The sequence below is a fragment of the Sipha flava genome, unplaced genomic scaffold, assembly GCF_003268045.1.
Source record: "Sipha flava isolate LNK unplaced genomic scaffold, YSA_version1 36_pilon_pilon, whole genome shotgun sequence".
NCBI lineage: Eukaryota > Metazoa > Arthropoda > Insecta > Hemiptera > Aphididae > Sipha > Sipha flava.
The window spans coordinates 3,970,935-4,115,113 of record NW_020273076.1 but is presented as its reverse complement, the minus strand read 5'-3'; the positions used below and the strand labels follow the sequence as shown (position 1 = coordinate 4,115,113).

General features: G+C 31.4%; 10 protein-coding genes and 1 pseudogene across 12 annotated transcripts; 6 read left to right on the top strand and 5 right to left on the bottom strand.

The window, feature by feature from the left end:
• The first annotated feature begins 10,233 nt into the window (after positions 1-10,233).
• LOC112688045 (fructose-bisphosphate aldolase) lies at positions 10,234-13,973 on the top strand. Its single transcript, XM_025561064.1, has 6 exons — positions 10,234-10,368; positions 12,407-12,797; positions 12,859-13,049; positions 13,120-13,348; positions 13,450-13,649; positions 13,716-13,973. Exons 2-6 carry the CDS (start codon positions 12,419-12,421, stop codon positions 13,809-13,811), a joined length of 1,095 nt encoding a protein of 364 aa, XP_025416849.1. The 5' UTR covers positions 10,234-10,368; positions 12,407-12,418; the 3' UTR covers positions 13,812-13,973.
• Positions 13,974-15,330: 1,357 nt separating this feature from the next.
• Positions 15,331-22,071, top strand: LOC112687937 (5'-3' exoribonuclease 2 homolog). The gene is made up of 20 exons (XM_025560933.1): positions 15,331-15,695; positions 15,762-15,889; positions 15,961-16,072; positions 16,143-16,316; positions 17,263-17,425; positions 17,499-17,657; positions 18,058-18,365; positions 18,511-18,729; positions 19,280-19,348; positions 19,417-19,743; positions 19,805-19,894; positions 19,963-20,119; positions 20,371-20,545; positions 20,785-20,841; positions 20,908-20,976; positions 21,051-21,179; positions 21,253-21,305; positions 21,389-21,653; positions 21,723-21,813; positions 21,898-22,071. The coding sequence occupies exons 1-20, from the start codon at positions 15,621-15,623 to the stop codon at positions 21,940-21,942; spliced, it is 2,865 nt and encodes a 954-aa protein (XP_025416718.1). The 5' UTR covers positions 15,331-15,620; the 3' UTR covers positions 21,943-22,071.
• A 458-nt stretch (positions 22,072-22,529) lies between these two features.
• On the bottom strand, positions 22,530-23,412 carry LOC112688027 (DNA-directed RNA polymerase III subunit RPC8). Its single transcript, XM_025561038.1, has 2 exons — positions 23,034-23,412; positions 22,530-22,964 (listed from the first exon to the last, which is right to left on the bottom strand). The coding sequence occupies exons 1-2, from the start codon at positions 23,264-23,266 to the stop codon at positions 22,586-22,588; spliced, it is 612 nt and encodes a 203-aa protein (XP_025416823.1). The 5' UTR covers positions 23,267-23,412; the 3' UTR covers positions 22,530-22,585.
• Positions 23,413-23,560: 148 nt separating this feature from the next.
• LOC112688029 (nucleolar protein 16) lies at positions 23,561-26,514 on the top strand. Its single transcript, XM_025561039.1, has 4 exons — positions 23,561-23,715; positions 24,614-24,770; positions 25,810-25,956; positions 26,330-26,514. Exons 1-4 carry the CDS (start codon positions 23,651-23,653, stop codon positions 26,453-26,455), a joined length of 495 nt encoding a protein of 164 aa, XP_025416824.1. The 5' UTR covers positions 23,561-23,650; the 3' UTR covers positions 26,456-26,514.
• A 493-nt stretch (positions 26,515-27,007) lies between these two features.
• LOC112688026 (ADP-ribosylation factor-like protein 3) lies at positions 27,008-29,235 on the bottom strand. Its single transcript, XM_025561037.1, has 4 exons — positions 28,991-29,235; positions 28,707-28,899; positions 28,016-28,197; positions 27,008-27,258 (listed from the first exon to the last, which is right to left on the bottom strand). Exons 1-4 carry the CDS (start codon positions 29,123-29,125, stop codon positions 27,079-27,081), a joined length of 690 nt encoding a protein of 229 aa, XP_025416822.1. The 5' UTR covers positions 29,126-29,235; the 3' UTR covers positions 27,008-27,078.
• Positions 29,236-33,781: 4,546 nt separating this feature from the next.
• On the top strand, positions 33,782-34,612 carry LOC112687927 (40S ribosomal protein S12, mitochondrial). The gene is made up of 2 exons (XM_025560919.1): positions 33,782-34,119; positions 34,179-34,612. The coding sequence occupies exons 1-2, from the start codon at positions 34,071-34,073 to the stop codon at positions 34,541-34,543; spliced, it is 414 nt and encodes a 137-aa protein (XP_025416704.1). The 5' UTR covers positions 33,782-34,070; the 3' UTR covers positions 34,544-34,612.
• LOC112687925 (39S ribosomal protein L2, mitochondrial) lies at positions 34,594-36,615 on the bottom strand. 2 transcript variants are annotated; one of them, XM_025560916.1, is made up of 5 exons: positions 36,488-36,615; positions 36,086-36,312; positions 35,771-36,025; positions 35,474-35,686; positions 34,594-34,886 (listed from the first exon to the last, which is right to left on the bottom strand). In XM_025560916.1, exons 2-5 carry the CDS (start codon positions 36,303-36,305, stop codon positions 34,675-34,677), a joined length of 900 nt encoding a protein of 299 aa, XP_025416701.1. In that variant the 5' UTR covers positions 36,306-36,312; positions 36,488-36,615; the 3' UTR covers positions 34,594-34,674. The 2 variants fall into 2 exon arrangements, with proteins under 2 accessions (XP_025416701.1, XP_025416700.1); XM_025560915.1 differs by having other exon boundaries at positions 36,450-36,614.
• Positions 36,616-36,782: 167 nt separating this feature from the next.
• LOC112687926 (proteasome subunit beta type-7) lies at positions 36,783-38,865 on the top strand. The gene is made up of 6 exons (XM_025560918.1): positions 36,783-36,844; positions 37,772-37,951; positions 38,025-38,175; positions 38,237-38,404; positions 38,482-38,633; positions 38,695-38,865. Exons 1-6 carry the CDS (start codon positions 36,783-36,785, stop codon positions 38,792-38,794), a joined length of 813 nt encoding a protein of 270 aa, XP_025416703.1. The 3' UTR covers positions 38,795-38,865.
• A 37,872-nt stretch (positions 38,866-76,737) lies between these two features.
• Positions 76,738-111,835, bottom strand: LOC112687966 (noggin-like). Of its 2 annotated transcripts, XM_025560971.1 has the most exons (3): positions 111,399-111,835; positions 87,246-87,526; positions 76,813-77,305 (listed from the first exon to the last, which is right to left on the bottom strand). In XM_025560971.1, the coding sequence occupies exons 2-3, from the start codon at positions 87,524-87,526 to the stop codon at positions 76,813-76,815; spliced, it is 774 nt and encodes a 257-aa protein (XP_025416756.1). In that variant the 5' UTR covers positions 111,399-111,835. The 2 variants fall into 2 exon arrangements, with proteins under 2 accessions (XP_025416758.1, XP_025416756.1); XM_025560973.1 differs by lacking the exon at positions 111,399-111,835 and having other exon boundaries at positions 76,738-77,305.
• A 6,351-nt stretch (positions 111,836-118,186) lies between these two features.
• Positions 118,187-121,984, bottom strand: LOC112688011 (annotated as a pseudogene).
• A 9,627-nt stretch (positions 121,985-131,611) lies between these two features.
• LOC112688046 (noggin-2-like) lies at positions 131,612-142,003 on the top strand. Its single transcript, XM_025561066.1, has 4 exons — positions 131,612-131,730; positions 135,319-135,621; positions 140,866-141,164; positions 141,547-142,003. Exons 2-4 carry the CDS (start codon positions 135,376-135,378, stop codon positions 141,758-141,760), a joined length of 759 nt encoding a protein of 252 aa, XP_025416851.1. The 5' UTR covers positions 131,612-131,730; positions 135,319-135,375; the 3' UTR covers positions 141,761-142,003.
• The last annotated feature ends 2,176 nt before the right edge of the window (positions 142,004-144,179 follow it).

Genomic DNA, 144,179 nt, shown 5'->3' with positions numbered 1-144,179 from the left:
AAAAACTATAGCACTCAAATGTTTAAGTTTCGTTAAAAGTTTTTTTATTATATTATTTATATTTTTAATATTGACTATCAAAAATTAACTTGATTGGGATTTCAAATTATTAACTGCCAACAAGCTCCCATAAATTGAATTCAACTTTGATAAACGTCAAACTCTAGTGTTCACATCTATCAACTGATAATTTCTGTGCCAAATATTAAGTGGTGTCCTATACCCAAGGTTGAATTAAGCACCTATAGTGCTCCGGGGCTGAAATTTTATTTAGGCCCTTTTGATAAAACATGGTTTACAAAGATGCTCGCTACGCTCGCAAAATGATATATTTTTTTAACAATTTCACAAATTTTCAATTGCATTATAAAATTATAAAATTAATAAGTATATACAATTTATATCTATAAAACTACTAATTTTAGTATGATATAAAGTGTGTATCGGCTTAAAAATGTTTGGGCCCCTTTCACTTGGGTACTTGAGAGAGCCCCGGGGCTACCACCCCCGCTAAACCCCACTCCCTTAATCCAACCTTACCTACACCAATTGTTGTATGAGTATAAAATACATTTATATACTAACGTTATTTTTAAATGAATTAAATTTTTTATTTAAAATTGTTACTACATCAAAATTACGATGTAAATTTAAAAACTTAATAATTTATAAGTGTTAAATGATAGCATAAAAAAATGAATTTAACTAAAGCCATTTTATGTTAATTCACAACATACTGCCACGACTCAAAACAATCCAAATCCATTATATTTTCAACATTTTTTTCACGTTCCATTCATTCACTCTAAAAATCCATTTGTTAAAAATTTTCCTTTATCTAAAAAAAAAACTATAAATGATATGAATATAGTCCTTACTCTGTTTTCATTTTTACTTAATGTGTTATCTATATATAGTCTATACTTTATTATCAATAGTGTACATATAAAATATATTTACAAATTATAACTATATTTTATTGCTTTATTATGTTATTATTACATTTCTAAACAAATAAAATAATAGAGCAGTATATGCATGAATAAAAAATGTATCACTTGTGGAGGTTTCGTTTGATTTGTTTTTTATTCGAAACTTTAAACAAATATCTATAATTAATGATGTTATTTAAAAACTCCAAGAATAACATTGGATCGATTTTTAAGGAAACCCAGTTTTTTTTTTTGTATTCACTGTCACATATTTTCATCTAACATATAACTATTGACTAAAGGAAAACGAAATGCATTTACTGTAAAATATGAGATACTTGTTCATTTTTAAATCCATTTAGGTCACTTGTTTCTAATGAAAAATTATTAAATTATTATATCCACTGGTGAACTCTGACTTTTGTATATTATATCTATATATGATTACTATAAATAATTTAAATTAACTGTCTATCTTATTAAAATAATATCAAAGTCATACATTTGAATTTGACATAGCGAACTAATAATTCAAAAAGTGGAACAAAAATTGTTTTAGTGGCTATTAAAACTCTTATATTATAGAGAGTATTAAATGCATCAAAATAATAATAAGAGATAAGTGTAGCTAATTAAAAACCAACTGTATAAATATTCTATTAAAATACGAGTAACTATACTAGTTTTTATAAATACATTTATTTATTTATTTTATTTTTTTCTATGAATAATTTGTCATATCTAATTAATAATTGTATCTATTTAGTATCTAACTGCTCGGCATGTGATTCATCCAAAATTATTTTAACGATTACAAAATTAATTAATTTGTACTGACATTCAACAATAATATGATTAAAGTTAGTTAAATAAAATACACCTATTTTAAAACAAATAGGCATTTATATATAATTTATGAACTTTGATTAATTACTTATGTAATTATGACTGCATTATAATAAACTAATATAAATAACAGAATAACAAACATTAATATACTTAAACGTTATCAAAATATATAGTTAAAAATAATTAGTAAGTAAATAAAAGCATTTCGTCAGATTCAAAATAATCAAGTATTAGTAAATAACTAGTCATACAATTTATGATTATTGATTATTTAATAATGTACATTGTACAATAACACAAATATAGGCCTTTTAGGAAATTATTTTTAAACAAGAGCAATACTCTTTGATACAGTGGCGGCTTTTAGGGGGGGGGAGAGGTAGTGCTCCCCTCTGAATTTTTTTTTTGTGTCAACGATTATGTTATAAATATCATATTATTTTCACAATATAATATATACAAACTTTTTTTTTAAAATTATTTATTGATTTCTTTTTTTTTTTATATCAGCATGAACTTTGAATTAATAACAATGGAACAATATGCTTTATTTTTAGTTAAAATTTCACTAAAATATGCTTTATACAATAACACAGTCTGGACTGTTGTTTAATGAGCCTAACAATTTGTAATATTACATTTTTTTTTCAAGTTAGATGCATATTTTTTTTGATTTTTCGTGCTATTTATAGCACATATTTTAGAGTTTTTAAGTGCATATTTAAGAGCTAAAAAAGTAACATTTTTAGTGCTACAACTTCCGAGCCCTGATTATCAGGATTCAAAATACTTGAAATTCCTAACCGTTCAATTCGGTGAGAAGCTGTTATAATATCTCCTTCAACTGAAAATAATTTTCCAAAATACCCGCTTTATCTAATTTCTCATAATCCATTCAATATTTCTGTACATATATTACTTCATTCGATTCAATTTTTCCCTATTAAGTATTTATTCTTCAAACATGGACACATAATATATTTTCATTTCCTACTTTCATTTTTATAATACTTGATCACACGTTAAAATATGTTTATAATGATGAACCATCGTCCATGATACATAATATTTATATCATCATACCATACATTATGAAGCCTCTTTTTCCTTTTGTAATAATTATGAAATCACTAAATAAAGGTCAATTATAATTATTATCTCTAATCACTGTACGCTCATCTTATACTGTTTATCATTTTCTCATAATTGCGTTTAATTATAACAGAGGCGGAAATACGTACGATTGAAGGCGGGTTACCGCGGGCTTCATCGTTAAAGAGGCGTCGCAGTAAAATTGTGTACTGTTTAAAAACATTTCAGTCGAAATAAATAAAATCATGGAATGATGAAATAATAAAAAATGTACTGATTAGTGATTACTGAACTCAAATACGGATCATCCGATGTCAACGCGATGTGTTCAGACTACTATTAATTATACTTTATAGTCACTTTCAAAATACTTTTCCAAAATTGTTGAATTACTTTAATATAAATAATAGTGTATCCAAGAAGAAAAAACGTCTAATATTTTCAAAAATGTGCTTCAATATTATTTATATTTCTTAATTACCTACTTGAATTTATCAAGATTTTCTTAATATCTTCAAAAATCCTAATTTAATAGTTCAATGAAATATACTTACTCAATTCGATATATATTGACGCGGTCCCGCTGTGGTGCGGGTACAACAAGTACACCACTATCGCGGAGCCGCGCCCGCTTTCTACCCAGCCTCAACCCGGGCAACGACAACACCGTTTCCAATATTACCCACCTACCTCGGAAAACCGGGCAGAGGTGGGAAAAGTTATCGGAACCGGTGGCAACGTACCGACCGGTCGCCTCAAGTGACCAACCCTTTTGCTCGTGACTGTCGTGGAAGCACATTGTCGACGTACATTTTTCTCGCGTTACTCCACCGCAGTCACCGAGGACCACATCCGTACTTGTTTTTTTGTTGACATTGTTTTCACAATAAACTCGTAAAAAAACAAAAAGCATATTCTGTTCGGTTTCGTGGTTTCTTTTTTTTTTTTCCTTGTTTTTTTTTCTATTTAAAAAAAACACGATCAATTTCACTCCACTGTGACCGGCCACCTCACCGAGGGAAAACCTATCGTCCGCCGAGGCCGTGTCAATATTCATCATTATTTAATATATTTAAATAGTCTAGTGACTAATCTATTATTTAAGTTAAAAAATACAGGGCGAGATACCATGGTGTATGATGTTTACTGATAATATAGTTTTGGTTGGAGATAATGTGGAAGATGTTAATAATAGAGGTTACCGTTTGAAGGAAAGTTATTGAGAATTAGTAAAAATAAAACATAATATACTTAGTATGAGTCAAGAAGTATGACTGAAGAAAGCAGTGGCGTGCGCAGGAGTTTGGTATGGGGGTTATGTCATAAATAAAAATGTATTGCCTATTTACAATCATTATTCTTTATTATTATACAAAAAAAGAAAATGCAATGAAGGCGGAAATTCATACTTCTGGTTTTTACATTAAAATCATCAATTATTTGTTCTGTAGATAATGGAATATCTCGGTGTATGTTCATTATCGTCAATCCATTTAACCGTGACTGCCCGGTCGTATTTCTTAAATGCGTTTTTAAACGTTTAAGACTAAAAAAAAAAAGCCCATGGGGGATATATCCCCCATCATCCCCCCTGCGTACGCTACTGGAAGAAATATCCAAGAAGTTGAGGAGATGAGGATATTAATGATAATAAACGGTGATGTGATAGGTTAAGTCGAGAGCTTTAAATATTTGGTATCATTTGTACAAAAGGATAGGGGCTTTGGCATGGATGTAAAATATAGGATTAATTGTGGTTGAATGAAATGGAGAGAAGCGTCGGGCGTTTTATGTGATAAGAGAATTCCAATTAGCTGAAAGGTTAGTTGTGGTTGAATGAAATGGAGAGAAGCGTCGGGCGTTTTATGTGATAAGAGAATTCCAATTAGCTGAAAGGTAAGTTTTAAGGAATTTAGTAGGACCAACTATGCTATATGGTTTGGAGTATTGGGCGGTTGACAGGATAATAGAACAGAGTATGAATGTTGTGGAAATGAGAATATTGAACGAATATGGAAGAGGTATACATAGAATTGGTACAGCTTTGATAGTAGACAACAAAGAAGAACGGATCTATAATTTAAAATATTCTCAACAATCCATATTACTCAAGGATTACGATAAAAATCTTTTAAGTTTTCTAGTTACACCGAGAAGCAGTGGCGCAACCAGGGGGGTGGACTCCGGGTCTGGACCCCCCCCCCCCCCCTTGGTACGTATAATAGTACATTAATATCATATTCTAGATATATATATTATAATTTTTTATTATTTGTATATTAGTTTATTTTGTCAGACCCCCCCCCATGAAAAATTCCTGATTGCGCTACTGCCGAGAAGTAAGACTTATCAACTTAATGTTAATATTTGATTGTACTCTGATCAAATATAAAAGATAAGCTTTATCTATGTTATGCAACGAGAAAGACAATATTTGAGCTCGGTAATTATTTTAGTTTAAAATTAGAATTGTGCGTCAGACTTTGAAATCTACTCGTAAAAAACATAAGAGTTTATTTTTCTGTTTATTTTGCGTGTTAGCAAAACATTTACTTTATCACTACCTACTTGAGAAATTATACCTAATTATTTAAGATTATTTTTTTATTATTATTGTTCAATTGAAGACTTTATGAAAAAATGCAATTCATTTAAATAATTGTATTTGAGTTCTCTAAACTTCTAAACTAGATAATCAAATGAATAGGTACTTTTCTAACCTACTTTCCTACTTACTTCATAAATTACAATACTGATATTTGTGACACAATTATAAACAAGCCATCTCTATTAAATAGATCTATTTATTATTACTATTATTATTATTGCTTTTCTCCAAAAAATAATTATAGCTAGACAATTATGTGTTTTTTGTAAAAATATAGTAATTAAAAATTATTTGTGTTGCATGGTAATAAATGAGATATCTTACAATATATTTAAATAAATTCAAATAATTTAGATGTGGAACCCCGCATTGAGGATTAAATTAATAATGGGTGAGATGTCAGAAGGAGAACGAGAATTGAGAAGAAGGATTAGCCAAGACATTTTGCAAAATAATGAGTCGCGTAAAAGAGAAAGAAAATATAAAAAAAATTATGTGATTGAAGTTGCATACTGCTTCGTGCTCATGGAAAACGCAAAAGAAGATTATGGCCAAAGCAAAGTCAAGAAAAGAAGACAATAATTGTGGATTGAGGAATATCCAGATCCCGGGATAAAGAGATAGATCTGTACCAGATGTCAAAGTTAGGAGGAAGAGAAGTCAGTCTATGCTTTTTTTAGGGTTTTGAGAAGAATGGAAAGGAAATTAGTATTTTTAGCGGAGACGGAACGATTATCTTTTTGGTGGAAGTGACCAGAATATCAGTTGTTTAATTATCTTAGATGCGAATGTGGCTGGAACTCGGAGGTATTCGACGGCTTTATGGCATATTCTGATAAAGTATTCATATAAATAGTCTATTAGAATATATAATTTTTTTATAGGTAATAAGATAAGAACTCATACATATTATTAATAATTCTACATATTTTTGTTTAATATAATTTAAATGGCTCTTTGACAATTATTTAAATAGATACTTATAGATAATATGGTATGACTCTAAATAATGAATTTGATGCGTAGTTATTATCATTATTTATATAAGTATAATAAATTATACAATATAATTAAGATTCAAGAGATATTAGAGCTGTATTATTGATATATATGGCTAATAATAATTTTATATATTATGTAATATTATTAACGAATATTAGAACAACAACAGTTGTGTTGAGGAAAATGAAATCTGACTTGGTTTATATTACACTTGACACAGAAGAGATCCAATCAGTTGTAACAAAAATAATGGGAGCAAATACTAATCTCATGGCAACTTATAGGTAACTGTAAAATGCGCTGTTATGATTTTTTGTCGGTGATCGACACTCACTCAATTACATATATATTATCTACTTAATTTATGCGATAAAACCCTATTGGATGATTTAGGTATAGATGCATATGCACAATTTACAGACATTTTTTATAAGTTAAACAATAATGTATCTATTTTTTAAAACTACATTATTTATGAACTATTTATATTATAATCTATAGTTTTATATAATTAATAATGATTTATTATCGATTATCGCACAAACCGATAAATAATATTGTTATAATCAAATATAGAACATAATGTGACAAATATCATACTAAAGGGATTGGAAGCGATAATATTCTATCAGTTTATCATATTGCCAAAATATACATTTAGTGCATTGAACTTACCACCGACAGTGGCGTAAAAAAAAATTTGGGCCCCTAAAATATTGTTTAGGTAGGTATATTAGTTTAAACAATAAACTGGTATAGGTAAATCACTTATTTTAATTAAAATTTTGTTATGATATAATAAAAAAATAACAATATTTACACAATTAATACTTAATGTATAAATAACCAAATTTTGCTGAATTATTTAGTTTTGTTTTAGTTTAGTTTAGTTTAGTTTTGTTTTGTTTTGTTTCATACCAATAAACCTACGCCATATGAAAGAAAAAAAAACTGAATTATTTTACTTACATTTCTGCGATCTTTTAGCATTTTTTTGGGCAAACTTATCAATTAAAATGTCTAAACTGCGTATTTTCTCGTTTTTAATACTTAATACACTTAAATTTGATAAACACTTTAATGCTATATAAATTCTTACATAACTCATAATTAGTTTTAATTTAGAGAACAAATGTTCTGCTGTAGCTGATATTACTAGTATAGTCAGTGGCGCATTTAATACATACGCGCCTCTGGGCAAAATAATTTTTCCGCCCTTCTCCCTTGCCAAAAAAAAATATATATATATATATATAAATATATATAAATAAATTCAAAGTTAATCAATAAAAAAATTAATTTTATGAAACAAATTATAAATCAGTTGTTTTGCGATATTGTATTAGATAATTTTATAGTAATACATATCCTAATGTTAACCTAATTTTTTTTTTCAGTGAATATTCCTTTCTTAAAAATATATATATATAAATATTAAATTTATAAAACGGAATTTATATTTATTATATTCACAATGATTAACAATACATGATTTTTTATTAGATTAAATATATTATATTTATTATTAATTATATATAATAAAATAATCGATAGCTTATAATTTTTTTCTTGACCTTTGAGAAGAAAAATGTTCAATAATATCATTAAAATTAATAGTTTTTGTTAAATCAGCTTCAATGTTGAGGGGTTAATTAATGAAGACGATTTTCTCCTGTTGTTGATCTTAAATAAGTTTTGACCCTTTTTAATGTAGAAAATGATTTTTCCGTTGAACAATTACTTGAAGGTATACATACATGGTAGTATCCTTAGAGCAATATCAATATAAGGATATACTTCAACTAAACTATTCACTTTTATAAATGCTAATATACATTGAACACTTTTAGGTACAATTTTACTCCTTTTGTAAACTTCTTAAATGTGCCCTAAAGTGAATACCACGTTCTGTGTACTCGAGTCTTTATTATAAACATTGAACGAAAATATAATATTGAATAATAAATGTAATATACCTATTTTACTATTTTACTATTACCTAGGTGACTAGGTATAATACCTATAATTTTTTTAATTTCTTATTAAATGCTCAACAATATTTTTCTAAAATACTAAACAATACCGAAAAAGGTGTGAAAATTAAAAAAATCATAAACATATCAATAATAATAGTTAGAATATTTTGCCGCTCCCAAAAATTTGCTGCCCGGGGCATTTGCTCCTTTCGTCCCCCCTTAAATGCGCCACTGGGTAGAGTAAGAAATAATTTTAAAACGATGGCTACTTCCGGAACACTTGGTAACATGCAATTATTTTGAACAATTAATAATTCAGCTAATTCTTTGACGCTAGAAACTTCTTTTATATTTTTACATAGCACCCTTCTGAATAAAATATTTGGTGTACAAATGATATAGACAAATCATTTGAATACTATTCCACTATAATTTTAGCGAAATGGGTCAGTTCTTCTGAGTATAGTGCTAAATTTTTGGGAAAAATAAATTTAAACATATTCACAATATTATTCATACCTATAAAACGTGTACGTAGTTGTGAAATTGTAATGTCTGTATTTGTGGAAAATACATTGATTTTGAAATTATTTTCGGGATCAGTTAATTTTTGGTCAGTACAAAGTTCGTCAAAAAAATTGTTTGATCGTCTGTTCCTTTTTTCGAAAACGATGTATTTATGCCATATTTTTCTGCAATCGTGATTGCCTCAAATTTTATTTTTATTAAATTTATATTTAAAAGAAGATCCCACCTTTTTATACTTGAACTAAAAAATGTATACAATTTTTGTATATTATCAAAAAATATTTGAACCGGTTGAACACAAATTGCATCTTTCAGTAGGTACTAAATTTAAATTGTGAGCGGCACAATGAACTTAAACAACATTCGGTTCTCTTTCATAAATTTGTTTTGCAAGCCATTGTATATGCCACTCATTACGCTTGTCCCGTCATATTCTTTACCTCTATATTTATTTATTTGTATACTGTTTACTTAAAGACTTAATTATTGCATCTTATATTTCTTTAACGCTCTGGTCTGAACATATTTCGTATAATAGATTATTATAAACAGAGATTAACTCTAATTTAATTTGAAAAAAAGCAATTATTCAACTTTTTTTTCATGGGAATTAAATCTACTTTAACCAAAGGCCCCAAATTACCGTGCCCCCTTCCTCAATGTGGGGCCTGTGGGCCCCCAGTTACGCCACTGTCTACCAATCGTTTTAACGATGCAATACGAATATTGAATACAGTTTTTAATTCGTCAATGAGTTTAATTGAAATTTATTTTCTCACATAATTATTTATTTTTGTAACAAAAATTCAATGTGTCAATTTCTAAATCAAAATTTTTTTTCATTCGATTCGGGTGAAATTTAAAAATGGTAAATTCAAATTATTATATTTATATATCTTCATAAAATTGTGTAATTATTTTTGTTATATATTTTATTGCTCGGTTATAAAAATATATTTGTTCTATATTTGTTTTATACTTATAACAATTCATGATTTTTGATTTTAATCAAATACCTTCTGCAGATAATTTTTTATTTAAAGCGTCTATTAAATTTTTCATTATTTATAGCAAAAAAAAAAAAAAAATCCAATATTACAAATGCTGTTACACCAAATAACACCATCGATGACTAAAATTTAGAATATTTTTCAAATTTATAAATATTAAATATTTTTTATTATTAAGGAAGGTTGCACTGTACACAGCATGTCCTTCTAGTGACCTACACCCGAGCTCCTCATAACATTGATTTTTCTCATTCCACGCGCACTTCATTCACGGGTCTTATTTTACCCTAAAGCTGAGCTTTTGTTTTTGTTGCATTCATCATTCGATTTTATATCGAATTCAAGTTTTTATTTCAACGTTATACAAACAAGTAAGTTAATCAACTTTTTTCGCTTAATGTTGTATTATAATGATTTATTTTCTACAATACGGTGATGTATATGGTTAAATTATCCATTTAGTATTTTTATTAAAAATTAATTTTGATGTTATTTTCACGATAATTTCGCTAATGGGAAACACCTTACGGCTTAAGATTAGGCGTTACTTAGGAAATCTATTATATTTTATGTTTTGTTAATTAAGTTTACTTTCTGGATTAAATAGTTATTATTTGTGATATTTTTATTTTTGTTTATGCGTGTTAATGTCACTAGTTTATTTCTAATTCTTATTATTCAATGTCACTTTTGTTGCTTGGCCTATTTTCAAGTTCAAATACTGGTCTTGCAGTCTATTTGTAGGTCATAGACAGGTCAAAGTTGTTTGGATTTTTGGTTTCTATTTTTATCAAGTATTAAGATTATTGGAATAACAATATTCTGGAATATATGGTTTTATATGAGTAATTAAATATTTAAATATTGGCTATTAGACTATGTTTAAAAGTTTTTGGTTTGTTATCGGTACATGCTTTGTGTAAATAATTTATATTTCAAATTACCCAAAATAAATAATAACCAGGTATAGCTAAAATAATGTTCTTTTTTCATTTGATGCTTGAAAAATATTAATAAAAACTTTTTTTTAAATTTATCAACATAGGTACCTACCATGTATAATAATATTACAATTAATACACCCTTGTGTCTTACAAAAACAACAAATCTGTTATTTTTCTTTGTACGTATAACTGAAGTAAAATTAATATATATATATATAGTTTCATATTTTAGTTTAGTTAAATAAATATTGTGTATTTGTTTGAGATTGTATTATTTGTTTTATTTTATAAGACTGGTAGATATGTTCAATAATTTATAGAATATTATGACTTATTTTAAATCTGTTCTTATATTGAACTATGTTCAATAAATATTTTACATACAGTAATGAATATGATTGTATATATATATATATAAAACATTATTAAATTGGTTATTTTAAGATCACCAAAATAATTCTTATAATATACCTAAAGGTCACCTTGTTAATTATCATTAGTAGTTTAAAATGTGTCAGTAAAATTAAACTTGAGCAAGAGTGAGTGTGTATATTAGCTGTTAACAGTCTTGTAACATTTGTATTATTATTTTTTGATATTAATACTTAATAATAATTACTAGTAAGTTGCTGAATTATTTTGATTGTTATTTAATGTTTATTACCTTTTTTTTAAAAATATTTATAATAAGTACTAAATAAATAAATGACTTACCCAGAAATGACTAATTTTAATATGTAATTTGAATATTTACTACTTAATAAGAAAAAAAATTATATTTTTAAACAAGAAAGTAACTTACCTATAATTTTCTTATAATTTTCAATTAATTACTTCAATTTATTCATGATTTTCGATATTGCATATATCCAGTGATATTATATTGATATGCAATTTTAATATTTAAGTATACTATGCTTGCTACTTATAGTATATTTATTTTCAATATAGTTTTATTAACAATATTTTCTAATTTAATATCATTAATTATTAATTTGTTGGGAAAAATTAAAATGCTAAAGAAAATTATATTTAATTTGGCAAAATTTTTCCTAACAAAAGTTGGTTAATTTTTTTATTTTTTAAAATAAATTAATTTAATTTTAAACTGGTAATCTAATATTTAATGTTTTCAATCCATTATTAAAATATATTCTTATTGTTAATAAGTCATAAAATCTGAACCTTATAATATGTGGGTTGTAAGATTATTCAGCCAGTTAGTATGTTTTTATAACACCCACAATTTACTATACTATTTTTCAGAGTATTTTCATTCAAAATAATCATTATTTATTTAATAATATATACTTATATTTTCAATTTGACACATATTTAAAATTTTTTTGAGCCTAATAATATGTATACATTTTTTCTTGAGCGTATTTATCATAAAGTTTAGTATACATCAGTTCACTCTTTTATAATAATTGTTTATAATTTATTTAAATATATTTATTTTCAGAAAAGCATCAAAATGACTACTTATTTTGAATACCCATCTGCTGAACTTCAAAAAGAATTAAGTCAAATTGCTAATGCCATGGTTGCTGATGGTAAAGGTCTATTAGCTGCCGATGAATCTGTATCAACCATGGGAAAACGCCTTCAAGATATTGGAGTAGAAAATACTGAAGATAATCGTCGTGCCTACCGACAGTTATTATTTACTGCTGATGAACCTTTAAACGATCGTATTTCTGGAGTAATTTTATTCCACGAGACTCTTTACCAAAAAAGTGACGATGGTGTATTATTTGTTGATATCCTTAAAAACCGATGCATCATTCCGGGAATCAAGGTTGATATGGGTGTTGTAGACTTATTTGGCTCAGAAGGAGAAACTACTACACAAGGTAAAATTAAAAGTGAATAAGAATTGAGAAAAATGTTTAAATACTTATTTTTTAACTTTAGGATTGGATGATCTGGGTAAACGTTGTGCTCAATACAAAAAGGATGGATGTCACTTTGCTAAATGGCGTTGCGTTTTAAAGATTGGTAAGAATATTCCATCATATCAAGCTATTCTGGAAAATGCTAATGTATTGGCCAGATACGCTTCAATTTGTCAAGCTAATCGTATTGTTCCAATTGTTGAACCTGAGGTACATAGGGTTTTTTAGAAAATTATATTAAAGTAATATATTATTCATGTTCAATAAAATATTTTTATAGGTATTGTGTGATGGAGATCATGATTTGGAACGTTGCCAAAAAGTCACTGAAACTGTATTGGCTGCAGTATACAAAGCTCTGAATGACCACCATGTATATCTGGAAGGTACTATTTTGAAGCCCAACATGGTTACTCCTGGACAGTCATCTAGTAAGAAAGCTACAGCTGCCGAAATTGCTAAAGCTACAGTAACTGCTCTTCAGCGCACAGTTCCACCAGCAGTTCCTGGTAATTTAAAACAATCTTTTTAACTAAAAATAATTTGATATTTAATTCATAAATAACGTTCTTAAATTTGTTCTATGTTTAACAATTAATTAAATATTTAGGAATCATGTTTTTGTCTGGTGGTCAAACTGAAGAAGAAGCATCTGTGAATTTAGATGCAATTAATAAGTACAATGCCAAAAAACCATGGGCATTGAGCTTCAGTTATGGACGTGCTCTGCAAGCATCAGTCTTGAAGGCATGGCAAGGAAAGAAAGAAAACATCAAGACAGCTCAAGATGAGCTTCTTAAGAGAGCATTAGTTAGTATTTTCTTATTAAATTAATTTAATTGTTATCAGTACATAAAGTTAAAATATTTTGTTTAGGCAAACAAATTGGCAGCTTTGGGCAAATATGAAGCTGGTTCTGTACAAACTTCTGCTGGTTCTCAAGGACTTTTTGTTAAAGATCATGCATATTAATTAACAAATTATATTTTCATAAATACTCCAACATCTGCAGATTTGAAAATCGTTACCAAAATATAAACACTTATTATCACAACAGCTTTTCTTCATCTTTTTTATTTTTGTGTTAGATTTGTTCAAAAGATTTAAATAAATATTATATATTATCGAAAAATATGTTCCATTCAACTTCTTTTTTTTTTTTTTGTAGAATATGTATTGTTTAATAACTATTAATCCTATTAGTAAATTTTTGTAACATAATTAGTTGACTAAATTAGTTGTCTGAATTTATAATTTGTTGAGTTTAAATGTTTCAATATAAAATGTTGATGTTAAAAATTATCCTTTAATGAGGTATAAAAATAACTAATGTGAACAATATATATTAAATTTAGAAATTAAATTTACCAATAATATGATAAATATTATGATACAATAATTATTAGTACAGTTAAACAATTTGTACTGTTGAAAAAAAAAATTCTAGATTTTAAAAATTGTGTGCAAATACAATTTTATAGTTTAGATTTATCTTTATTGTATTTAGTAGTATCATATCCTTACTTAAAAATTTGAATGGCTTTAAATTTGTAAGCACTTGTTATTGTAGAAATCACAAATACAGAAATGTTATTAATACCATTTTTACTCTAGAAGAATACAAAATATAATATTTCCAAATGTATGAAGTTTCTACTATATATTTTGTACGAAAATGTACTTCTATTTGTACTGTACTTATTATACAAAAAAAAAAGTTGAAAACTTTTATTGAAAAAATAATGTATTAAAAAGTAGGTATTCTATTTAATAACTAAATCAATATAGGGGATTGAAAATGCTCAATTAATAATGACTGTCTAAAAGATAATTTGTAGAATTTTGATAACATTTTAATACCAATTTATAATCCATTCCATTTTTATTAAAAATCATTTTAAAGTCTATATAGTTATTACTAGTTTCTTTTTGCAAAATATATTTGCCTCTTTTATATTACTCTGTTGAGATGGGAATTTCAACTCAATCTAATGATTCAATTAATTTGAATCCGTTCATTTCAATGATTTAATTCAGTAAGTTATTATCAAATCTTAATAACTTATTATGAATCATCAATTCATTGTACAATGTATGTTCCACAAAACAACAAAAATTTCTCAGAACGTTTATAATTAAAATTATATAATATTTATATTTATATATTATATTTCAATTGAACATTTCGAATAATTATTTCGAGACATCTCGTGATTAAAAAAATTTCTTGAATACTAATAATTCGATGATTGAAATCATTCGATTATGCCCATCACTAGTTTTAATATTTTGATCACGGTCTTAGAAGATATATTATCTTCTAAAACTGTGATTTTAATCATAAAGACTAGAGATATCTCTATCATGATTTTGATGATGTAATTTTTTATCAATCTTGAAGTATTTTAAAGAATAATAGTATTAGTTGGTTACACTGTAACTGTTTGTGTACAAATTACGACAGCATGTGAATGCATTTATTATGCAAGTATGAATTATAGTGTTTTCGTAGCGTAAACCACTATCTGGCTGATTGGATTTTAATAAAATGGCTAACGGTAGTTATGCTACTAGCTCAACTAATAATATAAATGTTTTTAGATTAATTTATGATTTATAACTTTATTTTGATGTCTGGATAGTTAATTCAATACTGGAATTAGTATTCGATCAATATTCATTTAAAAATAATTTAGTTACTAAGATAAACATTTTTTTTTTATTTCAAAACGGAGCAATTATTATTAACAGTGGACATTGTTTAAAGACCCAGAATTCAGAATGGGTGTTCCAGCATTTTTTAGATGGTTAACTAGGAAGTATCCATCTGTTATTGTCAATTGTATTGAGCAAAAGGTATAATAGAATTTATTGTGGAAATTTACATTTGTCATTTAAAAATGAGTATTCATAATCTTGTAGTCCACTGATGTAAATGGAGAACAAATACCAATGGACACATCCTTGCCTAATCCTAATGGTGTTGAATTCGACAATTTATATTTGGACATGAATGGTATTATACATCCTTGTACACATCCAGAAAACAAGTATTATATTTTAAATCGGTTGACCTAGATACTTAAAATTATTGTTTTACTGATATTATTATTTTTTATAGGCCAGCCCCAAAAGATGAAGATGAAATGATGATCGCTATATTTGAATGTATTGATCGTTTATTTAGAATTGTAAGGCCTCGTAAAGTGTTGTACATGGCTATTGATGGAGTGGTTAGTTTTTCATTGTTTATTTATTAATGGTTTATATAAAATGAATATGTACTTAATTAATATTTTATAGGCACCCAGAGCAAAAATGAACCAACAAAGATCAAGACGTTTTAGGGCATCTAAAGAGACAACAGAAAAAACAGAAGAATTATCTCGTGTTAGAAAAAATTTAATAGAAGCTGGTGTTATATTGCCACCAGAAAAGCCTAAAGGAGAACATTTTGATAGCAACTGTATCACCCCAGTAAGATTATGTTAGAAAATAGGTTGGATTAAAAATTGTCAATATTTCATTTCATATTCCTTGTACATACATTTTTCCTTATTCCATAAAATGAAATTTTGTTCTGGCTATCAATATGATGCATCCTCGTTATAATTATCTTATATAACCCTAAGGTTTCTATGATAATATTCTAATCCTTTTCCCAAAATATGGATAAATGTAAGGTTAGGTTGTACGGGTTTAAGCATTAAGCCCTTAGCTTAATCCTAGAATGCTAACCATTTGTTAATATGACAAACTCTGATGATTTTATAGAAATTATTTTTAGTATGTTTATTGAACACATCCCCTATTTATCTTTCATATACTTTGTTTTGTGTCATTAACAATATATAAAACATTACTATGCTAACAGTTATTTGTTGACTGTAAATCACATAAGACCTGCATTATCAAATCGACTAACAGTAAGTAGAATATGGTATGTGTTCTAGGGTTAATTAATAATCACAATGCACAAGAATAACTGTTTTTGGAGGTTGATAGGTTTAAGTATTTTGAATAAGTATTGCATAAAAATATTGATTTTAGTGTAAACTGGATACAAAAGATTAAACAGAGAAATGCTTCATGTTCATTGTGTAATTAAAGAATTGTGATGAATGTTCAGAATAATATTAGAATTATAATGTTTGAGAGTAGACAAAAATAAGAATGCACAGCATATGTGCTGACCTAGCTAGACCATTTATTATAATTAAGCTATATTAAATAATGATGAATATTTGATTATTTTATATTTTTATTAGTTGTGTAATAATATTTTTACTGTATAAATAATATATGAGTTTTTATTTAAAAATTATTTGATTTATGAGAAGCAAAATAAATATATAAAAATAAAAAACTAATCAATATTTATAATTTTAAATGTAATACTTATATATTTTCAATTTATAAATAGGGTACTCCATTTATGGATAAATTATCTGCCTGCCTGCATTATTATATTCATGATCGATTAAACAATGATCCTGGATGGAAAGGTATTAAAGTGATACTGTCAGATGCTAATGTTCCCGGAGAAGGTGAACATAAAATAATGAATTTTATAAGAAAACAAAGAGGTAAAGTAAATATTTACTTTTTTTTTAAATTGTTAATTTAAGTTGAATATAATATGGTTATTTGAATTTTTAGCGCAACCTAATCATGATCCAAATACACAGCATGTTCTTTGTGGTGCTGATGCTGATCTTATTATGTTGGGACTTGCTACACATGAACCTAATTTTACAATTATCCGAGAAGAATTTAAACCAAATCAACCTAAGCCTTGTGATATGTGTGGTCAAATGGGTAACGATTTGCATGTTATAATAATATTGTAACTAGGTTTATGAAAATAATTAATTTTAATATACTTTTAAAATATGATTTTAATTTATAAATATTTATTATAATTTTGAATTTAGCAATCTAATTTTATTTCAATCTACTTTTATAAATATAATAGATAGCAAGAATTGCTATTACAAGAATTTAACATCAGAATATTAGCTCATTAATGCTTATTCTAGATGAAGTTTCCATATTTATGATTGTTCAATACATCAATGAATAGTTTAAATAGTATTTATTTTTTTTATTATTTTGTTGTGCCCATTTACACATGCAAATATAAACTATAACTAAAAAAAAAATCTGTATATGTTTATATTTTAGACATATTAAACATTTTGTTAAACAATATTTTTAGGACATGAAATGAAGGATTGTCAAGGCTTAGAAAAAGAAGCATTCAGTGATGGATCAACTATTGCATTTGCAACTGATGTACAGTTTATATTTGTACGTTTGAATGTGTTACGTGAATATTTAGAAAGAGAATTGGAAATGCCTAACTTACCATTTAAATATGAGTTTGAACGAGCTCTGGATGACTGGGTATTCATGTGTTTTTTTGTTGGTAATGATTTTTTACCTCATTTGCCTTCTTTGGAAATACGAGAAAATGCAATTGATCGTCTAGTGTCTTTGTATAAAAAGACAGTGTACAAAACTGGGGTAATTGTTTTATGGTTATAATTAGATTAATAAAATATATATTAGTATATAATATTACATATTATACTAATATGTATATAAATATATACTGTATATTATAACTAATTAGTGATGTAATAAATACTACATTTTCCTTTCATTATAGGGGTTCTTGACCCTTAATGGCGATGTGAATTTGGATAGAGTACAATTAATTATGTCTGATTTGGGTTTGGCTGAAGATGAAATTTTTAAAAGAAGACAACAAACTGAAAAAATGTTTGCTGATAGAAATAGATTAAAAAAAAGACGCGAAAAACGAGAAAAATTAATGCGTTCAAAGAGTGCTCCTAATTTTGTATTAGGAGGTCAATATGCACCATCGGTAACTATAATAACTACTGTCAGCTAAGCAAGAATCAGCATCCTTTTTTTTTTTTTGCTTTTAAAATTTTGAATTTACCAACTTAAGATTTCTAGTGTTCCCACTCTTATATTTTATTGGATATATTTATTTGTATACCTACATAAAAACAAATTAACTTAAACTGCATCATAATAGAAAAATACAAAAAATATTAGTACGAAAATTTATGGCCCTAGATTAAAATGTTATTAATATATATATATGTATATATTTATAATGGTATTCTCTAAGTCTTGATTTAATTTGTGTTGTAATTTTTAATATTTATATTTAATAAATGATTAAAAAAATAAAATTTTATGTCAGTGGTAGATAGAATATGTTAAATTCAAATGTTTGCATTTTATATAACAATTCTGAGGCACTTTGAAAAAATGCTCCAAGGATCATTAATGTGCCAAACTGATATTGATAATCCTCTTAATTATTTACATTTCAACTAAACATTTGTCTAAGTTATTATATAAATTTTATAAGAGTTTTCGAAATAAAATTATGTTTTTCTTAGGCCCCAAATGTAGGATTTCCAGTATCTAATCCTAGACAAACTATTGATGAAATGAGAAGACAAAGTATGGTTAGTACCTCTAAATATATTTAGAAAGTATAATGTTTTGTATATATTAAAATATTTTAATTTTATAGGATAATGAAAATAATCAAAGACAAAAACGTAAAAGAGATGATGAATCTTCAGATGACGAACAAGAAACACCTGATGAAGTTCGTTTATGGGAAGATGGTTTTAAAGAACGTTACTATGAGTCAAAATTTGATGTAGACAGAACCAATAGTGATTTTAGACATAGAGTGGCGTTGGAATATGTACGTGGCTTATGTTGGGTTCTTCAGTATTATTATCAAGGTTGTCCTTCTTGGAAATGGTATTTCCCATACCATTATGCACCTTTTGCATCTGACTTTCTTAATATATCATCATTATCAACAAAATTTGAAAAAGGAACAACACCCGTATGTTTTATCAGAATTTAATAAACTTAAATTAATGATTAATATGTTAAATGTTGTATAGTTCCGTCCTTTAGAACAACTTATGAGTGTATTTCCAGCAGCAAGTAGCAAGCATGTACCTCAACCTTGGGCTGTTTTAATGAGTGATCCAGTAATATATTTACTAGACATTTTATAAACAGATTATATATATTTAAAAAATTTCTTAATTTTTTACAGGAATCAACAATAATTGATTTTTATCCAGTGGATTTTAAAATTGATTTAAATGGCAAAAAGTTTGCTTGGCAAGGTGTTGCATTATTACCATTTGTTGATGAAATAAGACTCCATAAGGCTTTGGAACCATATTATGATCTTTTGACTCCTGAAGAAAGTATGTAAATAAATTTATTGCTTAATATTCATGTTTTTGATTGTTTATAAATCTAGGTGATAATGGTAGATTTTACTTATGACTTATGATCATTATTTAGTGGGTTTTATTGCAAATTTTTAATTTGATTTAAAAATAACCCTTTATTTAAAATATGCTAATATATTAAATAACATATTTGTTTATTAAACTATTAATTTTTGATGTATTATTTGTATTAAATCTTCATTATTCAAAATATTTATATTTAGGGCGTCGGAATGTGAAAGGCATGGATCGTTTGTATATTCAAGAGGATAACGCTAAGTATGGATTACTAAAAGAATTGTCCCTAGATAAAACCAATAGTCAAAACTTAACATCTGTTCTTATTGATGGTATGGAAGGAAAAGTTATGTTGGCAGATGATTGTGTTACAATTGGAGGGTAATAATAACATTAGTAAAAACTGTTTATAAAAGTATTAATGGTACTAGTAGAAAATAGTCTATAATCAATGACATACTAATTAATGTTAATTCTTGGAATTAATACATAGCAAATATATTAAAACTATAAGTTTTATCAACAAACATGGGTAAAATCGTATTGTTATATGTGATCTCTACTGTATTAATTATTCTATCACCATTAGCTGATAACTGTAACCAATATTATTATTTTAGATCACTTCCATCTCCAGTTATGGGATTAAATGTTATAAGATCAAATCAAGTTATATGGTATATTTAATGTTTTTTTATTATAAATTTAAATTGAGAAATGTATTCTAATAGAAATTTATTTAGTGTGAAATTTGAAGATCCTAATTATGGAGATGATTATATTTTTAAAGCAAATAAACTCGAAGGAGTTGTGTGAGTTTTTGCTATTGTGTTTATAAATAATATAATTATTAAATATCAAATTAATTTTTTATATTACGAAATAGAGAACCGCCTAGGGTATTAAAACCAAAACATTTAGAAGAAGAACAATCTCGATCGTGGAGACCTATGATTGGTATGACTCATTCTAACCAACGTGGAAGATTAGCCATATCTGGTCACAGAGCGCTAGGGTAATTGTAAAATTATAAGCAAATAATAATCAATTTAAAAAATATTTTACATATATATTTATTTTACTTGTAGGCATTATACAAATAGAAATACAAATAATAGTAATGCTGTTCCACCACCACACAGTAAATATTGTTTATTACTGATTAATAAATTGTTATTTATTTTTATAATCATAACAAATGTTATTATTTTTTTATTTTAATAGATTATAGAAATAATTCACATCAAAATGGTCCACGTCAACAAAATAATTGGCATTTAAATCAAGGCCAACAAAACCAATATTTCCGAAATGATCACAGTTCAAATGGTGGTTATAATTCAGCCAGATATAATCGTCCACAAAATTCCAACTCTTATAGATCAGACAATAATGCATATCCAAATTATGGAACTCGCCATACATCTGGTCAACAATCAAATGATAGACCTGGGTATTTTACTGATAGCTATCTAGCCAATAATTCTCAGTAAGTTTTAACTTTTTAATGAATTTAAATTAATAATTAAATAATTAATTTTTTTTATTATTATTATAGACCTCGACCATCATTCAATAGGAATAATAATTCAACCAATAGAGGATCACAAAGTAGTAGATATCAACCATATAATCCTGCTACACAAAGAGTAAGTATTTTAAATAGTCTAAAATAAAATAAGTTTTGTAATATTCAATTATTATAGAATTTTTATTTATTTATTTTTTAACAGGGTGGTCCAAGGCCTCATGGTTATAATCAACATCGAAATTATTGACGATATAATTTTGTTAGTACATTTTATTATAATTATAATATGTTTTCACAATTTAAAATTCAAAATTCCAAAATTTACTATGAAAAAACTTCCATTATTGACATTACAATTATAACTTTATATTATCAACTATGCATTTTTTTGTGCTTTTAGTAGACTATTAAGTTCTACAATTGAACACTAACCATTCACAACCAATAGTTTTACAAAATGTATTGATTTACAATGTTAAATATTATTTAAACTCTGATAAGACCAAAACACATTATTATCATTAATATCTTGTTGATTAAATGTTATGAATAAAATTAATTATTTGACTTTTTTTATTTTTTTGATTATTTGGTTCACAAAAATTAAAAAAAATGATAATGATATGTGGTGATTATATTGAAATTTCAGTTTTCAAATGTACATAGTAAACATTTAAATTACTATAATTTATGAAGTCTCAAAAAACATACTAAAAATAAAAATAAAAATATCTATTGTGTAGTCCACCCAATATTCTTTTATACTGATACTATTATACATGCCATAACTAATATCAGTACGCATTAATATATTTTTATAAAATAAATGTTTAGTTTAATAAAAAAAATTGTTTTAATTTTAAATATACAATATAAGCATTATTTACAATTTATAAATCAGTCCACCAACCAATAACTCCTAAACCAGGTTCTCTAACTGTACCAACAATAGAATAAGGTGATTTTGATTTTGATGTTGCTATTTCACCAGTATCTAAAAGTCCACTATCTACTCCTGGATGAGTATCGACAAACTGTTCAGAAACCATACGAAATCTAACAGTCTCACCAATGTCCATATGTAAATCAACTGTATCACCACAATTATCATATTCCCATACCCACACTTTGTCTTTCACATCAAAGCGACTAGGATTTTGCATGTTGGCTGCTGGTATGAAAATATCTTCGAAAAACCCAGTCGACAAAACAGCCCCATCTGAACTAGAACTTTTAACTTTTCCAATAAGTATTTCCTCAACAAATGGTCTGCGGAATAAATAATTTCATATTAAGTAGCAGTTTTATTTGGAAGAATATTTCAGTTTTCACACATACCTGAATACAACAAATCTAAACCGTACTTTGGAAAAATACGCTCCTTCACCTGGATATATGATTGAATCGCCGATTTCTAAAATATCAAATAATGAAATACACAAGCCAACATTCATTACAACTTTATTTGCAAGCATGGAATTAAGATGTATGATAATCCGCGATACTTGATCATCTTCAAGGTGTGTTGGCTGTACTTTTACAACCTCTTCAAATTCACTGACAATAAACATTTCATAGTAAAATTAAACAAGGATAGGATAGGTGTCTAGTTTATACTACGACATTTAAATTTTACATGATATCGGTGATTAAATCATTTTAATTAAATAAAATAATCTTTATTTAAAGGAATAAAAAGTAAATTATCATTATTGCCGCTTTTAAATCGCACGTAAGTATGTATATCTATATTGTAAATTTTAGTTTCATAACCTAACAAAAATGCAGTTATTGTTATTATTTTTCTCGTATGCTTATCTAATCTTTGATGTTATCTTGTTTATGGCTTTATTTTGATAATTTATCAACCACGTGAATTATTCTGTACACGATAAAATTAAGAACATTGTTTTTCCGAAATATTTTATTGTGTTGGAAGTAATTATTTAAGAAATATGCCTTTAAATTATAATAAAAAAAAATTATCTAAAAAGATGAAGAAAATGCCAAGTGTAACATGGTAAGTTTCATGAAGTTATCTTTTCACTTAACTTTTAAATAAAACCATTAATGATCAATTTTTTTATATTCAATTTTATGTGCCTACATGAGTTAAAATTAAGAAATAAATGTGTACCCAAATGGATATACATAGACAGTTTGATTATGAACAATTTGCTATAGAATTGCCTCGTAGACAATATACCTTATAACAATAATAACCTTATAGGCAATTCTATATTCTTGTGATGTTCTATTATTTGCTGTTTAATTAAATGTTTTTATCCATATACGTTGTATACAAATCATAGAAAATAAAATAATATTTTACTGTACATATTTATTAACTAAAAATGAATGCAATGTTTATTAATGATACAATTTTAGTAGTATTTGTGTTAGATATTTTGTTTAAAAATTCTAATTGATTAATCATAGATTATAAAAAAATACCTTTGCCTTTAATTTAATATCTGTAGAATGTGATATACATTATTTATTTATATATTTTATATTATGTTTGAAATATTATAACTTTTTCAATAGATCTTTAAATTGCATTTATTATTCATGTAGTAACACTTCGCTCTAAACTATAATTATAAAACTTCAAGTATTTTTTTATTGTAAGACTACATTTACATTTTTAAATTATTCCTATTTTTAAGACCATCCTGTAAGCAAAATTTTTTCTCCATCTCTCTTGGTCTTTGTTTACTTCTTTCCTATTGGTTCCTTGGCTTATTGCATTTACATATTTCTTTATTATTTCTAATCGTTATATTAAATAATATAAATGAACTATTATTTTACAAATTTTCTGTGGTTGATAAATATTATTTAATTAATCCTAATAGTAATTTTATTATTTAATCATTTTAAATACAACAACTAATTAGATTTTTATTCAACTTTAGTCCATTAATAAAAGATCATTGGAATAATAAGGTATCAGTTGCTAAAAATTTAAGTATTTTTGGGCTATCTAACAATCCAAATAGATCAGTTTCAACTGGTTTTACCAACATTCAACCACAAGTAGAGGAAGAAGATATTAATGTACAAAGTAAAAAGGTTAGTGGAATAATTAATGGTATCAATTTTTTTTTTTTACTTGTTTTACATTCCATTGGGGAACTTTACCATCAAAAATATCTTTTTCCATTTTTCTCTATCATATGCTATATTTTGCCAATCTATTCCAACTTCTTAGGCTACTTAATTCCAAATATAATTTATGCTGTTTTCTGTTTCAAGGTTCTTTTATTAAGCTTCCGTCTGCTTGCCATGCGTGTCTGGCTCATTGAATTCTTTTACTTTTAGTAGATTGTACAATATTTTCCTGTATAAGATTTCCAGCTGTGTATTTGTTTTCATCCGCATTGTTATGTTTGTTTCAGTATTAAATACTGGACCATGTATTTTTCTTATGACTTTATTTTTCTTAGTTTTTCTTTGTTGTCCAGTCGTAGACTATGTGGCACATGCATAAGTCAATATTGGATTTATGTAGCTTAAATTTTTTTTTATCATATAGTTTTAATAATTTTTTTATATCATTTTTGATTTAAAGAAGTTTTCCATTGGGAAGTTACATCAATTAGCTGCATGGATGCATCAATAATGCCCCACATTTATTTCCTTATGCATAATATTTTTGTTGTTTAGGGTCACTCCAAGGTAATTAAATTATTTTACTTGTTCGAATTCATTATTTTCTATATTGAGGTTGGAACTATTCTTTGATACGCTTGTTACTACCATTTTGTCTTCTTTGAATTTACTACTAGCTCCATATTTTTATTTGCCTTCATTAAATTTTTTAGATTCATTTGAACTTCTCTCGTGTTTTCTCTATAGATAGTCTCTGTAGTTCTCTATCTAGTGACTAGGTTTCCCTCTTTAATATTTCTCAGATCGCACTTTTCAATGCAATGTTAAAAAGTAAAGATGACATGGCATCTCCCTGCCGTAGTCCACATTTGATTTCATAATCCATACATTTCGTTTCCAAGTTTTATTCTACTTTTTTTTATTAATTTCATATATATTTTACCATTATATACACTTAATATTACCACCTATTTGATTTTATGAGACATCTGTTTTACAGCGTAAAAGAGAACCAAGGCAGCCTCAAGTTGTCAAACTCTTGGAAGAACAAGCTAAAAAACCTACTGGAATTAAACAGATCACATTACCTCCAGGCACCGTAAAATTTTTAACTGGTCTCATGGAAAAATACGGTGACAATTATAAGGTTAACTTTTTATTTTTTAATTATATAATTTGCAGTTTTGGTTTGTAGGTTCATCAATAGCTTACCCACTAATGTTTTAGTAGTTTTGCCATGTTATATATTGTATAATTTCCAATATTATTATCATATATAATATTCTTATAACAATTTTATAATAAATTGTATTATTGAACAACACATTTTAAAACATTAATGATTATTATTAAGGTAAACTTACTATCAAAATAATGTAAATAAATATTCATAACACAGTATCTATTTGAATGGATTTCTATGATGAGAATTAATATTTAATACACTTGAAAAATTTAGAATTTTAAATTCAGTTTCTAATATGATTGTAGTTATAAATGTTGAATATAATGTGTTGCAGGCGATGACAAAGGATCCAAAAAATGTTTATCAAATGACATGGAAACAGATACGTGCAAAAATTTTAACATTTAAAAGCATAAAACAATATGAACATTTAATGCCACAGCCAATTGCTGAAAGTTAATTTTAATTATTATAGCATGTAAAATATTAATTAATAAAAATTAATGACATTTTTTTCAATTATTTGTTTAAAAAAAGTGTACACAAGTTGGATTTTTAACTAGATTTAACTATTTCAATACATATATTAAGATTTAAACATTTTAAATACTGCAAGTTCTATATAATTCTTTTTTATAATTCAAAAATGTTACAGTTAAAAAAACTCTTTTTATTCCTTATTGGATTTAGAATTTTCGATTTTTGAATAGCGAATTTAATTGTAATCTTAAATTTGATTATTTTATTTTATTGCTTTATTTAATTCAACCTTGAAATATTGTACTATTTAGTGTAACATTGTATATTTATTTATTGTACATTGATAATTTTTAGTAAAATAATTCTTTATTTAAATTAAAATAAGAAGCAAAAGTAATCATTTAAAAATACAGATGATTCAAGTAAATGCATCGAAAAGATAATTTTGAATATATACTATAGAACAATATTGAACTTTTTAGTATTTCAAAAACGTGAAATAAATATATTATAAAATAATATTCAAATATCGAGGAATTGTAAAAAAATTACATTGTATATATACACCTCCATATTAATTAGAAAAAAAAAAATACTTTCATGTTACACATGGGAACTTAATTTTAAGAGTACTTTTCGGACTTCTAATACAGTTGGATGAATTTCACTTGATCCTGGTTTTGTTTGAGTTTCTAAGACTTTTACTTGATGTGATCTAGATGGAATGCTTTTCAAATCGAGTACATTTGAGATCTGTTCAGCGCCAAGAGCTCCAGCTACATCCTAAGAATAAGTATAATATTATATAAATATAAGTTGACAATAAGATAAAAAAAAAAAAATTATCTTCATTTATATTAATATTTAATACAAATCTCTTTACTAACTGTTCGCTAATTATTTGTACTAAACTATTTATAATGGCTCTAAAAGCAATCAAAATAATTATAAATTATAAATAACATTTAATAAGATATTTAAAATATATATATATTATACAAATAAATAGTATTTAGGATAAGGACCACTCCTCATACTTGATGTACTAACGCATGTAAATACGTACATATTTCAGAGTGCAGTGTATTGTAGTACAACATTTTATTTAGCACTCTTTTATGATTTTTTTAATTGCTTATATATTTATTTAATTTTTTTATAATTAGTACATTGAAGAAAATGAATGTTTTGTTTTAAAATAATAGATTAAGTAAAGATCAATACTAAACAATAATGACTGAGAAATAATTATTTAGTGCATTTATCAATCAGACCTCAAAATCAAAAATTTATAATTATTAATTTACCGTTAATGTTCTTTTTACATGGATTTATGAGGATAAAACAATTTTAAATAAATATTTCTAATATTCATAGTAATCATAATAGATCTTGAGATACATTTTTAATACAAATTTTTATTTTTTTGAAAACTTAAATTATAATTTTTAAAACCAAAAATATTTTTTAAACTTGTTTTTAGTTTTCCATGAAAAAAATGTGATGTGCAATATTTTTTTTCTATAACTGATAGTATTACTTGTTTATTGGCAAGAACTAATATGGGAACAGAAGCTAAACGGGCATCGCCGAGTAATGATTTGATCTCGTTCACAACAACTGATAAATTTGAATTATTGCTGGCATCAACTACAAACACCAATATATCTGTATCCTGGAAAAATTTAGCCCAATATCTTCTTACACTTTCTTTGCCACCAACTAAAAAAAAAAAAAAAAATTAAATTAAATTAAAAATAAATAAATAATTAATATTTGTATATTTGTAAAGTATAACTGATTTTGAATTAAAAATTCATCATCAGGTATAAACAAAGTTAATAAAATTGTGACTGAATATGAAATCATAAAGGAAGGAATACATTGAAAGAATTAGTTATCTTACATTGAGAAAATTTATTTGAATAGAAGAGCTTTTATTAACATTGTATATACTTGATAATGAATTTTTAATTTGAAACTGGCCATACTTTACAAATATAATAATATTCCAGACTAAGCTTTTATTTATTTATTCATATTTGGAAATGAAATTTTTTTTTTACATTATTATCCCAAGTAATAATAATAATAATTTTAAATAATTGATCATTTTTTAACAAGACTTTCAATAATATAATAAACTTCAAATTGAATTATTGACTTAATATTTATACTTATTTAAAATGATTTAACTTATATGTTTCTCAATAAATAAAATATCTTCTTACTTTCCCATATGTTAACAGTAGGAGAAGCTCCATCTGACAAAGATGTGACATTAAACCCTTCAGTCGGTTTGTAGAGAGAGCTTGAAATTATACTTTTCTGTCCAACGTCTTTTACAATTTGTGAAACCAGTGTTGATTTACCTGATCGGTCCAAACCCAGCACTAAGACTTTCTTTTCCAATGATTCTTCCAACTGAAAATATAAACATGAAAATCAAATGAGTACTATATCTGCAGTTCTGTTAAATATATTCGTAAATAATTGTGAAATAACCAAGACTTACTTTAGATACATCTTCAAAACCTTCATCATCTGCACTATTCTGTCTCTTTTTCCATGTTCGGTATGCGGCATATGTACACACACCTACAACTAGCCCAGATGACACTACGACTAGAGCTTTCAGTTTGAAGCCCATCGTAACGTTAAAATTACACTAGCTAACGATTGTTGTTGGATCAGAACAAAACGTCATTGCTTTAACACCACATAAATTCACACATATTTTTTACTCGTTATCAACTCAGGGTTGACAAACATGATAAGCACATTTTACATGGAAGAGGACCATGTCACGATAATAATATTATTATTAGTGATGGGAATAATAATAATAATAATAATAATAATTATAATTAATTTTTCCATCGAATGGTTTTTTTTGTCTCACTACCTGTATACTACTGACTATAAATATAGTGACAACTTTATAGTCATTGGTATAGTGTATACAGTATACGAATAATATAATATAATTAGGTAACTCAGTTGAAGTAGTATCGACTACTTTTTTATAATCTTTCGAATATTTTAGTAGTAGAGAATAAAAAATATAAAATAAATATTATAAGCAGTGGCGCACGCAGGAGGGGGGTTAAGCGGTTGTAACCCCCCCTCTCCCCGAAATTTTCTCCGAGGTCTAGGTTAAAATTTACAAATTTTACAAGTTTGAAATATGAATAACTAGATTGAATTTAGACAGTTATTGAGATTTAGAGTCAACGCTGGTAACAAAGATCTTGAAAATCATTTGGTGACATTTGCTAAAAATGGTATGTACACAAGCTGGCGCATACAATATGAAATATTAACGACTTTTAACATTCTTAATCTACAACACCTTGTAAAAAACATCAACGCTGCAAAATCATTCACAATTTTAGCTGATGAAACAAGTGATATATCTAAGAAGGAACAATTAACTTTATGTAGCTATCAGATAAGTTGATTCTGGTGAAAAAAAATTGAGGGAAAATTTTTACAGTTTGTTGAAGTAAAAAATATGAGTGGGAAAGCATTAGCTGATACAATATTACAAAACCTTCAATCTTTAGGAGTAGAAACAAAACATATAGTTGGACAAGGATATGATGGAGCAGCGACCATGTCTGGAATGTTTAATGATACCCAATCTCATATGAGAAAAAAATATCCAATGGCGTTATTTATTCACCGCAGTTCTCATTACTTAAATTTAGCTGTGTCTTTTATTTGTCAAATTTCTGAAATAAGAAATTGTATGGATACTAGACAGACAATTTGTAAGTTCTTTGGATATCCTAAAAGATTAAATATTCTCCAGTCTACAATAACAAAGATATTTCCAGGTGAAAAATCACAAAAGCTAAAATCATTTTGCCCCATCAGATGAGTAGAGCGCTATGATGCTGTAATGCTATTTCATAAATTACAGCTTGTAATTACCTATATCTTCTCTAGAAGAAATTTCTTCTTGGACAGACGTTGATGCATCATCAACAGCTAATCAACTCTCAGCTTCAATAAACCAATCTAAGTTCCAATGAGATCACTCATGATTTTAGTTAAATTATTTTCAATATCTGTGCCACTGAGTATACTTTTACAAACTGAAAGTATAGATTTAAAACAAGCTTTTTCTTTTGCCAATGTTACTCAAAACACATTAAAAGATATTCGTGTGAATGCTATTGAAGAGTTTAGTAAAATATTTAAGTCTGTTGAAACATATTGTAATAAAATTGGAATTGATGTTTGCATTCCCAGAACATTAGGTCGCCAAGCTCATAGAAGTAATGTAGCACCAAACAATCCAGAAAGTTATTATCATGTTACAATATTTATCCCTTTCTTGAATAATTTTATAGATCAACTGCATGATCGATCTTATAGCATGAGAATATAACAAGCAGCTTTACTTGTTTATTTCCTAATTCTGACTTTAAAATTAGCAATGATATCGAAGAAAGTTTTAAATTACTTTTAGAAATGTATAAAGATATAATATATGAAAATAATTTAGGTGATATAAGTGAATATTCAAGAAATGCTGAATTGAAATTGTGACAAAATAGTTTTAAGCATCATTCAGAAATTATTCAAACAAAAAAAACTGTTACAGACCTGTACTTTCAATGTGATCCTCAAATAAACCTAATCATTTCAAAATTACTGCAAATATTTATTATTTTACCAGTAACCACAGTTACTGGAGAATTGTCGTTTTCAACACTGCGACGTATTAAGACCTACTTAAGAAATACAATAGGACAAAATAGGCTTAATAGTCTAGCTTTATTAAATATTCATAGAGATATAGAAGTTTATCCGAATGATATAATTTATGAGATGAGTAAATTATCAAATAAAAAATTGAAGTTAAATTTGTAAATTCTTAATTTTTTAATTAAATATATTGTTAAGTTTTAGATTTATAATTACAATGGTCAAAAATAATTAAAAAGTATATTACGTCATATTATAATTTACTTTTAACTAATAGAGTATGTATAAAATTTAAGTCTAAGTTACATGACAAAAATTATTTAAGTTATATAAAGTATATAAAGGATATGCATAATTTTGTTAATTGTAAAATGTGTTATATTATTAATAAAAAAAGTAAATTTTAAAATTTATAATTCTATGATGGCTTGAGTTATCGAAAGTAAACGTGGAAATAAAACACTAGTACTAAACAACTTTAAATTTTTTATTGGATCAGTTAACAAATATCAACTAATAATCAAATATCAAATATAATTATATATATAGTTAAAATTTACATAACTAAGGTATTGTAAATCATAATATATTATTTTTTCATATTTTTATATCTGACCATTTTTTTAAATACAATTTAACATTTTCCAACCTATATTGTATATATTACATAATGCCTTTACATTTATTGAATTAATAGTATATGTTAAAGTTATTTCTGTGCTATAGCTTTTAATTTAAGTGTAGTATACAATTGTTTTGGTAAAAACGTGGTCAATATCTCATTGAGTGGAAATGGGAATGATACACTTTCGGTGAAAACGGGTATTGGTGGAAAAGGGAAAGGTTTACTTTTGGTGGAAACGGGCATCGCCCAATAGAATATAGTTAATCTAAATGATTAGGGTAAAATCTGTTCCGACGGTCGTTCATTATCTATCCTGTTTTTGAAAACACGCGTTCTGATGGAACAGAAGTCACAGGAACACAAATATTTTAACTGTAACGTATTAAGTTCAGGAAATGTATATTTGTGTTGTTATATATACCTATATCTGTGAGTTTTTACTACTAATATTTATCATATGAATACTTTATTCGACTAATTTGATTCATTCGCTTATTCCCATTACTAATTATTAAATAGACGAAAAAGAAAAAAGGATAGTAAATTATTACAAAATTAATGTCATAAAATTCGGATATATTATACGGCTTTTGGATTATGGAATGTGCATAATATTTACATAATATCTTATCTGGATCAAGAGTATCAATTAAAACCTGCATGGATGTGACGCAGTTCTAATTCAACGGAGTTACGATTCATTTATAAAATGAACGATCTTGTATAATTAAAGTTTACATTTAACGATTCTCATATGAATTTAATAAAACATTTTCTAATCATGTGTATTCATATACTAAATAATCATTGGTTTGAGTGAAAATTGTGTAAAATCGCGTATTGATATTTTTTTTCATAAATCATGTAGGTATATTATGTGATCTAAGCTGCATGATTGAACACCTTTCAGACAATAATTTAAATTTATATTTAACTATGATATACCTTCATATTTAAAATTATAGATAGAACAAAATGATACATAGGTACATAGTATGTTTCTAAAAAGACACGAATAACGAACTTTTTTTAGGCACTTGAAATTAAAAATAGTGTAGGTAAAGGGGTGTAGGTCACGGTGGAAAAAAGATTCTCTACATCGAGGTGTGGGAATTTATATCCAACTTTGCCCAATTTAATGTTTTTTATTTTTCCAATAAATAAATAAATTTTCATTTAAATTAACAGACATTCAAATTTATATTCTTAACATTCGAAGCAATTTGGAGCGGACTTACTTCTATACTATTATAGCATAATTAATTAATAATAAATAATTAAAATACAACGTACCTACACACCAGTGCCGTAACTAACTCGAGGCCTGTGTGCAAGTCAAAATCTAGAGGCCCCTTATCATTATACATTTTTGAACTTTGGAGGCCCCATAACATAGTATGAGCCAGAGGCGTAATTAGGGGGGATTAGGGGGATGGATCCCCTCCAAAACTTTTTATTTATTATATTGTGATAGTATGATTATTATCATTATTATTATTACTATTATTAATATTTTTATTATTATTAAAAATTTTGTTCTAGTGGGGGGGGGGGTTACTGTATGAGGTGTACAGATTTTGCTAAAACCTATAATCCCCCCCCCCCAAACCAAATTCTTAATTACGCAACTGGTATGAGCACAGAATATATGAAACATATAATTTCATATGTTCTGTGGTATGAGGCCCGAGGCCCGTGTGTAATGCACACTCGGTTTTTACGGCACTGATACACACATATTTGCTTTAATGTGGACGCATTAGAGACATATAAAGATATTTTATGTCCATGGCATTTGTTATGTGATGGGATGCGCCTATAAACTTTTATTGTTGTATTACATCCCCAAATAATCGCTGAATCGTATGGTTGCACTGTATTTTTTATCAACACATACATAACACGAAATTTATAAACACAATAACTTACCAATTTTAATAACAACAAATCAAGATGTTGGTTGTTTTAAGATTATTATGACTTGTAAGTTAGATTAAATTGAAATTAACAGATGTACACTGTGCTATGATTATATTGTCTTTTTATTGTTAAATTTTAAATCATTTAGCGCTATATACATTGCCTAAGTCGATGGTCTGTGTAAAAAAAAATAAAATACTGATAAAGTGATAACGATAAGATTTTAGAGAAAATGCAGTTGCTTATAATCTGTGGTCTTTATTCTTAAGTCGGGCATGAGATAAAAAAACTTATCGTTTAAAATTTATTTTTCACAAAGTAACCATATTTTAATATGAACTTATTATTGCAAGGAATGAAAAATTTGGTACTGAGTAAGACATGTAAGTGTTATAATATAACCGTGTTTAGAGTTAAGTTTTAATTTATGTTTTGTTCCTAGTGGTTGAATCAGCTAGGAGTATGGCATCACTCAATCAAATGCACAAGACTGGTCCTCATAAAAAACCAATATTCAAACGGAACCCATTGGGCGATAATCCATTTTTAAAAGGTGTTATCCTGAAGACTTTGATTAGAAAACCAAAAAAACCAAATTCAGCTAACAGGAAGTGTGTTTTGGTTCGGCTAAGTAATGGTAAAGAAATGATAGCATACATACCAGGTGAAGGTCATAATCTCCAAGAACATAATGTTGTATTAGTTCGTAATGGACGGTGCAAAGACTTGCCGGGTGTAAAAATAACATGTGTAAGAGGCAAATTTGATTTACCTCATGTTGTTAAAAAAACACAGACCAATTCATAACTTTAAATTATCACCATTTTTGGTTTATTTTGTAAATTATTAGTCATTAATAAAATAATATAAATTTTATTTGTTTTATGAATTTCTAATATGTCACTTTGAAATGTATTCATGTATTGATCAATAATGTTTTAAAACAAACATCCTAATTCTAAATTAATTTTTTCAAATTTCTTCGGAGCTTTTTCAGTGATGATTTTTAGTGGTGGAGGTGGTTTAATTTTACGACCAAAACGACCTGTTTTTCTTTGCCATAATCCAGATCGAGGACGATTACCTAATTCACGATTACGGTTTGGACTGCCGATATGTTCCTTAAAGTGATTTGCATTGGATATTTGTCCTGCAAATAAATTACAACTAATATTCAGTCATAGGAATATCATTATAATAAGAAACATTTTCTTAGTTTAATTGAAGACATGCAGTTTTGAAGAACATATTATTGTATTACTCAATAACTAATAAAAATAATAAAAATGTAGTAAAAAATAAAAATAAAAAGTTAAAAAATATATCATAATCTAATGTACGATGGTCAGATTTATACAACAACCATTATATCATATTTAATACAATATAGAATTACAGCTTAAATAATAAAAATTGTTATTGATATATTTATTTAAAATCAGAAATCAAATTAATTTCATATAATAGTATTTATACCAGAGTTTATACTAAATTCATATCTATATATTTTTTTATAAACATTTATAAGTGTTAAAATATTGAAATTATTAAAAAAAGTATCATTTGTAAATATAACTATTATTATATAATAACATTGGTAATAATATTCTATAATCATTAGTAATAATAATTTGGGATGTATTGGTAAATTAAACCTTATATATATTCAATTAAATATAATAATTAGTGTTTAAATGTATTAAATAAGCTACTTAAATTTAATTAAATATAACTCACCAATTGATGCCATACAATATTTGGAAAGTGATACTTGCAATTTTGTTGGCAGTTGAATTATAACTCTATCATCTACTTGTCTTAGTATAGTGGCTGTAGATCCAGCTGTCATTATATAATGAGCACCTTTACCTGGTATTTTTTCAATGCAGTGTACTTTTGTGCCTTTAGATAATGCACCAAGTGGATAGGCATCTCCTTCATTTGGGTTAACTGAAGGTAAATTCAAATATATAGTTATTTTATAAAGAAAACATTTAATTAAAAGAAAAGGAAAACTGAATAATTAAAAAATACCTGGAATACGAGGTATATACCCAGACGTGACTAATAAGTCTCCTGGTTTCATGTTTACAGTTGCAATTATATACTTTAATTCTGTTCCACAACCGACTAATGCTACTTTGGATGTTCGACAACCACAATCCAATATTTCAAGAACACGATCAATTCTTGGAGGATCATGTTCACCAGTTGGTCCAAATCGCTTTAAATTTACCCAATGGTATTTTTGTTTAATACCACCACCCAAGCCTTTGACAACAACACGACCTGAGACCAAATATAATGAAAATCTAAAAATTAAGGATTGTTGGTGATTTTTATAAGTACCAGAGACAGGATCTCTCCCAGCTAAATGTCTGTTATTCAATGGTTTAATAGTATATTTTTCAGGCCATTCAATTTCTCGCCTGAAGCTTCTAGACATGCGATCTGGCAATTCTAAGTGTGTAAAATTCCATTTGTGTCTTACCGTGTTAAAAAAAATTGAATGTATGCTCTTCAATTTTACAGGATCAAATAATCGTAATGATGATGATACAAACGACATATTAGTGCTTAATAAAAAAGTCAAATAACACTTATATTAGACAATGATAATTGAAATTAATATGAGTAAAATGTGTAATGCTTTATTTATTCTAAAACTTAAAAATAAATAGTATGAGCCATATGGCACTTTGAACTGACCCACCTATGTAAAGGAGACGGCAGTCAATTCTTAATACTTACAATTCACATTTTATAAGACGATGTTTTATTTATCGTTTATCAGTTCATTAAGTTGAGTGATAATAACCACAAAAGTCAAGGAGTTTCTAATCACTTTTGTGAGATCCTTGTTAATGATAAAGCGATTTTACTGTAACCTAAAATGTTTTAAATTACTAATGTTTTGATGAATTTCGTTTTGTATTTGATTTGTATTTATGGTAGAAGTAGATTATAGCTTAAAAAACAATTTTTCCCAGCTTTAATCCTTTTGTTATATAATTTACTTTAATTTTTCATTTAATAAATATTAAAAATGGCTCTTAACTACAGTTCAATTGATGACGATGGTGCTTTCTCATTCCGAAATCTTGAAAGGTTTGATGTTTTAAGTATTTAAATATGATTTTGCAATACATTCTAATTTATACTTATATACTATTTAATTTTCGAATATAATGTTTTATATTTTTCTTTGTGTTATTGTTGATAAGTAGACAAAAGGTTGGAACAAAATATAATTGTAGTAGAAATGGGAATGATATAAAATGTGTGAGGTGTTTAGGAAATGTTATAATAAATATACTATTGATAGTTTAAGAATGGTTTTATTGTAGAAAAAATGAATCTAAATAGATTGAGATGGTTAAGGCATGTTATAAGAGTGATTTAACTTGAGGTGTATTTTAATTTATTTAATAGGTAAATAAAATTATTGAATAGATATAAGAATAAGATAAATATTGAAATAAGATTAAAATTTAGTTTGTGTGAGATCCAAAGAGTTTATTGGTCTGTGAAAGCGGTTGACATAATGTATAGTTAAGGAAGATAGATTCTAAGGGTAATAATAAGATTTAGTATTTTAAATAAATATGTGATTATATCTTAAACAATGTTCATTTTTTATTTGTGTTTACTGTTAAGATAAATTTTAAAAAAGTTAAATAATAAAATATGCAGTCCATTATTATATTATATGTAAATTATGTAGGTACATAGCTTAAATTTGCTAAAATCAATTAGTAGTTAATGAGATAGTGAGTAGAGATCCTTTAATTCTTAGAAACGTGTATTTTATTATATGTTTACTACAATTTTTTTTGTATTTTTTTATATAAAATAGTTAAAAACATATAAAGAACAAATTAGGTACTTTTTTTTTCCTATAATTTTCCATTTATATAAACAATAAATTTATTTATTTTATATGGATTTGTCAATCCTCTACTATCGAATATCAGAGTATAGTATATTAAAATGAACCTGATAAATTTTATCACTGATTTTATATTGTTATTTTAGAAATTCAAAACTTGAAAAGATGGGACTCAAGATGCCAAGTTTCCGTAAAACTGGTACTACAATTGTAGGAGTGACCACTCGTGATTGTGTTATTTTGGCTGCTGACACACGTGCTACATCTGACACAATAGTTATGGAAAAAAACTGTGAAAAAATACATTATATTGGAAAATATATGCAGTATGTAGACTAAAAAAAACAATAATACAATTAAGAATAACTAAAATATATTTTTATTATTTCTTTATTTTAGTTGTTGTGGTGCTGGTACAGCAGCAGACACTATGCAAGTTACTCGTATGGTATCTGCCAATGTTTCATTGCAAGCATTCAAGTTTCCCGATGAAATGGTTCCAGTTGTTTTTGCTGCTAGATCTCTTCGTCAATATCTGTTTAAATACATGGTAATTTAGTTTGTTCCATTTTAATATTTAATGGTTTTATTTATTAATTTTTTTGATTTAGGGTTATGTTTCTGCTGCTTTAATTTTGGGAGGTATTGATGACAATGGTTCACATTTATATTCTATTTATCCTCATGGTTCAATTGATAAATTACCTTACATATCTATGGGATCAGGAAGTATGGCTGCTATTTCTGAACTAGAAAGTCGTTGGAATGAAAATTTAACGGTTATATTTTTAAATTTTCAAATTAAAACCAAATCCTTATAACTTTAGTTTTTACCTTTTGTTATTTTAATTTCTAGGAAGAAGAAGGCATGAAACTTGCATGTGATGCTATTTTGGCAGGTGTGTTCAATGATCTTGGTTCTGGAAGTAATGTAGACTTATGTATCATTAAAAGAGATGGGACTCGTATGCTTAGGAACTACTTGACACCCAATAAAAAACCAGCTACGTATGTTTTAACAGTTTAAATTTAATTTATTTTACTATTTATAATATTTTTTTTTTCTTAGTTCTAAATATATCTACCCGGCTGGTTTGACTAAAGTGTTAGCCAAAAGTGAAATTAAATTTCAAATTACCGAAGAAACTGTCATGGAAGTGGATGCTTAATTTTCAATTTTTAATATGATTTTATATGCATAATTTAAAATGTTAAATACATATTTCATTTCTCCAGTTAAGTATTTTGTAATTATTGCTGGTTAATGGTGGTGAAACATTTTTATTTGTGTGAAATACCTATATATAACTAAAAATTAAATTAATACTTTGTAAAAATAGTTGTTATTTATATTATACACTTATAAAAAGTCAACTTTCAATTTTCAATATTTTGTAAAGTGAAGAAATTAATTAAATTTAAATTTTCTTATCTTTACTTGTAAAATATAGTTAAATTATATAAAGTAATTTCATTTATAATTTAATTAATAGACAGTTTTCAGTTATATGTATCAATCTATGATTAGACAATATTCTGATGTTATCTCAAAGTAAATAAAAAGTATTTAATTTTTTTCAGCCAATAATTTAAATCAACCATTTTTAACTTGACTAAATGATTTTAGTAAATTAATTGATTAAGTAGTAAAAATAATTTTTTATATTTATTTATAATGCCAAAAAAAAAGTAAATTACAAATTTATGTTTTTCATGTTTAATAAAACTTATTGTTTTAAAAAATATTGGTAGAATTTTAAAACATATGTATAAGAGCATTGGTTTTATAGCTGAACAATTACCCATAGTTTAAACTATATGATAATAGTATCAAATTTGTCATCAAGTGATTTTTCAAAATTTTTTAGTTGTTTAGAAGCACCCAAATCAACTTATATCTCAACTTCACTCTAATACACCTTCAGGTAACCCTACCCGACGTCTTAATCCGAAATGGTCCAGAGATCTTCTCAACACCCAAAATTAATTTAAGATTCATGTAAAGGTAGCTCTACTGTAAGCTTCCCTTTTCACCGTCCCATCACTATCATTCCTTTATCAAATTTACTCATTGTACATATAATAGTATAGATTGTAAATATTCAATAAACGATATTTTATTTAAAAAAAAAAAAGTTGTTTAGAAGAACAATTTCCCTATCATATTAAACATATTATAATGGTAAAATGTTGATTTCAACATTTTTTATACTATTTTATTTGAATACATTTCAAATAAAACAATAACATTAAAAAAATTAAAATAATATTCCAAATATTAATTCTTAAATTTATATTCCTATCACAAAAAGTAGAAATAAATTATTGCATGTCACTTGATTGCCTTTATTTGATGTCGTATAAAATATGTTTTTGTACTTGAAGATTATTCCATGAATTAATAGAAAACATAAAATGAGCAATATTAATTATAGTCAAAAACTTGTTCGAATCTCCAATAATTATTTTGAGCAGTAGTGTAGTGGAGTGTATACAGCGTTTAACAACTTCTCTATTTTTTGATTGATGCGTTTACTTAAAATATAATTTGCCATACGCTGGAGTATGAGTATAGTAATCAGTGGTGTAAACTGTGTGGTGCAAAAAAATGTTTTTACACCACCAGAGAATCATTGAAATTTGTGTACCTATAATATTATTTTTAATATACTTGTTTTCAGCAAAAACTATGTTTTCAGCATACTGAAAACAAAATTTGTTTATTTTTTTTATTAATATTATAATAATAAAGGTTTTAATGCTAAAACAATTCAAAATTTATTTGTTATTTAAAGCAATATATAGTTAATAGAGAAGAATTTTATTTAGGAAATTGGAAAATTGATGTGTTGAAAATTATAGTTGAAAACATAGGCGTGCGCAGGGGGTATTCAGACTATGTAACTGCATACCCTAAACATAGAGCCTTCTTTCTACAATTATAAAAAATAAATAAAAGTTATGACATATTTGGTCTTATGTATATTATGTGACTTTGTTACATTATGATTTTTATTATATTTTTATATTCAGTCCCAGACAGTTAAATTTATTTTTGAAACACAAATCATATGCTATAATAACGATTTAATGTGGTAATGAAATTAAGAAGTACAATAATTCAAGCGAGATTAAATAGCTATAAACTATAAAACAAGAAATGGCTATAAATTAAAATCCCGAAAACATTATTGGTGATATTAAGAACTCAACTGTACGCAGAATCGTTTTATGATTAATTTTGATTATTTATCAAATTTATTTTGTTTTCATTTAAGTTTATAATTAAATTTTTGTTTATTTACCTTATTTAAACGTATTACTCAAACCATTTCAAGTGTTATGTATTTAATTTTTTTTTTTCGTAATTTATTTTAAATTTTAATTATGAAGACAGTTATAACGATTAATAAATGGCTATTCAGTCACTTTTTTTGGAGAAAAAAATTAAAATTTTAAATTAAATAGTTATTAAGACCAGCATTTGAACGCTTAAATTAACTTTCAGTTTTAGGGGGAGAGGGTAGGCAGTGACAGCCTTTGCATACACTGAAAAAGAAGTCTGTGCATGCCTATGGTTGAAAATATGCCTCTGTAGCACCAGAAATTGGATACAATATAAGCCACTGATAATAATTATCCTTTAAACAGTATCAATGATTAATTGATGATGATGATATGATCAAAAATTAAAAATACCAAACATATTTCCTTATTATATTTAAATTTGCTATCATAACGCATAGATGTGTTCGTTATTCTACGTTTTCAAAATTTATCGATTGTGTTTTAGTAAAACAGGGGCGTTATTTCAACTTTTGAAAGGGTGGGGCAATTGATTAAATTTGTCGACTTCATAATATTTAAAAAATCATGGTTACCTATATATTTAAATATTTATGGACGATAGACTATCAATAAAATATTTTTTCGGAATAAAACATGTAAGGATGAGTAATGAATAATGATGTCATAATGATAAACAAAGAACATGAAACATTTCAATTTACCCAATTAAATTATAGCATTAATAGGTTAAGCGCCAAGATAAAAAATTCAGTTTTGAATATAGTGCCACTTAGAGGTTATTGACCCTTCGATGTGACTTGTAAATAACGCCACATAGGGTTTTGAAGCCCGTTATGTAGTACTTGTTTTTGTCGCCACGTAGGGTCTCCAAAATTTTCATTTTACATGTTTTCTTAAGGAATTCAAATAGAGCGTGGCCCGTAGGACAAGTTTGTAAAATGCTTCATTGAAATACCATGGCGTTTTAATTATATAGCCAAGTTATAATATAGTTTATATCAAGAAAATTGTAGAAGAGTTATTTTCATACGATTATTACTATTATATTATGTAAATATTCGTTAACACTTACAAATTTAATATAATATTATGATTTTTATTCTGTACTCATTTCTGTTCAAACGTTTATACGTGTATAAATTACGTTTGGACAACATTGAACGTGGGTAAACATAGTGTAAAAATACATAAAGTATTTAGAGAGTATAGTGAAAAAATGCGTAATAAAACCATAATTAAAAAATCGTGTAATTACTGCAATTGGACAACAGTAAAAAATGCAACTCGTCAACTAAACCACATTTTAGATTGTTATGAATGCCCTTAAAACATTAAAGATGTCTTTAAATCTGATGCAACTCATTCAACTGATACAAGTATGTGGTATACATTTTAGTTTTATTTTATGATTTTATCACAAGGTAACTTAAAAACTGTTTTAAATCCATAGATACTCACTTTCTTATTGCTAGTTGTAGTTTTTTAATTACCTACTAGGTAGTAAAATATAGGTATAAAATTATCATTTATCCGTGAATTTAAAACCTTTTTAACGTCACTTTACACATAGTAATCATGGTCATATATATATATGGTGACTAGATATCCAGATATTTAATGTAATAATTATTTATGGAAAAATAGAGTAGGTACCTACTACCTATATGGTACCTAGGTATATATAGAAAGTACTCATTATTTATATTAATTATTTATCAACCCTTATTGTTTTTGAAACTTAACATTCTGAAATTTCATAGGGTTAAATCCTACTGTATTTAAATCTTAACATGTAACTTACTTGACAAACAAAATTTAACTAATAATAAACTTTAAAAATTAAAAATAAAACAAAATAAAATTAATTTAATGACTAATGGGTCTTATTAATTTGTTCTACCTAAAAAATGTGAAATATACATAAAAATTAAACATATATAAAAGAAAAACAATTTTTTTTAAAATACTAAAATATTAAACAATCTTATATTTCATGAAATTTTCAAACACTAATTATATTACGTTTCAAATAAAAATCAATTAAAATCCTTTGTGTTAAATGTTGACGACCATTGGAATGTGGTTTTTGCATACGAAAAAACACTAATAATAAACTTAAAAGTCTTATTTTTAATAAAAATTATAATATTCAAAATAACTTAGGTATATCAATAACGATGACACAAGATTAATTTATTTGTTTTCGTGAAGGTGTGTTATTATGGTGACGGTATATAATTTTTATTTTAAGAGAGAACGTAAATGTTTGACGAAATCGGAAGAATCTTTCAAGATTATTATTTCAATATATATATAATATCCTTACTGTTTTTGTGTATTATTATATGCATTGAAAACGTTTGCAGAGTATTCAATCTTCCACGAAATTCTTAAAAAATTCTAAAACCTACTCCCTTACTTATAGGATCGTCCACTGTTGAATTACTTTCATCCCAAAAGATAATTTCATCAGTCATTCAAAGTTCTTGTTACACTCGTGAGTGCTACTTAAAAAAGAAATCGAAATGATAAACACAAAGGTAAACGGTAATCTAAATTAAATCATGACTCTCTAGGTATAATATTTTTGTCACACCTGTACCGAAAGTTTGGTTTTCGACCACGGTCGAAGCGTTGGATTGTCACATTTATCCGTCCAGAGGGCGGTAAGATGGGAATCACATAGTGGCCGGTATAGTAGAAATCCCAAAAAGCGTGTGGAGGTAAGGAAATCGGAAATCCCTATAACACCGTGTAGTAAAATGGAAATTTCCAAGATCGCTGGTCCAGCACAACCAGAAACTTAAATTAATACCACGGTCCTTACAAAACATAAACTTTCGGTTAAATCTTATACACATATCACAACCTCCTTGTACGACGCATAGTTATTTAAACATATTTCGTTTTCACTGTTCTCACACAAGTGCGTTGGACGTTAAGGATAAATTTGTTTTGCGCGATTTATATAATAATTCGAATTAGAAAACGAAATCGTTCGTGCAAGTGTCATGTCGCCGTTCAAATTATCTCATTTCGTGTTAACCGGAGCACCCGATTATGATGTCGGCGTGTGTTCGAGAATTTTCGATCGACGCGTTATCGCGGTACGATTTTCACCGGTCCGTGGACGCCATTACTGCCGGGACTTTTTTCCGCCGATACTTTTTCTGCCGAACGTCCGACTCGTCGTTTTTTCCGTGCCACCGGTCGTGTGTTTTTGTGGTTGCGGCATAGCATGATGAAGTCGCCATCTCCGGGGACAACTTCGTGAGTGCGATGACTGTTCGAATCGTAGCTGTCCCGTGTCTGCGAAATTTTCTTTCGGTTATCGTCGTGCGCAGAGAAGCAAGTTATTGTAAATCGAGACCGACGCCGTTGATCAACCGATTCTTCTGCCGGTTGTGGCGTTCGTCGCACGTGTGAACACGGTCGCGTGGGCATAACCATTCGAACGCCAGACCGTCCAAGGTATCTTCCGTTATATTTGTTAAAAATATTATATTTATATATATACGATTTGTCCTGTTATATTATTACAACGCGTTTGGAGCATATGTGATTTTATCGTTATTTTTAGATTTTTCATATTTATTATTACTTTTTTTGTTAATATTACTGTGGTACTTTTGGCCGGTTTATCCCGGCATTTGTTATAATTTCATTATCCTTGTTAAGTGTTCTTTTTTATTGCAAACGATGCGAGTACATCACACAATCGAATCAGTAATGGCTTGACTGCGGAAAGCGAAAACAAGCATAAATACGAAAGATGACAATCAGTACAGTAGTTGTAGTGAACCATTAACATCACCATACATGGTTAAAACGGCAAATGCTGTTTCACTAAATCTATTGCCTGAAAAATCAAAAGAAAGATATATAATAGCTTATAAAAAACTTTTAAAATTGAGAAAAATAAATAAAACCAAATCGTTGTCGGAAAATGTATTTCTTAAAAATATTAATAAATTATCTATAGAAGTTAAACCGTCAACTCTATGGTCTATTTATTCAATGCTTAAAAACATGAAAAATATGAAACATAATATTAACGTTGATACTTATTTAAAATTACAAGTTTTTTAAAGAGAAAATCGAGTGGATTAAAAGTAAAAATTCCAAAACTTTGACTTCAACCAATATAAAAAATTCATTGACGAAGCTCCTGATATTCATTGTTTAGTAAAAAGGTAGGTGAGATAAAATTGTTTTGTATGTATTGGCTGTTCATTCTCCGTTCATTTATTACGATATATGTAATATTCATTAGTGAAATATATATTATACATTAAACTTCTCAACTCAAAAACAAATTGTTCATGATCATTTAATATTAAAGGGGAGTTATATGATATTCTTAAGAAAGACATGGATTTATGACCCACAAATGTAACGTCAGATAGATTTTTTTTAGTTATAAAAACCGTTAATACATGAAGTAGGTTATTGGATAAAACAAAATTGGAAATATGCCTAAAGAAATTGCAATACCTATAGGTTATATATATATTTAAATTTACTGTATTCCCGAGTTGATACAAGTCGTTTTTTCGGCCGAAATTCTGTATCATTACTTACCGATTCTGTTGGTGATGTTACAACTAGTGATGGGAATAATCAAATGGAATAATCGAATGATTTTAACAATCGAAATAATGGTAACATACGTATTTACCAAAAGCAAATCAATTAAATTATTCGAAAAATTGCGTATTTTACTCATTTCCCATTGGGTACTAAATTAAGAAGTCGACTGTCCATCAGTATTGAATTGTAATTGCAAAATATTATAAAATTACTGAATTTAACTGAAACTACAGGTACCTATTTGATAAGGGGTCTTATAATTTTTGAGAGGGCCTAAAAATGTTATCCCTTGGGATATTTTTCATAGCATTGCAGTCAGTGATTGATAATGAATTAAGATAATAGTAAGTTATATAATACAATAATTTAAAACCAAAACTACTATTTTTTTATATGAATAAAAGTACAAATTATATACTTTCCCTTATACTTAAAAAACAAAAATTTGAATTCATAAAATTATTGATTTTTTATATATATTTTTCCTGACTTTTGGAGGGGGATTTGGGGCTGTGGGGTGGACTGACTGTGACTACAACAAAATCATGCCCGAATAAAAGAAAGTCGTGAGGTCTGTACTAGAGATGTTCTGAGTAGAAAATCTGGTACAAAGATTACCAGTTACAAGATGTTTGTGTGAAAGGAATTTTGTCAACCTTTTTTTATATTATGTATGTGTTTTTATTTTAGTTTTCAATGTATTTTTATTGTTTTGACACACCTACCTTACTATACTTTTTAGTCATAATAAAAATATATTCCCATAATTGCGAGTTTTTTAAGATAAAAATAAATATTTCTCTGTCTAAAAAAAAAAAAAAAAAAAATAGGTTTTACGATTTAAATTGTCTTTATATACCCCTTCGGTCACCAAAGTCTGAAAACGCCTATGGTACTGATATATTATAATGACGATGAGTATAATATTTCGCATGTACCGCCACTGAGTGGTGTCATAAAAATCAAGATTTTCGACAACCCCTCTTGGGGTGTCACATGAAGTAATAATAGAAAAAATAAAAACGACGGTGACACGTGCGAAAGCAAATAATGTAATATTATATTATGCAATTTTGTAATAATACGATAATATTATATTATCATAGGGGTGGTTTAATAAATACAAAGGCGAGCTGTCGGAATCCTGGTCGTGAGACGTAATTCCTTCTGGCTCTTGTTGCAATGAATTGTGAATTCCTATTATACGAATAAGTCAATGCAAGTGCTTTTCCACCTCAATAATTAGATATTAATACAGTTTTTAAAAAAAGGTTATCATCTCACGAAACATGGTTTTAGGTTTTTATACAACAAAGTAGCGGTTCCCATGTTAAAAATTGTATGAAAACGGCTTATCTATATGTTCTCTATCGTTATACAAATAAGTTAAAGTACGGATTATGTAGTCTATGTATGCCCGAGAGCTAATTAGATGGAATGGGTATAATAGTTTCGGAAAATTTGGAGCTATTTGGGAATCTTGAAACGGGACGAGAGTCGAATGGGTTATTTGTGCAGGTCCTCGTATAATTCTAGTGGTAATCAAACGTGACGTAGGTATACATAAATATAATCGTTTCAGTGTAGCCTCAGCGCGTATCGTATAAAACTACGTTAGGCTAGAATAAAAAAATAAACAAAATAATTTCTTGCGTAAAAAACTGGACGCCAAAAGTATTTTTTTTGTACCGAAAATCTAAACGTGGTTTGAGAGAACCGTTTGTTTTCCAATAAATCGGGAAAATAATTTTATTATAGATTTTTCAGTCGCTAAGGGTCGGATTTATAGTATGGTATTTAATGTATCGCAGATACCAACAATCATGTTTAAAAAAAAAAAAAAAATTGTATTTGTAGTTCTATTAAAACTAGGCGTTTAAAATCAAACGACGTTCAAACAAAATAAAAAAATCTTGTTACAAAGTCGTCGTAATTTTTTTTTTTTTTTAACGATTCGATTTCGTCCTGGTTCTCACGCGGTACAAAGGTTCGTGTCGCACGAATACTCAATGTCTCTACGCTCGCACAAAATTTACATATGCTCTGCATAAAACACACGCGTGGAGTAATAAATGTATTCGTTTGGTGCGATAATCGCGCGCGATTTGTGTACATGTCTTCGGCGGCGGCGGCGGCGGTTCGGCGTGTGTTGTTGGCACGTCAAGCCCGCGCAAGAGACGCACACGTGACTGGCGCCGGTATCGGATTTCACGAAACGCGCACAATGGTTTTTTCCCGTACGTCCATCGGAGCTGATGAGAGACGCACCGCGCGCGCGCGCATATACGATATAAGTTTACCTACACGCACCCCACATGCCTCTCCGGGACGGGTAATATTTTAACATAAAATGAAATATTTTATAATAGTAATAATAATAATAATATATTACCATATTGTGCTGCGCGCGAGTGGTTACAGCCCGCATGGCGGCGGTCGCAGGAGGTTTGGTTTGGTTTTTTTTTTTCTAACCCGTTCGTTTTTTTTTTCTTACCAAACGTTTACGTATATAATAATAAACATGGGTCGCGTAGGAGTATACCACGTACAGGGTGTTTATTAAGTGAGGGTACTTATCACGTACGCGTTTGATACAAGCGGCCTTGCACCGTTTATTAAATTGCATTACACAATACTGTTTACCGATAGCAGCAACATTTGGTGTACACTCTTCGTACAACGAATGAGATTGACTACTACAACAGTTATCAAAAAGTACAAATCGAGTACTAAATATTAACATTAAAAAAAAGTCCATACTATTTTGTTAGAGGAGTTGGTTGAAGAAACGTAGGTGAACGTAACCCTGGTTCGTAAATGCGCCTCTGCGACATCAAATGTGTATACATTAATATAAGTTGTACATAAATTATACCATAATATTATGATTTACACAATTTACTGTTATTGTTTCACTCCTGGCATGTGTATTACTGCGAGTCGTCCTAAATAGTCAGATGGCCTGTAAATTATAGAGAAAATCAATAATACGTCGATTAAATTTTAATGTGAAACATTTTAACCAAACAATTGGTAATTGTTGCACAGAGTTCGAGGGGCTATATGCAAATATAAGGTATTCTGGATATCGGAATATATAAAGTATGTTAACAGTAGAAGTATTGATATCGCTGTTTAGTATAATCACATCGTGTACAACGATGAATTAATCTTTAAATAGTATAAAGGTTATACTAGTGTATCGATTTAAGGGCGATGTTCCAATATCACCAGAATTTTTTAAATTTGTGTATCGAATATACTGGAACTATCGAAATAATATTTTTGGTTCAATGTTTTCAGTGCATTGACTCTTACCGGCTTATAATTCTATACTGAAATACCTGGAATACTTATATTGGAAAAAATACCGTCAGTCCTAGTATAGCTTTGGTGTATATTTACTATATAACATTAAAATTAGGTTCTACACATTTAGACTGAAGGGAAATGATTCTGGAAAGAAAAATGAAGGGATAGTTGAACTTGCCGTAAAAGAGAAGCATTAAAAATATATTTACAACAGACCTTCTCTAAAGAAATTATATATATATATATATATATAAAATAACTGACCAAAACACTTATAAAGAATAATTTTCACTCGATAACACCTATAGACTACAAATGAAATAGCCGGGATTGATCCTAGAAATATGTTAACATTATGTTTTATTAATTAGCTTCAATGTTTGCAAAAATAGTTTTAATACTTATAATTAGGACCTTGATTTATATTTGCTCCTGCATGTTCTTTTTTAGTAATCCAAAAAGTACCTAAATAAGCAAGAAGTTTGAATTATAATTAATAGTACAATAGTATATATATAATACATAGTACAACGTTTTATTTCGTATATTTTGTCATTTTTTATGTGTACTTATTATGGTTGTATTTTATAATTTTTCGTTGCATGTAGATGGTTTTTAAATATATATTTTTGTATTTTACGATTTCTCATTGCACATTATAGTCGAATACCTAAGTATTTCATACCTATTTGTTTTACTATTTTTCGTTTGGAATTTGTTTTCTTATATTATCTATCACTTCTGAATAAAAAATTCCCGACCGAATTATCTTTATCTATCACTTATAGATAAAGATAATTCGGTCGGGACTAGTTGTAGTAATCTATTTATTAAGTAGGTTTTCGTGAATTATATTTTAGTCGTATCTCGTGATAGCGTGTATTCGTGTCATTGAAATGTCAAAAGTACAATCATCTATTCGTAAATACGTTGTGGAATTTGGAGAAAATATTTTTACATCTGGCAGGGGAATTATTTTTTGTAAAGTATGTGAGATTAAAGTCAACAATGTAAAGTGCTTTGAAAATATGTAAAAAGCATCGGTGAATATTTTTTTGTTTGTGGAAAAGGTAGGTAATTCATACCTGCATTGTTATTTATTTTATTTTTTTGGGACATAAAAATCCGAGCCCTAATTGTTGAATGCCTAATTATAATACGTGTATGACATCTACAACATATTATTAACTGATTAGCTTTTCCTGAAAGTAAAAAATTAATTTTTATCATTATGTATTGGCTGTAAATATGAAATTGATCATAATTCGATAGATTAAACGTGTACTCCGCATTTAAAGTAGATATTGAATAAGTATCGATATCGTTATTGAATGTAACTAAATTACGTGTATAAGCATGTAACCCAGTAGAATAAATATTTAGTTTTAATATATAGCATGTCTTAATGTAAAAATACAATAGACGCTCCTTTTCCCTTATGTATTATAATTAACCACGCCTATTTCCTTGTGGCTTTTTGATTGTTTTATTTTCAAAATACTAAAAAGTTGCTCCGTAAATCGGTTCAATATAGTTTCGGAGATAATCCTGACTAAATATAGGAAATATTCTCTTGTATCTAAAATGATCTTGGAATTTTTCATTGAATAATATTTTCATATCCTTTAATCTTTAAACATATAATTTATTATTTGGTCGCTGTAATTGATCTTGAAATCGTTTAATACATGCATGTATTGATTTCTGTTGAAAATGTTGGAATTAAACATTTTACAGATACACTGCTGGTCCAATTTGTTTATTATTTAGTCAAATTTCTTTTAACAGTTATATACCATGACTTCAATAAACCACGAACATTTAAAACGAGCTAAAAATATTATGTAAGCACAAGGTGATTCTCGTCACCCCTGGCCTAAATCATCACATAAGTAAAACGGATTATATATCATATACGGAGCAAATACGCCGCATAGCCGTTTGTCCACTATACTATATACATGTATATTATATATACGTATCACATTTATGTACGAGTATATGTACATACGTATCTCGTCACGGAAAATCGAATCGTATTTTATATATAATAAACGCGACAATAGGAATACGCACAGGAATTTGCCGAGTAAACGATTCGATTTTTCTAATCGATCGGTATTCGCACGGTTTTTTTTCGTGTCGACGAGACGACTATATACGGGGCACATTGACATTTTACTGAAAACTCGTCTCAGTCTTCGGTCGCCGCAACGCACACGCACATCACATAATTGATGGAATATATCGTTTGTGGTATAGATATGTATAAGCAAACGCTTATGTATTGTGTTGGCTAGGGAAGTCGCTGAGTTCGTTGTAAAGGTTATATGGGTGGACGTTGTTTTTGTCGATTTTTATAACATGTAAAATTACACAATTGTACAGATTTTATAGTAATACTAGCTGGTCCGACAAACGTTGTTTTGTCATATAAATTATTTCTAGAGAATATTTTGCTAGAAAAAAATAACTAATTTAATATAAGTGTATAAGGATGTGGTACCTATATAAGTGGAAGAGGTATGGAGTGCTGTGAATGGTGACGAAATATAAAAATGAAAAAATATCATTTATTTTTATAATAATTTATCAAAATTGATTCTTTAAAATGATATACATCGCTAATTATGACAATATTAGTAAAAAAACATATTAATCCATTAATGCGACAGAGTGTACAATATTTTTATCATTCCATCATTCGCCAATACAAACTGGATGGTTCGAGGGTACGCCACGTATAATAGTCCGTGTGAAAAACATGATGTGCTCAAATCTAAGCCACAGACAGACATCGTTTGGACTTGAAACTTATTGATAGTCATTGCAAATGTCAATCTAATTGGAAATTGATTATATACCCAATTACGAAAGGTATTTTGTTTTATAAATCAAATCATCGAATAAGTTTAATACGTAAATGATTTTCTTGCTTTGAATTTCGAAATACGACAATAGTAAGCTATGATATTGAATTGATTTTACATGGAACGTAATTTGGTCTTACATAATATACCTCAATTTACTTAGAACCTTTTCAAACTTTTTATCCTATAAAATGTAAATTTTAAAAGCTCATATTATCATTTTTATAATAGTTATTAGTTTCAAATTGTTCATGTTATGTAGAGTACCTATTTATATATTCGACAATTTTGATCGTAACGATTAAATTTAAAATGAATATAAATTGTTTCATTCTTATGATGTTAATTTTATATTATCTATTAAGTAAGTATTTTATTTCATTTTATTTTATTTTATTAGTTTTTTACAAAATAGTTATGATTATACAATAACAACTTTAATTATTTACTAAAATTCTAATTTTTGTTTTTAATTGGTTGAATTGTGAAATTTTGGTTATAGGAAATTCCTCAGCTCCGAAAATAAAATCATCTAAGTACGCCCCTGATGCCTACACATATATTAATATAGATTATAATATGTGATATTACTGTATTTTATATGTACTTTGTGTGTAAGAAATTTCTGGTGTTTACCGTCCACATGATTTGATTATTTAATGGTGACATAAATAGAATGTGTACGGGTCTTTATTTCTTGCAGATATCACTTAAGTCCCATCAGTTTTACAGTTTGTATTTTAAAAGTAATGAAAATCAAGTGCCAAGAAACTGTCTTTAACGTGTCAACTATATTTTTACAACAATAAATAAAAACGAATTGATTGGAAAGACGTGTGTAAATGTTAACATAATAAGTGCATTTAAAGATGACGTAGGTATTTTCATATTTAGCAGCCTGATTTAGGCTGAAATAAATTAAAATAAGACAATTTACATTTTATTCATTGAACTAGTCACTTTCCACCGTTTCTACATTTTTTAACTTATTGAAAAAATATTAAAAAAAGATGTATTTCTTGTAAGTATTGCCAAGGGTATGATACCATAATATTAAATAATGATTGATAACTACAAATAAAAACAAATAAATATTTGTACATAAAATAAATTATAAAAGAATTTTACATCCTCGGTTAAATGTCAGAATAATAAAATTAGTTCCTAAAGGTAATGATGGATAAAATCTTTTTTTAAGCAGTTTCTTTGATTAATGATAATTCATCAATCGTAATTTTTATTATATTTATAAAAGAAAATTTGGAGATAAAAATGAAGAATCTCGAAAAATTAATGGATTTGTTCTAAATTTAATTGAATATGTTATATGTTGTAATTGACAAAAATAAAATGTTACTTTCTTCAAAAACAGTTTTCAACTATTGTCGTTCATAAGATATATTTGTCAATAAAAACACTTCTCCTCCTTCAACCACAATCAGTGATACTTCATATATTTGTGTATTATGTTATTATTTATAACTTTATTTTTTTGTTTGCATATTGTATATTGTAAATAATGTATATATCTAAAATAAAAGCTGATTAACAATTTAGCTTCGCAAGAAATTAAACTTAAATAAAAATGTTGATTATTATTATATTAGATACATTTTGTGTTTGAAATAAGAACCATCGAACCACATGAATCAAATACTCATACTTTATTCATACGGTAGACATGGTATAACATTTTCATTTTATTTATTAAGTAGTACTTATTTACATCAATATTATCTATTATAGTTACTGGAACTTAGATATTTAATGTCAAGAGAATAAGTTTCTATCTATGAAGTTTGTAGGGTACGATAAACAATAATACATATGTAATAATCTAATGTTAGAAATACGAAAAATATCGGCGAATACTACTAGTATAAAAGCTGAAGACCTCGACGCAACAAACGTAGATAACAGTAACAAAATTATTTTACATTTATACGATTAATCAAGCTGTGAAATAAAATTTAAAAAAATACATTCTTTGGGTCACTTATAGTCGAAAATGTAACCTTTAACAATGTTTATTTTATGCAATTACTAATTGGTAACTTATAAAAGTAATGGTCTTGACTGCAAAAGTTTTTTTTTTAAGGCCAATAAAAAAAATGACATACTCTTATAACAACAAATTTGTTACGAAAAAAAAAATACAATGACTAATAATTTGTGTGTTTTGTTTTTACATCAATTCCAGGTTCTTTTTCGTTCCGATTTTAGTTGTTGAGCACCATTAATGCGTTTAATTTTATTAAATTTATCATTTATTTTCTTGGAATAATAGTTAACGTTAGATTTAGGTCGAATAATATTTGTAACGTTTTGGGGTTAAACATCAAACTGAGTTACAATGAATAAGAGTCGCACGAATAAAAAACAAAGTATATTTTTTACAATATTTTATTTATAACTGTTTATCATTGGAACTGTAATTATTGGAAAAAATAAAATAATACGTTCTAAATCTACTGAACAATATATGTTACAATAAGAATAATCGAGGTATTACCGAGCTACACGACCTTGCTTCTAAAGAATTCGAATCATATAATTACACCTGGGAATGGTCATGTTTCGAATACGGTCGGGTTTCGCAACATTTGGGACGCGTTCAGTATATCACGGACGGATTAAATCGCGTATTATATACGACATATTGAACACGACACGTCACGTGCAGCAGGCTTACTGCACAGAGACTTGGAAAAGTGTTAACGGGTAAAACGCACATGTCGATGGCGTAGCGCATTTGTGTGCTAAGTGATGTTTTCGTAATTGTTCAGGAGAACGTTTTTTAAGTTTGAGCTGTTAATAACAAATTCAAAAATGTAACGAAATGTAATGAACTTTTTGTTATATTATCCTTAACGTGTAATGAGTATTAAAAAACCTGCAATTACCATATTTGTATTCTTAAAAAAAAATTTAAGAAAAAAATATTGTACTTAACACATTTTTGTACACGTAAAAAGTAATACTTAAACATATCATATTTTTCTTCTAATTTCAATGAAGAACAACAATTACTTGAATAATGTTACAATTTCGTTTATGCATAATGCGCAGAATTTTATGATTAAATTGAATATACACTTAACTCATTTTTCAAAAAAAATGTCACTTGTGCACTACGCTATCGATGTATACTATTATTGTTTCTCATGCGCCTCCGTAACGAAGTTGAGCTGCCACAGACCATGAGCGGAAGTGGATTTGATTTTTGACGGTTTACGCGGGATTTCTCATCGTTTCAGTCGCCGCATTCAGACAACGAAATCGCACTATATTTTGCTGCAATAAATGCGTTTTTAAATGTGTCTAGTATACACCATTCCGACACGTCTACCTACTGAGATACACACACATACTCATCCTACGATGTTGAGGTCAGTAATAGTAATATAATTGTAGCCCAAGAAGTTAGTTTGTAGTTAGTGCGCTATTGCTCGATGCAGAGGACTTGAGGCGCCCTATAATTTTGTCAAGTCCTTCCGACATTGGGTAACACGCATACGCATTTGTAGTTCGAGGCAATAAATAAGTTTTGTGTTTATAATACGGTATAACGTGAAGCGTAGTAAACGTTACAAAAAATATACGGCCTAGTCGCGATTACTCCAATTTGAAGGGGCGTCGGGGATGCTAAATGAACCTGAAACGATATTATATTTAATATATTTACAGAAAAAGTGTGAAAGAGGAATAAATAATGGTACAATATTTCGTTCGATTCATCCGCGCGATCATTATAGATTTAAGTATCGTAGATTTAATGCAACGGATTTCCACTGCAATACACGTATATAAGATGTAGGTAAATTATAGAAACATGTGAGTTTTCGAACGTGTACTGAGCACATGTGGGTGTGCGCACGGGGGTGCTGAATGTGTCCGGGCACACCACGTTATTAAGTCAAATAGTAAAGGGACCGTATTTTAATTGATGGTACTCGAATTAAAAGTAATTTATTTTATAATATTTGGTAAAAAAAAAAAAAACGATGTTTCGTAATATCGTAATAAGTAAAATTAAACTAAATTATTTAGATCCGACCACTGTGCAGTGGTGCCCGATAATATTCAATACGACCTTCTAACCGATCACCGTATGAATGCAACACCGTCGTCGCGCATCGCCGTGGTGGCCAGTAAGCGGAATATTTTTCTCGGCCTCGTGTGCCACATCCCTCCTTGGACATTTTTTTTTTGCCCACTGTGCGTCTCGTGATAACGCCAAGTGGTGGGTACGCGTTGGTTGTGCAACAGGTACGCGCGATGATAAGGCTGTTGCGGCTGGAACGTGTTGCGAAACACTGCGCGTCGACCGCGACGACGACCGTGCACGGAATAATAATACAAGTCGACCGACGACGATTGCGACCTTTATGGGAACAAAACACGTTTGATACGGCGAAGGAAATTTTCGATTTCCGAGCACCGGACGAGTCGGGAGCGCGCACTCGCATTCCACGCACGCCGCACGACCAGAAATTCGCAATCGCGTTTGCCCCGGTGCCTCGTACCATGGCAGTGCGTCTTCGTTCCACGCAGGACGAGGGACCCCACGAAAGCGTGGCGACTAAAAGACTTAAACGCACACGCACGCGCATGATCACATCGACCAATGCCACGACCAACGCAATTCGTACGTGACCAGAGCGGTTTCGCTATATAACGAACAGTAATGGTTTATAACCCTCGTCAATACCTGTACATAAACACACACACGCGCGCGTATACACGTTACACGTATAAACGATCAGGTACCACATAGGTACACGTCTCTAGTCCATTCTTCGTATAAACGCCGCCGCGATGTCTACGAAGGTTATAATTATGTTTGCGAACTTGGCGAAGCAAAGCCAACGGTTGTTGTATCTCTTAAAAACACGTCCGACAGATTCGTCGGTCAATACCGTTTGTCGTATGCTCGTAATATTTGCTGTCCTTGGCAAATATTTATTTTTACGATTTTGTCATACCAGTATGTATAAAGGCACAACTATGCCGAGCTCTATTGATATTATTTATTTTCATTAATCTGTAGGGAGAGGGGCTAGATATTTTTAGTTAACGATGACTCGACTAAATTTAAAGCAATTTTTGGTTAGGTTAAATTCGTAATTTTATCACGAATTTACGTATTGTTATGAAAAGTCAACATTTTTTTAATTTTTTCTTAATCTAAATCTAAATTTGATTATAGAAAAACTTAAGGTGTTGCCGTGTAGATATTAAATTTAAACAGAAAAGTGTACAAATCACATGGGTGCACGAAACTAGTTTTGTTCCATTTTATATTGTTTTATTCTAATATATGACATATGCATTTGTATAATGGCAATGGCTCATCCTACCCGCCTTACAGATAGCCTTGGAAAATAACATCACTATTTAATTTTGTTTTTATTTCTATTAGTAAAAATTTGTAACATGGTATTATTATAATTATTTTTTGACAGCTTAACCATAACAAACTTAGGGCGATGACTTATATCATTTCTACATCTTAAATACATACAAGTACTTATATTGATATTTTTATTGTTCTAAATGATCCAAAAATTTTGATTTTAGAACATGTTGCTCATTTGGTTAATTATGTACATGTACTTATTATCGTGGACAGTACATTTTTCTTCGGCCACATTTAGTTGTGTTGTGTACTTCTGTTATAGAATATTTATAAAAATTTAATAATTCTGAAAATTTTAAAGAATTACCAAATATTTGTTTACTGAATTAGTATCCCAAACAGTGTGGTTTTTTAAACATTTTCAAAGAAGACGTTTGACGTTTTTATTGAATAAACTATTTTTTATTGTTTTAAAAAATAGACTATAAGTTAGCTCAGATATTTTATATCTACGATACATTAATATTATTTTTCAAATTGTTCATTTCGTTTAGTTTAAGTAAATTGGGTGTTGATATATTTTTGGAGAGTACTATTGATTAATAAATAGTATATTATATTGTCAAGTAGTAAACCATATTTATGTATCGATAGTAACCATTATTAATAATAATTAAAGTATTAATAATAATTGATAGTGAATAATTCATTATAATTATTATAATGTAAAAAATAAAGTTAAAACATTTATTAACAATACATAATATAATTTCCAAACAATTACATGTAGCTATCACTGTTTTAAAATATTTCGATGTTTACGTGGTAATTTATTCCTTATTTTAATTATTTTCTTATAGCTAAATAAATTATTTCATACGTTATTCCACATAAATATAACTCAATACGTATAATTATAGGTCGATCAATGTTGGTTTATTCGTTGTTGTTTATAGAAATTGTATAATTTGTTGTCAAGATCTACTAGAACCATTAGATTCGTATGTATTCTCTATAAAACTTGGTTGATTTGCCATAAAAAACTAATTTAAAATTGTATCACGGGTGAAATATTTTAAACGTAAATTTTAGATAAGATTTTTATCATTTTCATCAACAAAATAATAGTTACGCGTTGTTTAACAAGTTAGGATATATTAGCACTATAATATAGCACTTATATTATAGTTAGCACTATTTTGATGTATTACATTTTATATATTATAATTATGTTTTTACGAAGATATCGATTAATGTTAAATGTTATTATTAGTATTTGTTTATTGACACGTAAATCGGTATTGTTCGTAACACGAAAAAATAGTGCGTGCAATTTATATGTAAATTGCAACCATAAAAAGTATATTTAAATATCAATTAATAGCTACACACGTAATGAGTGATAAACTTAAAAGTCAATATGATTTAAATGAAATATTTTGAAAACAAATTGAAAACTTGACGACTGGAAAATAACTTTGAATTATTTTGAATTTATTAAATTTTATATAACTTTTTTGTACGCAAAACGCGTAAACAGTTTATTTATTTTTACGATGAAAACAGTATATAGTTAAAATACGCCGAACGAAACAATTCGTATAATAAACAGACACAAATATAATTAGTCCATAAATTATAAAACGAATTATCCGGTGAAATAATAATGCAAGACCCCGCAAAATCGACGGTGGCGCGGATTATAAAACGATAAGCGTACGACGTCGAATAAAGGACGACATCGGTATGATGTAACTTACTGGTTTGCATAGGCCGTAGGTGGAAGGTGTTTATTATTTTTCGAATAAACTTGTACAAAAATAATTGACTCCGGCCCGCGATGTATGTGTTTATATGATATTGATGTATGTGGTAATAACGTCAGGTCGGTCTGGCCAATGAATCTTGTACGGTAAGTGATATTTTTAAAATTTTCGAAAAATTTGCATGTGGATTTAAAATATAATGTTGGAAACGGAACGGATGTGGGATAATCGAACGGGAGATCGCAAATGTATAATGTACCACTATCGGAGTCTGTGTATACGGAACAACATGTGGGTTACGGATGTTAATCGTTTGTGTATTATACATTCGTCGTTTGAACATTCGAAAAATAAATTCAAGACGTTTTCACGCACATTGGGATCAACGAGTTAAAAAGTTAGCGTTAAACATTTTTTTTTTCCCGTAGGTGACTTATTTACGGTGGTATTCCAGAAGAATCGTTAAGCACGCGTTCAATAATTTAAAAACCATTGTATACTTTTTTTCTTTCTAGTTGACACACGTAATATTTATACTTACGTTGGATGATTTACCTTCTCTGTTCGTATATCACTTCTAGCATTTCACATATTAAGTGATCGTATGATGATCGATTATTTATTTGATAATCGCGTGCAAATGTGATTTAAATAAAGTATCTCCCAACGGCAATACGTATTATCAACAGGGTATTTTTGAGTGATTTTTTAGGTTTTAGATTATCTTTTACGTTTTTCGACATTTTCTAGTATTTGATCGGTAAGTTATATTTTTATTTCTATTAATTAAATAAGTATTTCTCTATGTTTAAGTCATGATGGATTTTTTTTTCTTAGAACATTCAAACCCTTAAATTAAAACTACAATACATAGGTACAGTGCTATAATATTTGTATCATTTATGTTGAAAAAAATGTAACGAATCAGATATTATCATATTACTCATTAATTTCGCTACAGATGAACTTATTTGGTTTTGATTAAAAATCGTTGGGTGACATTGTTTGATGGTGTTTGCGAAAAAAAAGTACAGTGAAACAATAATCATCGACAACGGAAAACGGTTTTAATCGGAGCTAATACTGTATTGTTTTTATGCACGGTATTGAGTTATACATTTTGCGCCAGGAATTGGGTTGTATTTGTGCGCGGTGATTGAATGCAAGTAAGAATTTGATCAAAACACAGCGTTCGGTGTTACTGAAAACGGTACGCACCAACGATTAAATTATATTTCCGTGTACGGAGTTGTTAATTTTACTGAAAAAAAAAAAAAAATAACATGGTTACTAGTTTAAAAAAGTGTGGACAATAAAAGCGAAAACATCGACGGAATGTCGGGACGATAATAATGTTAGAACTTGTTTGATATTCCACTACCCGTATTTTGATTACTTGTGCCGTTGGCGTGGACGATCTGTAATACACAATACCATGTGTGTATACTAAGATGTTTTATAATAACATTACAGGTTGAAAGTTATAAATCTACCTATTTATATGTATGTATAAATATACACACGGTGGTTTGCGGGCAGAAAAGGAGTTTCCGGCCGTTAAAAAACGCGTGTTTGATTAAACGCGACGCAGTCTTTAAAAAAAAAATAAAAATTGAATTGACTATATATTCGGTTCGTTGTTCGAAAAACATCATACTTCTTTAAGAAAGGTCAGGGCTCGCACGTTCAGTGTGTTAGTACGTCATTACGACATGAACACAAACATGTTAATTTATTTCTCGATCCTTACAGGTTACGTTTGATTCTTGAATGTTTCGATAAACATTGATCGATTTGTAGCTAATACTCCGAACACCGTGAAGTCTACTTTTCTCAATACTTGAAACTATAACATGGTTATTTGTCTCAATATGTATCGTGGTATTTTCCCTTATAGGTGTTCTTCATATCCTTTTTATTTCTACCATTGAAATGTACAATCAAACTATATGATTGACAGTGCATTGATGTACGACCGAATAAACAGTGGACCGAGTTTTTATATATTTGCCGTACGAATAATGTTAAAAAAAAAACTGGATTGCTACACGTGTACATGAAAAATGCATCCGCTCTGCACCTGATTTTTTAAAAACGAACGACAGACGCACTTAAACTTTAACATTACTGATCTCAATAATCCAGAAATCGGATTTAATGGTTTGTCGTTTTATTATGAGGTCGCACTGGCGATATGAAACGATATCACTCAGGTAAAAACTCTTGATCCTCGAGCACCGAATTTTTACCGTCTTCAGCATGCGTTTTATCGACCACATGTCGGTTCTACAAGCTGCCTAAACCCATTGCAAGTTATCTGCCATGACAGAGATGGGTGTACGGTTTTCGATATACAAAAATACCGGTATAAGATCTGTATCTATTACAACAAAAAAATTGTATTATTCAGTTTCTCTGGGTTCCCAGCCATGTGGGTATCTGCGGAAATCAGACAGCTGACTCATTGGCCAAATCGTCCTCAAACTTAATATGCCCTTCTCTTTCCTTAATACCTTGGTCCGATTTCACCCCGACTCTTCGACGCCATGTTTTTACGCTCTGGTCTATCTATTGGAATAACTTGCCAGCAAATTTTGCCTCCAGTTTTAAATCAATAGTTCCTATCATACAAAAAAAAAAAATAAATATAGTTCAAAGATCTTACTTTATTCAGACCCCTCATTATAAAATTTAACCGTCTTCGTAATGCCCATCATCTTCTACCTTCCCATACTTATAAATAGGGCTCGGAAGTTGAAGGAGCTAAAAAATGCAAAATATGCACGAAAAAATTGTAAAATATGCATGAAAAAATGTTAAATATGCAAATAAAAATTATTTAATATATAAACATTTTTTTTATTAAATATTAAAAAAAAATGTACTAAGTATACAAAATAATTTTTTTTATGTTTCTATTCAAAATTTTTTGGTTGATTTTTATGGATTGTAGCATTTTTAATCTAAAAAAAAAAAGAGAATGAAAGTTATTTGAAAAATTATATTTATTTGTTATTAATTCAATAAACATACCTATAGATTATTGTAACTGTCATATCTATAAACGTATTGCATTGAACAATCAGAACTTTCTTTATATTTTCCATATCAAACGAACGTCGATTATCTGAAAGTATATTTTTGTAGCGTGAAAAACTTCAACATCCGATGAAGTTATGGTTAATGTATAATTGTGTATAACGTTAGTATTAATAATATACTTGCCATATCGCTATTAGATTAAGGATAACGACGATAGTATTATATAGTGCTCACCTTAGTGCTATAAAGATAAATATACTCCGTTAAATTAAACTGATATAACGGCTGTAAGGTATGGCGACTAGTACGTTGAATAACCGAAAATAAAATGAAAGAAAACTTAAAATTGTTTAGAAAATATTACACAGGCATATAAATCTCATGAAAATTAAGAAATATGCATAAAAAGCATATGAAAATTTAGAAATATGCATTTTTTTCTAAAATTGCCAAAATATGCAAAAAAATGCATTTTTAATTGTTGTATTTAAACTCGTTTTTGTATGGAACGGATTTCTAGCTTGGTCTGCTAAATTGAGAGTATACAGAAAAATATACAACTCCTACAACTTTCGAGCTCTACTTACAAACTAAATCTTAATGATTCCCCCCCCTCTATACGCTCCATCTAGATGAAAGTATTTGCGATTTAAATCATATTCTTTTTGGTTGTCTTTCCCTATCCTCCAAACGTCTTGTTCGATTTAACTCTGAAGTCCCTCAATATTCCTTTCAATTTTCATGACATCCTTTATTCAAACTCTGTACCCGTTATTACCCTTATTACCTCTTTCATCCATGAGGCTGGCTTTCGTATTTAAAAAATTGTAATTATTTATTTTAAATGTATTATTATATTTTATTTATGTTTGATCGTCGAGCTTAATAGTTTACTAAAAGCTCAAAAAAAAAAAAAAATAAATAAATAAATAAAAAAGAATCTCTAACGATAATATAGCACAAACAATAGCAATAATAATAGACGGTAGTATTATGTAGTAGTAGTAGTAGTAGTAGTAGTAGTAGAAGTAGTAGAAGTATTATTATTACTATTAATAGTAGTAGTAGTAGTAGTAATAATACGACGGAATACGAATAACAGTTACCTATACAAGTGTACACACAGGGACAGGCGCGCACACGCAGACGCGCGCGTTCATACATATATGTATATATTTTAAATAAATAATATACAAGTCGTACGGGAAAGTATTAAACACGGTTAATAACACGGTTTATCGTCGCCACCGCCGCCGCCGCATCACCATACGGCGCCAAGAAGCCGTCGTAGTCTGCGCGCGTGCGTGCGCGTATCCGCACGTTTCTTATGCCTCGTGGCTTACGTACACGTTATCATTATCATCATCATCATCATTATTATTATTACTATTACTATATACGTATCAGCGCGGCAAAGACGACGACGACGACGACGCCGCCGCCGCCGTTGCACCCACAGACCTGCCGCCCACGGCATCCGCAACGCCCGACCACTATTATAAGTGCACCGAGCGATAATGACACTCTCCGGCCGCTTGCAATAACAACAACAATAATAATAATAATGATAATAATACGAACCGATGCGGGGACGAGACGGGCGCGTGTCGTAGCACCCGCACAGCACATCGTCGCGGGCTCGTTCAACGACGACGTGCGATCGTTCGACACCGGATTTTCCGCGTTCTTGATCCCGTTTCGATGGACCGCTCGTGCACGGGTGTTGTGATAACAGCCGCGCTGGAGTTGTTCCGAAGTTGTACGCCAAAAAGACAATGTGGTTCCTCGCGATCGCAACACTTTTTTTTTTATCTTCCGAAAACCCGAGGTGAAAACTGTAAAGCCTAGGCGGAAAACGTTGCCGATAAACGGCGGGAAACTTATAGGGCGACCGTACCGCGCAAGCATACCATCTGTGACCGTACGCAGGTCGGTGCTGGACGAACAGAGGCGGGACAATGACGAGCTTTTGTTTAGAACTTAGGGTATATGTTTTTCGAATATTATTAAGTAAATATCGTGGTGAACTAAGTTTGAGACAACGGAGAGGGTTATTAGGTAATGCAGGAGATTATTTTTATTCGAGGTGATTTGATTGATTTAATGCATTTTTATGAAATGTGTTGTAGTAATAGCAAGCAAGTGTGGTTATTGTTGATATGTTGAAGTCATGATGTAAAGTGCTATTTCTGACGTATTATTATACTGCTACTATCACGCTCCTGTAGGGAGCATTTGAAAGGACACGAAGAGTTGTTGATTGGAACTCTTGAAGTTTGGTTATGTTTGAATTTTTTTAGGTTCCCCAAAGTTGAATTCCGCATGCCATTGACGGACACATTTGTTTAAAAATTAGTGTTCTGTTATTTAGAGAGATTTTGGATCGAAGTAGGTGTCTTAGTTTATGAAGCTTAAGGTTATCGTATTCACATTTAAAAAATTCAATGCGACGTGTATACTTAAAATTTTCATATAAAGATAAAATTATTTTTGGGGCCTAAATTACTTACTGCACCGGGGCCATTTCTTATGTAGCTACGACAATGCGTGGCATGTGACCTACACCGGGTTCTGCTTGCAGCACGACTGACGATAAGCCACGAGCGCACGCTTTGCAGTATTCAATCAGGACTAAAGAGGACCATTGATATGCAGAGTGCTGTGAAAGGATGTTTTGTACCCGGCGCGGCGCGGCGGCGGCGTATAAGCGAAAGAGACGAGCACTCGTATCTTGTGCACAAATACCGGCGACACTTCCCATCGTCGTATATCATTATGAGTATATACCTGCCATTATAGTGTAACATATTGTTTAGTAATTATTTAAAGTGCACTCATATATTACATATATGATTTCAAACATCCAAGTTTTACCGATTCATTAAAAATGTTAACGCTACACTTGTATATGTATACATATCATATATTGTCGCAGTGAGCTTCTAAGGTTTTTCAATTGTAAATCCAACACGTTCGGTGTTCATGCGAATCGTATTCCACCGCATTTTCCGGCTTTTGGTAAACGTATTAATTACGAGTATAATATTGATAGATACATTATATCGCTGCCAAAATCGTGGCATGCACACGGAGAATTTATATTCTAAAGTTTCAGCATTCCGAAAGTTTCGAAACCACTGAAACTTTGGGCGAAATCCTACACTGCACAGTCGTGAGGAGTCAATTGTGCACTTTTTCTCGGGATTCTCGGTTGTAACCATGAAGTATTACATGTTTCTGCAGATAAATACGATCTGTCACGACGAAAACAATATGATTACCATTCGCAAAAATTGCGGTGTGCGTCTTTCGCGCCACGATTTATGTTCGATATTGAGAATTTCGACGAGAAAGACTAGGTGGAAATCAAATCCGTTTATGAATGCGTTACGAGCTGAAAAAGTGCCATACTGTGTGCAACGATTATTAGCACGCATTTGCATAGCGTCACGTAAACACACGCGTTTTGTTGACGGAATACGCGTGTTTGTGCGCGCAAAAATTTCGTAACACCCAGTGGTCGCCACCGACCGTTTTATGTTAATATTTTATTACGTTACGTGTACCATATATTGTACTCAAACTGCGCCACGTATGTGAATCAAAAACTATTGGCCGAAGGCCTCCGCCTTTACACCGTTTTTGAATCAATGACATTTGATTAACCTATTTTTTTAAATTTTTTTTTTTTTTTTGCAACGGACGTGGACGTGGACACAAACACTACGGTGTCATCCGTGCGCTATAATACATTTTGCCTTATCCAGAAAAAACCTTCATATCATTGTTAGTGTATGGCAAAACGCAATTTTTCTCTATGCCATCGAAACATCGGAAAATTAATCACCCATTGTAATAATACACAGCAGTATATCACGACCACAGATAATGTGTTTTTACTTTAAGTTTTTATTAGTTTCGAAATCAAAAGAACTGGCCATTTTCACACTGATATAATACGCTGCACGCGGTACGAAACAGTTAGTATGCTGTAAAAATATGCCGTAAGCCGCAAGAGAATGACTCGTACGTGTATACATAGTTTATAGCTTTATAATAATTTCAGAATTGAAATGTGTGAAGTTTGGCGAGATGTAAGAGATTTTACAATATATAACAGATCACTAAACCTTGAGTGATTCTTAACGTTTGTTTACTTGCGACGTTTACTGTAACATTGTACGATTTCGAATTTAGCAATTTGAAGGTCAGAACAATATTATAATAATTGTTTTTTACATGTTCTACACCATTCTGAAGTAATTTATTTTGACGATCAAATTTGTTCCATGAAGGTAACGAATACATTGTATTATTTCTAATAAATATACATTTTCTGGTTTAAGACTGTTTGGAATATACTTTGTTTCTTTTAAATTCTTATTGTAATTTTTAATATTATCATGGTCAAATAACATTCCTTACGTTTATTCACTCATTAAATACTCATTATACTTTATTATTATATTTAGCTTCAAACATGTGTTGTACTTCTCCTAGTATATTTTATTTATCTATCTTACGAAGACATCAAATTAAAAAACAATTAAATAATACCCACACAAATTCAGTATCTTTAATAATGATTTTTAATACGAGTAGTTAGCATTTACACACTGTATATATATATATAAAAAACGTTTAATTTAACAATTAAACAAATAACCGAGTTATAAACGAAAAGTAATAGAATAATAATTTTTTGATTGTTGAGTGTATAAACATGTAAAGACAAAAAAAAACTAAAAAATTAAATAATGAGGCCTTGAAATTTTGAATTGGTTATGATCAACGAATACACAATCCGATTACAATCATTCCGTCTGGTTCTTTTATATACCCATGGTTCACTAAGTTCTAAATAATCTGAAAAAAAATGACGGGTGTGTTAATTTTTGATGGTTTGAGTAATTATGATATTAGTTTTAATTGTTTCGTTTACCTAATTTAGTTAACTTGCTTTCTATAGAATAAGAAGCAAGTTCAGCTCTTGACTTACTGACGTCGAATCGATATTTTTTTTCATTCTTCAGTTTATAATTATGATTGTTCTTTAATATTATTTTGATACAATCTGAAATCATAAGACAATGATAGTTGTTATGATATGATGTACGACGTTAAGCAAATATTATCGTTTTGTAATTTTCTTATTTACAATGAGGCAAATTTTAAATACATAGATTATTCCATGTGATGGAAGATTGCATTGTTAAAGGTTCTAGTGTGAAAATTCAGTTGTTATAATTTTCATACTGAATCATTTAGACTTTTACCAAAGGGTATTTTTACAGTGAATTTTTTATTTTTCCCTTGGTCATTATGGATATGGCCTTTCTTATTTTTTTATATATTGTCCATTAACTATTTTTTTTTTGGCATAGGTACCGAAAATATTTTTTTTCAACCACAAATTCATTGATTTCACGACCACACTGCACGAAACACAATCGCATGTTGGATGCTTATGCTCGTAATATTTCTGTGGACTTACCAAATGCGGTGATTTGTGTCCACGATGGATTTGCGAGGACGTTTACGTGAATGAGTGCGCCATAGTCTGGGCTCTCCTGCACCATTTTCCATGATAAGCTATCGGTTTTGGGCTTTTTCCAATCCCACAACGTCTCTAGTGTGCAATCCCCTGTTGAATTTGACGGGATCAACTCGCACATCTCCAATGTTGGTCCCTTTTCCGGAGTCGTCTGCCAGAAGTTGCACTGGAATGTGACGCGTACAATCAGACCCATGGCCGGATCATAGGTCACTTCTAGGTGAATCCACGAGATATCGTCATTGTCGTTCATGGACCAGGTCCAGATAAGACGGCGAGCCACCGCGAAAGGACCGACAAATCTGGATGCGGTCAGCAACGATTCTCGTTTGTGCTCCATTTCCCGCGAGGGCCTAATCGAAAACCGCAGGACCTCGCCCGGCATCAGCCACATATAGAGCCACGTCGCCAAAGTAGGCATGACCTCGACTGGTACCAATGCTGTGATACTCTGTTGTTTGACGTCTTCGTTAATTGCCTTCTCCGGCACGTCCTCCGGCATGTTCTTTTCCGGCAAATCCTTCTTCAGCACGTCCTTCTCTAGCACATCCTTTTCTGGCACGTCCTTCTCCAGTATGACCTTCTTTGGCACGTCCTTCTCGGAAGGTGGAACGGATTGGATCGTCATCACTGCAGTGTCAGCGGTACAAACGCAGTGGTGAGCTACCACCATTTCGCGTATCGATCGGTTTACTGACCGATTCTCCGCTACCCAACACTTTTTATGAATAATACTTTTGCAAGCTGTTAAGTTATTATTTTATGTTTTAATTAGAAATCCATCTATAAATTATCAAGAGTATCGATGCTAATGAATATGTATAATATGTATAAAATTTCATAAACAATAAATTACTATGTAATAATATAATTTCTAGTCTTAAATTGTTTTACTTACCAGTGCACTTAACCATTTTTTTCAGTCGAAAGAAGCTTCTTTTTTTGCAAATCAAACATTTCTTTGGACAGTAAAACAGTTGTTTAACATTTTCATGATCCATTACGTTACATTTAATGTTATCTAATGTCACCATTTTTGTTTACTTTCGAAATATACAATTACATACAAAGCTGAAAATGTTTATGCGTTGACTGTATGACATCTAAACGTGTTGTGATTCAATAGCTTATAAAACCAGCGAAGTAAACATAGTTTTTAACGTTACCTATAGCTACAATATGGAGTATGAAATTTGTTAATTTTTGGACTCAGCCAATAATATAATATATTATAACGTGATACATATTACAATTACAATTCATAATACATCGAAATAACAATTCTTTGTGTTCAAATTTAAAACTATTGTCACGAAAAATATAATAATTTGAAATATTGTCAATTTGTCACTAGATAAAGTTTGTTTCGTCATTTGTTATTTTTATTTTTCATTATTATTATTAAAAGACGTCTTATTATCTTTATTCTATATTGAATTATTTTATATACATAGCATAAAAAAAATCATATAAATATATCCTAAAGAAAAGTAAAAGGTCTGTCCAGAATCAAAATTAGGGGATTTTATTTTTTTATTTTTATTAATAGCTTCTAGTATAAAACTATGATAGCTCAATGATTACAAATATTAATATAAAAATATTTTATATTAAAAAGTTAGTTTCCAAAAAAATAGAGATTACAATTTTTATAAAAGTTTCAGATTTAGTATTCAGTATGGACAGTGGCATAGCTAGGATTTTCTGAAGGGGGGTGTTAATTATAATTATTAAATATTATATATAATACGTACAAACTAAAACTTTTATTTTAATTAATTAATACGTATATATAATGTCTGTAATAGAGATGTAATGTATAATCGAATTTGGATAGCTTTACCATAAAGTATTCGAATATTTGACTATTCGAATATCAGTATTCGATGCTACAATACCTATTATTATTAAACGTTTTGTGTTGCACGAAAACGTAAACGAATAATTTTCGTCACGTATTGTCGCAATTGCGATAATGTTAACCTGTATATATGTAATTAGTATTGTGCATTATTTTATATTTCATATTGTATTATCGATTTACCTATATTCCTATAATAATGTAATATATGATACGGTTCAAGGGGGGTGTCATATCTACTAAACACCCCCCTTGTATACGCTACTGAGTATGGAGTGGAGATTAAAACAAATGTTGAGAATTTTGAAGACAACTTACTAAGATTTGGCGTTTAGTCTGAAGAGCAGGGCAATAAAATAAAATATGCGGAAGATCACAGATATAATCATTTAAATGAAATGTGCATAAAGGAGAGTAATTTAGGGCGAGTTTAAATGAGTGATTAGGTAATAGTTTGTGGCCCATACGTAAACGATTAAAATGGACAATTTGTATAAACAGCGATGAAATTTGAAAAATAATCACTAAGAAAATTTGGGAAAGCATTAAGAAAAGTTACATTAACCGAGGAGTGAGACGTTTTTTTAAAATCCTTAGAGGACAAATCTGAAAATTGATTTCCAGAATGAACACAAGGAGAAAAAAATAAGATAATCCTAAGATTGTTCGTAAAGAGAGAGTTTAGGTGAATTGATTAAGTATTGATAGAAATTTGAGACCGAATTGGCAGTAGGAATAATATGGATAATACTGGCATAGATTTAAAAACGTACCTCCAATTTATATATAATGAGTAGTATATATCGAATATTTGGTAATCACACAGTGATAGCGATTTTAAGAAAAATCTGTCAGCAAGCATTCGTTATCTGACATTAAATGGTGGGCAAATGGATTTAACTTCAAATTAGGTAATTTGTAAATTTAATTTGAATGTTAAATTTTGATTTTTCAGGTACATATCTGTATTAATAATTAATACTACAGTTCATTAGTGGTATTAATTTTTTTTTTAAAAGATTAAATAATTATTTATCTTATAATATTTTTCCTTCTTCTTTTTCTTCTTCTTCTTATTCATTATTATTCAACTTTTTTATATTAATGTTTTGTATAAAAATAACAGATAAAAACAATAGAGAAAAAATCAAAAGTGAGATACGGAGATCAGATTAGATACTTGGTTACTGATGATTGTTGATATCGATGGACCATATTGGTATTAAATAATGATTCCGAATAGCAGTTGTGATAATTTTACTATAAAATACTATTTTGTGACTTTCTGAACAATTATTTTCATTAATAATCACAATTAGAGATATGTGGAAAATCTTAAATTAATGGTTATTAATACTAATATCTATAATTAATGCTTATAATCAATTTCCAAGCATTGGGTATAGAAATTGAAAGTTATATGACATTTTAAGTTTTTTAAAAAATTTTAATTTTTAATTAATTTGAAATTTTTAATATCAAGATGCATAATGTCATTATTATCTATAACTGAAATAATAGTTGACTATTATTAGGTAAATTGAATGTATAAATAATGCATAAAAGTTTTTTTAAATAAACACCACAACGTTTTTTTTCCTAAATTAATATAGTTAATACTATATTGTAGAATAATTACGTACCGCGAACGTTGGCGCAAATAATATCTGATAAACCTTTCAATAAACTGTTCAAATAATCAAATAAATATTTATCGTCAACGATGACTTTTATTTTCAACGCAATATTATTGTTCTTGAACTGTCCCGATCGGATCGAATATATTGTTTGATATAGTTGGCACATTTATGTTTTTTTTTGTTTTTTTGTCCTACACGCGGAAATCGGGACAATCTCTTTATGTTAATGTCCAGACAATGCGTGTTCGTATAGACATTCTTCGAATTCTATCGGTCGTAGATAAAATGCAATAATTGGCGTTTGTATACGTATGTATACGGTCAACGCACATGTCCGACAAGGAAAATAATGTTCCCGAAAACAGACGGGTTTATGCGGCTCCAAGTGTGATTCGACGGATCAAACACATCGAAAAGCCAAAGCTAATGTAGAAATAATAAAATCGTTTATGCGTCAAACACTGCTGCTACGTAAAATATAAATATCATCAACAAATATTTAATATGTGCGGATTATCGATCGTGGGCAAAACCAACTTCAACAAATTGTGTTCGCTCAGAGCTTACGTATGCGTTTGCTTGTACGTTGTAACGAGACAATGCATACTCGGATACTTTCATCCGCGCGCGCAGATTTGTTAAAATCCGATCAGTAGTGCGGCAAAACGTTCGTGGTTTTTGAACGATTTTAATTGACGCGGTGGCGCCAGCGTTCTCAGACACGTCGGTTAGATTAGTTGACGTTAAGACTCGATGTTTTTGCCAAAAACTACTTTTACTCCATCGGCCGTAGAAAATATTATTATGTTTTTTTTTTCTTTTTTAAATTCCATTTGCCAGTAACGCCAAAAAGAGTTTACCAAGTTTTTATTTTCTATTTTAAGCTGCGCAACCGAATTACACTAGTAATGATATGCATCGAATCCCGGAAGTGAATTTATTTCTCGAAGTTTGTTATCGCGTCTAATGAATTGGTATGCAATTTAAGAACCGTAACGAGATTTACGACGGGAGGAAACTATAATAATATAAAAAAAAGATACGCAGTTGTTGATGAATTACTATAGCGCACAAAACAAAATGGTTTTCGTAATAAACTTATACTTAGGATACATTTCAATATTTCAATTTTTTTTTTTTATGAATTTCGATTTTTGACTAAATTTCATTTTTATTTCCTATGTGCCGCGCCGCTAAAAATAGCGTTTTCTCTGAACGCACAGAACTTCTTAAGTCAATATTTTTTTTTAAAGTGACGATAAAAATAATTATAAGAATTATTGCAAGTACACTTGGTTGTTTTTTGATTGCAATGTTTCAATATTTCGATAAAATTAAACATGAACAGTACTGAAACAACACATTTTTAGTGATTATTTCATTAAACCACGTTCGTTTTAGAATATGATAACGCATACACGGTTGATTTATGTTTCGATTATAATTTAAAGTATCTTCTGTATGCGCGTATTTTCAGAAGGCTGGTTTCTTAACAGTTCACTTTGTCGTGCTTGTGTAGGTTGTTGTTTTTTCTCATCTGCAGCAATCCCCCCTCCCACAATAAATTATAGGAACTTCTAACGGTCGGTACCTTAACCTTAACCTTTAATAAAAAAAAAAGATTCATATTTCATCTTCCACAAGACACTTACCATGTTTTTATCACTACAATGCCGTACCTACCTATGGATTTCCACATACTGTGTATTTCTATTGTAAACATTGTTGATATTCTTTTTTGAAACTAAAATACTTGATGATATTCAAATTAATTAAATAAATCCATACATTTCTTATGTTTGCATTGACAACTTTTTAGTGTTGATTCAGTTTAGTACAACATTGCATTTAAATTTATACTTATTGATTAATGATTCTTAATTAAGACATTTTTAATTGCTGTTTTTTTTATTCAATTCAGCCCAACAATAATCCATAGACAACTTGCATAGGATTAGATAATAACCGTTCAATAACTACAAAATCTATAACAATATTCAAAAATAAGTTGACGTCAGTAATGTTACGGGTGTTTGTGTATTTATAAGTTATAAATTTTGAATACAATACGTAGTGAAACTGTTATTAACATGGAGCTAAAGTCGCTTTATACTTAATACGAGTGTCCGGTTAACCCCTTGAAAAATTTAAACGCAATTTTATTTATGATGCAAATTACATGTTTTATATGTATTTTTGTGATCACCTGATGACATTTTTACATTACAAGTCTGCAGTTACATTTAAAACGTAATTTGATTTTTATGATTGTTATAATAAGTGACGTTATTTTAATATTTATTGCATAACCTAAAACGAATAGAGCCTGGTAGTTAGTGGTCATCCTTGACAATACTTTAGTCAGTAAAATTGAATAATATCGTCTTAGAAAATATGCTGAGTGTTATTGTTAGTAAAAAAAATATACTACATCGTTATGTGCACTGAGATTATATGGTTGAAAAATGTGATGTAGGAATTTTAGGAGTGGACACGTGTACGAATATAAGTGTTTTTATACATTCATACAAATAATTTATTATAAATAAATTATGTTAATCTTTGCTCCATCGTTCTGATAGATTATTGATTTTACAAAAGTAAAAGACGAATAGAAAACCTATTTGAAATTATAAATATTTTGCGTGCAAGTAATAATAATTATTACAATAATTATTATTATTGTTGAACGTATAAGTTGTTATTGTTTTTAAGCCTTAACATTTTATGACTTTTTTTTGTTAACTGTTTACAGGTTTTTTTATGTTTGACGTTGAATTATTATTAATAAAGATAAGTCACATGTAATAATGTATGTATTAAATTAATTTAACGTCATTAAGTAGGTACTCAATTTTTTTATCCTCGATCGAGTCTTGCTATTTTAGTACTCTCACTCCGTTAATGATTTGCTGTTATATTTAAAATATAGTTGTTACTTACCACTGTGGTCGCACATTAAATTTTGCATAATTGTAATTTGTAGATACTTGGACTATTACTCAGTCGAAATGAAAATAAAAATTATATATACTGATTTTCCATTATAAAACGTAATATTTATTTATTCGTACGAATAATCTCCTGTGCATTAATTATGCACCCAGTTACAACTAAATAGTACCGGGAGCGAAGGAACTCCGTTATAATCCATCGATTTTAACAAGCCGATTTCCGTGGGAAGCACTGCACGAGAGCTAAATACGAGCATTATTGACGTACCTAGCTGAAGTCCGACTGGTATTGTCGCGCGTGTACAATTGTAATCGGCCACCGTGCACGGGGAAACATGGTAATATTGTTATTGCAGTTATGTCAAACATAATGTTTTTTGTCGTGTACGTAGTAACGGGTGTGTCGATTGAGGGATAAAAAACTCACAGTACGCTACTCGATACAATCGCGATGAGTACGTACACGGCCCGGTGTTATATACTTGTGTTATGAAAAAACTACTTCATACTAAGAACAGTGTACCACGTGAACTCGTGTGCAGGTTGTCGGTACTTGATAAAAAAAAACGATTACATTATACACCCTAGGTATTCGAAATCAAAAATTGTTCGCAACACTCAATTACGAGACATCTTTGCCGTGCGTGTGTGTGCAGTGTAATTTAAAAACACACACACACACACACATACCTAATTTTTTTTAACACATATAATATGTATAACGTACACGGTAAGAGAACGCAATCCACAAGCTCCGTTCGGACGAAGTGGTTATGTGATTAGTTTACGTGTGTGCGTGTGTGCGAGTGTAATTCGTCTATGATTCTAAACACGCACGCACACGACTACAATGGCTACGGTTGCAGCAGAGCGCTGGTGTAAGGTTTCTCTTTTACATACGTTTGCCGCTACCGCCGCCGTGCTGCGATGTTATCTCTACCGAATTTTTTTTTTTCAATTTTTTTCGAGAAAAAAAACCACGCTTTCAGGAATATATTACGTATAAATTATATTAATTAAAATAATCTAGAATTCCAGGTTGGCCCACGCTTTTTTCACCTATTACAATAAATAACTATTAAAACATCCGCGTCCGGATTGAACGCGAGGGCGTCAGAATTATGTGGGTGTCACGTGTGTAGTGGTTTTTTTTCTTCATAAATACAGTTCTAACACGGCACACGCTTATACCGAAGTAATTTTCGATAGTAATCGGTGGATCCTAAGGGTTTAAGAGAAAAAGAAAAAATATTAGAAGACGAGAAACGTCCAGACATTACATTTTTTTTACGAACGTCAGCACGTGTACGCGTTCACAATCGAACCGCTGACGGAGAGTAAAATCGACAAAATATGGAACAGAAACAATGGTCATTTTTCGGTTTTTTTTTCCACATGAAAATTATTAAAACAATGTACTTATTGGTATTTCAGGACTGAAGTTGCTCACTGATTCATATTAAATCATTGTTTTAATTAATGTACACTGTAGGGTAAATGTAACGTTGAAATAAAATATTTGTCAACAACAACAATAATAACAACAACATGTTTTTTTTTTTTTGTTTCATTTATGTATAAGTTTGTTATTTACATCGTGAAAAATAATTTACAAAAATGTATTTTATATATGTATTCTACTTGGGCCTAAAAAGAATCTGTATAAATAATATTTAAATAATTAAATGATAAATAATATCAGCTATATACAAAAAAAAAAAAAAAAGAAAATACACAAGTGCAAAAAAATAAATAGTCAGGAGTTTTTATAAAATATATGTATAAGACTAAAATAATTTGAAGTAAATGAAGGAATTCGGTCGTTTTGGTATAAAAATGGTCGATATGATATCAAATGGACGATATATGTGTATATATAGTTGAAGTATCCAGTATGTGTATAAGGATGATTGACCAGTGATGGTTCTTGGTCTACGTTTTGTTGGCTTAACGTTTTCATGGGAAAATTGCTATTAAATAATTTGTTTTTTGATAGCTTTGGTGAAAGTGTAAAAAAAAAAACGAATTGTAGTTCATAATTTCAACCGGTACGGTTTTTTTTCATAAACGCATAAATCAATACACGTGTATGGGGGGGGGGGTATGAAGCGACTACGTGTAGAACGCAGTTTGTCATCTCGGCGGGTGTTGAAAACGAGTGAAACCCGTGTTCGTGCACTACGTGGCGGTCGTCCCTAATACGTACCCGCGGTAGGGTATGGCGAGTAACAGCAGGCGCACGTTCACCGCGCGGCGATGTGCACAAGTCGAACAACGAACGGGTCGCACCGCGATGACAGCGATGAAGCGTGCGCGGATTACCTGCTGTCATGCCGAAAACGCGAGCAGAAGGGACCACGGGCACCGGTTACCATTGTCGGTCGTATCACGATCGTCCGATTACCAGGAAGTTCTGGGCAAGCTCTGGTCGGCAAAAAAGTCGCCGAAAACGGCAACGGATGGCGAACCGAGATGTTCCCTGGGCCACGTCCCGGACACGCGTCTACGAGAAAAGATCGAACACGGTCGTCATGTCGCGGGACGCGGCGCGTGGCCGAAACGTTAGCATCGCTTGTTTTTCGTGCGAACACGTTCACGGCACAACGTAACTTTATATACACGCGCACGACATGTCTATAAGACTCTTAACATCTAATTGGTCGAGAGAAAAAAAAAATCCGTGTTTTGTACATTAAGACTAGTAGTGCGCAACGAGTCATCTGACTCGTAAAATTAATAATAATAATAATAATTAAGGTTGTTGGTAGGCGTGAGGAAGAAGATGAGGATAAGGAGGAGGAGGAGGAGGAGGTGAAGTAAGAGGAGTATGATCAGGAGTAATAATAATGATAATATAAATCATAGCCGTTTATATGCATGTATATAAATGTAGTCGTTCCGTGTAATTGTATAGTTGTGTTGGACTTTTGTCATTCGGAAACGTCGGTCGCGCAACCACAACCGCACTCGGTCACCACCGGATACTCCACCTTGATCCACTGGCACGTCCTGATGGAGTTCAGCTGTCCGGGCACCTTTGTGCCGGGCAGCGAGTTGTATTGCTGTAACATGGCCGACGCGCCGCCGCCCGCACTCCGACAGTGCCACCGCAGCAGCGTCTTGAACTGGTTGTCGGTGGCGTGGCAGTACATTCCCGCGGGCACCGAGCATGACATTTCGCCCTTGGGGCAGCGGCCCTCGAGCAGCCATCGTGGCCAGAAACGCTGGCCCAGGTCCTTCCATTGCCGTTGCACCGGGCACGTGGTCTTGCCCCACAGGTACTGCTGGATCTTCCGGCGCAGCTGACCGGATATCCGGGTCCTCAGCCGCCGACCGTCGGGAAGCGTGAAGTACTTGGTGTCCAGTTCGCGGATGCTGGCCGGCATCTTTCCGGTCGGCACCAATCGGCCCCTGCGGTTCCTCCTGCGCAACACACAAATGATTCCGTATAGTCGTACACCGTTAAAACAGATGTCTGTGGATATTACGGTGTTTATATCATGTTTTGGGTAAAATGAATATCGTGTAAACGTACAGAAGTAAATCCTTATGCATACCGACTCAACTGGGATGGGAGCGCAATTCGATTCAGCCATATTTACAGCGATACATGGGATGAATGGGAGCGACAAAGGTTAACTTTATTACGGATACACCCCTAGGTACGGGCTCCCTGAAGATGTAGAAGGATTGACCGTCCTCGAATATGGTTTTAACGATGAATCAAACGTGGTTAAGTATAGGATTTGGTTGAAACTCGATGAAAATCTATTGCTATCGTGTCCTTTCACGTAGAAATTCTGAGCATGTAAATATGTAGTTGCATCATAAACATATCGGTACACCCGAAACGACCGCTTTTATTTTTCTCACAAATTAAATACCCATAGGCGTGCGCACGGGGTTGGCCGGGTGGGCCGCGGCCTCCCTGTGAACTCTGGCTTTTTCTTTAATAAATTTATATCTATACTATACAAGATAGCGAACATTTTTACATTTTACATGAATAAAGTAAAGCCAATTTTAATCTTATAGTATAGAATTGATATCTGTGAATAAATGTAATAAAGTTATTGGTTATTAATCAGACTAATCAGAACTTGCATATAATATAAAAATTGAAGATGTAATTGATATATTCAAAAACCTTACTTCCGTGGACGGAAGGATGGAGTTGTAAATAATATAATAATATGTAAATAAGGATTTCTTAGTTATAAATTGTGTAAGTTTAAATAGTATTTATTTTTATATTTGCATATTGAATTAAATAAATAATTTATAAAATTTAAAATATTTAATTATGCTAGCAGTTTTTAGTACAAGAGAATCTTTGGTTCACTTTTTTTAAGGCCCCCCCCTGCGGAAAAAGTCTGCGCACGCCTATGTAAATACCGAACATTTTTCGTGATATTACTGCGATATCAAATGTAATAATATTCTAAATATATTTGTATCTACATGAATTCAGATTCATCACTGGTGGGCAAAGTAGTAATACATAATCCACAGTTTTAATTCTGACAAGGATAAAAGAAAAATGTCCTTAATTTCAGTGAGATTGTAATAATTTCCCGGAGAAATGCTTCTTGCCGCCATAATCATTCCCGTGGAAGTAAACGTTTAACTATCATCGTTCTATCAATACTATTGTTTGTGGGTGCATAATAACAAGCACAAGGTGTACGTCGACGTTTTTTGCGAGAGGGAAAATGCACTACGTGTGTGTTCAATATTTTGCTCTTATTATTAATATACTATTTATTATAAAATCGGCGATATAGTATATCATACGATATTAAATCACGTGCGGTAGTTGAATTCGTCTGGATGTATTACGTACGAGTACAATGCGATGGTCGATGATGATACTGCGCGATATTATCGATTGTAATTTATATGACTGTGGATCCTATAAAATATAATGTATTAGTGTTGAACGTATTCTACAACCATCCGTAGATGCGTAATCGATTTGAATAAGTGTAAACAATTGCGGGAAATTACATTTGAATAATCAATTCACTAATTTAAACATTATATGCACAGTGCATTAATTAACATAACGTGTTATACCATTGGCAATGTAAATGAATATGGTATTTTCCCATTTTTTTTATATATTTTTTTTTAAGTAAAACCATTAGTTTATTTTACTTATTTTACCCGTGGTATCTTATATTTGTTATCTTGGTTTGGAAATATGCAATATATGTAATTAATTTATAAACTATCACATTGTATACAGAGTTCTAACCGTGTAAAAACGATAGTCAAATAAAAAAAATAATTGTTCAACGTATATTAATAAATTCGGGAAACAATTTTTTCACGTTGTTATATATATATATTACGTATTGGGTTAGTTACTTTAATTTAAAAAAAAAAGACTAATAAGTTACTTTACCCGTTAATTGTTACTTAAATGTAATTAAGTATAAAAAAAGTAACTACGTCATCTTCAAGTTACAATATAAAAAAAAAAAACGTACATCACACCAGCCCCGCTCACAAGGAATTTGATAGAATTTGCATATCCAACTATGCTAATATTTAGTATCCAATTAGTACGAATTTGTACGACCGTCAGCCAAGTCAAATTTCTAATCACTTTTTTGAAAATTCGGTTATCGCGAATACGGCGTCACCCTGGCCCCGCCCACACATCAACTTTTTAAATGTATGCAAATATTCTTATGTCAATATTTAGTATCCAATTAGTATGCATTTGTACGACCGTCCTCAAAATTCTAAAATTGTCTATTCGGAATAATCCTCAAAGTGAGGTGGCCTTCAAAATGACTGTTGCTGTACTATCTGAAATACACTTACTTATTTTATACAGATATTCCGATGTCTGTAGATTATGATGGAATTGAATATAGGTACTCTCCAATTCAGAATATGTATAATATAATTTAAATTTTTTACCCATTCAAGTATCTAATACTTACCTCTTTAGCATCATATTTTTAATTCAATTGCAGTCATTATTATCATTCCAATAAATCATTAAAACCATAAATAATTTGTTTGAGTTTGATTTTACGAAAATTCTTATAAAAAAAAGTATAAATCAATAAAAAATTATAATCTCTGTTTCTATATTTAAAATATTACATAACTTTTTTTATAAATAAATATTAGTACCTAATATCATTAAATGTGTAAAACTTTTACCTTTATGGTCAGGGATAATGATCCCGATTTTTAGATTAGGCAATGAAACATCAAATTCAGTAGCAGTTGAGTCTAGTTTTAGAAAATTAAAAAATATCACTTTTAAAAATGTTTCTTTGCCCACAAATATTGAAAATTTTATTGAACATCACATTGCGTCACTAAAGGGTTCTTCGCTATTAAGACTTAATCGCTACATGCCCGTATCAATTTCAACTGAGGACAATTTTACCACAGTAATAGATGATATAGACGATTCATTCGACAATGTGGTAGTTCAGTCAACAAAATCTGGCAATAACAGTGATGAAGTGAGCTGTCTTTTATGTGTGTCAGGAAGTTTACAAACCGAAAACAGATTCCTTAAATGCAATACCTGTGGTATTTCAGTACATGCCATCTCTTCTTGTCCAACACACAAACAAGGACAAGATAATGAGAGAATATGTTTAAAATGCTCTAAAACTGATACTACGATGGCCACGCATTTGTCCGAGGAAAATATAGCTGTGGAGAAATGGAATAAAAAATCAAAAAAACAACGTAATTTTAATTCGTATCTTTGTTCTAATCCAAACTTACGGCATCTCCAAATGAAAAATTCAAAAACCATTCAATCTTTACCGTTACTAAAAAATGGTTCTCGTGCTAAAGAATTAAAGAGTTGTTCAATCTCAAACACGGGTAAAATTATTATCACCCAGTGTGCACTGGATGTTTCAACACATCCCAGAAACAAACATATTACGTAGTACAATCAACGTAACTTTTTAATATGTATACAATGTATCTATTCTGTCTAAATAAAACAAACATTTAACACTCATCCTGGCGATATAACTAGGCATTATATGATAGTACAGACCTACAATGTTATAAATTATATGTCACAGGGTTGTTACATTATTGTGATTTGTAATACGTACCAGTAAAATAATATTGATGTTTCAGTTTTTCACAAAAAAAAAAAAATATACTATTTTAAAATAAATAGTTTTGCACTCTATAAAAATATACTCTATTGGTTTTACCCATAAGCTAATATATTTAAATATACAAGGGGTATCAAATCAATTATTTATAAGAGTAATGTCCGTATGCATACTATTTGATGTGTCACGTCATAAGACAGTTTTAGACTACATGTCTTATGTTGATTAAAAAATAAAAGTAACTAAACTTAGTTAAAAATCAGTTACTTATTTTGTCATACATAATGTGCTCGTATGGTAGTAAAGACAGAAAACCATCGATTTCCATTCAGTTTAAATATCGTCCATTATAAACCTAATGTCAATATGATTAGGATAGCCGATAGGTAGTAACGCGTAGGATTTAGAGACCCGTCTAGGTAGATATGTCGGTGTTCGGAGGTCGATACCCGCATACGAGTTGTGGTATTTTATTATAATTGTTTCCAATTATTAGTAGGTTTCATTGTTTGAATATGACGTTCTAACTATGTTTACAATGTAACCCAAATATAACTTTTTGTTATAAACATTATATTGCAGTTGCAGGTATGTTAGAAATTAACAGATTTAAAACGTTGATGATTAGGTTGCAAACACCGGACATTAGCAGTATCAGGGACATCATATTAACGCAAATTCAACATTCAAATTAATGTTGCATATTATATGGAAACATACCTTGTATGTTTATAGTACACATTATTGCACAGGGGGCAGTAACACGTGTGCATTTGATACGATAACATCAATTTTAATGGTTGCTTATTGTGATAGTAACGAATACAATTCCAAAGTTGATGAATGTGACAATTCGTTACTTAAATTTATTGCAGGATTGGTAAAAAATGGCATAAATTCAAGAACTTACTCAAACAGAGATGATTTAATGGTAATATAACATCTTTAAAATAAATTAAATGTAAGGTAATTTTAACTACTGTAATGCTTTTTACTATAGATAAAATATTTAAATCCAAAATTAGAGAAATTGGCATATGGTACAACTTTGGCAAAGTGTGAAACTACAGCTATCAATATCCTGCACAAAACATTAAAAGATACGCCATCTGCATTTGATAGTATCAGTTGCAGTGTCCAATCGTGTGGAAGAAAAACAGAAATAAAAAAACCAGTTTTATTCTTTACTTATTGTACGAACAGTAAAGATTTACTGAATGGATTACAAAACTTCATAGCTCAAAGAACGAGTGATGAAACAAAAGACTGCAGATGGCCAGATCATAATAGTGAGCCATGTAAAGGACTACAAACTAGATTGACCCATATTTCAGAGATGCATTTGTTCATAGACATATTAAACTGAGAAGGTATAATAATTTTTTTATTATATTAATAAATTTAATTTAATTAAAATAAATTATTCTTATATATTTCATTTTACTTTAGGTGGAGATATCATAAATATCAGTACTGATACTTTGCCTCAACTTAACCTTAAATTAGAAGAGATTCCAGAAATACTTATTAACTCTGGAAAGACATACGAACTCAGAGGCGTTGGTTGCTTTCGTTGTGGCCCCAGTAATTTAAGAACATCAGTTGGTCATTACTTTGGATATTGCAAACGTGGACAAAAGAATTGGCAATTATATGATGACTTACAATCTAATGTAAAATATGTTAATGAACGTACAACAGTACCATGCGAATATTTAGTATATACTGTTTAAATCTCAAAAATTGTCATAATCATAATTTATAATTATTTATAAAAAAATTTATGTAATATTTTAAATACAGAAACGGAGATTATAATTTTTTATTGATTTATACTTTTTTTTATAAGAATTTTCGTAAAACCAAACTCAAACAAATTATTTATGGTTTTAATGATTTATTGGAATGATAATAATGACTTCAATTGAATTAAAAATATGATGCTAAAGAGGTAAGTATTAGATACTTGAATGGGTAAGAAATTTAAATTATATTTTACATATTCTGAATTGGAGAGTACCTATATTCAATTCCATCACAATCTACAGACATCGGAATATCTGTATAAAATAAGTAAGTGTATTTCAGATAGTACAGCAACAGTCATTTTGAAGGCCACCTCACTTTGAGGATTATTCCGAATAGACAATTTTAGAATTTTGAGGACGGTCGTACAAATGCATACTAATTGGATACTAAATATTGACATAAGAATATTTGCATACATTTAAAAAGTTGATGTGTGGGCGGGGCTGGGGTGACGCCGTATTCGCGAAAACCGAATTTTCAAAAAAGTGATTAGAAATTTGACTTGGCTGACGGTCGTACAAATTCGTACTAATTGGATACTAAATATTGACATAAGAATATTTGCATACATTTAAAAAGTTGATGTGTGGGCGGGGCCGGGGTGACGCCGTATTCGCGAAAACCGAATTTTCGAAAAAGTGATTAGAAATTTGACTTTGCTGACGGACGTACAAATTCGTACTAAATATTAGCATAGTTGGATATGCAAATTCTATCAAATTCCTTGTGAGCGGGGCTGAAGTGACATCACCCCAACCCCGCCCACATAAAAAATAAAATACTTCACAAACTAATGTCATACAAATTTCGCGAAGGGCCATACAAATTCATACTAATTAAGTACTAATTATCTGTATAACTTTTTTAGTAAATTTTTAACTGGGCGGGGCTGGTGTGATGTACGTAAAAACAAAATGTATATATACATTTATCACTACAATAATTTGTCTAAATGTTTTTAAATGTAATAAGGAACCAATATATTTTTATTGAAAAATTTGTGGGATTGCAAGATATATATCTGTAGTGCGTTATATCAGAGATATTATCTACTTACATAAAATAAATTTCTAATAAATTTTCGTTACACAGTAAAAAATTGTAATGAAATTACGTAACGCAGTACTTTCTGTTACTTTATAACTAAAGACCGGATATAATTGTATTATAAATATCTTAAAATTGCACTAAAAAGATGCCAAAATTGCAATATAAATATGTTAAAATTGCAATGAAAAATACATTAAAATTATATAGTAAAATCATATTAAATATATTCATTAATTACTTACTTAAATAATATTATGGAAATTAATATAATATTTACAAAATATATCATTTTTTTTTTTTTAATTACAATTTATAATTATATAGATTTCTAAATTATGTTCTTGAAAATAGTATCGTCTGTTACTTAAAATATGTTTTTATAATGAAAACGTACGTTCAACGTCTACAATTGTTATCGTTGCATATTTAAAATAATTTAAAAAAATTGATGTTATATCTAAATTAGTATTTTTATTTCCTTTAATAACCTCAGAGTAAGTTTTAATAATTTTATATCCTTCATTTTTTTCTAAAACATATTTTAATTTATCTTTAACTATTTTCCTATGGGACTGGGAATATTTACCGAAATATTTTCAATTTCACTAAATATGTTTAAGTTATTAAGTGATTGATTATTTAATTCTTCTAAACCTGTGAGTTCCGTGGATAACTCAGATAAATATAATTTTAAAAATGCTAAAAACATTTAAAAGTTTACGCTGTAGTTATATTTTTATTTTAAAATTACTTTAGAAATAATAATTTGTATATTTTATGAAGTGAAGTATACAAAAATTGCAATAATTGCAAACGTTGCAACTTCGTTGAAAATTTCAAAAAATTGCATTATTAAATTAAATAGGAAGACTGTAATTAATTCGATTCGTATACATATTTGGTCAGATTTGATTAACCTGGTATCAATAAAAAGTTACAATATCAATTAAATCCGGTCTTTATTTATAACTATTACCAAACACGTAAATAATATATTTATATATATATATATATATGCATATAAATAAAAGATTATTTGAAAACGTAAAGGCAGCTTAGAAGTATATAAACTTAAAACAAATAAAGCAAATTAATTGAAGGATTAGCATCAATACCGTACAGCGCTGGTGGGAGTTCGGGCTTTATAGTCAAGCTCGTCTCGCCTTGATCACTCGTTGTATTAAGATTTACTAAGATTTGCTTGCATAATTTCACCGTTTCGCTGGTTTTTTTTTTTGTTTTTGCAATTTTGCAATTGTTGAAAATGTAATGATTTCGTCATTTGCTGCAGTGGATTTTAAATATGAATTCGATTTTCAATCGATAGTATTTTTACCAACTTAAAAGTAAGTCCTAATAAAAAATTGAAAAAAAAAACACACACCGAAGAATGGATCGTATTTAGTTCAAAATCTAAATGGCGAATCTTACAAACCAAGCAGGGATGAATGTGGTGAAGAAACACATAACTCGCCCAGCAGTAAGTTATTTTAGGGTTGTACATTGTAAGAAATGACGTGCGTATGCCGTAATACAAATAATACGATATACACATGCGTGCGTATATCGTTTCGACGAAATAGATTGTGAAATCGGTAAGCAAATAAATGTATGCACATATTCATAAAAGGAAAGAAATAATTAAACATATATTCTTTGTATTATAAATGACGAAAATAATGTTTATGTTTTTTTAAACTACGAATCGAACTACAAACATATATTACAGTCAACGAGCATACAAACGTTTTACATCGAACTTCGTTTACTGTATATTATGACACTTGCAAGGTTAAAAACGAAAATATACACGTTATTTGAGAATTATTTTCTTGTAACAGTATACCCGTATAAGATACTATTTCTTAAACTGTACTACTATGCAACGAGAACATTGTGACGTAAACATCGATTTGATAAGTTTATAGTGAAAAAGAAATCATCTACCGATGTGTAGTAAGTTTTATGTGCTTATACGGGATATACCACTCGTATATATAGATGTAATGTACGAACGACGTACGTGTTAAAAAAAAAAATCATTACTGGATTCATGTACAATGTACATAGTAATTTTTTTGATGTGTGTAAAGTAATAGTACCTACAGAGCGATTAAATTTTATTTATTAAAAATTTTTTTTTTAGACGTAGTTTATAGATAATGAATACAATTAAAAATAATCACGATTACGCGTAAAAAGCACACGTGTCAAACTATTATCGAATCTTCCGTTCCGAGCATAAGAAACCAAGACAGTCGTCTAACCTACCAACAACTTGTTGCGCACGTACTGCGTATACGTATATTATATTACCATAGTTCGTAAATTCGGGTACTAGTATTATATCATAACGATATCATAATCATAAGTATATTAAACATTTATTTGTTAGGCGTGTTCAACGTTTTATTGCGTTAAATGTGAACGCGGTGTTATCTCGTGTTTAGACTGTATGCTTATTTGGTCCGAAGCACGTAAATAATTCAAATAAAACTAAAGTCCACGATGTATCTTACAGACACATTTATAGAGATTATGGTGCAAAAAGGTTGAACACAAACATTGTTTGCGAATTTTGGATCAACAAGTTATATGTTTTTGACCTCACTACGAGTAGAGTATTTTTACAAAGATAATAGATACTTAACAGGAAGACCTATTGCACAGTGGTATTCGAAATGTTGTAAAAATTAGTGGCGAAATTTCTTCTTGGTAAATTTAGCTATACGAATAGTATTGCTTTCTTACTGAATTTTTATGTGTTCTTCTCAGTTTTCATGTTTCTTTTAAACTCTACTTTTGATATAATTAGTTCTTTGAATGAAATGCCATTTAAAAATATAGTAATGATATCGTCAGTAAAAATACAATGGAAACCCTTTATAACAAAACATTTTTGTGAAGCATTTCAGTTAAATGTTGGTATATCAAGTTGAAACACACAATCAAGAGTGCCTTACGTAAATGCATCGCACCAATATTTATAGATAGTAAACCAAAAATGTTTCGTATCATATATTTGTACAGTAGATCATATTGTATTTGTTATTTTATATGATCATGACGGACGTGTTCAACCACTGCCGACGAAATATTAACTAAAATGTATGAAAAACGTTTGTTTCGAGTGTTTACATTATTTTCACATAATTTATTGCAATCTAATGAACCCGCTTGATTGAATATATTTTTGCTTTAAATATAAGTTGCGAAACAAAGATCTTATTGTACACAAGATATTGTTGACGCCGTAAGATAATATTATGTTCACGGAGCTACTTTGACAGGAGTCGGGAGTTGATATTCCACCAAGAGATGATCTTTTGACCGGTTAGCTAGTTACGACCCAACATCGTACCGCGATCCGCTTAACGCACTGTAAAACTCACCTGAAGGGTATGTCGGCGACAGGCATCAGATGTTCGGGCATCATGAAGCTCATGAAGTTCGGATCGAATTTGGGACCCAGTTTGGCCAGTAGGGCGGTAACGTTCAGGTCGGCGGGTTTGGGGTCCAGCGCCGGGTTGGGCATCTCGATGAGATCAGGGATGAGACCGGGGTCGTTGGATGGTATCGGCCTCAGGTCCAATCGGACGGACGTGCACATCACGGTGCGGCAGATCGAGCAACACGCCAACGCGACCAACACGGACCACCATTTGACAGTCATCTGTAGAACCGTGAAAAATATGTAATACAATATTTACACGCGTAGTTAGTCGTAGCAGCGCAGGGGTTACAATTATAAAACGCATTACAATATAAATGTTCGAACGTACTTGATATAGTTTTTTACATCGGCATAATACATATTATAATTATTACAAATGCTATTGATCGGTGTGCACGGGATAAAGCCTCTTGAGGTTTTTACATTCGAGTCCACAACACGCGTATATCATATAAGTGTGTACATCGCGCTTCCACGACCTACGTACTGTTGTACGAAACGTGTACGGTTTACCGCTGTCCACCCGAGGTCTTGATAGTTTTCAGTAAAATCTAGTTACGTTTTATTCTTTCGATTATCTAATCAAAAATCACTATCATTGTCCCACGCTCAGCTGATGAGCCGATTCGGTCCCCCTCGATACCGTCAGAGGATATGAAAATGAAGACACACAGCTCGTGCAGACAAAATAACGATATATATCGTTATATATCGTACTATATCGTACTGCGCGACGACGGTTCGAAAAAAAGGCCAAACGAGGCTGTTTTAACGTATTATTTCGTCCTGGTCCTGTAAGAACGTCCCTGGTATACGCCTTGCGCACGGTCACACGGTAGGAAAGTACAACCTACCAGTGGCCCATTGAACGTGACACGTGCATTTGTTTAATGCACGCGCACGCATGCACCGGGAAAGCGCAATAATCATTTGGTCGTCATATTCAAAACAGGAAATTCGCAATCGCTCCGCATGTCGCACACGGCACACAATGCATATTATAATATGAACAATAATCCACAAAAGGATAATAATGTCACCTTGTTGGTGTCCTATTATCCCCCGTCGCCAACGCCGCCACGGCACGGCTATTTATAATGATAATACACACGACGTAACTGTTTTGGCCGAGCCATTTTCGTCGTCCGTATGCTCGCGCGCGCACACGTTTCGATGTCAATATAATCCACACGAGTGGTGTTCAGCCGACAGACGTGTGCACGTATTGTGCGTACGATAAATGTACACACGTGTATAATATATAAGTGTACGAGTATCGCGCGTACTGGGTCATATAATATGGAGTTTTCCCATCTGCCGTCGCGTCTTTTTATTTTGTATTCTTTAAATCGCCTGTAATTTATTTCGAGTCACGTCGAAAAATAAAATTAAAAAGAAAAAAAAATAGTAAAAAAAAAATAACCCGAAGAAGAAACCCGACTGGATTCTTTGCCGGCACATTAACACCTCGGCTCGACGATCCGTTAACGATAATTCGTTCCGTCGGCCCGGGCCCCCACACCGCTCGGCGCGTCCGTGTGTCCCGTCCGGTTTTTTTTTTCCGTTTCGGATTCAACGTCAATCAACCGAAATCGTGTCCGAAAATCTCGGAGCCGACAAAAGGACTGCGCGCGCCATTGGCCTCGGCCCCACGCGGATGACTACGGCGATCACCACCACCATCACTATATTGTATACATAAGTATTAGGCGTACTGCGCACGGCGACCACTACCCAGGTACAATATAACGTGCCGCCGTAGAACTCCGTCCGCAGCGTCACCTCCGAAGCCGTCATATCTTCCTCCAGCCAACTCGATCCGCGAACCGAATTTTTTATTGTTATTATTATTACAACATTAATTTTTTATTTTTTTTTTTATCGTAAATATATCCGATTCCGTACGGCACGGCGAAACACGACACCCGAAAAGAGGCGAATTGCCGGTCACCGCAGCGTAAATGATCCTTCATCACCTCAACACCGAATACGAGATGAGAGTCTAAAGATCGTAATCCACGCCTTTGTTTATGCGCGCGTAACGTGGTTCATCCCCGCTGGTCGTTCGGTCGACGTTGGTTAGGATTTTACGTACATATTTAGTCAGCCATGTCGTACCGCCGTACATGTACAATGCGTGCAACGCGTACGTACATTATAGGCTATTTTGAAAAGAACGCAAGATTTAAATCAGCTATAAATAAAATTTTTTTCTTTTAAAAAAAAATAACAAATACATCATTCACTTCGGGAGAATTTAAGATTTAACAGTGAAAAACAATGTTGCAACAAGATTAGTCCGCCCGGAAACTTCTCACGCAGCAGAGGGATGTTTCTCTTGAAGTGTAAAAAGTTGCACCGTCTTGTTGTAACCATACAAGAATATCTACCGAGCTCAATAATTTTCTTTGACCTTATTCGGACCAAATGAACATAAAAAATGTTTGGTTTAAACTTGTCACATTTCGAGAGAAGCAATCCCTCTGCTAGGTGAGAAGTTACCGGACTAATCTCGTTGCATGGCCAAAGCTACCCCCTCGATTTTGCGACTTGACGCCGTGTGATTTTTTCTTATAGGGATACAATAAGTCACGAGTTTATCAAAACAAAGTTTGAAATATCTTGGAACTTAAGGAAGAAATCCGTCGTGTCTTTGACGAACTTGATGGGGCAATGTGTTATCCGGTGATGATAAATTGTATAGAAAGATATCTTCTATATGGGTAGTAGGGAAGGTTATATGCCCGATATAGTTTTTTACTGTTAAACTTTAACTTCTCCCAAAGAGAATGATGTATTTGTTATGTTTTTTTATAAAAGAAATTAATTTAATTTATAGCAGATTTAAATCTTGCGTTCTTTTTGAGACACTCTATAAATCTTCTATTCCCTGTAATTATGTATGTTGATAGAGATATTAAAATTCGGTTTTATTTTTGCTATTCCCTAATAACATTGAATACGCTAATAAAAAAAAAATTAATAAAAATTTAAAAAAAACGGTACATAAGTATCTTTAAATTTATGACAGGAAGTCTTGCAATTATAGTAAATCTTCACGTGACACTGCGTACGAAAAATTCGATATCGATCTTTTAGTAGTTCGACTTCAGTAGGTACCGTTTTTTTAAATTTGCATATTTCTCTTACTTGAAACGCCGTGATTCGTAGAAATAAAATTTCACAATTATTATCTTGACGACAAATGTTGGTGTTGTTTATGAATAACACTAATAACAAATATATATATATATATATTGTTTAAAAACACTTGGTGTACGAGAATAACGCGTTTTATGACCACCATGGGCATTAATTATTCCAAGACCATTAAGGATTACAATTTTTATTAAGTGACCAAGTACTCACACTTCATATAAAATTTAATTTAATTAAAAAAAAAAAACCGCTTATTTTTTTTTACATATACAGTTCGCAGGGATATGTATATAATTTTATGTACTACTTCAAGTTTCGTATTTAGTAAGAAGTTAGAGAATCAGATAGCAAATCATAATTTTTTTTTTTATTTCCCTTATTAAATAATTCAATTTTTTATTTTGTCTGAAAGGTAAAATATCTTTTATCTAACTAAAGCTACCGCAGATATTGCCTATACCTTTGTAGATACGGATAACGCGTGAAACGTACACGGATCCATACACCCAAAAATGCATTAGCTATAGAATTGTTCATCATCTAGTTGCACGTCATACTTGTGTATTTCCTTGTATAACTACAATATTATTATATATTGTTCTCGATTGACGGCAGTTAGCTCATTTTTACGATTTAAGGTCACGTGAATAACATTATTTGTTCATTTTTTCCTTTTTTCTTTTTTTTTTTTACGGAGAATTTAAAATGAAATTACAAAAAACGTGTAGCATACAATTAAATGATTTAGTTTACAACGGTAACAATCCTATAACTGTTAGGTAAAGCGGTTGTAAATATACAAACAATATTATAATATTGTATCGGTTACACGCATGATAACAGTTTCGCCGAATGGACCACGAAGCTACAGCAAACGAACACACTGGCGTTCACGTACGCATAGTACACAAGGAATACGTGTTATTACTATTATTACATACGTATATGCGTACATATACGGTATAAAGACGTTTCCTATTGTGAAATAATTACGGAACGAAACGCGACGTGGACAATAGGACGATGCGCGGTGTAGACAAAAAAAAAAAAAAGACGTCAAATCCAAACGGTTATTCGCTTTTTTTCCAGTCGCTCATTACACGCCTATCACAATTTTCACATAGAATCATCACATCACTGCGTGTTCTCTACGTAATATTCTATTCATTAACGCTCGGCGTCTTCGATTTTATTTTTTTTTTTATTGTTGTTTTTACGCGCATTATATTACAATATTATTAAATTTTTTTTTCGCTCCTCTCTCGGTACGGCGACGTACTATGGATAACGTAACGCCGCGCGATTAATTTGTTTCGCGTTCGACGGTGCTCATCCTCCGCGTGATTGTCTTTTAAACGCCAATGCTGCAAACAACGACGTCCTCTTGAGCGTGCGATATCGATGACGAAGCGCAACACACACACGCGCACACAATGGTAAAAATAATAAACAATACAGCACAGTCTCGAAATCGGTGGAAATATAATATAATACACATTTTAACGGCGCCCATAAAAACATCGGAATAAGTGTTTAAAAATTCATTACCGATCGTAAACATTTTTTAGGTGTTGACTAAAACGTTGTAAATACATGATTTAATTTATAGAGAAATCATAGATTCAACAGCTGACGCGACGTCGTAGGTTTTGCTTATAATAAAAAACGCCATTAAAAATATCCACGGACATAAATAGGACGTGGACACGGTCGAAATGTTTTTTTTCCCCTTTACTTTATGAATAATGGGGAGTATTAAACATATAGGTGTACCGTGCATATAACATTATACGTGTACCTAAATATATGTGTGTGTGTGTGTGTGTGTGTGTGTGTTGCGTACCGTAGTGTTCGTTTAAATTATTTCGTATGGTAGTTTCCGAGAACTTAGAATAATAATAATATATTCTTATGCTGTAGAATTACTTGGGGATATAAATCGTACGGTTAAGTGTCCACATTCCTACGGAATGATCCAGTTGTAAGTTAAGAATACGATTGAAGTTAAAACTCCCCGCACAATCTGTTTTCTTCCAACGAAACCAAATTAAGTTTATCTAGCGTAATAATCTAATTATTAAATAATCCCCGAGTCGTGTTACTTATTACACTTCGGACGGTTTTTTTTATACTGGCCGTGATCCAGGGTCGAGAACTGTTGGCCATATTTATATGTCCGTTTTATTGTTGTGCACATTAAACTGCTGGGAGTCGTAACGAAAAAATCCGAGAAAAAATTATAAATTACAAAATGTAAAATTTATGTTTAACATGTTTAATCTGTGTTCGGACGCTCGTTACTCTTTTAATAATTGTGTATTATTATTATATTATTATTATTATTATTAATATAATAATCTCGCTGTTTAGACTAGACGCGTTTTTCATGTATTTTTTTTCAATTTTTTCCGTTGTTTTGGAAAATCTCTAATTTTATTCTTCTGATTGAAATTCTTTTATCGCACATTTTTTTTTTTTTTATCACTACATTGACCTCGATCAATTTCTTATAAACAACTAACAACCGCAGACTACAGTGTGTTTTTTTGTTATGAATTTTATTTTTAATATCGAAATATTATGTTAACTACCTAAACAAGGGTTATTGTGATTTCTTTTTGTATGAAATTCGAAAACAATCATAATAGAAAACATTTTACAGATTTGTTATTAAAATATTTTGCTGATTAATACAACAAAAATCTAAATTTTAGGTACTAAATATCATTATTTCGTATAAACATTATGTATTTATTTGATATATTTTTGAAAATAATTTATGGTTGCAATGTAAGATAATTTAAAAATACTAGTTTCGACAAATCAAATCTGAAGAAAAAGTAAACAAAATTGAGAGTTATCGTGACTCGACTGTATACTAATATTATTACAACTAGTATCGTTATTATTACTGCTATATAAATTCTATGGTTAGGTTAAATTATCAAAATTACTCGATTTGAAGGTTATGTCAACGACAATTTATAAATATTACATTTATTTAAAACTTTTAACTCATATATTTTTAATACTATGCAACATTTGGTTGCATTACACGAGAACAATAATAATTTGAGACACATTTTAAATAGCCTAATAAATCAACTTGGTTCTTTTTAGAAAAGTGACGAATCGTGAGTTTATGGTTCGTTAATTATTATAAATGAACCCTTTTTTTGATCACGGGCCAAAAAAGTTTTTCTTTTTTTTGTTAAAATGTTTAAAACTCATTGAACACACTAACAGCATTTTTTAAAACTAATACTTTAATATTGGAGATAATGACTTAATTTATATATATTAATTATAAAGCTCTTATGTAATCGTCTAATGACTAATGATTAATACAATTTTAATAATATTACAATTTTTAATACGTACTTATCTATTAATTCTAATAATACATCATTCACGATTTCTTTTAAGAATTTCCTTGAGGAAAGATAATGAAAACGGTATATATATTAAATTTTATTGGGTATCATCTATTTTATATATTCTATACAATTTTTTGTTTTACTGATTAGTATTGTAAATTACATAGATACAGTAACACGCAAATTTTTGGAATTTTGCTCGCATGCGTCATGGAATAAATATTTTTGCTACCGTTGTACTACAAACTATGGTAACTACAATATGCCTTGTACCCTCTACATACTAGTATATTATATTCAAAGATATACATGCAAAGGCATACAGTTGTAATGTTTTAACTTATAGTGTATTTAGTTTTGTGCTGAATAAGATATTTTATTTAATCACCTTATTAGTTATTTATTTCGTTATTCAATACTTCTTAATGTATGTATTATTGTCTGATCCAACTTAAAAATTGTAAATGATATGTATTTATACTAAGTCAATGGGCGCATATAACCAAAAACTTTCGAGATTTATTTCATAGAGTATTTATTTTTTTATGAATACGGATGCATGAGAATTAATATGTCAACATTTTCTAAACATGTAAATATTATTATAATATTGTGTATTGAATGTTTACGTGACAATCATTTTTAATAAAATCTCCAAAAAAATTAAACTCTACACTTATTCAAATATTGTGTATTAACTCGTGAGGTATGTAATAATAAACTAGTTTTCGCAAAGCTACAGATCTAACATGTTTTCAACAAACATCGAAGTGAACGTCCTATGTAGTTTTGTTTTCGACAATTAATCATAAAAAAAGTTAATAATTTGTATTTATGTAACAAAATTTGAATCACTGATTTCTCGTCATGCACAAACAACTATTGGAACATCATATTGAATTCTTATTCTTCTACTAACAGTACTACTAACTACTTACTCGTATTGTATTACATTATACCCGTCGTATCGAACGTAAAATATCGAAATCGCGGTCCGGCAAATAATGATTTTATTTTCAGCGAGGAAGTTCGTGTCTCTTCCTCGCATCGAATCGAGTTATGTTTGGTCGCATTACTTCGAACATTTTCTTTTTTTAATTCATACGTTACATCCATTGCCAGATCGACAATAGGATCAATGTTTCACTAAGTTACAACGTAATCATACGTACAACAGCCTATTGTAGAATTTTTTGTACCCGTTAAGTGAAATCGAGTTTTTCAGGCCATACCGTAGTTGTTAGTTTAATGTTAAAGTACATCTGCGGGGGCGGGAGGGGGGTAACATAGAGTGATCGCAGGACATTTAAAAATCACGTTGTCCGCGAAAAACCACAATAGACGGCGATGAAAAAGATTCAAACGTTGGCCGAGGAGACCGCCGCGGTCCGCACATTACCCCTGTGCGCGCGCGGTGTACATAAACGTTAAGAAATACGTGTGCGGGACGGAACACGATTAAACGCGCGCGACAAATCGACCGGGTTGTCCCGTTGACAAATTCCACAGCCTCACAAAGGCCCCGGTTGGTGGTGTGGTGCAGTGGCGCGTGTGAACGGTACGGGGTTTCGGCCCGTCGGAATGCCGCGGCGGTAACAATATACGTATACGTACAATATTATAATACGCCGCTTTAGGTTTGTATGTATCGCGTACCACCCCCGACTTGAGTATGCTCACACGTACAATACGACGACGAAGTATTATAATCCGTGCGTGCGTTCGTCCGCGATGTATAATTTTATATATATATATACACACGCGTATACACAAGTGTATTATTTATATACTTTTTATAGATATTTATATTATACGTATGTATTTAATAGGCTATAAGTGTGTGTGTGTGTGTGTGTGTGTGTGTATGTGTTGTACGGTACGTGTTTGTGTCTGGTATACGACAATGAAAAAGAATGCGCGGGCGCGCGAGCAAACGGTCGAAACGCGTTTGTAATAAACGTACCCGCGGCGGCCTCGCCGACCCCGCCGACCGCCGACACCTAAATAATATCGCCGCGATTAACACATTCCACACCGTATACTTGCGCAGACGGTACGTACGAGCGCACGTGCACGCATCATATTATACAATATTATTATAAAATCGTAGTAATGCACTTCTCCGGAGATACAAGCGCACGGACGATTGTTATGATTACGGCATGCACCGCGCGCAGCCGTGTACGTTTATCGAGGGACCGATATTTTTCGAGCATTTTCGGTAAGATTAGCGAACAAATTTGAAAACCGTTTCTAACACGTTAGTTTTCTAGCACGAACACATAATTGTCACTCCGTATATCGTACCGTGCGCCTGAACTTGACCGTATGAACGGTCCCTCGTCCGAACGGCACCCGGAAAAGGTTTGACCCTGCAGTTCCATCCCATGGGATCCGGTGCGCTGCCCGAAAACTTATGATCTACGTATACATACTACACACACGCGTGTATACAACGCGGACGGTCGTAAAATTGTACATGGGTACGTGCGCCTTCACGTGTTTTCTAGGTGCGGCGAGAATACTGGGCGTTCGCTCGTCTCCCTTGATCCGGTCGACTTGGTAGCGGCAATCGTCGAGGACCTGCGAGGCCACAACGCTGCGACGACGGCGCATTGGAAAACCGCGTGGCGGGCATTGTGCAGCGCCGTAACAAATGATTTCACGGCAAGCTCTCAGCCCAGGTCCGGTCGTGCCCGTGCGCACGCGCGTAAATGTACGTGTAAATGCACGCGTGTTTTAATTGTACGTTTGCGTGCGCGCATATAATCGCCACGAACGATTTAATTGGATCGCCGCCGCTTGATCCACAGACGCGCGGCGGCGCACCACGTATATACACCTTCCGAGCGGTACAACGTCGGCGGGACACGACGCGCGGCGGCGGTAGGCGTATACATCGTCGTCGCGGTGGTCGTGTCTCTCTCGCCTTCCACATCCGGTCACCGTCGCGGCCGCCCGAGCCACCGCCGGTGGCCGCGTAAGTACGTGCCGCGTGCACACGTGCATAGGTATAGAAAGTGTTTTACGAGGGCGGTGACGATGCGCCGCCGCGAGACGTTTTCCGGAACCGCTGCGGTTAATGTAAATGTAAAACGTCCGCCGCCGCGTTCCGTACCGTGTACGTTTGACAATACGTCCTTTTGTACAACATGTTTTGTGTCGTCGGTGTCCGAAATCGTCCGTACGGCCGGTAACAACGACATTTCGTCCGTCACTATGGCCGTGGGTCTCGTACTCGAGGTACTGGTGGCCCACTGGTGCACTGGAGACTAAAACTCCTGTTCGGAAAACATTTTTTTCCATAGTTCGCGTACCATTAATACATAGTCACCGGGAACGGATTTGATTTGTGAACGGGTTGACAATAGTCGGCTGAGCCGAGTACGCCCGTGTAGTAGAACATTGTTGTACGAAACCTAATTAATTGCAATTATTATTAAACTTTGGTTTAGCGAGATACTAAGTAATATTTATTTGTTAATAAGTTTTAATATCGTTATAACAAGTATGCGTACTTGTAAACCGTAAACGCATACTAAGTGGCAGCGCCAGGATTTTTTTTTTTTATGTAGAGCTAATAATTAAAAGGAAAAAACACGAGATAATTACTGTGTTTTAAAACGTTAAACGATCGCTATACCACGATAAAACTACTTAGAAATAGATCTACAATTTTTTTCCTACCCGGTGCCGCCGATGAGCGCGAGGTCTTAACCATAAACTTTTTAAATCAGGTGTACCATAACGGAACGACGGAAAAAAGAAAAACCTAGCACGGAACACCCCATGCAGACACCACGCGCTACAGTGCTTGCCACGAAAATAAAAATCGACCGCGGGTTTTTCGGAAACGTAGGAAATGTCAATTAAACGTACCCCGTGACGGCGGATACACACAACACGCTGGGTGCGGAACGACCAGGCCCGTACCATCGTCTCGCGGCGCACGAGCGCGCGCGCGCAATCAAAGCGTGTCGGTAAGAAAACGACCGGCCGTCGGACAATATTACCGTAACATTATCGTGCACTACGCGGACAATCGCCCGCGCACGATCGTACCGTGAAAAATCGCACGTCACACGGAACACGATGACGCGCGTGCGCCCGTAGCGGCCGTTCGTCATGTGCACACATTTGACGGTCTCATGTTCGACCCGGTGACCGGGGACGGGCCCCGGGTGGGGTTGCGGCACTAACCAGAAAAATGTTACCTGGCTACAGGCCTGCAGCCCTGCCTTGCAGTTGTCGGCTGTGGTGCCCAAGAAAATAAGCGGTCCTGGTACACCGCTGCTGAGCGGACGCGCGTCCATGGCGTGCGCAGGAATTCGTGCGCGCAATCATTCATTAAACCGTACACGGTGCACGAACACACGACGCCACCGTTTAAAAAAAAAAAAAACGTTTGAGAGCCAGTCGCCGCGAGCCGAGCGACAAACTTTTCAGCGCCGCGGATTTGATGGATTGTCGTTGCGAACCGGCCGCCGGGCAAACGTCCAGAAAATTAATTTTTTTCTTTTTCGCGACCACACATATTACATTGCATGTTTGTCCAACTCGTTGATTTATGCAACGCTTCCACCGGTACGATACAATACGCTACGTGCACGGTTTACGGTCACTTATATTCAAATATTATATTGCTCGTCGAAACGATCACAGTAGAAATGCGCATATATACCGTACAATTGCGTTGCATCGCAGTGGTACGTATGTACACGAATCTATTAGAAAAGTTAAATCAAAATATGTACGTGACTAGAGATGAATTATAATACGCGCCAAGGTACACATTTTGTCAAATTTCTTCAAAGGTGTAACTCACTTATTGTGTTATTAAACGATTCCGTAATATTTCTCGCGCGTTGATACTGAAGTAATAACTTTGTCATTCTTGAGACAAGATTTGATTTGTTATCTACACGCATCATATTGAGTGTATTAATATTAAGAATGGTTTTTCACTGGTTTGGTTAGAACATATCTAACCTTCAGATCAATACGTATTTTCGAATGACATTCGACAGAAGTGTTCTTAGAGAAGATATCTAAACGGTAAAGGGAACAATTCTTATATCCCGAATACAACAGTCAATTATAAATATAATAATGACCAAAAATATTTTCAGTGTTACTCTCAAATCATGTTATCTTTTAAACTCGTGTTTTCGGACAACAAATGTTTGTATACTCATACTTGGAGGGGAAGGCATGCCATATAAAATGTTAATAATCACGATACATTTTAATATTGTATTTTAGTTTTTTCCGTCGTATGTATTTTCAAATTAATGATATAACATTCGTTACGAATGTTTTGATGGTGTTGATATCAGATTTATTATAAGAGAAAAAATGTATTAATAATATCGCACAAGTAATACCGATATTTCGGTTAGGATTTGCAGATTTTGTTATATTTTTTCCATCGAAAGTAAAAATATAGCTTATATATAGTGATTCGGCAAAAACGTTTTCTCAAACCAACAGTTGTTTCTTGTTTTTAACAAGAATTATTATTAAACTGCATACAGTTGTTGGAAAAATTAGAGTTGAGGATGTTATATACGAGCAAACAAATAATATTCGATACAAACTACAAAATATAAGCAAGTGAAATAACTTTAACATTAGTCTTTTGTCATCAGTTACTAAATCATCATCTGTACACCACGAGAAGTAATGAAATACGTTTGCCCTAGACGTTAGTCATCGAGTTCTGAACGGATAGACTTGATATATTCATAAATTAAATAAACAAATAGCCGTTGTACCGTTGCGCCGGGTTATTTTTTTTATGTTTACGTAAACCGCCGGTAAATAAACATCGAATAGAATTTAAAACACGCATATTTGAACGATCAAGTGCACGATAGTATATCTGTGTAACACTCGTATTCCGTACGGTTACGTTGTGCTACGTTTTCCGCGCCGCGCATAATTCGTGTAAGCCCAACGCGTCATAATTGTACGTCGGTTAATACCAATTCTCCGTGTACGTGACCGTTTATTGTAATAACTCGTGTGGTAAACGTATCCGTACGTAAAACGTATCGTTTTCGTGCCGTACAGCTGCAACGTTCCGGATCACGTATAACGACGGACCGGCGACACGTTCGATTTTGCTTTGCAGTTACGTGAGATCATCGCATCGTGTCCCCGTATCAAACCGGAAAGTAAATCCTAAACATTTGCGCGACAGCGTATTATTTCTGCACGCGGTAGCGTAAAAAATGTAAACGTCCGGTGCGCGTATTCCGGCGGCACGCGCGTAAACGTAAAAACATTAATTCTTATCGTACAACCGGTAGTGCCTATTTTATGTTTATCGTTTTCGGTACGACGTGTGTGGAAACGGTTTGTAAGCCCCGGTAACCATATTTGGGCACCGCGCAGCCGTACGGTGTATCAGTAGCGTATACATAACTTTCGTATGGGGGGGGGGGAATCAGTTGCAAACAAATCATTATGGAAGGAAAATTCCTAAACCTAAATACCATTTAAATAATAAATAATAAAAGATATATATGTATAGGATTTGTCAAAATAATAATTTACAATAAATCCCTGCAATATTTTTTTGTTTCCTTATAATTTCCTTACATTATCCTTACACTATTTTATACGATTTTCAAAAGACCTATGGGGGATCTGACCCCACACCCCCCTTGTAAACGCTCCTGTAGTGTATACGAAATCTATCGCGCGAACATTCGTATTCTCCGTGTAAAAAGTATTGAATCAAAAAAAAAAAAAAACGGACAGGAGACGAGATAAGAGTGCATATTTGAGTATCTTATAAACCGCACGAACCCGTTACTGCGTCTATACTATGCGTAGTACGGCGATGTGTGTACGGGATACACGTACGTGTGTACGAGTCTCGTCTTTATGAATGGTCAGTGTGTTTTTCGTCCGTCGATTACGCCCGCGCTGTATTATTAACGTGTAACGTATATACTCTTTCACCGAGGCGGCCGGGGCGGCAAAATGTACTTCGAAAGTGCCACTGACACGCTATAAAAAGCGTGTATCAGAAAGGAGAAGGAAGAAAAAACAAACAAACAAACACCATCGGTCATCCCACCCTTTTCGGATTTGAATTTACATTCCAGTCTGTATGGGCGTACTGTACGAATATGGGTTGTTTCGTAGGACGCGCCCGACCGATACGCGCACGGACATGTACACAGCCGAGAAACGCGGTGGAAAACAACAACGTGGCTTATACGCATTATATTTTCTCGCGTGTGTATTTTGTAATACGTATAATATCGTAGTAGTGTTGGATAAGCCTACACTTTATCCGTTTTTTTTCTCCCTATCTTTCTCGAACAGAGTTACGCTTTTTTTTTTCGCTCACATCACCAACTCCGAGACGTCCTTAAATATAGTTACTGTGAGTTATATCGTAATTATAATAATATATCCTTGCCTGACCGATCGTTTGAAATGCCATTTACCAATTATCGACATTCCACCACGATGTTATTGTAAATTATTTATTTAACGATATAGCTAAAAAAAAAAAAAAAAAATGAATAAATATAATATAACGTTACCCTGCTATGTACAAGCTATATCGTTAAAATCTAGCCCGTGACGTACGTCCGGGTAGTCGGCAGCATCCCCTAGTGTCGAAACGCCAGGGTTCGTAATTTAGTAGTTTATTCGTTGCGGCCACGTGACGCGTTGTCCAATAAAATTAAACAACCGAGTTTTATGTACCAACACACACACACACACACACACATATATATATGTGTGTCTATGGACGTTGTGTACGCGTTATTATTGTAATACATTTGAACAAAAACACGCGCCGGAGCACTCGCACGCATACACAAGTATATAAAATACTTATTATAATAGGAAAGGAAGAAACACCATGACGATAACTGATCGGTGAAAAAAAAGGGTATGATAAACGCTTTGTGAAAGAAGACCCGGTCGGGAGAGAATACCGATTATATCTGTTTGTTGAGGAATGTGTGGATTTGAATAACACGCGTATAAATATAAGGTGGAAAACAAACGACCAATTTCTCGTTGCGTTTATAAAAAACACTCAATTGAAAATTAGCACTGAAAGCATATAAATTCAAAGGTTTCGAATTTATTACGGCAAACATTACAATGACAAACATTTTCCCGTATATGATATTGTTTAACGTATTTTATTTATCAAGAATATGAATAATATTACGTAAATATTTTTAAAAATCAATAATGTTTTACGGATCCGTTGAGGTAATGAAATGTGCGTTTTTAAGTAGACTCTTTAATATAATATACTTAGTTCGTGAAGCTGATAGTCAAAAAATTACTTATATAGTTATTTATCACTTAGTACGTTTTGGGGTACCAATGTTTGAAAGTTTTTTTTTGACGGTTTCAGATTATTTAAGAAGTGAATGTTGAATTCGCAATCAAACCAGAAAGAATAAAATTACAATTTTATACCGTTTATTGTTAAAAGCTTATGCAGCTAACTATTTTTCTAATGACTAAACAAAATAAGATTAAATATATATTAACTCAAGGATAAATATATGTATATATTTGCATCATGACTCATTAGTAAAATGTAGGTACATGTAAATATATTGTGAATTAAACTTGCGATTTCCTTATTTTGCTTTCTCAATGTACGATATTTTTATAATGTATTGATAATTTATTATAATATTATATGTACAACATAAATTATAATACACACAGTACAGTATATTATTAGTCTAAGAGTATTTTAGTAATTTATGCAATTTATTGACTTTTGTAACCTAAATTTAACTGCACTGTTTATATACTGTTATCGAGTATTTTGTGAAAATCATTTTAATGTACTCGTAACTAAAATTGCAAACAAAGTTTTAAATTTATGATAAATATTTTAATTGTTTAAACCGCAAACGTTACATGCAATACACACATGTAATATTGTAGTAGTTAATAATAATTAGTGTAAATGTTAATCCGTCCGTCGATGGTGTTTTATTTCTCACTGGTTTAGTACGAAGTAAATGTTCAAAAATAATGAAAACGTTTGAATTTCAATGTTTTCTTCTTGGAAAAAATTGTATACTTAAAGAGTTAAAAATATGTGGCAACTGGAACAACATGATTTCAAAAGAATTACATTTTTAACTATAACAATATTTATATACTATACCGTTTTTATTTGTTTTTTTTTTTTTTTGCTGAATGAACATTAATATAAATGTGTAGCACTATTGCAATTTTTTTCGTCTTGTTTATTCTACGAGTGTAGAGAAAGTTGAAATATAAATAAAAAAAAACGAAGTTTTTCCACGCGAGCCGCAAAACTAAATAAGCATATGCCAAAAATCATCGTTTACGGTGCAATTTCGATGGCGGTTAAAAATATCGAATCAGGCGAATTATGCCGCATTGAAGTCTCCCGAGCGGCGCCATAAGGTCGCTGTTGGCCTATTGCCCGACATTGTGTACCCTCGTTTAATACCGTAACATAATTTATATTATTATGATTTATTTATACAAGCATGTCTACTAATTAGCCGTGAACTTTTTTGAGGCAAAATACATTGCTTACGTCCTGACGTCGTCCAGCCCAGTGACTACTACCACGTGGACATTTATATTTCAGCGCTGGAATTTCAATTTTACCATATTTCGAGCATTTAATTACGTGATATTACTCTCGTTGGTATCCGGCTACATTTTCCAAATACCCTCGGTATTGTTGGGTACACGAATGGTTATGATATTATTTACTGTTCTGCTGTAGATACATTAAAACGTAAACGATTATTTGCACGCATATAGCGTGTACTTAAAATATTATAACGTACATTGTATTCATTAATTTATGACGCCGAAGTGATTGTTCTGATATCTTGATATCTACTCCTCGGTCATAGTTTCAATAATTACAATTTACAACATAAAATATTAGGCAGTAGTTTTTAATCTCGTACAAGTATAATAATTCCACATACCTACTACTAATGTAAGGTAAAACCATACGCCCCGTTTTTTGTATCTTTGTCCTGTCGTCCCCCGAGAAATTTTCGCAACACTAAAATGTCCCGTTTTCAGAAAATAGTAAAAAAAAAATTTCGTTTGTCAATTTTATTTTGTGGATGAATTATTGTTTCTATTATATTTAACTGGTATGTGGACGATAACGAATGACGACGGCAAATGAAAGGAGCTGTGTGTGGTGTATCAGGGTTGATAACTACACTAAAAAAAAAAAAAAAAATATAATATCTATGTATAAACACTGCACAATCAGCTTAAACATAAAATTATTTCATTATTTTAGTGTTACAGTAAACGTTAAAACATAAACAGTAAATTTTTTCTTATAATCGTATGTATGTATATAGAAAAAAAAATGAGTTAATTACTAATAAGTTTAATTAATTATATTTTTATTTTTCCTTAAACCCATACTAATAGTTGATTTTGCTAATAATTATTAAATAAAAAAAATTGTTTGTAATCAAAATTATGAAGGTATTCATTTTTTTTTTTTGTCCTGTCTTGACTAGACATATATATGATCACACGCTAATGATTCTATTCAACTCGAAAGAGTCCAACATGATTTCTTGAGATATACTAGTTTTACTTTAAGTATTCAAAATCTCCTTCACGACTATATTCTTGACTCAAAGATCCTTGGCTTCGACTCTAGCGGACCGTAGACGAATGCAGGACATTTCTAAATTCTCTATTTTCAAACACAATCAAGTCTTCTGTTCTCTTATCTCTTATAAATTTTAAAGCTTCACAATTTTCTACCCGTACACCAATGTCCTTTCGTATTACCCAATTCAAATATAGTTACATGTAAATTAAACCGATAAGATGATTAATGTCTAGCGCCAACGAATTTTCTGTTGTTTCGATTATTTGATAATCGTACTTTATTGTCATTATTACTATTATTGTGTACACTATCATCGTTCCATATCAAAAATATATTTAACTTTTTGTGTTCAAGGGCACAGTCCATCAATTATTTAATAAGTAAATAATTCAAAACAAAATTACTTAAGATTTCTACGCTTGCGAAAGGGAAGTGTAAACATTAAGTCAAAACCTCTAAAAACGCTTGTTCGAGGGGTACAACCACCAGCAACATGCTTTAATAATTTATTACATATTTTAAGCGATTAGGCGTAAACCGTCGATCATATGGTCCGTCATACAATCAATGGTATAGGTTAGGATGGTGTTTACAATCAAACCGTTCTGATGCGCCCTGCGCGCGGCTTGGACGTTAATCGAATTATATCATACCGTGTTATTAACACTTCCGTCAAAACGTTTTCGTAGTAGCGCGTTTAATTCGTTTATATATTTTTAAATCATTTCTGTCCACGTGTGGCTTACCAGCATACCCCGCGTGCAAACGCGTATTATATTTGTAATGCAATTATGTTGCGTTCAATTTAGAGACGATGTTGTCGCACGGCCGCCACGCGTACACGCACACACATTGGTATTTCGATTATTATCGTTTTTCTCTCTCTCTCTAACCTATGTTATTTTTTTTTTCGATATTTCGTTCGACACACATCGTACCGTGATACAAGCGTCACCGCTGTCGTCGTTGGCGGCAACGGCGTCACAGTACCGTTATCGCACGCGCGGTATAAGCAAAACACCGCATAGGTGAACGCACTGCGGCGTATTTCTCGAGCGATTACGAAGAAACAGCGTGTTGAGCGTGTACGTACACGTATTTTGTCTCACCTCTTCCCGTGCAGCGAGATTCCGCAAAAAAAAAAAAACTCTCTCACCGCAAACACAGACGATTTGTTTGAAAACGTATTCCCGAGACACAAAATTTATGAGATTTTTCCGTTTCATTATTATATTATTATTATTATTATTATTAATAATAATTTTAGGAACGGTATGCTGTCGCGGCGGCGGCGGTGGACGTAGGTAACGTGGGCGCCCACGCGTTCTTATAAACATTATGTGTGCACCGGGCATGAATGGAAACGACCCCGAGGCTCCGTGGGAAGTCATGAATGGAACGCCGGAGAAAGAAACTTCTTAAAATATGTGATATTTTTTTTTATTATGGTTTTTTTTTCTCTTCCTCTTCTTTTTCTAACCCTCTCCCGCGTTTGCGCGTGCGGCGGTGGTGTTTAATTCGAATTTTATTGCCGACGGGAAAACGTGTTCGGTCGACGCGTCGTAATGACGTACGTACACGTATACACACATCGTACGTACGTGTATATTAGCACGCGCACGTTCGTGCGTACGGGTAGGCCGACGTTTTACGACGACCGAGAAAAAACGCGACGATGTCGGTGTCTACCGGCGTTTCCACGTAATTTTTTTGTCGTTCCGACTTCGTTGCCGCAAATCGCAACCGATTGCGTGCAACGAATCGTATGGTTATCACGCACGTTCGACGAATCACACGAAAAACATAGGAGTAAAGTAATCATTTTTACATTTCCAAATGGAACTTTGAGAACGTTTTTTTCATTTTTCATTCCACACCTGTAACGCTTCAACGTTTTGGGCGGTTACCAAAAAAATAAAAAGGTAATTAGAACAATTTGTTGGAGTGTTGTAGAATATAAAACAAAAAATACCGCATCACATAATTAATTCTAATAATTATTTCGTGATATAGACGAAAGCTTGATTGTTTTGAGGTAAACATGCGGTGTTGTTTACGTAGGACAATACACTGTTCCGATAAGAAAAACATAATACGCGATTTTTCTTCGGATCATTTTATTGTTAAAAACAATAGTATCTATGGGTACTAAACGTAGATTGAAGCAAAAATTATAACGATAAGTTAGTCTGTGTTTATACCAAATCTGACACATTGTATATTCTATAATCAAGCAATTGCATTGTTATTTCGTTACAGATCGTTTTATTAAGTTTTTCGAAAACACTACATTTTGTTTATGTTTGTAGAACCATATTATTATTAAGAATCATAAAATAACGTTTTGTTTTATCTATGTAGATAAATATTGCTGACCTGTAATTTTAAAAAACATCATTGTATAATTTTTTGCGAATAATCGTAAGAAAACGAACAATTGAAATTGCCTTCCCGTTTTTCACAATGGAAAGTTTAAAAAAAAAATAAATAATAATAATAATAACCAAAGAAGTGATAAAAAACGTTTAGAGCGATTGTTTTTACAGTAATGGGGAGTGTCAGCATTTTTTTTTTTTTTTTGTTGAAAAAATAAGGTTCTAATGAAAAAAAAATAATATTATTTCCAAGTAATACTCTTATTCAGTCAATGGACCTCCGACGCACCGGATATTATTGTTAATATAGCTGTTGAAAATCTGACGGTTTGTCAATTAAGATTCACACGTCAATATCAATCAGTCAGCCGGATAGGGTGCACACATGGTTATTAAGTGCTGCCAGGAACAATTGGCCAATCTCTATTATTAACCCGCTTTCTGGCCGAGTGACGCGTTTTGGGTGGGGGGAACATAATAATAATAATAAATAAAAATTGGAATATTGTCAGGGTATTTCTAGGAATTTATTGTTAGAAATAAAAATTTGTTTTCCAATTTAATTGAATGAAAATTGATCGTTCCTTGAGGCCACAAAGTATTATATATACATTATACACGATGGCTCCATGGGTGTCGGGAGGCACAATAATAATAATTTTTAAATCACGTCTGCCGCGGGTGATTTATGAGTTATGGCGCTCATTCGAAATTGGCTTATAGGTACTCGTCAGTAAAACGTAATGGGTAAATTAGAAAACTGTATACGGAGTGATTCTCTAGTGATTCGTCTCATTATTACATTGCTTTTTTTTGTTTTGTATCGTTTATGTATACATATTTAAGATTTTATTACTTTTGATTTAAATTTTATACAAATCTATTATATTTTCAGCGATAGTTAAATACTTCAAACAAACATATTTATATTATAATCAAGCGAAATTCATTTGAAATAACTAAATCAGTGTAAAAACTAAATTATAAATGTCATGGTTTTTATTTAAACCATACTTATCTGGGATAAATATTTTTTAATAAAAGAGCTTTTTATTTATTTTGTTTCACAAAATCTTTTTTAATTTACAAATAGATAATTGACGTGTAAAAAGGTAGTTGTACACAACTGTAATTTAATCCATAGTATAAGATATTTTAATGAATTGAATAAAAATCTGTAAAATTATTTTTTTTATATAATTATCAGTATTTAAAATATTATTTTTTTAACGTGTGATAACCCATTCAATTAGGCTTTATAATTATTTATTAACGAAGTCGCATACACTCTGAATGTTGACGGTTATATGCATTAGTATCAGTGGTACATTATTCTTAAACATAGATAAAACTTGAGCAAATTAAATTTATTTTGTCTCATTAAAGGTTAATTTTAAAAATATTTTCACCTATACTTCTATAGATTTGTAATCCGTTGCAGTTTGTGTAATTTAGGTGTATATCGAATACATAAGTTTTGTGTTGTATTAAATATACAATTACATAGATATATACGCATTGCAAAATGTTTACCACATAGATTTATATTTATAGATTTTATATAATATTATAGAAATTAAATCGATTACGTATTCTTTTCGGTTCAGACAAACGTTTATCGTACGACGTTTGTAAATCAAATGAATATGACATTAATCTCCTTAAAAGGCATATTTATGTCTGGAGATTTTTTTATTTATACGAATTTATTATACCCTCGAATTGAATGATCTCTTTAATCAACGATGTTTATACATCGGTGCCGTTTATTGTTACGCATCATGCTCCCGTTATTCCCACGCTAATCACACGGTCCAAGTGAATGTATAATACATCCCTCGGATGACACGGAGACTACAATAATAATAATAATAATAAAAAATCATACATCACGGAAAAAAAAAATCTTTAAAAAAGGAAAACTCATGTTGACAGGGTACCTGCTTGCCCTCTCTGCGGTGAACGCGATGCGTCGTGGTTACGCAGTGCACAAAGGGCGCACTGTCTGAATTCGTACGTACGTATAGTAGTATCAGGCAAAGGATATATGTATACATACGTGTAAGCACGGCCGAAGCGAAATAAAAAAAAATATATATATATAAAAAAAACCATTACTCACAGACACATAGACGTATACCTACGTGCAGTGCTGTAACAATAAAATGAACATTAAAACGTGACCGTACCGCCAAGGCGTCGGATTACCCGAAATTACCTGCTTGCCGACCGACAAATTGGCCCCCATTAAACGCGGTCACGTAACAGCGCAGTGCATGCTCGGAATTTTATACCAAACGCGCGGGGGCGATACCGTGTCCGATATTGAAGGCGTCGCGGCAGGGGCGTATTTTAGGGGGGACGAAGGTGGTGACCGCTCTCCCCTGAATCCGTATTTAAGGAATCGATCATATGTGAGATACATATTTCAATTTTTTTTTAACGTGGATCGTTGTCCGTACTTGGTGAAAAATCAAATAAAACACAAGCGTAACTTACAAAACACAGACAGGTGTTAAAAATGAATTACACAAAAGTCGATTCTAAGTGAATCCGGCATTGGATTAAAAAAAAATTAAAAAAACCATAAATATTACGGATTCACCTGATTTAAATATTACCAAAAATGTTACTGGTAAATGTTGAGCCTGAATTAAAGAAAAAATGTGAGTCGCCTTCCCCCACCTAGAAGTAAGTCTAAATACGTCCCTGCATCGCGGCTGAAATTGACGCAAACTTTCGGGATTTCCAAAACGTGACCGGCACACAAACGCGCGAAAACGTATGCGAACGCGTGCATTACGGTGCCCCCTCCCCCCTGGTGCGACACGGGTTTCCGACTTGCGAAAACCGTATTGGTCTGTATACGATTCGTACGTGTGCAGGAATCGACGCGTCGGAAATCGTATACGTACGGAATGTGCGTACTCGCCGATACGTGCCGTTGTTGTGCAGATCGTTTGTCGCGCGGAAATCGTCTTCGACTCGAGGCGATATAATATCGTTGTAACTGCGCCGAGTACTAGGTATACTGCGGGCGCGCACACGTACGTGTACGCATGCGATGCATGCGATTCACCTCTCCCTTGCCCCCCATCGACATACGCCGCACAATAGTCAACCGTCCCGACGGGTAACACATATTTTTATGAACGGTAACCGAACGTTATCAATGGCAAGTAGTGGCCGCGGAAAAAAAAAAAACTGTTCAATGAAATCCGCGAAGACCGTTAATCTTTCGGTGATTTTCAAACTGTTTTGTTTGTCGTCGAACACTATTTTATGCGTTTTCAAATGGGTCATTGAAGATATATTTGCTTCTATCTTTTTAGTGTCGACCGTTATCTCAAATTTAGACTTCACTACGAACGAATTGTGTACATTTTCTACAAAACAAAATTCACGAATGCTTCGCTGGTCTTAAATATCGAATCAAGAAATCATAACGATGTAACTTATTAAGCGCATACGTTTAAAATGTAAATGTATCAAAACTTATAAGATCAACATTATAAGTATCCGACCCGTTAAAGTTATGTTAAACGTCTATTCAAAAGAAAATCAATATAACGTTACGATTTTTTTACTCTACCTGCACGATACCGATTCAAGAAGTATAATATATATATATATATATATATATATATTATTACCCTACACTTGGGTGTAAAAGCGTAGGTGAAACATTTATTTTTTTACAGTTGTCGTAATGACTTGATTCTCAATGGATATGGCTAATGGTGAAGGTGAACGATAAATAAAAAAAAATCTTTTTAATGGTTAAACGTTTTAAGTAGGTACCGAAATGATATTGCGTCAAAAATATATTATGTTTAACTTTATGACGCAGATTTGGTATAGAGTTAATGTTAATATATTCTAACTATAGTTTCAGTTAAATCTAGTTTATCAACTTATCCCCAATAGCTAAACTGTTTTCATTATAATAAATATATATCTACCGAGATTTTATGATGACCTCCGTCCAGTATGAGATTATTAAAATTGCCCGAGAAACACGAGATAAATCCAGATCAACACATCGATCCAATAGCAGTTTAACTATTCGATAGCTCTCAAGACATAAGACGTATCAAACATCAAAGACCCTTTGACTTAATATAAAATATTAGACTAAGACTGGGGATTCTCTATTGATAGAGACAACCCAAACATGTATTGCATATATTTATCATTAAAATGTATGTAGACCTTTGAAATTGTTTTATTAAAAACGTTTCAGGACATTAATTGATATTCATATAAATTGATTTTAAACACCCATCGTACTTACACAAGATTACCATAAACATGTATACAATAGGTGACATAATTCTATATAAGATCAAGCATAGGAAGCGTAGAACACGTACGAATCAATAAGTCAGTGGACATTGAACGGCGTTTATAAAAAAATTAATTTCCACTGCAAGGCTAGCGAACTGCTACGTGGATATGAATACAGTGATAATTCAAAGACTGTTTCAAAGACCAATCTCAGGGTAAGAAGAAGCATAAAAATGAGTGTTATTAAATCGTACCTTTATCGTCGATCGTTGTGACAGCTTCTCTCAGGGCACATGGTCCGTAAATTTAGATTAAAGTGAGAATTTGAAGAACACCGGGTACGGTTGGCGGGAAATCGAAATCCGTCCGTCCGAGATCGTAAGTATTTTTCGTGGCGTTTTATATATATATATATATATTTTTTTAAGATTTCAACAACAAGAGAAAAAACTTTGAAACACAATGTGCGGAAATGGTTTTTGGCTATATTTCCAGTACCGCAGTAGTCGTACGAATCATAGAGCGTACGCGTTAGACAGTACGGAAAAATAATAAAAATAACAATAAAAATAAAAAAATAAAAAACGACAACAACGGTGTGCAAAAAGCTCGTAATTCGACTCGTACGAAACGTTTCCGATTGACCGTGTGACGTTCGCGTACGCGTCGTCCGTAACCGTATGCGTCCGCCCGGGGCCCGGTGTGCCACAGTCTGGCGCCAGGCGCTCGGCAAACGGCTCGTCCGCGGTCGGCACCGGTCGGCCGGCCCGTGTCCGCCCCCGCGCCCATTCGGCTCCGCCCACTCAGCGCAGGGCCCCCCTTGTGGAATATTTTTGCTGGCAGGCGCCTCCGCCGACATTAATGACAAATATAATAATACAACACCTACCTGGGTTTCGATATATATATATATATATATATATATATTTGAATATTTGTGTACGTATATATGTATATATGCGTACCGTTCACTATATAATCGTATGCGGACGAATTGCGAGAGAAAAAAAAATGAGAGACAGAGAGAGTGTGTTGGAGAAAAAAAAATACGTCCTGCACGTTATTATAATCGTTATTATTATTATTCAAAACGTTTAACGAGCATTAAACCGTTGGCGGAGCGGCACCAAAACGAAAACCGACAAAACGGGCGGGTACACAACGGACGACGGTAGAAAAGGATAGATCCTGTTCCACGGTTAAAATGTTTCTCTAGCCGTTTCCAGTCGCGGAATACATTTTAACGCGTATACGACGTAGACGTGCGGACAGTGCAAAACGATTTGAAAACAAACGAATTAACACGAGAACAAAAATTACTGTCAAAAATGTTTTTCGTGAAGGGCGATGTGCGTTCGAACATAATTATACTTATGCACTCGTACACGGTGTAGTTGTGCAGGGTAGCGCGAAAGTGATTTGAATTCCCGTGTAGATTTTTTCGCAATAGTAGTTAAGCTCCGTGCACTCGACCGCACGTGTTTAAACGTATAACAGAATGCGTGCCGTTTCCGTCTCTGTATTGTTAAAACATCGTATTATATATTTGGCGCGATTGCCATCGAAAAGGACTCCGTTCGGTAAGCCTCTGGTATACGAAGCTAAATCAGTGACATTCGTTTTATAAGTTCTCCGTCCGTACGAATATTCAAATACATATTACGGAACACGTATTGCATTCCCATGTTCCGAGCGGAATTCTATTGCAAAAACTTGTCGATAAAAATTCTCGACTTAAAATATCTGCGTTGGCGTTGTTCGGCGATACACTATATTTGCGTGCGCACACAAACATACACATTATATTTAAACTAGAAACCGATTTATCAAACTCATCTCGGATTTCATAAATATAAACCAGCTCTGAGAATAGATTTTTAGTGGATTCGCAGGCTATAAGAAGTATTTCAGTGTTTATATAATACGTATTTAACGCACGCGTGTCAAAAATGAAACAATATAACAGCGAGTTTTTTACCGAACTTTTTGTAAACGTTTAATTTTCGACGATACATATAAATGAATATACAATGATATATCCACGCCCGCATGCGTAGGAAACCATGTCAAGTAAAAGTCTTGCAACACAATTCGCATAATGGAAGTCTGGTTATTGACCATATAATCTGCAATAAAATCATATTTATTCTATACTCTTTATCCTGCTTGGACATTGTCCAAGTATGAAAAACGTGAGCATATAGGTACGTCCATTTCGCCGCAAATACTTTTATATCCCGACACGGGATAAAAAGAAAAAAATATAATTGCAACATTTAAATATTAAAAATCTTATTTTAAAAATAGTATCAACGGAATTCGTATACTTACATGACCAATGATTCATTTATAACGCTTAAGAATTGCAGGTCTTGCAATGATAAAACGCATTCATGTACTGCATGTGTTACAATGATGCTATAATCATAATAATATATGTAGTTACAAATTGAAACATTGAGATTGAATAAATTAATAACATCACTAGGTTATAATATGTCATATTTCAGCAAACCATTTATTAGAACTGTATTGTAAAATGTTGACAAGATTTATGGAATAATTAATATTGTCATGAATTAAATCAATTTTATAGGATTATTTATCAATTTTTTACGTAATTAAAGTTACGATTAAATAAATAACATGAATAACAATGACATTTTGTCTTGAAATATTTTACCAAAATGAAAGTTCACATTTTGAAATTAACTAACGATTTAAAAAATATTCTTATTTAATAATTCATGATATTTTGTGCAATTTTTTATTTCTCTTTGTATTATTATTTTTTTTTAATAAACGTATTAGACTATGTTTTGAAATTTATTCACAAAATAATGAACGGTTTATTTTCAAGACTTTAATTTAAAATAGTTTCTATTTTTGCCGTACATTAGTATTTTTTTAACTATTCTTTTATCCTTGAGTTATATTTTGTAATTTAGTTAGTTTATATTTTATACTGTGTACATAATCGTATATGAAATCATAACCAAGGTAATCGGGTGTTTTAAAATATATATTAGAAACATTTAATGAATTTCAATTTTTCATCGAGATTCTTCAATATAAATATTGAATGAATAACTATTGACCATTCCTTATTTTCTAAATGAATGCATTCAAGAATACATTAACAACAAATAAATTACTTTATTATTTATTTAAATTTATTAAAAATATTTTTAGTTATAATATGTGCCTGTTACCAGTTTATGAAATATGTAACAAAAACATTCCACAATTTCAATGATTTATTTATTTATTTGTTTAATAATATTACTTTTCCACAATTGAATTAAAAATTAATGCATTTGTATTTCACATTATTCATTAAGAACAGGTATAATTCTTAATTCTAATGCATTTCTCAAAAAAAAAAAATTATGTACTTAAAAAAATAAGTTTTATCCAAACACCCAAAGTATGCAAATAGGAATTAGGCGTATGTTATTATTGCACTGTTATATTTTTTATACGGTTAATGACTTTTTAAAAATAATTCAATATAATACATACTTATACATCCGTTTCAGACCTTTGAAGTAAACGTCTATAATAATGAAGTACCCCCCGTGAATTAATGTGATGTAAGGTTTGATTAAAATCCTACGTACTGAATATTGTTGATTAGGAGAACATTCGCAAAAAATAAATCGTAAATATTTAATCAGTAAAAGAAAGTAGTTTCCGATAAATTTTTATATTTAATAGAGAATGAAACGGTATTATTGATAGTGTTGCGATATGTATCTAGTAGGGCGAAGTAGATAGGTACTGTAATATTTTGTTTACTATTTATGTAAATCTTGCATTAAGAAAAACAAATTAAAACCCACAGTTTTTTTAATATAATAGTTCGGTACTTAATTAGTCGAAAATTGTTATTCAAAATCATTAGTCGCGACAATCGTTCAAAATAATACAAACGATATTTGCCACCAACGAGTGTAGCTCGTGCACATTTATTTAGTTATAAATAAGAAGTGCTTATTATTTAATAAAGTTTAAAGTTATTTTTATTTGTATTTTTTGATCAAAACCGTATAGGTAGCCAATAGCCAAGAGGTTTATAAAGAATACATTTATTACTCACTGTTAATAAACAAATTTCTGAATGTGTCTTATTAATCATGTTATTACCGACATAACATAGATTAATCATTATCATTTATAAGTAAGTATTTAAATAAATATATGTTTCACATATCAAGTCAATAATTAGCACATATTATAAGTCATGTATATTGTATATCGAATAAAATTGTTAAAAGCGTTTAAGACTCTAGGACGTGTACTGAACATAATCTATAATATTTCTATCCGATATTTCCAATTATTAGATCCTCAATATGTGGCAAAGCTGATAAGATATGACAGGATTGACGATTGTCGTCCGAGATACAATTGTTCCGTGTTCATTCGAACATTACAGACATGGAACGCTTAGTTTAAAATTTTTTTCTTTGGACGTAATTTACAAATCCATTTTTGTACCTGCATAATTTTTCAGGCGGGATTTACAATACCCCGTTGGGTCGCGTTCTCGGGCCGTACTTCCGGCGAATCTCTACCACGGCTGTCCTTATGGCGATCGACACACCCGACCGCGGATCCAACGATACTCGAAAATCGATGTATTTCGTTCTTATTGCGGTGCAACAGCCAATCTTCACGGCCGGAAAAATACCGCTTGGACGACGCCAACGGCTGCGGCAAACGCGCCCGTCTCCCCCGTCGTTAAAATCTATTATTTCCAGACGGGGGCGAACGCAGGGGGTTTTAAAATATTCATAAATATATTAATTATTAATTATCATAAATATCATATAATTGTATTGTACACATCAATTTACAAACCGCGGGAAACTTTGAATAACTAATAATTTTTTAAATTTATCTATCAGTAATACATTTGTAGGTCGGATAGTTTATTTTTTATTCCTGATATTTTTTTATGGGGGAGTGGGGGGAACCCCTACCTTCACTGCGTTCGCCACTATTTCCAGGCATGCCCCGGGTGCGTCTTGTCACTAAACCTATGCGCGTCCGGGTCGTGCGTGAACATTAACGTGTTTTTATTGCGTCACCGCTAGAGCACATACATCGCGCTCCGAGTGTCCCGTCGAATTTCCGGCTTAACGCTCGGGCGCTTTACAACGAAGTAATGTGTGCCGTCGACAAACTGCTTCATACAAGATCGGATTGTTTATTTTTAATTCCAACGAAGGCGGTGGTGACCTTCCGACACGGGCTCGCGCACACTTCGATACTGAACAATCCATCTGCAGAGAGAATATATGTATAAGTTACGGGCAGTGTTGAATCCGGAATTCTATAGAATAGCCAGCCATATGGAACGTAGGAAATAGAATCATGTGCTCTCGCAGGGGGGGCAAAGGGGCCATTGTCCCTACTGACAATTTATGTTTCAAAACCATTGTTAATTTAATACCACTCATGTTAATTACTACATAATTTTATTGGGATCCATTTATGAAGTTTAGTAAAATTTATTATATTTTAATATAATCTAAAACGAATAATCTTGAACGTTCTTATTGGCTTACAATGTTTACACATGACTGCATGGTTTGCTGGTTTGGACCGGGGAAGTAGAGATTTCAGATTAGATAACGTAATTAGATCATCATCCTAGGCAATACAGAACACAATTCGCAAGAACCATATCGCTCTGTATACACACGTATCCAGGGGCGGTCTGAGAGTACTTCGGCCCTGGTGGAAAAGATTTGAGCGGCCCACATTTTTTTTGGTATGATCAAAAAATTTGCAGCTCGCTATGCTCGCTCATCATAGGCTAAAATCTCCTAAAAGGGTGTTTGCACCACCAATATATTCTAGAAATAAATAATACATACCATACTTCATAATATTATATTATATCGTTTTTAATACTTAAAATTTTTTATGTCTATATTTAGATATTACTGAGACAACAATTTATCAGGTACTTATTTTTCAGGTAACTAATGATATAGTCATCATTGTGCATTTGTGCTGTTTCGACTTACTATTATATACAGTGGCGTAATTGTGGGGGGCAAGGGGGCAAGTGCCCCCTCTGAAATTTTTTTTAGAGATAAAGATATAATTTTGCCCCCCTCCCCAGATAATCCAATAGTACAAATAGCACCTTTTATCAATGAACTCTTATGGGTATTATTTAACAATATTGGTTAGTAATAGTACCTACAACTAACTACCTAACTACCTACAATTTATGTTAATCTAAACCATAAAGTGAGTTAAAAGACTTATGCAAAATCAAATAATTAGATATAATGTATAAAATACATATAATAAAAATATGTTTTAACTGGTGAGGGGGAAGGGTGTCAGGGTTTTGGTAATAATAAATAGTGAGACCCCCCAAGACCCCCTTTCGGGACGGCCCTGCGTTCTATATATTGCTACAAATTATTTGTGCATAGTATTCGCTACAAATTACTATACTCAGTACCATAATTCCTAAAATAATCATTCAAACAACTTCGAAAAAGACTTATATTTACCTATAGGCTGAAAAGAAATTGGTGTCGCGTTATTTTTTCTACTTAACCCCTACAAACGAATAATGCAACGCCCTAAAAAGTTTCGTCAACGGGCAGTTTCTCTAACAACTCTAGTTGTCAATGTAAATGTACTCTATAATCAATTATCTTTACTGTACAGTACAGTAGAGTACAAATATTATTATATGATATGAATATTTTATATTTAATAAAATAAATAGTAACAGATTTATAAAAAAAAGTATTGTTGTACATCACATTATAATCATTTAACATAAAAAAAAAGTAGTTTTTATATAAAGTAATAATTTCAATCTTTAACAATATAAATTTTTTTTCAAAATAATGAAATACAATAAAAAGTATAAATTTGAAAAAGTTGAAATTTATACAAATGGAACAATAATAATTAATAAAATAAATAGAATATCAACTTCAAAAAATAACAAAATGTTAGTAAAAAATAAAAAATTAATAAAATAATCAAAAAACAACATTCATGGTCAATTTTGTTGCAAATAACAAGAAATAGTTTTTTTCGCGTCATTGATGATAACCAAACAATTAACAGCAACAATGGCTTTATAAATGGATTCATCTGAAATATAATATCACATTTAAGTTATAGCTTTAAAATAATAAAATATGTGCAATAAATTAATTTTATCTAAAATAAAAAATAAAAACTTACACATAAGTTTATCGATCGGAAAAAAGGAAAGTAAGGATTGGCCTTACTTTTCAAGAATTTCTGTAATATTAAATTCTTGATATGTTCTTTTACATTTGATAAAACGGACATTAAATCATCTATACTTTTGCCATTAAGTTTTGAATAAAACACAAAAGCATGACCCATTTCAACAGGTGTGATCACTCCGGTCTAAAAGAAATTTAAAATTAAAATTAAATACAAATTACATTAAAAAAATGGGAATAGATAATTTAAAAATTTTAGTTCATAAATTATAAATACCTTAAGGAACATATTAACAAGCACATAGAAAACACCAACATTAACTTGAGTAAGTAATAGATATCCAATTAACAAAAAACTGTCAGAAGCTTTAAGTTTCTTCAATGATTTTAAAACTGAAATCAGAGAGTCAACCTGTTTTCTACTATTGTTTAAACAATCATTGGCATAAATCGATGTTACATCACACACAATCAATCGACCATGGATTGCTTGTTTTGGAATTTTAAGCCGAAAATATCTGTAACACATAAGAGAGAAAAAATTAAATATTAATATTAAAAATAATATATAAAATAATATACTAATATTATATTTATACTTATTATTGAGTTGAAATATAATTTTATTTACATAGGTTGAAAAATTAAAATTTACTCTCTACGCTAAATAGCGTCATCTGTTGGAACCGTAAACAAGGATTTTGCTCGACTGTTGTAATCAATAAGTTCATTGGCACAAAACTTTGAGTTACGAATTATAGAAATAGGCTTAGCCATTTGCATATTCAAACTCAAAAAGTCAATTTTGGCATCCTATAAAAAAAAAACAAAAAAAAACAAAAAAAAATTATCATTTAGTTTTAAATAATATGAATATTATATAAATTATACAATTAAATTATAATTAAATATATATATATAAGTTTTATAATTCTACTGACCTTTGCGGTAAACCACGATACTTCTTTATCTTACCTCCATGGAGTTTGCTTATAATTATTCACTTGATCTTGAAGTAATTTAGCTTCATCTAATTCTCGGTATTCTACTCGACGCATTTTTTCGGTAATGAACAATTCATATCGGTTTTCGTTGTCGAAACTTTCGGTAGATCAAACTGAATGGCCTATTTTATAATACATAATTTTGTGTTAATCATAATTTAATTTTTAAATGTTTCAATGTTAAATTAAAATAAAATATTTATTTTGAAATTTTGGGATTTAACTCCAAAAAGACAATGCACAATAGGTAATATATCAATGAAAATTAACTAAAAAAAAAATTAAATACTTTAAATCATACCCTAAGTTTATTTAGTCCAACAATTTCCTGAGAAGGATCAATTGGTTTTATTTGAAATCTATTGATATATGTTTTAGCGACACAATACTGTAATTCTGTTAATGATTTAATATCATTTTCAGTTTTCTGGTAAAACCATTTTATGTTATTTTCTATAACTTGCATTTGCAATTCACTAAAATATTTGGAACACTTATATACAGATGACAAGAAATCTTTTGGCAACTTGCTCAATGGAAACAAACAGTTATCTGACAGCGCTAAAATTATAAAACATAATTGTAATAGATTATAATTATATAATAATTTAATAACTTAATATTTAACAAAACTTATTGCGATTAGAAGTTGAGGAAAATTTATGTATCAAAGGTTCTACGCATTGCAATCCCTTAAAATCTCGACAAACAACATATATCTCAGAATTTCCTTGTTTACTTGTTAACGGCTTTTTTATCTGTACCGAGTCAAAAGCACAACACAACAAATACATTCGACATAATGTATCACATTCAAAAATGGTAAACATTTTCAGAACAAATGTACCACCTGAAATAATAAAAAATGTTAGTATTACCTTTTTCAAGTATCATTAAGGCGACCATTGTCTCGACTAACTGCAAACGCGTGGTTAGATCTTCTTATTCATTCGGGTTATTTTGACAATCTATACTACCGTCAGCTGTTACCTGAAAAAATATAAAAATCAAACTTTAGTTACTATTAAAATTAATATAAATATAATAAAAATTAAAGTAATGATTTCTTACCATACTTCTTTTTTTTCTAAAACGTTTTTTAACATGGGTACAAAGATCCATATAGAAGTTTTTTTGGAAAATATCTCCTGTTTGATCCTTACCGAAAAACCAATGGCTCATTGTATGAAACATGAATCTATCATCGCTAATCATATCAATACTACTATTTCCTTCATGGTACGGGTTCAAAGAAACACCAATCCAATCCCACTAAAAATAAAAATAAAATAAAATAAATAATAAGTTAGTAAAAGAAAAAAATTAAAAAATAAGATCACTTATTTCAACATTAATATCTCTGTTACAAATAAAATGGTTTAGAGCAATAATAAACGCTCCTGGAGCTTCACAAAGATGAACACTGCAAAGTTTACCGCCATCAATACTTTTTTGAGGTTTTACATCATTATCATTTAATATTTCATAAAACTTCAACTAAGCTGTAGTCAATAACTCAGGACGCCCAGCTCCTCTAACTTTATATAGAACTTTATCGGCTGGATTAGTTTGTTTGGTATTTTTATGCCATTCGGTTAAGTTGAAATCATCAAGTTTGTCTTTGACGATATTTAATGATTTTTTTAAAGTGATAAAATCATCTGATAACTAAAAAAAAAAAAAAAATAAATACTTAATCATAATTTAATTTAACAAGTACATGACTGGGACTTATTCCAAATAGTCATGTAAGAAAAGAATGGCGAGGAAGATTTGAGGACAGCTTATTTCTATAAAAAGCGCGTTATCTTTCTCTTAATTTTTTCAAAGTTTATCATTTCATTTATTAAACACATAATTTTATGTCATTAAATTGAAAAATTGTTAATGTTTCAAAATATAATCATACAAGCGGGTAAATAGTTTGTTCACAAGGATAATTAATAGGTAATAGTATAATGTACACAGTAATATATTTGAAGTCATAAACACTTTACTATTTTCAAACGTAGTCTCATACCGAAATAAATTTGAATATAATAAAATATGTTGTACAATGGGGAATATCTTTATTTTCAAAGTTTAGTCACAAAAATGTGGCATGATAAGTTTAAATAAATTATATTGCATTTACAAATTTGATTGAAATTTAATTATATATATAGTTTTAAACAATAATATATATTTATTTACCTCTCATTTCCTTTGACTCTGCATAGTGTTTGTTTTTGGAAGTTTCCACTTGTTAGATTTAACCATTGTAAACTTCTTTAAGAACAGTTGATCAATTTGGTCGTATAACGATCGTTTTTCACAAGTGTTGTTGTATGGTTTCCTTTTGGAAGATTTATCATATCCCGACCAACCCGACTTGGAGGACTGTTCCATACTATCTAGTCGTCTTTTCCTCGTTCCAGTAATAGATAGAGTAGCGGGGGCCTGGACAGCCACCCCTGCACCCTCGCGGTCGCTGGATGACGACCGGAGTGGGCCCGCTACGTTGGTTCCGGTTTTGACACCGGAACCACCCACTCCTGCCGACCTCTGGGATTCTGAAGCCCCTGAAGTGGTACCAATAGTTGACTTTTGACAGTGCATTTTATGGTTTTTTAAGTGATTTCCTTCACTGCATTTTAACCCTACTGCCAGGGGGTTTTTGATCAAGGTTTTCCTTCCTCTAGGACGGTTGCCATCCAAGGCTGAAGAGCTCGTCCTACCCTTTGTCGAGGACCGCTTTGTCAGCCCTCAGTTCGTCGACCTGTCCAACATGGGAGACTCTGCTGGTAGTAAACTACCGTTGGCATAGTTCTCAGAACTGTCGAGGGACGCAAGTCCCCCCCCACCACGTCAAAGTGGGTCCTCATGGGGAGGGGGATTAGTCAAGACATCAAAAAGTGTAAGAAAATATTTTTATTTTTTTTCTACACCTATATAAGGGTTAATCGCAAGAAACTGTCTCACGGCCATCCAAAACAAACCTGTAAAATATATCGTGAGCTGTTGAGTACGAGGGAATGTCTTATACTTGCTTCAAAAAAAATTATGACATTGAAAAAATAAATTATGGTGATCTGCCACCCGAAATATTACCACATTGATATATCAGGGTGGTGGGCATACTGTCGGTTTTTAGGGCGAAAAAATTCCAACCGTACTCTGAGCACCGAAAGGTGGTGTTATTTGAACAGTCCATGTTTTTTACCCATTATTATTAAGTTAGCGTTTTTTTTTTTGTTATCCAGAGCTTGTAGAGTTAATAAAGCGATGTACGTGTATAAACTATATATGCAAGAAATTTAACGCTTACGTTAAATTATTGAACTTGCCCCTCAACAAGTATTTTTAACACGAAACTATTGCTATTTGAAGTGTTATGTTTATGTATTGAAAACATGACAAAATTCAACGAAATATACTTTCAAAACTTCAACGAGGAACATATTACGAACACACCTCACTCGCTTTAAATATTTGTAATATGTTAATTATGAGGTTTATCCTGATATATTAATGATAAAAATAGTTCAACTCTTGTTAAATCCAATATCAAATCATTATCGAGACTTGAATTAATTGAAGTTCTTGAATTAATGTTTAACTTATTAAATTAAATTATAACATTAACTATTTATGTATAATCACAAGACATGGTGTGAAGCAATAATGTAACAAATAATTTATTTTGAATTAAAAATATAAACCGATGTTTACAACTTGCAAAATCAAAATGGTCAGTTATCAGAGTATAACCATAGGTGTGTCTACGATGGGTACCGATTGTGCCAGGGCATTTCTCGAAATATTGTAAATGGGGCCCCTAAAATTCAATTCTAAGAGTAAGGTGTTCGTATTTTAACTGATATTGTTTAAATTAAATGTAATTTTTTCTAAAATATTTAGTAAAAAATAAATTATATTTCGTATAAAAACTAATACTAAATTTTCGTGCAAATACTTAATATAATAACATAAAAGCTGAAATTGACTACAAAAACACAAATCTAAATAATTATAGCTATCTGATAAAATTTATCAATATATAAGATTTATATTATATTTAATATAATATATAATAATAATATAATAAATATACGAGATTCGACGAATGCATATTAATTGGGACTAATTAACACAATATGAAATAAAAATTTGATTTATGTTTATTTAGTTATTTATAAATTATAATTTTTTAAATATACTTACATATTTTGTTATGATAAGGCCCAAAAGTATATTAGACACCCCCTGAAATACAAGTCTCCACATGCCTATAAGTATAATATACTTGAATGAAAAAGGTGATCGAAAAAAAATATTATCTGGCAATTTCTAATAATTCATTTAAGAATAAAGTTTATAAAACTTAAGTAATTTTTTCATTAATTACATAAATAATTGTTTACAGTTTTCTTACATTTTTTATTTTTTTTTTTAATTGTATTAAGATAATATGCAATCTGTACAATTTATTGACACAATAAGCTTATACGTGCGATATAATGATTAAAAAATAACAAAAAAACAAATATATTTCTTTAATTTTATTTCTTTTATATATTTTTTAATTCTTAAAATTTTTTTTTTTTTAAATATTTCATAATGTAGGCTTAAAAAGGATAAGAAAAGAGTTAAACGTTTTAACCTGGTGGAACTATCTGCTCGATAAACGTCTGCATAGACTATCTCCAGTAACTGGCAAACCCATTATTTTAAAAGTTGACAAATCGACCACTGATCAGCGGTATTGCAAAAATAGTTCACTAACAAGTTAAAATCATTTAAACATGAAACTTTAAAGTAATAATGAAACTTTTGAAGAAAATTGTGTTCACTTATATTATTATAATATATTCTTATTGTGTTAACTGTGTTGATGATGTAACAAATAATTCTTAGAAACTATTGTTAGTTGTAAAATTTAATTTTCTAATGTCATAGCAACGCGTTATTGTTAATATCCAATAAAATCTATAGTGCAAATATAGTATGTAGTATAATTAACTATATGTAGTCGTATTTTTACTTTTTAACATGTATATATGTGTCTGTGTCGTACGTTCTTAAAATTGACAGTTTAATTATATATATCTATATAATAATAATATTTTATATTGTATAATAAGTAGTTCTATAAATTTAATTTGTGTGTACACTGTATTACGAAATATGTAATATTTGTTTTTCGTGAGTAAAATTACGTCTTTCTAGGATATAATGAAACAATTCCGACCGCCGAATGGTGTTTTCGTTTTTTTTTTTTTTTGGGGGGGGGGGTATGACAATCCTCCAAGACTCTCTTTCGGGACGGCTCTGCCAGGATTGCGTATTTGTATGTTATTATCTATTATTGTTAATTTAGTAACTATAGCATAATTTAATATAATATATTTTATTAAAATTGCACCGTGACGAAGGGGCCTCTCACGACAGCGGCCCCGGTGGATTTTTTCCACTCACCACTTGGGCCAGTCCACCACTGCACCTATCCGAGGACGAGTAGCGGACGGGTTGTACTCAACTAACTTTATGCGTTAGAACTCTGCATGGTCTGGTTCGGGATAGTCGAATTGCCCTTATTACCTACAAATAAATGGTCGAATTGCACTTGGATTGAAAAAAGATAGTGGTCGAATTGCACTCATTCAAAAAAAGAGTTATAATGGAAAACCCTCTAAAAATATTATGATTCTTTCTTTCTAAGAACGCGTACTTATTTAATAGCATTATATATTAGTTCGTACCATTTAGATAACGCAGATAATATATAATAATAACATATATACTCAGAAGCGTATTACCAGGGTAGAATTTTTGAATACAATTAGTCAATACTACAAAAAATTATAATAATGACAATAATTAAATTTGACAATTAAAAAAAAAAATGTATACCTAATAATAACAATATGTATAATATAATATAATATAATGTATAATATAACAATTATAATGTAAATATATATAATTAACATATAATAATGTGATGTACAAAACAATAATTTTTAACCACGCTAATGATAACTAAATTGTAATAAATGTAACTAAATAAAATAAATCTAACCCTTTAAAATGCATGATAATTTTATTGAAATACTTTTTTGAGCCCAAGTGCAGTTTAATCACTACCTGCTTTTTACCCGAGTGCAGTTTGACTATTACCTTTTTTGAACCCAAGTGCAATTCGACCATACTCGTCTGGTTTATACCGGTCCGAATCGGACGGGACCGGACCATAATCCGGTCTTTTTCGATCTTCTATCATTTACTTATTATAAAACACATACAGAAATAGAGTTTAAGTTAACGATTGTGAATTGTCTTATTTGATACCAATGTTATTTCCAAATGTATACAATATACATCGTGGACAATTTTATAATTATATGGTTTTATATTTTGCTTTCTCGAGGAAAAGCGTTTAAGGGCCAATCATAACTTTTCATTAAAATAAAATGTTTTCATGTTAAGATGGATGCACCGCGAATCCTCGAGTGTGTATATGTGCCTTAGAGTCCCTGCCATACTAGATCCCCTGAGACCTTTCACATCCCAACTTTTCGTTCGAACTTTTTATCGAATGATCCTTTTCTAAGAATAATGCGTAGCTTAAATGATAACAATGTTAATATACGACTTAAAATATCTGTGATTTTAATGAGTTTTAGTTATTTTTATTATTAATACTTTGTCATTTCAACAATTATATCATCTAATGTTATAATAATTACATTTATTTGTATTATTCACACTATTTATATGTAAAATGCTTATTGGTGCTTATATCATTAAATTAAAATAAATATTTTATTTTGAATATTTTACTTCTAAATGTCGCGAATGAAAATTTAAGATCATTAACACAATTCCCACTTGGTAAGTAGTTATTTTAAATTACATATTCTACATCCATACGAGAAAAAAATATACTACCTGGTAGTTAGTAACTTGTACAATTATTTTACATAACTTTAGTTGAATTTTTATAACTTCATAACAAATTGTAAATATTATAGCGTTTTAAAATTATTATATTTAGAGATTTAAAATACTTTAAATCTTGCCACAGTTTTATACTTGAAAAATTATTACTTTATTTCAATTATTTTAATTGAAATATAAAACTGTCCGTGCATTATTATTTAGTTTGGTCTTAATCTAATCTATTTTAATTAATTGTCTAATTTCAATATCTGTTCTAGATTGGTCTTGTACAAAATATACATTCAAGTAAGCTATAGTTTGGTTTACGATTATTGTTTAACATTAGATCTTATTTTTAAACATCGGGTCGGTCCAGTCTTCGAGAAAACGGATCGTGCAGAGCTCTACAACAGCAATTCTCAACAACAATTTTTTTAGGGTCGCATCATGCGAAAAAAAAATTATTTCAAAACAACAACAGCAACAGAGTCATTAAATTAAAAAGTATAATTTTTTTTTTTTTGTAAAATGTATACACAAATAAATATAATAATAACAGTTAGTAAAAATTGTTCAATGCTTACATTACAAAAGGGTCGTTAGACATTTTGGTGACATTATGGGTTAGGTCGCGAACTCAAAAAGGTTGAGAACCGCTGTTCTACAATACACGCACATGTGCATTGTAAATGTAATGTGCACGTCCTGATTAGGGAGGCGGGAAGAAGGGATTGCTGAAACGGTGGTGACGGCAATAATATAATAATAATGTGTGGGATAAAATGTATTCGTCTCTCGGATTGCCGACTGCACAATGCACGGATTTTCGTCCCGATTGAAATCCCGCGGCCGACCTATTTGCACGCGTATAATGCGGACATTGTCGACCGACGCGATAGAACGTCTGCGCGTACCACAACGTTGCATACGTACGGGACACTATCACGCGGACTAATGCAGCTGAGACGGCCTCGTCTCCCGGCCACCGATCGCCTCAAAGGACGCACGATCTGTCGGACGCGTGAATGCGTCTATTGGCGTAAACGATGCACAAATACTTATATCGCTCATATGTGCAAAATACGGTACACGAATGGGGTGAAAACTTGAATTCCGCGACTGTTATACGAACGCGAGCCACGTGTACGCGGCCCAATGCCGGATTCAGCGGGTGTACAGGGTGTGCGATGCACCTCCTCTCCAGATGCAATTCCTAGATTTTCTTGTTAGCATAGAATAATACACATTATATTATTAACAACAGATATTCAACAATGATCCGGCACATAAGACTGTAAGAACGTTTAACCTAATTATAAATTGTAGGATCGTTTATTCGTTTATACGATTACTATTATTATTATCGTTTTAACATAATGTTACTGTCGTAAATCGACTCCTACTTGTGTACTATTACCTATTACTAACAGCAACCATATGCTTAAGGTGTCGTCATATGGACTTGGGTGATACAAAATCAAAATAACAACACGCGGGCATTAATTAATACTGACGGGCCGTAGGAGCGCCGCCTTACTATTCAAATAAACAGTACTGATACAAAAATGATTATAAATAATAATAATAATAAAAAAAAAAAGATATGTTAAAACCGATAAAATAATGAAATAATATTGAAAGACGTACTCAACTGCGATAATGTCAACTTCAACTCACGTGCGCACGCGTATAAGAGTAGGACGGTCTCAGTTTTTACTTGCATCAAACCGCAACACGAGGCGTACAAACAAAACGAACGCTCTCACGAAACGTTAAATGGTCAAAGACCTAGCATTAACAAATCCGCAACCACACGTAGTAACACGAGCTCAAAATCAACGCAAAACGGAAAACATGACCGGGCACAAAACGGACCTGAAAATAGAAGGGCAAACACAATGGCACTAGACACCGGAAATCTCTCACGTCGTTTCTCCGCGTTGAAACACACCGACGCGACGCTTACCGTATCGACTCTTATCGTTATCAAGTCTAAAATCCCATTTCTGGACCCATGTGTCCGCGGACAGAGGAATCGCGAGCGATAAAATAGAACCATCAAGGAATTGTTCTAGTCCGCGTTTCCTTGTGTATTTTGCACGTATATAATTTATATAACTTGTGAGAATTTTTGAATTTTTAACAATTTTTTTTTTTTTTTTATGATGGCCGTCGATTATAAAATGCACCTCGGCATTCAGAGATTTAAATTCGACACTTACACGTGCACGAGTAATGGACAGAGAGAGGAATTTGTCGGAATGCGTGCGTGTCTATACCACCTAGTATGCCGGGGTTGGGTTTCGGTAGAAAATGTGTACGCGCAACAGAATCGTAAATCCGCACGGGAAAACGGTTCGGTACACGAAGTCTATGGATGTATTTAACATAACACGTTAACGTTTCATGTGAACCGCGTGCGCATAACATTCACAATATCAACTGGTAAATGGCAAAAACAACCAAGAGGGACATGGTGATCTTAACGGTGCTAATGAACCAGTGTCCTTGTTCATTGTTTTGAGAACTTCGATGTTTATAATCCGGGCAGTCCAAGGTATCTTCAACATTCATCTACATAACCATAACTCAAATGCTTCTTGTTTCTTCGTGAGAGCCAGACTTCCACACCATAGAGCAGCGTATAGAACACATAGCATCTTATGTGTCTCGTTCTTGTTTCAAGAGATCACTTAAGACTCTTAAAGATTGGTCTCATTGTGTAAGATTTTGTTCTCGCTTTTATAAGCGCAATAAGGCGAGAACTAAGCATAGTCCCCCGAATATTTATCTATCTTCCACATAATAGGTACAGGTACAAATTAAAAAATAAGATTCATTTATTCACTACAAATAGTGTAATGAATAAACGAATATAATTTTATTAGTATTATTCTTAGTCATTTTTAACACATCAACGTTTATAAACTGTTAAACATTTTCCGTTATCTGCAAGTAAAATACAAGACTTTTTTTTTCGTCGGTACCATTTTTAAAACTTCACGGTAAAATTAAACGTGGTCAATTCGTTGAGAAAAATATTTAGTGTTTATTTTAGAATTTTTCAAATTACCTGATAGTTGACGAGTTAATTAAAAAAATTTAAAGAATTTTGAATATATGTTTAGGTTATGTTGAAATGAATTCTGGTTCATCAACTTATGAACCTTAAACTAGTAGTGTATATATATATATATATATATGAATAACTTGTATATAAATAATGCAAATACTGTCGTACATCAACGCAAAATATTACATAATGCGCATTATAATAATTATACGCGTGTAAAATAATCGGTTAGTCATTCGTCGATGATTATATTGTAAACCATAGACGCGACGATCACGACTATTCGCGCACAAATATCTACCAAATGTTAGGTACTTTTTGTGAAATATCCGCAACAGTTATGCGCGCACGATTATCGTCGACCATAATGGGTCCCGGTAATATTATTGCGTAAACTGCGTGTGAGCGCACAAGCACCATAAGTAACCGGCAGGTAACCGTGCATGTCTCCTACAGGTGTGATGGATATTCATTAATAGAGCTCGGATTTAAAACTTTGAATCACTTACTTTAAATAAGCACTTAAAATCATACGAATATGCTCTAAAAAATAGCCAAAAATGTCCTTAAAAAATGCATTTTACCACAAAAATGACCTTTAAAATGACATAATTTTTTTTATTTTGGGCATTATTTAATACATTAAATTCACATTCACACGTAATACGAGCAACGTCTGCGAGGTAATACGAACTAGCTAATTATTTTTTATTTGACCAAATACTGGTGACGTTCCATAGTCAATAATAAATTAAGATTTAATAAATCTAATAAATTTTAAATTTGATTTAATAAATCAATTTTAATAAATTAAGATAAAAACTGAATCGAAAAAAATTTTTATTTAATAAAGATTGACAATGTATTTGAAAAAACCCGATAGACCTACTTAAATATCAAGAAAATAATTTGTCTTTTGATTTGATTTTGAATACGATAAATTTGTTTAGTATATCGAACAAATATGCATTAAAAACCAAAAAAAATGACCCAATAATACTAAAAATGCTCTAAAAATGTCGAAATATACAAAAAAAGGCAAAATAAAATTTGTAGTTTTAAAACCCTCGTTACATGAAACGAATTATCTTCTTAGAGAGCATTGTGTATGATCAACCAAAAAAATATGCACTTTGCATTGAAATCCGGGCCCTGTTCATTAGTTAAGCGCGTACATTGTGCACCGTAATCGTTCGACACGCGTTCGTCATCCCGCGTGAGTTCGTAGTGACGAGAGTACGGTTCGCGGCGACCGTGAGAACGAAAGACCGCAGGATAAAAGTGCACTCGCGGAGAGCGCACCGATAAACTAACGACCGTACTTCTCGTCACCGTGCGGTTTTTTTCAAAATATTAAGTTGTCGTGTCAAAACAAAACGATTTGACAATGAAGAAATTACACGGACGTTCGGACAATTCATATATTGTTCGATAAATCATTAATCTTCTGTGCTCGGCGCGCGAAGATGTTAATTTTTTTTTCTTTTTTCCCACTCACCGCACCGGACCGCCTGAGTTCAGTTTTTTTCACTGGTAAATCCTACAACGTTATTATTTCTACACACCCGTTTCGCCCGGAAGGTCACTCGGTCATCGTTATACGTGCAAAAGAAATCGGTTCGGCAATGTTCGCCGTTTAGCCGTAATGCGAACATTTTTCTGCGATTCGCGTACTGAATCATTTGGAGAGTTCTACTACTGTACAGATAGATAACAATATCGAGTAAAGTTTGATGATCGACTAGACGTGTAGGAATTTATTTTTTCGATTTAAAACAGCGTTAAAAAAAAAAAAAAATTAATCGCCGCGAGTGCAATGTATTTTTTTTTTTATCCTCTATGGTTTCCGTACAGAGTATACTGACTGAAACCGCTTATCGACGGTCGACGACGATGTTGATCGAAAACGAACGAAAGTGATTGACAAAAGAAATGTGAAACACGGATGCGCTTATGCACGTTCACATGTATTATACATATTAATCATAAACGTACATTTGAAAAAAAATACACGAAAAAACCATTTGGTTTCTGTTATCAAACGGAATTCGATGGCATTGTAAAAAAAAAAAAATAATAACAAGTCCGCACATTGCATCGTATTGCATGTACGTAAAACTGTTTCAAAGGTACAACGCGTGTTTTTCGTTTGTCGAACACAAACGCGCGTGACAGTCGTTTACACACGCTACCCGTGGTTACAATAATGTAAGGGTCCGAAACTGTTTAGAGACGAGGTGGGGAATTAGGATATGTTCGGGACGTCGAACTGTCTGTCGAACAGTTTTACGTTAACCTGCTCGGAACAAGACTGGTATTGTACTCTTCGCTGCGCAGCGCATCGTGTCGGGTAAGTGAATTGTATTTTCGTTCATTATTCAGCGGTAGACTAATAATATAATAGTGAGAGCGGCGAACAGACTAACTCGCGTTTTGTAGACGAAACGTAGGCGTAGTGTATTTTCCCCCGATTCCAGACGAAATGCGCCACATGGCGTTTTATTTTTCGTTATATTTTTTTTCTCGCTTTAAAACAGTCACCGAGTTCAGATATAATGTATACACGCAGAGATGGGCAACGAGACCGGACGCGTGTACAACAATAATAATACTAATAATAACCGTGCGTTAATTGTGTTCGATCGCCCCCGCTGATCGGCCGCGCGCGCGTCGTCTCGTAATACTCGAGCGTTTTGGTGCAACACAGCGATTATAATAGGGACTGCTGTTTACGAACGCGGTGCCGTCGAGAAGAGATTTGTCCGGAGCAACGGGTCGGCCTGTGAAATATTACCGTACTCGCGCACTCCATCCGAATGCTTGTGGGACCCACTCGAGAGAACGCCTAACCTTCGCCATCTCGTAATATATTATCACCGTCGGTATGAGAATACGTAAGTTACGCACCTCGGAGACGAACGTGTCGCGACGTCTGCGGATGCGCGTGAGTAACGAAAGTGCAAAGTCACAAGTGATATAAGCGTATCGAAACGTTACACGAATGACGATCGCATTCTTGTACCAAATATATATGTACGTAAATCGAATCCTTCTCGCCTGCGTACAAGGTGGGACACGGCGTCGTCTGCGTTGTTACGGCTCGTTCGCGTAGGCAACGGCTAAAACTGACCGGCTTCACGTACCCTGTACATCTTGTTGTGTGCGCTACACACGCTTGCACGTGGCCACTTACGCGATGCGATCACGAATACGATCCGTCGCGGAATCTCTGTTTTACGCGACGGTTCACGAGTTCAGTCATTTGTCTACCCCTCTTCGTCTATTTGTGCACCGCAACCGGTCGGCCGTAGCGCGTAAAGAATTTTCGACGCACGCATAAAATAATACGTGTACTAACGCGCACGAGTCTATGTGTCTGTGTATGCGTGTGCGTGTGCGTGTGTGTGCACGTGTAATATTTTTTATACGGTTAACACCGAGAGAAAAAAAAACCCCCCCAAACAATCCGAAAATATCGAAACGAGAAGAAAAAATAAGAATTTCTTAGTGTATTTTTCAAAGAATTCGCCAGATGTGAAAAACGATAGACGTTTGTGGTCTGAAAAAAAAAAGGAAAAGAAAAAAACTCGAAACGCGTCTCTCCCATTGTACAGTTATAACAAGAGCGCGCAGACTTTCTGACCCATCTGCAGTAACAACGCGGTCGACCGGTAAATTCAGTCATATGTGTACGACATACAATATTTTATTATTTTATATCGCTTCCCCTTTCTTTTTTTTTTTTTTTTCAAATTGTTTGGCCGTAGGTGTAATATAACCAAAACAACTCTACGGCAAGTCGCGTCGTTTTATTTTCACACGAGAAGAAAAATGCGAGGCGATTTCACGAGTTTCTGGTACTCCGCTCGAATGCGATTGAATTATTATCTCTCGTGCCCGATAAACGTCGAGTTTGCAGGAATCCGAAGTATCTCTCAGTTCGGACACGTCGTCAACAATAATACCTTCGGGCGTATATATATTGTAGGTATGACATAGTATCGACTTGGAGGGCCGTAAAACCAATACCGTTTGTTCGGCAGACATTGTTAGGAGGGACCCGTTCTGCAAATCACCAGTACGTAGAACGGATGTAATAATAACCGAGAACGTGCGCGTACGGTGCCCCGAAATACAAACGATTTCTACGGTCACGGAGGGCAGATGCACTGGCATCGCGCACAGAACGATGCCGCCAGGAAAAAAGGATCGACCTTGGCGGAAATAGAATGTCCGAAATTAAAACAACAACATGACGAAATGGTGAATTCCATGTGGTCCTCGACGTGAATACAACAGTGCGTTGGATCGGCTTGAAAACGTTACGGAAGGGATCGACTGCGGATATTATGAGTTGTGTACGATACGTTCGGCCGATAGCTGTGCCGCGGCCCGGGGGTCAGGAGGTCCGCGGAAACCGTTCGAATGGTTTTTGAAAATATTTCCAAAAAGAAAAACACGACGGAACGTAATCGTTTCTACACAGTGCTATTATTGTTATTATTATTACCATTATTCTCGTGTGCAGGGTCGGTATTTCTCTCGGAACTAAGAGGTGGCAGCGGCGACACATCACCGCGTCGTCGACATGACGGTGTTAACCCGCATTCCTTCGTGGTTTTCTCACTCCCTCTATTTTCCTCCTCCTTCTTTCGCTCTCTCTCTCTCTCTCTCTCTCTTTCTCTCTCTCTCCCCCTCTCCCTCTCTCTTTCGTTCGGATTCTTTCTCTTCGTTTTCGACTCTCTATACCTTAGCTCGAAATGTACTCACACAAACAGAACATATATACATGTATGTATTGTAAATTGTATGTACACACACACACACACACACACACACACACCACTATTTCCATAACAATTTCAAACGATTTTCTACACTCATTCCGTCGCTGACCTCTCTTATTATATTATTATGTGTACCATATTATAGTGACATAGTACGCGTACCTGTATATAATAATAACTGGCCAGCGTCCCCCCGCCCCGAATCGTTCCATCGAGCAACGTACGTATATATTACATTGTTGTATTGCACGTTGCGTTGACGGAATCCTGCGCGCACCGGAATTTAAGTATTTTAAGTTATTCTATTTTATCTATCGTAAACGAATCCTTAGCGAGATTTACATGCATCGATAAAAGTTAATCAGATTATATGTTAAAATAACAGAACTAAAAAAAAAAAAGAAAATATGTGTGTGTATAAAATTACAATATTTAAGTTGAACAACAAAGGATGGACGTAATTCGCCTTAGCGATTCGTTAACCAATAAAATTAATGTCATGTGGGTTATAAACTGTAATGGAGGAACGACTTACGCGTCAGGGTACCTTAAGGCTTAAAACATTATAACAATGATAAGAGTGTACATATATAGGTGCATGAGTGCATGTCTTGCAACTACACTATATATGCTTACTTATGGATATGTACTAGGTTTGTAATTAATTAATATTTATTACGCTACAGGTATCTAAATGCACGTATACAGAGTGTTATATTTGAACGTGTAGATTCGTAAAATGCATATTGTTTTTTTGTAAACGAATCTTAGCAGACATCATTGTTTTTAGGCGTTTTAGCTTTCTTTATCATTTAATTGAACTTAGAACTCAATACAGGTCATTTAACGTACATATGTTATTACGAATTTAATTTTTAGTATTTTTTTTTTATGTCGTTACAAATTTTGTGGTCGTAATTTGCAATTTAAACAAAGTTTCTCTGTGGAAAAAAAAATTAATTACCATTTAATATTACGAGAGAGTCATACGACACAAGTTATTTAAAATGTCGATGGTATTTATTAAAAAAAAAAAAAAATAGCAATACAATTCATTTTTCGTGGACAGAAAATTAATATCAATTGAAAACGAACGACTTAGTTGCTGTTTACAACAGCCATTATTGAACACCAGAACACTCGTTCCGCAGGTACCCATACGAATATATCTACTACATGCATATAGACGGAGAGCTCCAAGGGACATTATGCGTTTCGACGTCGGAATCTTGGTGAACATCCTGACGGCGGCGGCAATCGGTCTGTCGATCGTGTTCGACCGGCCGGCGGCCGTACGGGCAGCGTTGCCGTCCAAGAAAGCCGAGTCGTTTAGCGTGTGGTTCCACGCGGAGCCCAACCAACCCCGGAAAAAAGACATGAAGCCCGTCAAGCTCAACAGGCTCATCGGGTCGGATTACAATGAGATGTGGATGAGCAAAACGCCGATAATAGCGGTAAGTATTCGCATACATTACATTAATCTTGACGAGTTGGCGTAAGAACCCGCCGGTGATCGTTAAATATTGCATTTCGAACAGATCCATAGTGAATATGCTCCGGTTGAAAAATATTATTCCCATGAAGCCCACACCCTGCAGTCTGCAGTTAAAATGGCATAAACACACGATAACACAACGTGATCGCTATCGCGCGCATCATAACATCATCATTACGCTATATCGATTTCATAATAATAATAATCAAAATCGGTTTTTTTTGTTTTTTTATTTTCATTTTCGTTTGTATCGTTTTTAACGTTTTATTTTCTCATTCTGCTGAACACGCGTCTCTGTAAAAAAAAAACGAACCGTTCGTAAGCGTTTCAACGGGAATTATTAGCCTCGAATATGTGCCGTGATCTCGTGTCGTGTACACAGAATATACAAACCTATACCGTATGGTAGTACATGTTATATATATATAATACAGCACGGCGTGTAGGTACAAAGCACATGTCATATATTTTGAGTGTGTACGTTTGTGTATTTATTGTCTCGCACAATGACTCAAAGAATTTCGATAAACTCCAAAAGATCCGTTACGGCTGCTGCAGGTTTCATTGAATTTTATTTTTCATTATGTTTTCACTGAGCAGCACTAGTCCCTGCTGTATACTACGTCCTGTCCCAAAATACATTACACATATACGTATATATATATATATATCTTTGGCTTGGTGCAAGAACGGTCAATTATGACAATGTTCAGGAATAAATACATTAAATCGGCCAATTTTTAATGTATACGTAACATTTTTAAATTTAATGTAAGATATCAAAAAATGTTACTTAATTTAATTGGGTTTTAATGTTAGGCTAATTTTGTGTTTAACTTTAATAAGATTATCTCAATAATCTCAATTACGTCAAAATGAGCGATAGATTATTGACGAATTTCGTTAGTTTTGTTATGAATTATAAATTCTTGCCGTATGGATCATAAAGCATTTTATGTATTGTTGACATATGTCCCACTTTTCCTTTGTCAAATACTGATGTAATAACTACATGCACTTGTTCTGCATTTGTCCGCAATACCTTCCTGGAATCAGTGGCGTATCCAGAGGTGGGGTTAAGGGGCTACAATCTCTCTCAAAATTGTTTTGACCATTTTATATATTTTATAGGTCATACTACACATTACACATACGTTACTTATACTACAGTATACTATGAAAATTGTCTGACAAAAGTGCTTTTTTTATGAATTTTAAATATTTATCATATTATTTTATATTTTTAAAAATTTACAAAATATATACATAATTTTTCATACTGGCCTTACACTCGAAATTATATTATTTATAAATCATTGCAGATTTATCATCAAATATGGCCGCACATCATATCGATGACAGAATTTATTTGTGGTTAGGAAAATCATAAACTGTAATTTTCTTAACTTTCCGTTTCTCCCCAATAATAACAGTACTTATATGTATAGTATCCATGATACCTAGATAATAAAATTTCTGTCAATGCCAATTCACATTTCAAAAATCTTCGGTCAGCCATCTTACGTGTAGTTGTAACTTAAAAGCACTCGTTTTATTTATATTTGTGTGATTTAATCTGCATGACTATATTGTTTTTGCAAATATTGCAACGTATACTAATTAATAATTTATAATCATGAGTAAAATCTCTTAAAATAATATTTCAAATTTCTTTTCTTCGAAATCAATACAAAGTTCTAAAAAAGAAAAATAATATGACGACCAAAGTGTTGTTTTTAAAAAAATTTTGTAACCAACTAATTAATTTAGTTCGGAATTGGTAGTGTCTAATTTACTAGAAATAAATCAACCAAGCAATACAACAAATCTGATCAATTCTACTTTTGATGAAACACAAGATATTTTTTTCTATATTGGCAAACGGGTAAGCAGTTTTACTTTTTTCTGTAAATAATACATATATAGTTACTTAATTATTCAAAATCTATAGTCACAGTACCTATTATATAAAATAATTTAACAAAATTACGAAAATGTTATGTAATGGTAAAATAAATATAAAATTATTAATATTTTCAGTTGTCTCATGATTAAAAAACAACAGTCTTGGGCAGGGTTTGGGTTCCTTCATCAAATTATGAACTTCCAAAAAGTAAAAAAAATCTAAAATTTTAGGTAACGTGGACCTATGCATTTTCTGGCTTCTTTATTCAAAACTACATGATGGTGCTTTTTGTTTAACATGTGTTTTATTTCCTCCTTCAGATGGCATAGGCAAAGGTATTCATAAGTTTACAGGAAAATTAGTTGTAGAAAAGTTTGATAGTTGGAAAAAAGCTAAAGATTCATTCAAAGATCACAACAATTATCATTATCACAAATTAAGCGAAATAAAATTTGATTACTATTTTGCAATTAAAAATAAAATATTTGAACAAATTAATATTCAAATCAATGAAGCATTAAAAAAAGAAATAATAGAAAATCGAAATAATCTTCGCCCGATAGTAAAAACTATTTTATTTTGCGATCAGCAAGAAATATCTTTAAAAGGACATAGATATTCGAGACTAATTTCATTATATAAAGATGAAAATTGTAAAAAAAATAATCAAGGAAATTTTATAGTGCTTATTCGGTTGATCGCGTTCTACAAATCATTTAGAAATGTCTCATAAAAATGCTTCATACCTTAGCCCTTTGATTCAAAATGAAATTAATTAATATATAATACGTTAATTTTAAAGCAATTGGTTGATAATGTAAATAAAACTAAGAGGTTTACTATTTTGGTTGATGAAACAACAGATATTTCCAATAAATAACAAATGTCGTTATGTGTCCGTTATGTTTATGATAAAACCATTCGAGAAGAATTTTTACAATTTATAGAAATTCATGATATGTCTGGAAAAGGATTGGCCGGTATGGGGTATGGGGCAAGTTCTATGAGTGGTAGATACAATGGCGTACAAAAGTATATTCGTGATGAGCATCCTGGAGCTTGTATACTTGCATTGTTTAAATTTAGCTCTGACTTTTAATTGCGAAATTCTTGAGATTAGAAATTGTATGAGCACTATTCAAAGTATAAATAATTTTTTTGGCTATCCAAAAAGAAAAAAAGGAATTAAAATTGTCTAATTTTTCATTTTACTAATCGTTTTAAATTAAAAAATCTATGTGCTACCCGGTGGGTTAACCGCCATGATGTAGTAATTTTATTTTAAAAACTTCAACCAGCCATTATACATGATTTAACATGTATAATATATGTATAACATTTAACATTTAAAATTACACAGTAGATAGATGCAGATACTGCTAGTTCAGAAAATCACCTAATTATTGCAATAAAACAGTATAATTTTCAAACTGCTTTGCTGATATTAGTTGAAATACTTTCTATTAGTTTTCCTCTTAGTCAATTTTTACAAAAATAATTTCTCGACTTAGAAACTGCCTTAGAAGCTGCTATCACTGTTCAACAAAATAATCAACGTATTAGGGAAAATTGTGATGATGAATGTCAAAACATTTTTATTTTCGATCGAAACTATTTGTAAACAATTTGAAATAACTATGAGCTTGACACGTCAAAATAAACACCAAAATATATTGATTCAATATAGTGTCAGAAAATCTGAAATTTTTTTATAAAATAGCTATCAATTTTCGTTCCATTTTTGGGCAATTATTTGGAGCAATTAAACGATCGATTTTTAGCACAAAAGTCTATTTTGAGTAACTTTGGGTGCATTGACCCAAAAAAAAAAAAAATATATTTAAACAGTTAGTTGAAACATACCAAGAAATAATAAATTAATGTACCGATTCTTACATAAATGATAATATTTTAAATGGAGGATTAAACTTACAGTAGACAAGCCTTTCTGCAGCTAATGAAGAAAAAATAAATTTCATTGATCTTTATTTTTCTATAAATCCAGAAGTATATCAAATTATATCAAAACTTCTTCAAATTGTTGTAATACTACCGATATCGAATGCAACAGGAGAACGATCATTCTCGACAGTACGCTGTTTAAAAACCTATTTAAGAAATTCTACTATTCAAAACTATTTGAATGTTTTAGCCTTAATGAATATCCATCATGACATTAAAGTGACTACTAATGACATCATCAATGAATTGGCAAAAACATCCACAAGAAAACTTAAAATAAATTAATAAATATAACAAAAATTAATATTTTTGTAAAATAAAGTCTTGACTGTTTATTTCACTAAATAAATTAAGAAATTACCTACATACCATGTTAATTTAATATTTTTATAGTATGTGTAAATTATATATATATATTGTATATTCGGGTAGAAGTAATGCTTCTGCAATATCCACCCGGTTCACGATTTATACCAGGAAATAAATAAAGCGTATACAAATATAGATAGTGAATTTGTGTAATCACCCCCAACTCTCCCTCAAAAAAAAAGATCCTGGATATGCCACTGCCTTGAAGTGAGTGCATTTTTTTTCGGTTAATATTTAAAAACAAGTGTAATATTTTATAAATTATTAGCAATTTAAATTTAAATGTGTATACAATCATTTATTTATTACAAAAATTGATGTCTTATTTTATTTTTGTATTAACAAACCAAAAAGGTAAAGGCATTCTAGCGTGGGGAGTGCCCACGTGAACACAACTCTGATATTTCAACGTACCGTAAATGTAAAATAATACATCCGTTTTAGCTTCTTGTCGAAGATCAAAAGATATTGATTTTATGTCTGTTTTTATTGTTTCTTTTAACGTATGTGTCCGGACACTTTCCATAGATAATATCTTAACGATTTCGTCTGATTTTTATGGTTCGATTTGTTGTATATATATATTTATGCACACATAAAACCGTTCGTAAGCAATGGTCTTTGTTACCTATTCAAGAATTCACTTTGAAATTTCACACTACGAGTAATGAAATGAATCACGAAAACTATCACAAATTATTTCCAAAGAATTAGATGATATTTAAACTATTATTCTATACATATTATTATACGATTGGTAGAGTTGACATAGCTGACGACCATAAAGTGCAGGATACATAAATTTTAGTTTTAAGTATGTGTTCCTGTTGAACTTCCCCAAAATAATCGTATCAAAATCATTAAACGATTGTATAACATACGCATTGTTATCGTTGACGAGTATATAAAGGGAGGCAACGGATTGTAATTATTTGGTTTTTTTTTTTCATTTATTCCGATGCGCAGGCAGCGGAAAACGATACGGGTGCGTTCAATGACAGGTCGAAGACGATAAGACCAGACAACCTCGAACTTCCGGAACAACTTCCTGTGCAATACCAAGAGATGATGCGCACGTGGTTGGTGAACAGAGGCTCGTGTCCAGTCGAATACGTGTGGATTGACTTGGGAAAGTCATTTTGGCCAAGATGGATAAAAAAGGGTAGATGTGGTCGATCTGAAATGATGAGTTGCAGTTGGCCGCCCGGCATGTCATGCATGCCCTCGTCCATCAGAGTCCTTAACCTGTTGCGATGGCACTGTTGGTAAGTAACCGCCATGAACGCAGTGCGGAACACATTTTTTTCTTTTCTTTTTTTTTTTCTGGGCATTTAACTGTGAGGAAAATAATAAGGATTGTATTTACATATTTTATTATGGTAGAATTATATTACACTGATAAAAATAATGATAGATATAGCGGAAATTGAAATCAAACGGTACTCCTTACGTTTGAAAACCGTAAATTCTCGTGGGACCGTACACACAATCATGCAATAACAATGAATCCATAGTCACTTATAACTGCAAAGCGTTCACATCATCGAGCCGATGTTTTTTCTCGAGTCTTTTACAAAACGTTTTACAAGTTATCCAGCAGGTGAACTGGTCTCATTGTTATCATTAAGAATCGCACGTTGTTTTCAGGTTGAAAAACAGGAAAAATAAAAGAAAACAGCGGGGTAAGAAAATGATGGAATCAGTGGTTGACGACGAGACAACCGGACGAGCGCAGAGAGGCAGGAGATCGAGCAATAGAAAACAAAAGAAGAAGGATAACAAGTTCAGATGTCTTTGGATCAAAGTACCGTATCCGGTGACCGAAGACTGTACGTGCTCGTGTAGAAAATTCGACGAATAGTCTTTACAGCATACACACACACACACACACACACACACACACATATAAATATATATTTACCTCGAAAACATGTCATTATACCTATACGAGTTGAATGAATCGTTTAGTGTTACGTTCTTGAATAAAACTGTAAGTACATTAAAATAATGCTAAATGCAGTATTGGCATTATTAACTCGTTATCAGTACTATACATTTGTATCGATAACACTATTGTAAAATAGATTTTTTTTTTTAAAAATTACATGGTTTTTATAATTAAAATTTGATTAAAAATAAATATATATAAATTATGATAAAAAAAATATAAAATAAAATATACGATAAATAATCTATTAAATTAACTTTTATGTACTTTAATTTACCTGCTAATTAAATAACATAATTAGGTATATAATCATTAATTACAAACATATGATCGATACTTTTCTTGATTATTACACACTTAACAAGAGTCGAAAATGAAATTATAGAAACTAGTGATAAGAGACTAGTTTCTATAATTTTGTATAGAATTTAGCGGCCGAAGGGGACCAAGGGGTGACCAAGACAAATTTAGACGATGCCGTGGCCCGCTCAGGCTCCCCTGGCACCGCCATTGCTATTATTTTTTTTTTCGTGTCAGGCCACTTAACATTTATAAAATATAAATCATTAAGTTAAAAATTAAAAATTAAAAAATATTAATAAGTTATAACTAGTCAACATCAATTATATAAACAAAATAAAATAAAACATAAATAGTAAACATTTGCCATTGCTATTGTAATAGTCAAGTGAAACACATCACGTTTGTTTTTCATTACTATATTTCATGTGAATACATTTGACTGGATATAAAGTGACCGACGTCGTAAGCTGGTGTCTTGCAGCAACGCTCATTCGTGTTCATAGTACGTGCTCGAGAAATACCCGCGACCTGAAGCAACTGACCCATAGTATATTTTAATACAGCGGTTCCCAACCCCCATGGGCCACGGCCCCACAAGTGGTAAGGATGGTACTGGGCCGTGAACCATATTATATGAACATTAATTACATTTATTTTTAAAATATTTAATATCAGCAAGTGAAGAAGATTCGTTGATTGAACTTTCATGTGATCAGACTCTAAAATCATTCTTTAAAACTACACCATTATTACCATTCTAATTAAATATTCGGCAAGAATTTCCAACAATCTCTAAAATCGCGCTTAGAAACTTGATGGGTAACCTTTCGACAACCTGTGTGTCTGTGTAAACGAGCTTTTTCTACTTTAATTTTTTTTAAACTGAATTTGAATTTTGAAAGTGATTTAAGGCTAAAACTTTTCAGTTTCAATCCGGATATTGATTCTCTCGTGGGGAAAAATCAAAAATCACATTAAATTATTTAATTCTTGAATAATTTGGTTCAATAGTTTTTTTTTTTTTATAAACATTTGTTTTTTAATAAATAAATTATGATATAACTGACGTATATGCACATTATACATATATAACTATTGATGGGTCTCAAAGATTTTCTACAAAATTGGTGGTCCGCACTACTAAAAGGGTTTGGAACCGCTGTTTTAATATACAAAGTACGTGACACTAGTGCCCCCCAGTGATAATTGAATGCTACCTAGTGGCGGGTGATCGTGCCACTGACCAACACGTTCCCATAACGACCGTAGTGACAGGTGTTGATTTCCCTGTACGTAGAAGAACTATGAAAACTTCGATGGTAAACAATTCGATTGAAGTGCCACTCACTGAAAATTACTTAAAATATGTTCTTAACTGCTCCTCCCCCCCCCCCAGTTGCCTCTGGGGTAACTGCGCCAATGGTCTGTTATTAACAATATGTTTCGTCGTTCGAACCGTCTCTCGAAATCCGTGTGAAGGTGTAACTATCCAAAACGAAATGTCGTAAAACAATAACACCGTTAGTATTGTACTCGTATTGTCGCAATGTTGGTATTCGTATCGAGAAAATAAGCGCCCGTGAATTTGTCATGATGCAGCGAAACGTACACGTCTGTTCGGTAATTTTTCACGGGGTATGGAGACGTTAAAAGGTTTTGAAAACCGTCGGCAATACGTTCAATACGTTCGGTACAGCTGACAGATGTTCTTATTCGAATCAATCGATTCGTACCGGTGCACAGACATGTTCTCATCTGCTATCGATAAGCTTGCAAAACTTGTACTTGAGGGGGGGGGGGAATCGTCTTTTTTAAAATGTTTTTCCTATGACTTTCCACGTATTATCCGTTCTGTAAATCGGTCGATACGATGTTTGACCACTGATCAAAAGCAGCAATAAAATATTGTGTTTTACGCGGTTTGATATCGGGTACATGTTTTGGTATACAATAAAACTTTACCGAAACATAACAATCGATCGGTCGATTGACAACTTAACAACGAGCGGCGATGAGAAAATTGTTTTTA

What these genes read in the sequence shown, in the direction of transcription:
- LOC112687926 (XM_025560918.1), top strand. Translation starts at nt 36,783, where the DNA reads ATGGCTCTTAACTACAGTTCAATTGATGACGATGGTGCTTTCTCATTC. An exon ending in TATATTGGAAAATATATGCA is followed by an intron (nt 37,952 to 38,024) that starts GTATGTAGACTA and finishes TCTTTATTTTAG; the next exon opens with TTGTTGTGGTGCTGGTACAG. An exon ending in CCCAATAAAAAACCAGCTAC is followed by an intron (nt 38,634 to 38,694) that starts GTATGTTTTAAC and finishes TTTTTTTCTTAG; the next exon opens with TTCTAAATATATCTACCCGG.
- LOC112687937 (XM_025560933.1), top strand. Translation starts at nt 15,621, where the DNA reads ATGGGTGTTCCAGCATTTTTTAGATGGTTAACTAGGAAGTATCCATCT. An exon ending in AGACAGTGTACAAAACTGGG is followed by an intron (nt 18,366 to 18,510) that starts GTAATTGTTTTA and finishes CTTTCATTATAG; the next exon opens with GGGTTCTTGACCCTTAATGG. An exon ending in CTGTTTTAATGAGTGATCCA is followed by an intron (nt 19,895 to 19,962) that starts GTAATATATTTA and finishes AATTTTTTACAG; the next exon opens with GAATCAACAATAATTGATTT.
- LOC112688046 (XM_025561066.1), top strand. Translation starts at nt 135,376, where the DNA reads ATGCGTTTCGACGTCGGAATCTTGGTGAACATCCTGACGGCGGCGGCA. An exon ending in GCAAAACGCCGATAATAGCG is followed by an intron (nt 135,622 to 140,865) that starts GTAAGTATTCGC and finishes TCCGATGCGCAG; the next exon opens with GCAGCGGAAAACGATACGGG. An exon ending in CTGTTGCGATGGCACTGTTG is followed by an intron (nt 141,165 to 141,546) that starts GTAAGTAACCGC and finishes CGTTGTTTTCAG; the next exon opens with GTTGAAAAACAGGAAAAATA.
- LOC112688029 (XM_025561039.1), top strand. Translation starts at nt 23,651, where the DNA reads ATGCCTTTAAATTATAATAAAAAAAAATTATCTAAAAAGATGAAGAAA. An exon ending in TTAATGTACAAAGTAAAAAG is followed by an intron (nt 24,771 to 25,809) that starts GTTAGTGGAATA and finishes TCTGTTTTACAG; the next exon opens with CGTAAAAGAGAACCAAGGCA. An exon ending in AATACGGTGACAATTATAAG is followed by an intron (nt 25,957 to 26,329) that starts GTTAACTTTTTA and finishes AATGTGTTGCAG; the next exon opens with GCGATGACAAAGGATCCAAA.
- LOC112687966 (XM_025560971.1), bottom strand. Translation starts at nt 87,526, where the DNA reads ATGACTGTCAAATGGTGGTCCGTGTTGGTCGCGTTGGCGTGTTGCTCG. An exon ending in GTCGCCGACATACCCTTCAG is followed by an intron (nt 77,306 to 87,245) that starts GTGAGTTTTACA and finishes TGTGTTGCGCAG; the next exon opens with GAGGAACCGCAGGGGCCGAT.
- LOC112688027 (XM_025561038.1), bottom strand. Translation starts at nt 23,266, where the DNA reads ATGTTTATTGTCAGTGAATTTGAAGAGGTTGTAAAAGTACAGCCAACA. An exon ending in TTTAGATTTGTTGTATTCAG is followed by an intron (nt 22,965 to 23,033) that starts GTATGTGTGAAA and finishes TTTATTCCGCAG; the next exon opens with ACCATTTGTTGAGGAAATAC.
- LOC112688045 (XM_025561064.1), top strand. Translation starts at nt 12,419, where the DNA reads ATGACTACTTATTTTGAATACCCATCTGCTGAACTTCAAAAAGAATTA. An exon ending in AGGAGAAACTACTACACAAG is followed by an intron (nt 12,798 to 12,858) that starts GTAAAATTAAAA and finishes TTTTAACTTTAG; the next exon opens with GATTGGATGATCTGGGTAAA. An exon ending in AGCTTCTTAAGAGAGCATTA is followed by an intron (nt 13,650 to 13,715) that starts GTTAGTATTTTC and finishes TATTTTGTTTAG; the next exon opens with GCAAACAAATTGGCAGCTTT.
- LOC112688026 (XM_025561037.1), bottom strand. Translation starts at nt 29,125, where the DNA reads ATGGGCTTCAAACTGAAAGCTCTAGTCGTAGTGTCATCTGGGCTAGTT. An exon ending in GTTTTGAAGATGTATCTAAA is followed by an intron (nt 28,900 to 28,990) that starts GTAAGTCTTGGT and finishes TTATATTTTCAG; the next exon opens with TTGGAAGAATCATTGGAAAA. An exon ending in TAGTTCTTGCCAATAAACAA is followed by an intron (nt 27,259 to 28,015) that starts GTAATACTATCA and finishes ACTTATTCTTAG; the next exon opens with GATGTAGCTGGAGCTCTTGG.
- LOC112687925 (XM_025560916.1), bottom strand. Translation starts at nt 36,305, where the DNA reads ATGTCGTTTGTATCATCATCATTACGATTATTTGATCCTGTAAAATTG. An exon ending in TGGGAGAGATCCTGTCTCTG is followed by an intron (nt 36,026 to 36,085) that starts GTACTTATAAAA and finishes ATTTGGTCTCAG; the next exon opens with GTCGTGTTGTTGTCAAAGGC. An exon ending in ATATTGTATGGCATCAATTG is followed by an intron (nt 34,887 to 35,473) that starts GTGAGTTATATT and finishes ATTTATTTGCAG; the next exon opens with GACAAATATCCAATGCAAAT.
- LOC112687927 (XM_025560919.1), top strand. Translation starts at nt 34,071, where the DNA reads ATGAACTTATTATTGCAAGGAATGAAAAATTTGGTACTGAGTAAGACA. An exon ending in TTTGGTACTGAGTAAGACAT is followed by an intron (nt 34,120 to 34,178) that starts GTAAGTGTTATA and finishes TTTTGTTCCTAG; the next exon opens with TGGTTGAATCAGCTAGGAGT.